This window comes from Culicoides brevitarsis, chromosome 1 (genome assembly GCF_036172545.1).
Source record: "Culicoides brevitarsis isolate CSIRO-B50_1 chromosome 1, AGI_CSIRO_Cbre_v1, whole genome shotgun sequence".
NCBI classification, from domain to species: domain Eukaryota; kingdom Metazoa; phylum Arthropoda; class Insecta; order Diptera; family Ceratopogonidae; genus Culicoides; species Culicoides brevitarsis.
The window spans coordinates 43,038,894-43,160,789 of record NC_087085.1 but is presented as its reverse complement, the minus strand read 5'-3'; the positions used below and the strand labels follow the sequence as shown (position 1 = coordinate 43,160,789).

The 121,896-nt window shown below is 23.0% G+C and overlaps 5 protein-coding genes across 6 annotated transcripts; 2 read left to right on the top strand and 3 right to left on the bottom strand.

Moving 5' to 3' along the window:
- Positions 1-410: 410 nt before the first annotated feature.
- Positions 411-13,738, bottom strand: LOC134835075 (zinc finger TRAF-type-containing protein 1 homolog). Its single transcript, XM_063849933.1, has 7 exons — positions 13,014-13,738; positions 2,677-2,735; positions 2,382-2,620; positions 2,162-2,314; positions 1,184-1,461; positions 1,031-1,116; positions 411-971 (listed from the first exon to the last, which is right to left on the bottom strand). Exons 1-7 carry the CDS (start codon positions 13,401-13,403, stop codon positions 944-946), a joined length of 1,233 nt encoding a protein of 410 aa, XP_063706003.1. The 5' UTR covers positions 13,404-13,738; the 3' UTR covers positions 411-943.
- A 1,883-nt stretch (positions 13,739-15,621) lies between these two features.
- On the top strand, positions 15,622-19,402 carry LOC134829567 (probable protein phosphatase 2C T23F11.1). 2 transcript variants are annotated; one of them, XM_063842719.1, is made up of 5 exons: positions 15,622-15,835; positions 15,944-16,205; positions 16,264-16,754; positions 16,989-17,179; positions 18,371-19,402. In XM_063842719.1, the coding sequence occupies exons 2-5, from the start codon at positions 16,081-16,083 to the stop codon at positions 18,527-18,529; spliced, it is 966 nt and encodes a 321-aa protein (XP_063698789.1). In that variant the 5' UTR covers positions 15,622-15,835; positions 15,944-16,080; the 3' UTR covers positions 18,530-19,402. The 2 variants fall into 2 exon arrangements, with proteins under 2 accessions (XP_063698789.1, XP_063698782.1); XM_063842712.1 differs by having other exon boundaries at positions 15,939-16,205.
- Positions 19,403-23,563: 4,161 nt separating this feature from the next.
- LOC134836909 (heterogeneous nuclear ribonucleoprotein 27C-like) lies at positions 23,564-25,323 on the bottom strand. Its single transcript, XM_063852189.1, has 2 exons — positions 25,182-25,323; positions 23,564-25,116 (listed from the first exon to the last, which is right to left on the bottom strand). The coding sequence occupies exon 2, from the start codon at positions 24,849-24,851 to the stop codon at positions 23,661-23,663; it is 1,191 nt and encodes a 396-aa protein (XP_063708259.1). The 5' UTR covers positions 24,852-25,116; positions 25,182-25,323; the 3' UTR covers positions 23,564-23,660.
- A 1,873-nt stretch (positions 25,324-27,196) lies between these two features.
- On the top strand, positions 27,197-29,425 carry LOC134827078 (aspartate aminotransferase, cytoplasmic). Its single transcript, XM_063839614.1, has 2 exons — positions 27,197-27,510; positions 27,915-29,425. The coding sequence occupies exons 1-2, from the start codon at positions 27,399-27,401 to the stop codon at positions 29,021-29,023; spliced, it is 1,221 nt and encodes a 406-aa protein (XP_063695684.1). The 5' UTR covers positions 27,197-27,398; the 3' UTR covers positions 29,024-29,425.
- A 2,818-nt stretch (positions 29,426-32,243) lies between these two features.
- Positions 32,244-70,159, bottom strand: LOC134837884 (ras association domain-containing protein 9-like). Its single transcript, XM_063853276.1, has 5 exons — positions 70,047-70,159; positions 42,909-43,266; positions 34,041-34,309; positions 33,293-33,546; positions 32,244-33,181 (listed from the first exon to the last, which is right to left on the bottom strand). Exons 1-5 carry the CDS (start codon positions 70,148-70,150, stop codon positions 32,244-32,246), a joined length of 1,923 nt encoding a protein of 640 aa, XP_063709346.1. The 5' UTR covers positions 70,151-70,159.
- Between the last annotated feature and the right edge of the window lie 51,737 nt (positions 70,160-121,896).

Genomic DNA, 121,896 nt, shown 5'->3' with positions numbered 1-121,896 from the left:
TTTGTGAGTTTATAATTTTATATATAATATTATATCAAAAAGCTTATTAGACAAAAAATTTAGAAGACATCCGAGTATTATTATTTTTTTAATTATATAGTTTTCTTTTCATTTTAAATAAATTTTGAAAAATTCTTACAAGAAAAATTGCAAAAGCAAATGAAAGACTCGCGTTATAATATTAAAAATTGCTATAAACTTCATTTGTTGATTATTGTCAACCAAAAACGGATATTTTTTTATTTAAAATTAATTCAATTTTTAAAATATATCTTTAAAAAAAACTTGTATGGGCACTTGAGATCTGTAAGTTTTCATGTAAAATTATTATTTATTATTAAATAACACAATATTATTAATTAATCTTAATTTTACATTTTTTTTCTCTGTGAATCTATGGATAACCGGGATGAAAAGTAAAATTTTTGGCATTATTATTTTCTTTTATTTTTATTTCAAATTAATTGTAAGTATTTCTCTGTTAAGAAGCCATTTTTGTATTTTTTTTATTTTTCATTACAAAATATTTTTTTACTGAATTATTATTTATTTTTTTAAATATTATTTGTACGTCGAAGATTTTTTATGTTTTTTTTTTCACTACATTTAAAGATTAAAAAACAAAAAAAAAATATTATTCTTAATATTCATTTTCCACATTTGTGGGGGTAGCACGATCTTTGAATTCAGCAAATTTTAAGCTAACGAAGCAGATCTTCTTTCTGTGTCTGAAATTTTTCATTTTTGCTCAGACCTCAATCTTATTTTAATTTTTAATATTAATCATTATTTCAAGTGATTCGAAAATTATTTTTTGTTCATTTTTTTTCAAGATTTATAAGTAAAGGGAGTTCATTTTTTGTGTTTGTAAAAGAATAAAAATTAAAAGTTTTCAAAGTACTTCAAAAATTTAGATCCATCACCAAATTTATTCGAAGAGCATTTATTTCGATGCCAAGAACATGATGAGTCTAAAAAAAATAATTTTTAATTAATTTTTGTAATTTTTAATTTTTTTCAAGAAATTTACCTGAAATTGATGGCTTTTGAAGCCAAATGTCGGTTACATTCCGCAGTATCGGGCAATGGTAACAGACTGCTTTTGCTCTCATTTTCCTATTTTTTTTTTAAATAAAAAATTATTCAAAATTTAATTTAATTAAAAAAAAAATAATTTTCTTACAGCGTCACTGAAATCATGCTTGTAAATTTTGGTATTAACTTTCATGTCGGAGAAGGGACCCTTCAAGACGAAGAAATGTATGGCGAGCGGGCATGTGGTTTTTGTCTTCAAGATTAATTGATAGGCGATTTGACGTTCGTTCGCTTCATGGACATCTCGTTGGCTGTTATTGATGGTAGCCTTAACAACCCACTGATGATTGAACGCAGAGAATTTTGATGTTTCGTAATATAATTTGTGAACGTATTCGTCGGTGCGGTATGGTTTCAATTGTAAATCTGTAAGAAAAATTTAAATTTAATTAGTTTAAATAATAATTTATTTTTTTAATTAATAATTTTTTGAATAATTTTTTAAAATAATTTTAAAAATAATTTAAAATTTTTTTAATTTTTTTATTAAAATTAAAATTAATTTTTTTTTAAATTTAAAATTAAAAACAAATATTTTACAAAAATAAATTAATTTTAATTAAATTTAATAATTTTTTTTAAATTAATTAAAAATAAAATAAATTAATAAAACAAATTAAAAATAAATTTAATTATTTTTTAATTTAAATTTATTTATTAATTTTAAAATTTATAATTTTTTGAAATTTTAAATAATTTTAAAAATAATTTTTATAATTTTAAAAAATAATAAAAATTTTAATTAAAAAAAATAATTTTTAAATTTTAATTATTTAAAATTATTTTTTTAATTAAAATTTATTTTTAAATAAAATGATAAAATAAATTAAAATTAATAAAGTAAAAAATAATTAATAAATAAATTAATTAAATTAATTTATTATTTAAATTAATTTTTTACAAATAAAAAAAATTATCAAATATTTATTTTTAATTCATTTAAATTATTTTTTTAATAAAATAAAATTAATTAAAATATTAAAAAAAATAATTTTGTTAATCAATTAATTACTAATTTTTTTAAAATTAAAATTAATTAATTATTTTTTAACTTTAAATTTCTTACCATTAAAGATAATTTTCTCGTAGCTCAACAAATCAACCAAATTCAAGAAAAGTTTCTTCTCTTCACGGTATTTAGCGTCACGATCCTGTAATGCGGTCATTACCTCAGCTCCTGTCTTTTTCGGGTGAGCGCATATTTGTTCGTGTTCTGTCACTATTTCCATAAAAAATTTAAAAAAAAAATATTTTCACGCCTCAATTCACAAAAAAATCACTCTAACCTTCATGAATGGGTCCTCGCCATTGACATCCAATACGTGAATATTTGCAATCTGTTGGGCGTTCGTCGCATTCCGCAAGCTCGTGATGCTCCAACGACTTGCACGGATACTCGTTCGAGCAATATTGACACTGTGCCGGCAACTCGGAGACAGCTTTTTCCACAGCGAGATTACGCGAGGCGTTTGTCTTGGAAATCTCAACACGACAATTCGGGCAAGTAGCGGTTTGATCACGCAATCTACGAGAAAAAAAATATTAAAAATTAAAAAAAAAATAAAAAATTGAAAAATTTACCTTCCATCAGCCAAGAGATGTGTAAAACAAGCTGCACACATTAAATGTCCCATTGGGCACTGTAAATAAACACAAATAGAATTCAATTAAAAAATTGACAAAAAAAACTTTCTAAATTTTAATGTCTTTTAAATGCATAAATGGACTGAAGATAAAAGAAAAATAAACAAGAAGCAGTCACGACTTTGAACTTACCACCTGTTGTAAATAAAAAAAAAGAAAATTTAATTTTGCATTAGTTCGTTTGTTTCTGTTTACATTGTAATAATTATTTTTCCATGAAATTCTGATAAAATTGCAACAAATTACCTATCTGATCATTTTTTAATGTATGTTTTATGTATGATTTTTTTTTATATATGATCATGATAAAAAATAAATTAAATTGATAAAAAAAATAATTTTAAATAAAAATGATGATGAATGAAAGGAGACAACTTAAATCTAAAGAAAAACAGACTCAATCTATTTTTGTATAGAATAAAAATTAAATTTCTTTATTTATTTCGATTTTTATATTTTTTACATTTTTTTATATATTTTTATTATTATTTATTTTTTATTATTTTATTTTTTTTTTAATTTTTTTTATTAAATAAATAAATTATTTATTTTTTTTTAAATATTCATAAAGACATAAAATTTTGATAATTTTTTTCCAAAAATGTGACATATTCTAACATACATATATTTATCATACATTTATCTTATCATAATTTTTTTTTCTATTAACATATTTATTATTATTTATTTTTTTTTAATATATTCATTTTTTTATCAGCTGTGATTTATTACAAATACCAATAACATGTAGTTTTTATTAAAAAAAAAAAAAAAAACTTGGCATACCTACTTCCTTTGCACATTATCAATGGTAATCATACATGACAACCCTCATATACACAAAAAATAATAAATAAAATAAAAACTAATACATCAACACATGAATTGATAGTTTACTTGCATTGCACAAATTGACTGACTTTGACGTCCTACGAAGATATATATTGAAGTTGTTCGATATTTATTTGAATGTATATTGAAACCACAAATGTTTGGTTTTGATTTTTTTTTGATTGATTCTTTTTGATATTTTTATATATGAAATATAAAATTGTATTAATGTTACAGAAAAAATATATGGGCACCCACACTACAGGCAATTAAGAATAATTTTGTAATTTAATGGAAATTGATATTAAAAAAAAATTAAATTTATCTTAAATATTTAATTTTTAATAGAAAAAAGTATTTTAAAAAATTTTAATATATTTTTTTTATAATTTTTAAAACTTTATTAATTATAATAATAAATTATTATTAACAATAATAATAATTAATTAATACAACAATAAAAACTTAAAAAAATAATTAAATTTAATATTTTTTTAAAAATAAAAAAAATTTTTTTTTTTTAAAAAAATTTTTAATTATAATAATTTAATTTTAAAATATAAATTGATTAAAATACTTAATATAAAAAATAAATTTATTAAAAAAATATAAAAATATTAAATTTTATAAACATAATAAATAAATAATTAATTTATATTCTTCATTAAATTTATTTTTTTTAAAATTAAAATTAATTAATAAAAAAAAAAATAAAATTTAATTAATTTTTATTATTTTCTTTCTGTAAATTTTAAAAATTAAATTCAATAAAAATATATTTAATGTTTATAAAAAAATATTTATTTTTTATTTAATTATTTTCAATTAAATATATTTTTGATATTAAAAAATAAATTTAAATATTTTCTATATTAAATTTAAATTTTTAAAAATGAAAAAAATTAAAATTATATTTTATAAAAAAATTATTTAAAAATATTATAATTAATAAATTTTAAAAATTTATTATTATTTTAAAATAATTATTTTAATAAATTTAAAATATTTCATAATATCAATACTCAAAAAATTTTTTGAATGCAAATATAAAAAAATTATTAATTTTCTTTCAAAATTTGGGGTAAAAAGTAACTGACCTCACAATAAAGTAATTAGACACAACAAACATACATAACACAAAATAATAAAATTTCGAATAATAAAAACACCTGATAATAAGTACTTAATAATCTTTCGCGATAATCTTTTTAATTACAATAATGCATCGTTTGTTTTGTTTTGTTTTTTTTATTATTATATAAAATATTTTCATTCGCATTAATTTTGTTTCGAAAAATTGCGCATTTTTTCATGTTTGTTTACAACTCTTTGCTTGCTTGCATCGTAACACAAAAAATATATATTAATACATGACACAGAAAAAAAATAGATAACGCGTGTTTGAACTACTCAACCAACAAACTACCGTCTCTCGGCTTTGTATTTATTATTATTTTTATTATATATGTGAATACATAATAGAATTCAAAAGTAGGCCGTTCATTATGTGCATGAAAAAAATATTTTTAAATAAAAAGTCTTTCACTCATTAATTTTTTTTTTAAAGTTAAAATGAATGATGATTAAAAGTTTGATCTTATCTTATCTCAAGAATTTCAGTCTGTCTAATTTTTCAAGTTAAAACCTGATTTTTATTGTTTATGAAAAGTCGAACTCACGTGCTAATATGCAACTTTGCGATTATTTTTGTTATTGTGAATTTTTTTTAAATAATCTTTGAAGTAATTTTTGCTATTTTGTTGCATACAAATAAATTTTAAAAATGTGAAAACTCAAATTTTTAATCAAGAAATTTTTATAAAATATTAGAAGTAACTTTAAGATTAAAAATTCAAGAAAATGGAAAAATTTTCATTTAGTTTAAAAATTATTATTTTTTTAATAATAATAATTAAAAATAAATTTTTATTAATGTTTATAATATTTAAAAAATTAATTAGTAAATTTAAATTAAATTAAAAAAATATTTTTTATTAATTAATTATTTTATTAAATTAATTTATTAAATTTAATTTAATTTTTTAAATTTTAATTAATTTTTTAAAAATATTTAATTTAAATATTTTTAAATTATTTTAAAATATAAAAAAAAATATTTTTTTTGTTATATAAATATTTTTTTAAAAAAATTATTATTTTACTAAATTAAAAAAAAATCAAAATGACCCCTTCTATGAAAAAATAATTTAAAGAAGAAGTTGAAGAACCTTTTAATAAAATTCAATTTTATTCAAAAATTTTGCTTCGATTTACGCCAAATTTTTATTGCATTCAAAATTTCTCCATATTTTTCGTATTTTAATCGTGCCTGCCGCTCAAACGACAAGAATCGCATTCCTCTTTTCTAAAAATTTCTAAATAAAAGATATTTTTACCCATCTCTCGATCGTTGTCGTCGAAAATAACTTGCCTCGACGCGATATAAATAAAAGTATTACAAAGTGCCTTATTGTCTGAATAGACACGTTTCCTCCAATCTATACTTGAAATCGACTCGCACACACGTCTCTGCTGCATATTTTAACTTTTATGCAAATTACACATGCGTTTCGTTGTATTTGTAATTTTTTTTTCGTACAAAGGTCGCTCTTGAGGTATATTAGAACATGTGCGCACTAATTTACATCTAAAGTGCAAAAAAAATGCAGTTTTGTAAATATTGATCGTTTGTTTCGCATAAATTTTTATTATTTTTAATATTTTTTTAACGAGAGTCGAGCGGCAAGTGTTGCACTCGAAAAGTCGACACAAAGGCAGTTTAGAAAGTAAAAATTGAAGTTAATGCAATTATTGTTGTCATCGTCATGCATTTTATTTTTTGTGCTAAATTTGCATGGATTTGTTACGGTTTTGTTGTTATTTGGGAGACAAAATGCTAAAAAAGGCACGTTTTGATGTCCAATAGTGAAGGTTTTTTTTTTGTGCAGTTTTAGAATGGAAATTCACGTTCCGCTAACTGAATTGAGATGAATTTTGTTTTTTTTTATGATTTTACGTTCATTTTTGTCCTCTAATTTTTTTTTTAAATTGAAAGTAAATTTATAAAAAATATTTTCAGATGAAATATTTTAACAATTTAATTTTTTTTTCGAATTTATTTTTAATTAATTTTAATTAATTAATTTAATTTTGTTTAAATTAACTTTATTTTTTATAAAAAAAATTAAAATAAATTTAATTTTTAAAAAAATAATTTTATTTTATATTTTTAAATAATTAAAAATATTTTTTTTATTAAAAAATTTTAAAATTAATTTTTAATTTTATTCTGTTTAAAATTATTTTTAAAAATATTTTTTAATTTTTTAAAATTATTTTTTTAATTAGTAAAAATTATTTAAAAATTAATTGTGTTCAAAATTATTTTTTAAAATATTTTTTGATTTTTTTAAAATATTTTTTTTAATTAAAAAATTTATTTATTAATATTTTTTTAATTAAAAAAAATATTTTTATTCATATATTTATTCATTTTAACAAAATTTTAATTATTTTTAATTTTTAAAATTTTTTTAAATTTATTTTTTTTAAGAATTTTAATTTTTTTTTTAATTGGAAGCAAAAATCTTCCAAATTTATTATGAAAAAAATTATTTATTCAATTTTTAATTTAAAAAACGATTAAAAAATCATGTCACAAGACTCTGCGTCGCCTTTTACAAAACCCGTTTTAACCCCTAATGACCTACTAACCACTCGAGGTAATTACGAAGCATGACTCGCCATAATTACCTCTGCAAACATCAAAATTCTGAGTAACAAATTACAAGTTTTCAGCCAAGAATTCCCTGAAATTGAATCGATTGCATGCGAGCAAGCCTCAATTTTACTTTTTTTCCTACAAATCGTGTTTTTTCTACATTTTTTAACTGTTTTCATGATTCTTATGGATACGAAAAAAATTGTTTGTTTACATTATGTTTTAACAACATGAGCATAGCAGCCACAAAAGAGGCACAAAAAACGAAGGGGAATCGACCGAAGTGAAAGAAACATGAAAGTATGTCGTTTCTCTCGCGTTTCGTATGCGATAAATGGCAGTTTTGTTATCACAGGGAACAAAAAGTAGAAATATCGCCATATGAGGTTATGACGCAGTTATGTTTTTGTTACGTCGTAGATAAATAAATGTTTTCTGTTCCCCTCAAATATTTTAGCAACATTGTTGATTGCATCGTGAAATACTTGAGAAAAATGCTGCTGCTTGCTCAAACACGTGTGAATATGTCTTTCGAATGCAGCTAAATTGACAGAATGACATAAAAAGCTGAATCTCGCAACACAAAAAATTAACTGTTCACAACTACAAACGACGTTGAGTTAATTTAGAGTCATTAAACAAATTAAATGAACGTCATCGTTGTTGTTGCGAGACTTGCGAGATGGATATGGGAAAAATATATCAATGTCATGCTTATGTGTTCTTTAAGGTATTCTGACAATTTTTATTAAATTAAAAAAAAAATAAATAAAATTTTTTTTTTTAAAAAAAAAAATAATTAAAAATTTTTTATTAAAAAAAATTATTAAAAATTAGTTTTTTAAAAATTTAATTCAAAAATTATTTATTTTTTATTTAAAGAAAAATATTTAATATTTAAAAATAATTTAATTTTTTATTTTAATAATAATTTTATTTTTAATTTAATTTATTTAAATTATTTTTAAATTTTTAATTTACTTTTAAAAAAAATGAAAAAATATTTTTTAGATTAAATTAAAAATAAATTATTATTCAAATAAAAATTAAATCATTTAAAAAAAAATAATTGCAAATTTTTTTTTTTATTTTGTTTTTTTTTATTTTTTTTTTTAATTATACAAAATTATTTTTTAAAATTTTTTTTTTTTATTTTTTTATTTTTTTTATTTAATTTTTTATTTTATTTATTTTTAAATTTAATTTAAAATTTTTGTATCATTTTAAATAAAAATTAAATAAAAAAAATTATTTGATTATTTTAAATTAATTATTTTTCTATTAATTATTATTTCATCTTTTTTTCAATTTTCATTTAATATATTTTTTTTTTTCAAATATTTCACAGAAAAATAGGAAGTTGACTGTCTCAAAAAACTTTTTTAAAAAATTGTCTGCAAATTTAACATAAAAAATCATTTTCTGCTTGAACAGTTGCATGAATAGTTCCTGTGATGTGTGACGACGATCGTTAATAAAAATACAACAAAAAAAGCGATGAATAATGTTTAATGAACGCTTTTCAACAAACAACAATGAATTGATGCATTGCAGTTATATTGCAAAAAAAAAAATGAATGATTAACAACGTCAGCAAATTCTTTTGCTTGAGTTTGTGTTTTTTTTTCATTATCATTATCAAGGTGAGCGAAACAAACGTGCGGGAATGTTTTCTATGTGCTATGCAATAATGTGGCTTTAATTACTTGGCAATTTGTTATTAATTGTAATTTGATGGAATTTTTGCAGTTTTGTTTTCAAGTTGTAAGGTTTTCTTGTCAAAAAGGATTTATTGATATAATTTTATTTTTTTAAAATTATTTTTAAATTTATATAAAGTATTTTAAAATTATTTAAATTAAATTTATTATTAATTTTAAAATTAATTTTTAAATTAAAAAATTATTTAAAATTTAAGATTAATTTAGAATTAAATTTAAAAAAATAAAAATTTAATTTTTCATGGAAAAAAAATAAAAATAATTTTTTTTGGTTAAATTTAATATTTTAAAAATTTTTATGAGAATTTTAAAAAATTAATTTTAACAAAAGTATATATAATATTTTTATATGAAAAGTTACTTTTTTTTAAATTTAAATATAAATTTTTTTTTTAATATTTTATTATTTAATATTTTATTAATTAATATTTTTCGTAAATTTTTAAATTAAATATAATTAATTTATTTTTTTTTTTTTTTTTTTATTTTAATAAATTTAATATAAAAATTTTTAAAATATTAAATAAAATAAAAAAAAAATTATATTTATTTTTTTTTACACGAAAAATTAATTTTATTATATTTTTTTTGATAAAATATTATTTTTACAAAAATATTTAATTATTTTATAAAATAAATTTTTATTAGAAAAATATAATTAAAAAAAAATAATTATAAAGTGACAAAATTCCCATTAAATTTTCTTATCTAAACAGAAACCAATCAAAAACTATTTAAACAACCATTAAAATTTCGTCTCGCCAGTTAATTACCCATGAGTATTTTTATTTTTATTTAACTTCTTCATTTCATCAATCCTCAACACGATAAATTCTTTTAAAAATAGACGCAATTACCATTCTTATAGGAAATCTCATATTTTTTTTCCTAAACAAAAATCATCTGTTGTCCAATTCCACACACAGAAAATCCAACACAACGACGGAAACTCTAATGGGAGGGTTATTGAACCAATACAGGCTCACCCAAAAAAAAAATAACAAAATAAAATTAAAAACTACTCACACACATTCACTCATCCACGAAAGCATAAAATAATGTAACTTTTGTACAATGGCACACATATAACAATCATAACAAAACATAAGTTAACGCGATGCGATGAGAGAGAGAAAAAAATAATTTTTGCTATTACGGTACGAGACGAACGACGAGGATGGCAATAATAACAAACAACAAAGAATTTCGTATTTTGTGTTACTGCGTCGACGTCAGAAAACAGCTGTATTGATAAACAAACGCATTTCTTCAACTTCTTCTTCTTTTTCGTCTTTTTTTCATATATATATATATTTTTTTTATATATATTGCGTGTTATTTTTTTTTCTTTAGGTATCTTTGTAAAAAATAAAAAAAAATCAAAAGAGAATGCAAAAGTAGGCTTTCGACAAATTACGTAGTAAACGAATAGTAAATGATAGCCTTGTCGAAAAGCCAGTTTTTTATTCGCATGAACACCTGAACAACAGCAGTTTATACCGTTACTGCATTTCTTTCGCTATTCAAGGGATCAGCAGCAAGAAGTCGTACAATTTTTCGCAACCTGCCTCGCTTAGATTGGGGTTTCGTCGTAAAAAAATCAATAACTTCATAGACTCGATTCAGGGCTTTATTTATAATATTGTTATTATTGATATATTACATACGTACCGTACGTACCGTACACACACATACAGCTTTAGTTTCATTTGTGAGTGTAAAAGTGTCTTATATACCACACGAGTAGGTAAATTATACATCAAAATAATTTGCTGCGCAATAAAAGGGATTTCATTGAAGATTTTTGTTAGATTTTTATTTATATAACTTACGTACGGTACGACATACGGTACGACGTAGCAATTCTTCCTTGTTTATTTTTCTGCTTCTTCTTGCGTGTCAAGAGAAGAATGTCAAGAAAAAAAATATAAAAAAAATTTCATGAGATCATCCTAATTTTGCTTAAAATCGGTTGAATATTGATAAAAATTACAACAAAGCGTACGGTACGGTACGTATGTCGTACAGAAGAAATCAACTATTTTCTGCGCATTTCCGTGTAAAATAGGGAACACCTATTTATTTGATGAAAAAAAAAGTTAAATAGTAAAAAAAATGCATCACAAAACAACTGGGTCATGATTTTTTTTTTGGTTTTGAATATTCGTCGCAGCAACATATTTTATGATGAGAATGTCTTAACTCACAATCATCTGTTATTATTTAATTTAATCATGAACTATTGTGTTGTGTTACACTCTCACACATATACATGCATAATACCATGTGTTCACTCAATTTTTTCCTGAATCTTCATTTTTTCAATTTTATTTATTTCCTCTAATTTTTTAAAATATTTTTTTTTGTTTATTTTTATAAAAAAAAAAAATTAATTAATTTTTCTAAAATTTTGTAAATATTTATATATTTTTTTAATTATTTATTTTTTTGGTACATGCTTTTATTTTTTATTAAATACCTATTTAATTGTTTTTTAAAAAGTAAATAAACAATCAGTTTTATTAATTTTTTGGTTTTTTTAAATTATTTTTTTTATCATATTTTTTTTTAAATTTTTTATATTGAAAAAAAATAAATGTAAAAATTTTTATAATTTATTTAAAATAAAAAAAAAATATTAAAAATAAAAAATAAATTTAAGTCAAAATAAATAAATTAACAAAAAATATTTTAAAAAAATATATATTAAAAATTAATTGTTTTTAATATTTTTTAAACAAAATCAATGAAAAATATATTTTTTTTATTAAACAATTAAAAAAAAATTATTTAAAAAATTATTTTAATTTTTTTTGTTAAAAATTATTTTTGTTAGAAATAATCAAATTAACAAAAATAAATATTTATTCATTAAAAAAATTAAAAATAAATTGTAAATAATATTTTGTAAAAAAAAATAATTTTTTAATTAATAATTTTTTGTTTCAAAATCAAGTAAAAATAAATAAATAAAGAAGAAATATTTTCTTTTTTAATGATAAAAATAATTTAATAAATAAAAAAATAATTAATTAAAAAAATAAAAATAAATAGATAATTTTAATATTTTTGAAAAAACAATTGAATTATAAATAAATTAAAATAAATAAAATTTTAAAAATTAAATAAAATATTTATTTATTCTAAATATTAATAATTCAGCTGATTTATCAAAAATATTAAAATTATTTATTATTATTTATTTTATTTTTATTTTTTTAATTAATTATTTTTTATTTATTTATTAATTAATTTAATTAAATATTTTTATTGTTCATTAAAAAATAGAAAATTAAAAAAAATATTATTATCTATTAATTTTTATTTTATTTTTTAATTAATTATTTTATAAATAAATAAAAAAATATTAAATAAATTTTAAAAATAAAATAAAAATTTAAAAATAAATAATTAAAAAGTAAAAAAAAATAATTTTATTAAAATAATTTAATGATGAAAATTTATTAAATTAATTTATTATTTATTTAAAAATAAATAAATAAAAAATAAAATAAATTAAAAAAATATAAAATAAAATATAAAAAAAAAAAATTAAAGGAAGACACGGTACATAAATGAAAATGATAAAAATAAAAACCAAAACAAAAGCTGTGAACGCTTCAGATGACGATTTTACCTTGGAATATCTAATTTTTACGTTCTTCTAACAAAAAATTTTCGTTGTTACCAGTGGCAACTTGATTTAATGTTCAAACACAAAAAATAATAAAATAAATATGCAGCTACAAATTTTTACACAATGAATACCACACAAACTAGTTGTTCAAGGTTGTACGAAAAAAAAAAATTTTCATGATGATGCAATAATTTGTTCTCTAACAATTTTTTAGTGTACGCCAAGTCACTCAATCGTACACTCGCATACAGGAAACGTGAGGGGACAACACACACACAAGGGCGTGGATCGTACGACGACGACGAAAAAATCAGACATATTGAGAAAAAAAATTTTTTTTTGATAAGGAAAGAGAGAATTTTACCTGATACATTGCCGTCCGCGGTAAATCAAGACAAACGGCGCAGCACAAGATGCCGCCGAGACGAGCCTCGAGCTTCTCGACAATTTTGCTCGATACTTTGCTGGATTTGCTGTGCGACGAGCTTGTGTCGAGTTTCTTGCGTTTCGGCTCGGGCTCGTCTGTGTCAGCTGTGTTCGCCTGCGTTTCCTGCATACTGTTATTGTTGTTGTTGTTGTTGTTATTTGGAGCAACAGACGATGTGGTCGATGTGCCAGAACTCGACGACGACGACGTGGTTGAGCTACTTTGTGGCTCGACACGAATTTCCGCCGTAATTGTCGTCGGAATGAGGGGATTATTCAGTAAATTACTTGTCGATGGAACTGGCGAGACAGATTCAACTTCTGCCATTTTGTTTTTTTGTTTTCAAGTCTCTTTCTTTATTTGACGACGAAAAATATTTTTATTTCACTCTGCGATTCACTTATCTCTTTTTTTTCTTTAAATTTGCACAAATTTGTACAAAAAAAAAATTTTTTTTTTTTAAAATGTCGCCCAAAAATTTTTTTTTCCTTTTTTTCGAAGGTAAGTTTTTTACACGAAAATAAAAAAAAATAATATTTTCCTTATTTTTATTTTTTTTTGTACTTTCTATATGTTGCTATAGACCAGCGTACACAAAATAAATATATTTATTTTAATCAAGTCTCGATCGAGGAGAGAATCAAAACAAAGACCTTTCTTATGTAACTCCAAACACAGAATGAGATGGACGATTTTTGTTTTTCTTTTTTCTCTGTATTTTTCAAAGCCAGCTGATGTGAGTGCTGCACTTTGCTATGCCATCTATGTTTTGTAAACAAATGAATGAGTCATTTTTTGCTGCGCGGAAACAACCAATCAATGTTTCTTGCGAATAGTTTGGGGCAATTGATGCGAAGGATTATTAAAAATAATTCAAATTTTAATAATTGAAGAATAATTTTTGGATTTTAGGGAATTTTGTGAGAAAATTATTTAATTTACGGATTTTTTTGAAAGCTGTTAAATGGGACAATACCGTACGGGTAGAAATGTGTTGATGTTGCGGTATGGGAAACAGCGAAGGTGAATGGTATGGTTTTGTGATGTGTTTTAAAATATTAAAAGGAATTTAAGAGTTAAGTTCATATTTAAATAAAAAAATATTTTTTTTCTCAAAAATTTAAAAAATAATAAAAAAATAATTTTAAAAAATTATAAAATAATAAAAAAAATTAATTTTAAAAAAAAAAAAAAATTTTTTCATTAATTTTTAAAAAATAATATTTTTTATTTAAATAAAATTAAGGGATTTTTTAAAAATTTAATTAATATTAAATTATTATTAATTTTAGTTAATTTGTTAAATTATTTTTAAATAAAAAAAAAATAATTTTAAAAGTCTAATTTTATTTTTTTTTATATATAACTAATTTTTAAATAATTAAACTAAATTCAATGAATAAAAAATTACATTTTAAAAATACAAATTTTTAATAAATTATTTTTTTTTTTTAATTTTTTAAATAATATTTTTAATTAATATTTTATTTAACTATTTCTTTTTATTATTCCATAGATACTTTTAATATTAATTTATAGGGACAAAATATATGTATATTTCAAAATATGTTCAATTATGTAAAAATGAAGTTAATTGTATTTTAAAAAAAAAAAATTAAAAAAATTAATAAAAGATACAAAAAGTGTTTTTGAAAATTAATAAAAATAATTTTTAATTAATTTTTAAGTAACAAATAATTTAAATATAAAAAAATTTTTGTACAAAATTCAATTATTTAAAAAAAATCTTTTAAACTTCTTTTATATAAAAATTAAAAAAAGGCAGAATTTAAAAAATAATTTTTTTTATATAAGCATATATTTTTTATATAGCAATGTTTAATATTTATTAAATTTTTTAAAAAAATTGACCAACAATTTAAAAAATATTTTAATTTTATTATTTTTAAAATATATTTTTTATATAAATTATTTATTATAATATTTTTAAAAATAATTGAATTTTGTACAAAATATTTTTTTATCTTATTAAAATCGAATTTTTATTTTTTTTTATTTAGATAAAAGATTTTTAACTTCAAGTCAAATAATGAAAAAAACATAATTATTAAAATTTTTTATATTTTAATTACTAACATTAATTTTTAAATTTAATATAATAATTAATAAAATAATTAATTTAATTAATAATTATTATTTAATTAATTAATTAAAAATAATCATGTAAATATAATATAATGAAAAGTATATATGTATTATATTATAATATATTATATTTTATTATATTATATTTGAGTTATTTAATAAAAATATTTTTTTTTTTATATATTATCATATATATATTTCATTTAAAATATGTAAAAAAATATTTTTATTAAATAATTCTAAATATTTTTAATTAAGAATTAATTTTTTTAAATATATTTTCTATGATATTTTTCTTTTTTTTAGAAAATATTAATAACAAGTCACATTTCAATAAAAATAACTGCCACGTACCGCAAAGCTGACACCCATCGCAGACCGAAACGCCATTCGCACGCAACTTTTGTTCATGTTTCAGTTGTCAAACGAGTAAAGAGTATCGAACAACCTGCGCTTTTTCTTATGTGTGCGTATTTTCCTTGTAATATTCACGATTTATCAGTTTATCAGTGCTCAATTTCATTGATAATTTAATAATAACAATATAAAATAATCTAATTGTGGGCACAAAAGTTAAAGACGAAGAATATGATCAAGTGACACACCGAGACAAGACTTGAACTCGAGAAATTATTAATTGAAATTACGTGGAGGTGAAGAAAACTTGAATTTTTTTTATTTCATTTTTACATTTTTTTATAATTTCCGCTCCGCAAAACTAAAAAACTTGACGTTTGGCAAAATTGACACGGGCAGAGCAGCAAATTCAGCAGCATCAACGAGTTTTGTTTGTTTTTGTATTTGGATTTTATTCGTTTTTTGGTTCCTTTGAGACATTCGACGGGGAAAAATCGCGTTTTTAGACATTTTTGGATCACGATAGACGCAAAACAGCAAGATGGGACAAACACTTGGCGAGCCAATTACCACAAAAGAGTCAGCTTATTGCCAGAATGATAGTTATCGTGTCGGATCGAGTTGTATGCAGGGATGGCGTGTTAATATGGAGGACTCACATACTCAGTAAATGTCGCAAAATCTCATAAAAAATCAAAAATTTTAATTTTTTTTCATTTTTTAGTATTTTATCGCTGCCCGACGATCCGGAAGCTGCCTTCTTCGGGTGTTTTGACGGGCATGGAGGGGCGAGTGTCGCACAGTATGCGGGTAAAAACCTGCACAAATTCATTCTGAAGCAGCCCGAGTACCCGGATAACATCGAGGAAGCCCTGAAAAAAGGTTATCTCGCCATCGACGAGGCAATGTTGCAAGAAGAGTCGCTGAAGGACGTCATGGCAGGCAGTACCGCCGTTTCCGTGCTCATAAAGGACAATCAATTGTATTGCGCGAATGCGGGAGACTCGCGTGCCATCGCCTCGATAAATGGCAAACTCGAGGTGCTGAGTCACGATCACAAGCCAAATAACGAGGAAGAGTCGCGACGAATTTGCGAAGGCGGCGGCTGGGTCGAGTTCAATCGCGTGAACGGGAATCTCGCATTGTCGCGGGCCTTGGGTGACTTTACGTTCAAACGGAATGCTGATAAGACGCCGCAAGAACAGATAGTGACAGGTGAGCCTCTAATTTATTATATTTTTCCATAAAATGTACGGAGATGGCATTTCACTCTACGTGTCTTCGTGTAATCTTATCAATTTTTGATGAGCTTACTTTATTTATAAATATACACAGCGACGTCGACGTCTGTTGTGCCATGAATAAAAAATTTCTTAATAATAATCACTTGCATGACACTTGCCATGAATGATGACCAATAATAACATTTTTTTTTTTGTGGCTTTGCAGCATATCCTGACGTCGAAAGGCGAGAAATCACGGAAGATTGGGAGTTTTTAGTGCTGGCATGCGACGGCATTTGGGATGTTATGTCGAATGAGGAAGTGCTGACTTTCGTGCAGAGCCAAATTCAGCTGGGGAACTATCCGGAGGAGATTTGCGAGAATCTCATGACAAAGTGTCTTGCGCCTGATTGTCAAGTAAGATTAAAATTTATTCATTTTTTTAAGAATTTATTTTTTTTTGTCACAAAAATTTTTTTTTTGCTCAAAATATTTATTTAATTAATTTTTTTTTATTTTATGAAAAATTTAAAAAAAAAATAAAATAAAATAAATTTACCAAAAATCTTCTCAAATAAAATTTAAAAAATACAAGAATTTGAAAGATTAAAATTTAAAAAAAAAAATAATAAAATAATTTTTTTACAAATTTAGAAAATTTTTGAAATATAATAATTTTTATTTATTTAAAATTTATTTAAATTAATTTAAATTTTTTATTTATTTTTTTCTCAAAATATTCATTTAATTAATATTTTTTTCTATTTCATAAAAAACTTTCAAAAATAAAAATTTTTAAATTCTTTAATATACAAAATTCGTCAAAAATCATATCAAATACAGGAATTTGAAAGAGTAAAAATTAAAAAAAAAAATATAAATATTTTTTGTACAAATTTTGAAATATTGACAATTTTTGAAATATTATTATTTTAAATTGTTTCATTAAATTTAAATTTTTGATAATTTTTAAAATATTAAAAAATAAAAAAAGTAAATTAAATTTCAATGAAAAATTAAATGTTTCAAAAAATATCTGAAAAAAATTCAATAATTTATTTTAAATATTTTAACTTTCAAAAATCATTAAAAAGTAAATAAAAAATTAATTTATTTTTTTATAATTTTTTTTTAAGTTTATTTTTCGAATTTTGTTTAATAAACAATATTTTTCATTATTTTTTTTTTAATAATAAGCATAATTTTTTTTTTGATTTTTATTAAAAAATATATTCATTAGCTTTCAAAAATAAAAAAAAAATTTTCGTTTTAAATTTAAATTAATTTTAAATAAATTAAAATTAAACTTTAAATAAATCAATTTAAATTTTTAATTTTTTTTTTAATTTTAATATTTTCATTTTATTTTAATTTATTTTTTTTATACAAAAAAATTATTAATAAATTAATTTATTTTTATTGTAAATTTATTTTAAAATTGCCAAAAACAAATCATGAAATGAAAATAATTAAAAAAATTTAATTAAAAAAACATTTTTAACAAAAATAATAATAATTTCTGAGACAAAAAAATAAATTCTTTAAAAAAATCCATTGATAAGAAAAAAAATTAAAAAATTCTATTAAAACTTTTTTTTATTATCACAGATGGGTGGCCTTGGAGGAGATAATATGACCGTGATTTTAGTTTGTTTCCTTCACAACAAACCATACGAGAACCTGATCAAAAAAATCGAAGCTCGAGAAGCCGAAGTGCCGCCAGCAGTTATTGAGAACAATGACGAACCAGAACCGGATTTGTGCTAAAATCTCCAAAAAATTTTTTTTTTTATTATTTTACATTTTGTCTCATAACCACCCAATCAAACAATCATTTAACTTGTAATACGAAAGAAAAAATCGCGTCGTCAAAAAAATATGCTCAGTCATCATTAAAAAATTTTGCATTTTGGACAAAAAAATTTAACAAATTCGTACGGTTCTGTGTCGTCGTCATCAACACACCAAAAAAAAATTGCTAATTTCTTTTATCAACAAACGTAAAAAAACTTACTAAAAAATGAAATCAATGTTAATAAAAAAATAAAAAATAGCGAGAAATGAAGTTACATAATAAATAATAAATAAAAAAAATATGACAAAGGTCTAAGATATTACGAGCAATAAAAAATAGTCTAAAATTTGAAAACTTTTGGACGTTCATATATTTTGATAAACACATATGTACATTAAATGTAATAAGAAAAAGATCATATTCGAGCAGGTCACAAAAATTTTTTCTACACCATGCATTAAATATTAATAGAAAATAATTTAACATGAAAGGTTAAGGAAAAAATGTTATTGTTGCATAATTAGAAGGGAATTCACACAAAAACACACAAACATGTAAGAAAAATAATTAATTATTATTAAAATAGTAACAAGATATATGATACAGAAAAATACATGTTAATTGTCTATTTGATTGCCTTTGAACGAAAAATCTTTCGTCCGTTAAAGTTTTGTAAAAAAAAAATTTTTTATTATTTTATTCGATCTAAAAATTTATGTAACAAACCTGTCTTTCAATTTATCCAAATTAATAATGTTTAACATAAATTTTCTTTTTTTTTCTAAATTGTACTTATTTTTAATAATTTTCTATCAATAATATTTAATTAATGTTCAAAAATTGCCTTACTGTTTTTTTTATTTTCCAAATAAATTTCTTTTATTTTTTAAAAAAATTTGTTTTTTTTTTATTTAAAATTTTTTTATTGAATAATAATAATAAAATATTAAATAATAAAGAAAAATTAAAAATTTATATTTTTTATTTATTTATTTATTATTATTTAAAAAAATAATAATAAAAAATAAAAAAAAAAAAAATTTTATATTTTTTATTATTTTTTTTTTAAATTTTATTATTTTTATTTATTATTATTTTTTAGAAAAAAAAAAAATGCCCAAGAAACATAAATAACAAACAACTCAATCACCAATATTTTCATAGTTTTCCAATTTTTCTATTAAAAAAATACAATTAAGCCATATTAATATACATATAGACTCAGAAAATAAATTTTAAGGACTTTTTAATGACATCCCATTTTATGTTTGAAAAAAATTATAAAAAAATGATGATGAATGAATATATCTTCAACATGTACTGTACAATAAATAATAAAAAAATGATAATCTAGGACTAAAATATATATTTAAAAAAAGATAGAAACACAATAAATGAATAAAAAAATAAATAAATAGCAAATGAATACGCTTCACTCTATTTATATACAATATAATAAAAAAATATTTAAAAAAAATATATATTGACGCGTATAAAAAATTTGATCTAAAAATATAATTATTATGTAGTATATATTATTAGGAAAATACATTTATTCCTCTGAAAACCTATAAAAATTCTCAATTTTCTTGTATTTGTTATTTAAACATGTTTGATAAAAAAAAAATTAATTAATAATAATTAAAAAAAATCATTCACACCAAAAAAGTAAGCACTGAATTTTATCTGTATGTTTTAAAAGAAAATCCCTTTTCTGAGAAAATGTGACGGATGAGAACCAATTTTTTAATTTTAAAATATTTTAATCCAACCAAGGTTTCGAAGGATTTTATACAGGTTTTTGTATTTATAGAAAAGAAAAAAAAAATAAAAATGTATATTTTATTTTTATTTTAAATTAATTAATTAATAATTAATTATTTTTAATTTTAATACAAAAAAAAATATTAAGGACCATAAAGTAACCATAATATCATCATCATCATATATATTTAACAAAAAAATTATTTTAATAATTATTATTTTATAAAAAAAATAATGTACAATAAATTTATTAATATTTTTTTTTTCTTTTCTTTAAAAATTGAATGAATATAATTATTAATTATTATTATTATTAATAAAAAAAAAAAATAAAATAAATAAAAAGTAATGTTTGTAGCGAAAATTAAAAAATATCTTTCATTTAAAAAAAATATATATATTTTTGATGTTTTTTAAAGCTAAAAGTTAATAAATATTCATTTTAAAGTTAATTTCCATTGATATCTGATCGATTTTTGATCAAATAAAAAAAGTACGATTTTATCATATGAGGAGCAAAAATCGTACTTTTTTTCTCAAGTCAATTTTCAACCAATTTTTGATGGGTTTCAAAGCTAAAAGTTAATAAATATTCATTCTAAAGTTAATTTCCATTGATATCTGATCGATTTTCGATCAAATAAAAAAAAGTACGATTTTATCATATGAGGAGCAAAAATCGTACTTTTTTTCTCAAGTCACTTTTCAACCAACTTTTGATGGATTTCAAAGCTAAAAGTTAATAAATATTCATTTTAAAGTTAATTTCCATTGATATCTGATCGATTTTCGATCAAATAAAAAAAAGTACGATTTTATCATATGAAGAGCAAAAATCGTACTTTTTTTCTCAAGTCACTTTTCAACCAATTTTTGATGGGTTTCAAAGCTAAAAGTTAATAAATATTCATTCTAAAGTTGATTTCCATTGATATCTGATCGATTTTCGATCAAATAAAAAAAAGTACGATTTTATCATATGAAGAGCAAAAATCGTACTTTTTTTCTCAAGTCACTTTTCAACCAATTTTTGATGGATTTCAAAGCTAAAAGTTAATAAATATTCAAAAATCGTACGTACTTTTTTTTTTTTTAATAAATATTCATTCTCAAGTCACTTTTCATTAAAATGAATGAAAAAAAAATTCCTAAACAACTTAGATGAATGAACTTTCTGCATTTATTTATTTTTTTTCTGCGTCGCGACGTCGTCATATACATACCTCAACATATACAGCAAAAAAAAAAACAAACGTGTTACTATTTCATTCATATAAAAATATCCATCAGAGAGAGAGCGTCACACGAAATATTTTTGCAAGAAGGGGTGACGAAGAAGAATGATGATGATGACGAGACAATACAAAAATGCCGAAAAGAGAAAGAACGTGTATGGAATTAAAAAAGATTCGCTGGACAATGTCCGATCGTTTGTGAACTTTGTTCTTACGCTTGAATAAAACATCCATTATTATATTAATTTTTTTTTATACATTTTTTATTATTAATTTTTTCCGTTTTTGAATGAATACAATTTGCCTCAATTTTTTTGTTTGCATTTTTTTATAATATTTTCTTTTAATATTTTTTTTTGTATTTTTTTTATATTTTTTTTCTCATATAAGTGGCTAAAATATATATGTATGTAAATGTTTTTTTATTATATATATTTATATGCATATATGTTGTTGTTTATTAAAAATTTCCTTGTAAATTATTATTTTTATATTTTTTTTTTTTTTTTAATGAAACGCAACTATTACTGTCCTTAATATATTTTTTTTTAAATAAATCCACTTATAAGCACTTTTCTTTATCTACTGTTTGATTGAATATATTTTTTTTGTCATCTACAGTAAATCTCTACTACCACAAAGTACAATGAAACATTTATTTATTGTATTTTTTTTAAATGTTAATTTTTTTACTTCTTACTTTGTCTCAATAAAAGATCAAAAAATAACATTTTTTATGGTGTAAATATAAGTGAATTTTTTTTCTTCAACTACTACACATTTAACGATCATCATAAACTCGCTAATATTATTTTTAAAAAACATCTTTAACGTGCTATTTAGTGCTTGCAAAAAAAATATGAGGGAGGAAGGTTTGTTCATTTTTTTTTTCGTAAATATGCATATAATATATATTTTTTGTTTTTTTTTTTGTTTAAATATTTATAATAATAATAATCATAATATTATTATATATAATAGTAATGTTTGTTATAAAATAATAATCATTCATGATTTAATAATATTATAATATAAAATAATAATAAAAAAAATGAAAAATAAAAATCAAAGTTATCTCTTTGCGTCACTGATCAACCTTATCCATTATGATAATAATAATTAATTAATTATTATATTTTTTATATATTTCGTCCTCTTTCTGTTTAATTTATTATTTTTTTTTGTGTTTGTTATTAAAGATATTGAAGTTAAAATGTATTTTTTTTAATAATAATTTTTTTTAATTAGAGTGATATTTTTTGTTTTTTTATTTTTTTTCTCTTGCTATATACTTTATAATTTTAAATTTAATTTTACTTAAGAACTGCTTTCCATTTAAACACGTTGTATTATTACTTTTAATATATAAGGCATCAAAACAAGAATGAAAAAATTATCATTATTATTTTCTTATGAATATACAAAATTTCTGCAGTTCTATTTTTTTTTATTTTAATTATTTTTTTTGTTATTTATGTTCTCAGATCAGGAGAGAGAACATTTACTGCAATAATGAGTCTATTGTTACGTATAATATAAAAATATTTTTTATTCATATATAGGAAGGATTTAAAAAAAAAAATTAAAAATTTTTTGTTTGTTCTAAAAAAAATTTTTTTTTTTTAGAATTTATTTTTATTTTTTTTAACGATGCGTTTTTATTTTATTAATATATTGTCTTATCAAGGTATAAAAATGTAAATAAATCTTCATTGTATTTTTTATTAATATTTTTTTTTGTAATCAAGTTTCTTACATGCATCTTAATATAATTTTTTATTTCAAATTCTATTTTTTTTATAAATGTATTTTTTTTAATTAATTAATAGTAATAATAATCATTATATAAATTTTTGAACAATCTTCTTACTATACGCATCGCATCATCATAAATTCTTATGAACTACAATTTCAAATTTAAAATTTTTATTTTTTATAATTATGGGTCTGCAGTGTTTTTCAGGGTCTAGCTGTTGATTTTTTTTTTAAATGTTCTCCCGGTTGATGTTTTGTTATTTTTTTTATGTATATTTATAAATCAATAAGTCATTCAATTTATTCTTACTTGCTTGTTTGAAAGAAGATTTTTTTTTATTTTTTTTTCTTAGAAAGCTGGATAAGCAGGTTGAGAAGTCGCGTCGTTGCCGCCATACGCGGATCTGGGACGACTTTGATTGTATGACGATTGATCGTAGGATTGGTAATTATTGTAACCGCCATATCCGCTGTAATCAGATCCGGGTTTGGAAGCGCTTCCCGTAACTGCCGTAGCGGAGGGCGGGCCTGCTGCGGGTCCCGATTGGGGGCGTCCCGAATACATATCGGGTTGCGCGGCGCCTGTCGATGCCGAATTATGAGGCCAATTTCCGGCGGCATTCCAGTTGCTATAACCGCCCGTCGATCCAGCAGTGCCGCTTGCATACATATCATAACCGGCGCCATATCCTTGATTTGTTGCCTGATGATTATATCCGCCCCATTGTTGCGGCGGCGGAGCATTCCATTGTTGATTGTAGCCGCCGGCATTGCCGTAACCGCCTGCATAGGGAGCCTGATTGTTCGAACCCCATCCCTGATAACCTTGCATCATGTTAGCGCCGCCCATTGGCATGCCGCCCATCGGAGGTCCTCCCATTTGTCCGTTACCCATTGGAGCGCCTTGTTGATTTCCCCATTGGTACGGGTCGCCCATTTGTCCGCCGCCTTGATGTCCATCACGAGGCTCCGCTTTCTTAATTTCGACTTGTTTCCCGTTCAAATTGACAAAATGCTCTTGCGTGGCACGATCGACAGCCGGGTCATTTTCGAAGGACAAAAATCCAAAACCGCGCGATTTTTTCTTCTCCTGATCGTACATAATGACAACTTCCATAACTTGCCCGTAGCGACTGAAGAAGTTACGTAAATCCGTTTCCGTGACATTTGGCGGAAGGCCGCCCAAAAAGACCTTCGGATAGCCGCCCGTGCGTTTCGGTTTATGCATCGAACGCGGATTGCAGGGTTTCGGGTCGATCGTGCGCCCATCTAACGTATGCGGCCCATTTTCGAGAGCGCGTTCCACATTATCCGGATCGGCGAACGTAACGAAGCCAAAGCCGCGCGAACGACCCGTTTCGTTGTTCTTCATCACGACGCAATCGATTACCTCGCCGTAACGACTGAAATACCGCTGCAGCGTGTCTTGCGTCGTTTCCCAACTCAAGCCGCCGACAAACAATTTGCCCCGCTCGTGGTCGTCCATTGATGGTGCTACGTTATTGCTGTTATTTTGGTGCATTTTGTTTGTAGAATGCATTAGTTCTTGACTTGTTTTTGCGTGTGTGTTAATTACCCTTCAGTAGACTAAACTTATCGCTAATTTAAAAAATAGGTACTTAACACTAATTAGAAAACTAAAAAATTTTAACTTCTTAGAAATCTAATATATACATTTGATGTTGTGTGTGTTAGCTTCGAAATGCGCTGCCTCGTTGCCTTGTCCCGATGCGAAATCCCCTTTTCCGTCAAATACGCCTTGGGCTAATTCCCTTAGTTCTGCCGTTGCGCCGCAAGAGGGTTCTCTGAAAAAATGCCGGCGCGTCATTTAAAAACAACACAAAATTCCCCGATTTTACGCGAAATTTACCTCAACTATGACACTTTTAGCAGAATCACTCGTACGAGACGTTACTCGAATAAATTAGCAACAATTTTATTGTATTTTCACTAAAAACTATGCCGTAAACCTAAGATTAAAATAAAAAGTTTTTTAGGAACAGCCGCACGCTTATTTTCCCAAAATAAATAAGAGTTCGCTCGAGAATGGCGAATTGCCCAGATGACATTCTTTTGGAGATTCGCGAAAATTTTCACCAATAAGAAATGATTTTTTATAAGAACCAATCAGAGTGAAGGATTTTTATATTCTTTGTGTTGATTGGTTACTGTCCCAATAGGTATTTGGTAAAGTTGTTTTTTTGTCGAACCGAATGGGAAATGACTCGCTCGTGATGAGCGTACGGTAAGAATTTCTTATTTGAATTTTAATAAGAATATTTTTCTGATTGATTTCTAAATTTTATATTTTTATTTATGTATTTAAAAATATTTTATTTTTTTTTAATTTAAAAAAAATATTTATTTATTAATTTAATTTAGTTCTTAATTTTTTTTATATTTAAAAATTAATTTCCTAATTTAAAAAAATATTAAATTAATTTAATTAAATAATTATATTATTAGTTATTTTCTTATTAATTATTAATTGAAATAAATTAATTATCAATTATAAAATTAATTTAGTAAAAAATTTCAACCTAAAAGATTTTTTAAAATTTATTATTCAATTATTATTAATTTAATTTTATTTCTATTTTAATTTAAAAATGTTAATATTAAATATTTTTCACGTAAAAATTACGTATTTTTTATTTTTCAACTTTCAAGCTTGAAAACCATCCAAAAGTAATCCACAGGAATTTTGTATGACTTTTGTTCAATTTGAAGCTTCAAAACCATCAAATGGGCCTTCAAAACAAAAATTACGTATTTTTTACGTAAAAATTACGTAAATTTTTACGTATTTTTTATTTTTCAATTTTCAAGCTTGAGAACCATCCAAAAGTCATCCAAAGACATTTTGTATGACTTTTGTTCAATTTGAAGCTTCAAAACTATTTTTATATTTATTTTTTACGTATTTTTTATTTTTCAATTTTCAAGCTTGAGAACCATCCAAAAGTAATCCAAAGGCATTTTGTATGACTTTTGTTCAATTTGAAGCTTCAAAATCATCAAATGGGCCTTCAAAATAAAAATTACGTATTTTTTACGTAAAAATTACGTAAATTTTTACGTATTTTTTATTTTTCAATTTTCAAGCTTGAGAACCATCCAAAAGTAATCCAAAGGCATTTTGTATGACTTTTGTTCAATTTGAAGCTTCAAAATCATCAAATGGGCCTTCAAAATAAAAATTACGTATTTTTTACGTAAATTTTTACGTATTTTTTATTTTTCAACTTTCAAGCTTGAGAACCATCAAAAAGACCAAAAAAGTTAATATTTAATTTTTTTACGTATTTTTTTCCGTAATTTTTGTTTTGTAAAATTTTCAAAATTCTGAAAATTCTATATTGAAAATTTTTCAAAAGCATTTTGAAACTTACATTCAAAAACGATCTTTTAATATGAAAATCAAAAAAATTAACTCGAATTATTAAATTTAATAAGCAAATTAAAAAAAAAAATTAAAAAAAATATTTAATTAAATTAAATTAATCTTTAAAATAATAATTTTTAATAATATTTAAAAATAAATTTAAATTAAAAAATAAATTTAATTTAATTCAAAGAAACCATAAAAATTTCATTAAAATAAAAAATCGTACGTTCGTTCTATCCTATAAATTTTGCCCCAATTTTTACATTTTTCTTCAAATCTTGCAAATTCAAGCCGTTTTGAGCAAACTTTTACCGCTAAATAATTTTTTAAAAAATTAAATTAAAATTATTTAAAAAAAAAACAATTTTTTTAGGTAATAAAAATTAAATAAAATTCATAAAATAATTTAATTTTTATTAAAAAAAAAAATTAAAAAAAAATATTTTAATTTTTTAAAACTACAAGTTCCATTTTCCAACCATTCCCTCTTTATCTCTCAATTATTTATTCAAATCAAATTTTGTTTTCATAATAATCACAATTATTTATTCTCATACCAGTTGCGGAGCAGAGCTCGTTGTACTTTCTTCGATTTTATTTCCGTGTCAAGTTTTGCGTGTCAAAAAATAACGGAACATCTTAAATAAAATCTCTTGAAGCAAGAAGAAGAAACGAAAGGCAAAAAAGAAGAAAAAAATCATGGCAAGTGTTTTTTCTGGAGTACAAAAGGGACCGGCAATTGAGGTCTTTGCCTTGAACAAAGCCTGCGTCGAGGATTCCTGTCCCGATAAAGTCAATTTGGGAGTTGGAGGTAAAAAAAAAATTTTTTTTGTTACCAACTTTAATTTTTTTATGGATTTATTGGGGTGAAGGTCATTTGAAGTGCATGTAAGAGTTTTTATGGAGAATTTAATATTTTTAGATAAGATTAAATAAATTTTTCGCGAGTACTTTCGATGATCACTTATTATCGTTCGATGATAATTTTTATTGTTATTTATTTACGTGATCGGCCTTGACGAGTAATAAAATTTTTTTTTTGGCGTGAAATGAGCAAATTTAATTTTTTCAACGTCATCATCGAGATAATGCGAAACAATTCTTCTCTAAAAAAAAAAATAAAATGTGATAATGACGAAATTTCTTATGTAACAGACTATTTTTACGCACTTGACATTCATTTTTAATTTTTTTTTTGTTTTTTTCTCGTTTTAGCATATCGCACTGCCGAAGGTAAACCATGGGTATTGCCGGTTGTGAAGAAAGCTGAGGCCAAAATTGTCGCCGACAACTCGTTGAATCATGAATATTTGCCGGTTTTGGGTTTGGAGTCGTTCACAACTGCCGCCTCGGGTCTCCTGTTGGGCGAAGATTCGCAAGCGATGAAGGAAAAACGCGTCATTGGCGTTCAAACGCTTTCTGGCACGGGCGCTTTACGTGTTGGCGCCGAATTTCTCGCCCAAATCCTCGGAAAACGAGTTTTTTACTATTCGGAGCCGACCTGGGAGAACCATCACAAGGTATTTGTCAATGCGGGATTCACGGAGCCCCATAAATACCGTTATTGGGACCCAATTTCGCGTGGCGTGGATTTTGACGGAATGGTAGCGGACATCAGTGCTGCCCCGGAAGGTGCTGTCATCATCATGCATGCTTGTGCTCACAATCCGACGGGATGTGATCCCACGGAAGAGCAATGGCGTCGCTTGGCAGACGTTTTTGAGCAAAAAAAACTTTTCCCCTTCTTCGATAGTGCTTATCAAGGTTTCGCGAGCGGTGATCCCAACAAAGACGCTTTTGCCGTACGTTATTTTGTATCGCGTGGCTTTGAACTTTTCTGTTCGCAATCCTTTGCGAAAAATTTCGGGCTTTATAACGAGCGTGTTGGCAATTTGACGATCGTGCAACGTGATTCGACGACAACTGCTGCCGTTTCGTCACAAGTTACGTTGCTTATTCGGGGAATGTACTCGAATCCGCCCGCTTTTGGAGCACGAATTGTCAGCACAGTCCTCAATGACCCCGCCTTGCGTCAAGAATGGATGGAATGCATCAAAACCATGTCCGGTAGAATCATTAAAATGCGTCAAGCACTCTTCGATGAACTCACGAAATTGGGAACTCCCGGGACTTGGACCCATATTACGCAGCAAATTGGCATGTTTTCGTACACGGGCCTCAATCCGCAACAAGTCGAAAAATTAATCAAGGAATTTCACATTTATCTCCTCAGCTCGGGTCGCATCAACATGTGCGGCTTGAACGAAAATAACGTCGCTTACGTTGCAAAAGCCATTCACGCTGCGGTCTGTCATGAAGACTAAAAAGAGGTTTCAAGCATTTTATTTTTTCGTATTTTATGTTTTACTCGTTGTTGTTGTTAGAAGCATTTAAGCAGCTTAAGAGTTCCTTAGACAAAAGCAAATAGAAGACACACCTCTCTAAAAGGCTCATCTTACCTCACAAAAAATTAATTCAGGAATCCATAAAAAAAACCACCTTCTCTCCGTTAAGCCATGAACAAAAATTGTACAAATCTATAAAAAAAATCTCTAAGAGCCTCACTTTTACTTGCAGTTATTTAAAATGTAGCAATAGAAAAAAAATATTTTATAAAATAATCAATAATAATGGAAATACAACTACTTGAATTGAATATTAGAGGAAATCTAAATAAATATCTGAAATATAAATAAAAAGAGTTCTGATAATAAAAAAAATAAATTAATGACAAAAATATCAGTTTTTTATCTTGTGCGGAAGTAATTTTTTTGATAAGGTTTTTTGTCTGTTTTGTCTTTTTGATGTTCAGTAGCGTTTTATTTTAAAAGGGTTAATTTAAAAAAATTTTAAAATTATAAAAAAAATTAAATTAAAAAATTAATTAATTAAAATAAAAATTAAATTAATTAATTTTTTTATTTAATTTTTTTTTTTAATTTTTTGAGATTTTATTTTTTTTAAATGAAAAATTAATTTTTTTTTGAAAATTTTTTTACATATTTATTGAAAAAAATTTCAATTTAATTTTTTAAAATATAAGAAAAAAAAATTTATTTTTAAAATTTTTATTTTTTTCAATTTTGTATGAGAAAAAAATTTATTCGTTAAAAATTTATAAATTTAATTTAAATATTTTTTTAAAAAATTAATAGTTTTTTAAAAATTTAATTGTAATTCATTAAAATCATATTTTTTTAATTTTAAAATATTTACAACGAAAATTTAAAAAAAAAATTAGTTAATGGAAAATTTAATTAAAAAATTAATAGTAATTGATCAAAAATTAAATTAAAAATTAAATTTATTTTTCTTTTTTTCTTCTTACGAATTTTTATTTAAATTATTAAATTTATAATTTTTTTATTTATTATATTTAAAAAAATTTTTTGAACATATTTATTTATTTTCGATTCAAGGGAAATAAAATAAAATAATTTTTTATTATCAAAATAAAATTTTAATTTATTTTTTTTAATTTTTATTCATTTTTTTTTTTATTTATTTCTGTTATCTCTTATTGAGGAAAAGTTTATTTTGAAATTTAAACAAAACAAAAAAAAAATATTTTCAATTCGAATTTTCAGTAGGTACCTATTTTAAAATTATATATTAAAAAAATAAAATATTAAAAAAAATAATAAATTTCATATATTTTTAATTTTTTTGTTTTCTATGTTTTTGATAATAAAATATTTTTTTTTATAATATTCATTTTTTTATAATACTTTTTTTAGAAATAAAAAAAAAAATAAATTATGAAAATTAAAAAAAAAAAAATAAAATAAAATTCAAAAATTTTTATTTATTTTTTTTTAATTTTTATTTTTTTTTTTTTTAAATAGAAATATTTTCCTTGAGAGCCTCATACTTTATTTAATATTCATATCACTGAAATTTCTCAGAATTGATAAAATTCAGTTTTGTGTCGCAAAAGATTATCCTTGAAAGTGAAAAAATTTCTTAAAAATATTTTTCTGTAAATAATTCGTGGAAATTCTCGTTCACGTAATACTTCTCAAGATTCTTATTTGCTCTTTTTTGACATAAACCATCTCATTAAATATGAGAACACTCTTCTCTTTTGAAGCCTAAAAGTCACGAAAAATTACTCACGTTCCTTCCAAGAAAAAATTATTCACAAATTCTTGAAACAAATAACTTACCTACAACTTTTTTTTTGTCAAAGTCTTCAATTACGCAACAAAACGCATGAATTTATTCTTTTTCAATTTCTTTATTTTTATTTGCTACAAAAAAAAAATAATATATTAGAATTACACACGTTTTACCTTAAATAATAAAAATAAAATAATAAATTTATAAATAATAATGGAAAGTACTGCATGAGTGCAAAAAAATGACAACCTTTTGTGACATTAAATAAGGATAAGTGAGCAAGGGCAACCGAAAAAAAAATACCGAAGAAGGAACACGTGCAGAAAAATATTTTCTATTAGATAGATTTTTTGATCCGTATTAGGATATCGCATAAAAAAATAACTAAATTGATGCTCATCATTTTTGTGTGGGTGTCTTTTTGTGTTTTTTGTTTGTTTTTAATATTAAGTACGAATTTTAATAATTTTTTTTATTTTAGGGCGCTTCAAATTTATTTCAAATTTTTTGAAATTAAAAATTTCTTTTAAAAAAATAAAAATAAAATAAAATAAATAAATTTAAAAAAAAATAAAAAAATAATTTTTTCTTTAATTTTCAAGAATTTAAATAATTTTTATTTATTTATATTAAAAATGACACAAAAATTTAAATTTAATTTTTTGTATAAAAATTTAAATTATTAATGTAAAAAAAAAAAATTAAATTTTATTTTTAAATTTTTTTTAAAATTTTTTTTCCTATTTTTTTAATTTTTAAAAATTTAATTTTTTATTTTAATGAAAATTAAATTTAAGAATTAAACAAAATTTTAAATGAATTAATCAAAAAAAAAAACAAATTAAAATATTTTAAAAAATTAAATTTTATTTTAATTTTTTTTTTATTAATTAATTTTTTATTATTTTAAACAATTTATTAAATTTTTTTTTGAATTATTTTAATATTTATTTTTAAAATTATTTTTTTAAAAAATTTATTTAAATTAATATTTTTTAATTTAAAAAAATTAAAAAAAATAAAAAAAAAAAAATCGAAAAAAAATTAGAACACAAAATTAAAAATAAATTTGAGACGCCCATAAATATTGAGAATTGATTGATTTTTTTACATTTTTAAATATTTTTAAAAATAATTTTTGACTTCATAAATTATTATTTTTTTTGGTTTTAACGGTATTTTACTTTCCAAATGTCATTCAACTATATTTTTTTATCTCATGAGATTTTTTTCAAGGTCAAAATTATTTTTCTTTGTCAAAAAGTATCAATTTCTTTTCCATTTTTGCACAGAAAACACACCAAAAATGCCAATAAAGTTATACGAGTAATAACATAAAAACCTATTTATGGTTAACAATAATCCACTTTCCTGTCTCGCGTGCGTTATTTTTATTAATTTACTTAACAAAACGGATTTTTTCTTTCACACCAACGTCCCTAATTGCGTGAAATCCTGTTCGCCGAGCGAACTCAAGCCCGTATCCGAGGAATTTGATGTCGCGCTACTTGCATTGCCGCCTGCGAAAGTTAACTCGTGCATCGCGCCATTGCCGCTAATTAATTTCTTTGGACCTAATTTGAGACTGGAGACGTTATTTAAGTTTCTTTGGTGATATTTGCTCAACGTCGTCGTCGTCGTTGGCAGATAATTCATTTGTTGTTGTTGTTGTTTGGTGAGTAGCTCACTGGGATTTTTATTTCGTGTCGTTTGAAGAAGGGCATCTGTGACGGGCGTTTCGGGAATTTGCGTCAATTCGAGCAACGAGGGAGTATTGAGCAACGTTGATTTGTCGTTTAACGAGTGAATTTGAGCTTCAGCGAGTGTCGGAGTAATTGGAGTGCCAAATTCCAGCGGAGGCTCGATCGGATGAACGAACATGTCGAGAGACGTGTCTTCGCGATGCGGCGACGAAAAATTCGCAGCATTAAATTCCGAGCCGCTGAACATTTTTTGACTCACGTTGAACATATTTTCCGCCAAATAATCGCGGGAAAGGTCTAAATCGCTCTCCGCTACGGTCGATAAGCCATTTAAACGATTATTTTGCACTTCAACTTCTTCCAGTTCGTCGTAAAGGCGTTTCAGCTCCATTTGCTTCATTTGCAGAATTTTGTCAGATTCTTTGATGTCGACATCCATTTTTTGTAATTCGTCGTCGCGGGTCGTTAATTGCTCATTTACTCTTTCGAGCGCTTCGAGGACTTGTTGTTCCGTTAATCCCGAGGCATCGGCTTCGTATCGCTTGATTTTCGCCCCTAAACGTACAAGTAACTCCTCTTCCTTTTGCAATTGTTTGTTAATATTCACAATTTTCTCGAGAGCTTCGATTTGTAGCGCAGTTTCGCTCGGAAGAGCCATCGCTCCTTGAATTTCTTCCTCTTCTGCCGGCGATTCTTTCATCGAGAGTTGTTGCAAATTTTTGACAATTGTCTCGTGTTCTATTCGTAATTCTGTTTCGCGACGAGATCGACGTTTCTCCTTTGGTTCTTGTAAATTATTTGAGGGATTTTGGTGTTCGAGCGGAGGCGAGGGAGCAATTTCCGGCGAAGTTGTTGCTTCTTCCGTGTGAACGCCGCTATCACTGTTGCCAACTCCCGATTCTTTTTCTTCCGCCGAGTCTTGGAGACCTTTGAAATATGTTTCGAGTAAATAATTTTTGCCATGTTCTTTTTCCCGTAATTTGTGACGTTCGTCTTCGATGTTTGTTATTTCCGTTTCGCGATCCCTAAAAATAAAAATAAAAATTTAATTGAAAATTTTCTTTAAAAATTAAAAAAAAAAAAAAATTAAATTAAAAATTAAATTAAATTAAAAAAATAAAAATTTAATAAAATAATTTTAAATTAAAAAAAAAATAAAATTAAAATTTTTTTTTTAAAAAAAATAAAAAAAAAAATTAAAATTTTTTTTAATTTTTTAAAATTTTTAAAAAAATAAAAAAAAAAAAATTAAAATTTAAATTTTTTTAAAAAGTAAGTGTGGAGTAAAAAATCCAAAGCAAAAATTAAAAAATTAAAAATAAAATTAAAAATTTTTTTTAATAAAATTAAAATTTTTTAAAAAAATAAAAAATTTTTTTTTTTAAAAAAATTTAAAAATAAAATTTAAAAAATTTTTAAAAATTAAATTAAATTTTTAATTAATTAAAAAATAAATGTATACAATTTAATTTAATTTTTTAAAAATTTCAATTTAATTTTATTAAAATTAAAAAATTACCTCAATTTCGATAATTGCTGTTGAATAATTTCCCCTTGTTCGAGAATGAGTTTCATTAAACGCTCAATGTTGGTTTTTTGTGACTTTGGATGGATCGTTTGACCATGAGTCATCCACGCAAATGAACTTTTTGATGCTTTGTGTCGTTTGCGACGCACAATTGCACTGTTGATGCTTCCCGTGGGACTTCCTCTTCCGCTGTCACGATCCCCGCTGTTTAGCCACATTTCACGGAATTGTCCTTCGAAGGGGCGTAATGTGAATTTTACCTAAAAATATAAAAAAAGTTAATTAATGAATTTAAAATTTTTAAAGAAATTTAATTATTTTTCGAATATGAAACAAAATTTTTAAAATTTCGAACTAAAACTCACAAATTTTCGAATTTCGAAAAACAATTTGAAAAAAAAATTTTTAAATAAATTTTCGAAAATTGAACAAGAAATTTTATAAACTTTTGAAAGGAGAACTATAACTAAAAAATTTTCGAAAAAAATATAAATTTTAATACAGTTTAAATTTTTTGAATTTCGAATTAAAAATTGAATAAAAAATTTCACTCATTTTCGAAAATTTCACAAAAATTACAAATTTTAATTTTTTTTTCGAAAATTTTTGATTAGAAATTTTTCGAAAATAGAAATAAAATTCGAAAATTAATCACAATTTTTTAACTTTTTTCGAATATAGAACCAATGATGCTTAAAATTTTGAAAATTGAACAAAAATTTTATTTTATTCGAATTTCGAACATAAATTTACAAATTTTCGAAAATTAAAAAAAAATATTTAAAAAAATTAAAGGATTTTTGAAAAAAAACCTACAAGTTTATTTGCGAAAACTTCAAACTTAAAATTTCATAAATTCAAGTTAAAAAGTTTTGAAAAAAAAAAAATCAAAAATTAAACAAAAATTTTTAAAATATAATTTTTTGTATGAATCATTTCTCTTTAAATCGTTATCTTTTTCACCGAAAAACATCATTTAAGGATAAAACAAAGATTATCAGAGCGTTGATAATGAACCTTAATGAACCATCCCTTAGTTAAGTAATTGCAGAAACGTGCTCAGAGTGTCTCGCGAACACTTCTGCGTTCCCACACAAATCCATTTAAATTCGATCGCAAAACTCAAAGTCACAGTTGCGGCCCGCCATTCATTTTAAAGACTTTTGCCAACGACAAATTGTCAGACAAATCGCACACGCAGCAGCACGAAAGACGCGAAAACCTGTGAGGAATAATTAACTTGGTCACACCTTGGTTGGGTTGCAAACACCTCTTTTTAGTCAAAACACTTTGCCATTAGATAAATCATACTTTTCTCTCTCGAACTAAAAAAAAATGAGTCGACTTTGTTGCTCGTGTAATGTGCCATGTAATCCATTTAATAATCGATAAATGTTTGTTGCTGCAGGCATGTTCGAAAGTTTTTGCATTACTAATAAAGTACCCACAACAACATTATTGTAATAAAATAATATTATATTTAAAAGCGTTATCTCTTAATACAACGTTTTCGAGCGAAATGTAATTCGAGCGTTGTTCAAAAAGTGATTAGATGTGTTGTTGTTGCAAACTGGAAGGCAAACCACCCAAAATTAAATTGTTTGTGTGTGCGCTCGGAAAGTTACGTAATGCCTTTCTCGTTACTCCGCAGAAGTTTTGTCGACGAGAAAGTGAGATTATTTTGGCAGATTTTGCATATTGCATGACGTGTTGATGTGTTTGTCTAATTAATTTATCGGTAGGTTACGGAAAACTTTTTGCTCGATTATTTTAGAGTTTCAAAGGGGCAAAGTTCATTATTGAGCTAAAAAAAATTAAAAAAAAATAAGAAAAAAATAATTAAATTAATTAAATAAAAAAAATTAAATAAAATAAAAAAAAATTAATTAAATAAAAAATAAAATAAAATTTAAAAAATAAAAATTTAAAAAAAAATTTAAAATTAAAAGAAATTAAAAATTTCAAAAAAAAAAAATTAAAAAAATTTAAAATAATTTCAATTAATTTAAATTAAAAAATTAAATAAAAAAAATTAAATTTTTTTTCGAAAAATAATAAAAAAAAATTTAAAAAAATAATAAAAATTAATTTTAAAAATATAAAAAAAAATTTGAAACATTTTTTATTTTTTTTTAAATATTTTCTTTTATGGAAATTATTTTTTTTTAATTAAAAAATTAAAATTGAATTTAAAAAAATAATTTGTAATAATTTCAATAATTTTTTTTATTTAATTTTTTAAGGTAAATTTTTCACTTTTTATTATTTTTTTTAATTTTTCAAAAATTTAATTTTTTTTTGTATTCAAATTTTAATTTTTTTTAATATTTCAATTTTCATAAGTTTAAAAAAATTAAACAGCAAAAAAAAAAAATTTTAAAAATTATGAGATTTATTTTAAAAAAATTTTAAACAATTTTTAAAAAAAATTAAAATTTAAATAAAATCAGTTTAAGTAAAAAAAAAATTAAATTTAAAAAAAAAAATTAAATAAATAAAAGAAAATAAAAAAAAATAAATAAATTAATTTTTTTAAACCTTGTAAATTTTCAGTCCCTTCAAAACACTTCAAATCTTCGAATTTATTTAAAAACCTTTCAAAAACAACTCCTGCCAAGATGTTACTTCACAAACGGAAATCTCCTCGTAATATTTCACGAACGACCATTGAGGCGCATTCGGAAGATAGTTACGGTACATTAGTCAGTTGGATTATGGCCAAGTGCATATTTTTGCATTTTCCACAATTTTTCTCCCTACCACAAAATGCAATGTAATGCATAATAATGTCAAACAATTTATCTACTCGTGTACTCTGTTTTCTTCATTTTTTCCTTTGTTTCGCCATGAAATCATAACTCACAAGGTAAGGAATGAAATTTACATCGTCGAGAAAATGGCGCGCCGGTAAAAAGAAAATATTTTGTGGAAAAATGCAATTTCATCTTGACTTCTTTCTGCCCACACGTAAGGAAGGTAAGTAAGAAATAACGACTAAAAATGTAACAGCATGTAAGAATATTCCGGCTGCGAGGCATGCACCAATAATGACATTGTACATTTTTCCGGATATTTTTTTTGTTTTTTTTTTTGCCTTTTTTGTTTATGCAGTGCCATGTCAGTTGGATTTCTTGACCCAATTTGATATTTCTTGCGTCGCCCGTGGCTGTTCGGTGCAGAAAAATTGTATTTCAATCAAAGAAATTGAATTGATTTTGTAGTTTAAAGTTCAATGAAGTGAGAAAAAATGTTGACATTGAGTTTATAAAATTATTTTTTGACAGGTGTTATTTTTTTAAACTTAAAAAAATCAATTTTAATTAATTTATAATTAAATTAAAAATTAAATAAAAAAAATTTAAAAAAAAATAAATTTAAAAAAATTTTTAATAAATAATTTAATAATTAATTTTTAGTAAAATAAAATTATATTTTTAATTAAATTAAATTTAATTAAAAAAAATAAATTTTTAAAAAAATTATATAAAAAAAATTAAAGCAAATTTTTGCAAATAAATTTAAAAATTATTAAAAAAAAAATTGCTAAATTAAAATTTTTAAATAAAGTTAAAAATTTAATAAAAAATTTTGAAATAAATAAAATATTTTTTTTTTAAATTTTTTAAAAAATTTTTTTTGAATTTTTTTTATAATTTTTTTTTAAATTTTTTTTAATTTTTTTTTATAAATAAAAAAAAATAAATAATTATTTTTTATTTTATTTATTTATTTTTTTTTTAGAAAATCATCATTTTGCAAAAAAAAAAAAAAAATTAAACGATCATTTGATATAAATAAATGCGATTCCAAACAAAATCAAACAGATGCGAAAGAAGCAAAATACAAAAAAGTAAAAGGATTCATTAATCATCGAAACACTGACAGAAAAGGTCATTGGAGTGTGTCAGATGGCATTGGGTCAAGCGGAGAAAGAGTGATAGATGATGGAACATTTCTCCACAAAAAATATTTTTAATTTCCTCCAAATGGCGGAAAATTTTCTGGAATTGACCAATTTCCTTCAATTACATCCAAAAATGGGTTACAAAACGTTCATTGATGCAGGTAATGACTTTTAACCTATTACTCAATAATTTTTGCTGACACAATATGACACTAATCATCGTCAAGCAATCGTGTTCCTTTCACTTTATTTTTTTTTTCGTTTCTTATGTAAGTTCAATTTAATAATTCGGGATGATAATGGATCCATTTATAAATTTTCTTCCCTTTCCCATTTTTTTTTCCTTCAGACAAACCTCTCATTATAATAATTTAAAGTAAAAAAAAATATTTTTTTCATATTTTTTAAAGAAATTTATAAAATAATCTTTTTCATTGTTCAACAAAAAAAAAGTGTTCGAGATTCATGGCGGCACCAAACATCCTTCACGTCGCCCGGGACAAAGAAAAAAGTCTTCAAATGCCACATTACCGCACTTGCATTGTTAGACTTGCAAGAAAAAAAGTTCATTATTGCATAATAGTTGTAAAGTAACGTGCAAAGAGACGAGCGGCGCGGCGTTAGTAGCATGAAAAAAAAACACGAAGAGATCGCGAATGTAAACATTGCAAAAAAAAAGTTTGAGGCAAAAAAAGAACAACATGTTGTGCCATCATAATAATGATAATAATAATAAAAATAAAAAAATAAAATAAAATGAATGAAAAAAAATGCTTTATGGTAAAGTAACGCACAGCAGTAACGTTATAACAAACAATGAAAGTTGATATTTTTATTATTAGGAGCGACTTGAGATGAGTTTTGCATTAAATGCGGAGTCGAGGGTGTCATTTTTATTTTTATGAATCAAATGGAATTGATATTTTATTAAAAAAATATTTTTATTTGAATTTTTAAAGCGTATTTTAAAGAAATTTAAATTTTAAAATTAATATTCTTTTTATGAAAAATATATTATTTTTTCTTTTGAAAAATCAATTTTATTTTTAAAAATTTTTAAATAAATTTTTAATTTTTTTTTCAATTTAAATAAAAAAATAATTTGAAAGGAATAAAATTAAAAAAATTTTAATTAATTATAACAATTTTTTTTAAATAAAAAAAAATATTAAATAAAAAAAAAATCAGATAAAAATTTTTTATTAAAAAAAAAAAATTAAATAACAATTTTTTTTAATAAAAAATAAATATTTTAAACAATAAAAAAAAAAAAATTATTAAAAATTATTAAAAATTTTGTATAAAAAAAATTAAATTTTAAATTAAAACTAAATTTAAAAAATTAATCATCATGAAAATATTAATCAATACTTATAGAATTAAACAAAGAAAAATATTTAATTTCTATTTTTAATGATTTTTTTCAGATAATTAAAAATTTAAAAAAAAATTAAATCAAATCAAAATAAAAACTTTAATTTAACTTTAAAAATAATTAAAAATAAAGTTAATAAATAAATTAATGTTAACTGTAAATTCTTAAATTTTAAAATTATTTTTTTTATTATATAACATTTCATTTTTAATTATTTAAAAAAATTTTTGATTTCAAAGTTAAAAAATTTATTTTTTTTTAAATTTTCTGAAAAAAATTTATTAAAAATAGTAATTAAATAATTTTCTTTGTTTAGTTTTATAAGTCAAAAAATTAAAAGTTTTAAACCCATTTTAAGCTTATTTATTAATATTTTCATGATGATTAATTTTTTTAAATTTAATTTTAATTTAAATTATAAATTTTTTTTAAATTTTAATTTTTTTTTTTTAATTTTTTTTAATTAAATCATATAAATTAAAATTAAAAAAAAAATATTTTTAATTTTTATTGTAATTTGAATGAGTTGAATTTGTAAAAAAAATAAAAAACATTTTTTTTTATCTAAAAAAAAAATTAATAAATAAAAAAAAAACATTTATAAAAAATAATAATTTCCCTTAATAATATTCAAAAAAACTGTTTAAGATTCACATACAAATTCAACTACTGTCATCATCAACATAATAAATGTTCCCTTTTTACGATACATTTGCATTGATATGAAAATTAGAAGACGAAAAACGAGCCTGGCACAATCGATGCGACGCACACACGAACAAAGTTGAAGCTAATATCGCAAGTTTTATCGATTGTCTTTTATATTTGAACAAAAAACGAGCCTTTTGTGTTCATCGGAATTTCTATTCATATTTTTGTCTCTATTCTAATGGATCCCAGCTAATTCTGAATTTAATTCAAAACCAAAGTTCATACATTAAATATAAATATGTGTGAGTAGTTGGGGGAGCCATGAATGGGCAAAGTTCAATAGCATCGTTAAAATATTATAATAGTCTCGCCAAAAGAAAAAAATTATAGTTTCAACTTTTACTTGTGTCACTCTATTTGTCGTCGAGGCGCGCGATTTGCGTTGGTGTCTCCTCGCATTTTATTTACAAACTAAATTTAGTGTAAAGTTTGATGAGGTTGTAGTTTTCGTTTTTTGCGTTTCATTAAAATATTACGATGATAAATTAGCATTTTCCTCCATATTTTATGTGTTTCCCTCGAAAATGACTTGCACTAAAGCGAAATTATTGCACGTGCAACGTTAATGTGACATCACCTGAAAGACAATGGAAAAGGTAGAACCACAAAATAATCAGTACACCGTTAACATAATCATAATAAGGCTCACGTGGCTTACCACAAATCTCATTTCCATATCATTTCGTATCGCTTTATTAGCTGCTTATCCCAAGTACACAGGTTTTGCTCAGGCACGAAGAGTCACACACACACGTTTATGTTGTAATATTATTATTATTATTGTAAACAGTACATGAAACCGAGGATGATGTCGAGCAACGGAGACGACATGATAATAATAATAAATAAATAAGATGTGATCCTTGAAGATGTCTCCTTTTTTTTGCAAGGCGATGGAAAGTTGGTAAGTACTTTTTTTTAGATTTATTTTTTTATTATTTTTGTAAGGATTATTTTTCTTAAAAATAAATTTTTAAATTTTTTTAATTTTTTTTCAATTAAAAAAAATAAATTTAATCAAAAATAATTTAATTTTTATTTTAATTTAATTTTTAATTAAATAAATAAAATATTTTAATTTATTTTTTTATTAATTTTTTTCACTTAATTTTATTTAATTTAATTAAAAAGAATCTAATTTTTATTTTTTTTATAAAAATAATTTTAATTCTCAATTTTTACTTTACTTTGATTTTAATTACTTTGAGTAAATTCTTTTTTTTTGTTAATTTATTTTTTTTAATTATTTATTAATTTATTATTTATTTATTTTATGAATATTTTTTAAATTAAATTTTGATGTTAAAATTGAAAATATAGTAGACTCAAAAATTTTTTTCAAATTTTTTAAAATTTTAAAGTTTTTATATAATTTTAATTTTTTAATTATCGTTTTTTAATCAAAAAGTACAAAAAAATGTCAAAAATTTTATTTATCTTTAAAAAATTATTTATAAAGTGAAATTTAAAATATAAAAAATAATTTTTCTATTTTTTGATAATAAAATTTTTAATTATTTTATTTTATATATTTTATTTTTTTTTTATTTTAATTTTTTTTATTAAATATGTATTAATTTATTATTTATTTTAATTAGTTTGATTTATTTTTTTTATTAATTTAATTTTTTTTATTTTATTTTTTTATTTTTTTATAAAATTATTAATATTAAAAATATTAAAGAAAAAATTTTGTTGATATCAAAATTTAATTAAAAAAATTAATAATAAAAAATAAAATAATAAAAAAATAATTTAACAAAAAAATATCAAATTAAACTTAAAAAATTATTATTATTTAAAAAAAACTTTTAATACTTCAAATATTATCCAACTAATCCAAACCAAGCAAAAAATTTAACGATTTTAAATAAAGATCATTTTTGGCGCGAAAATCCGCCATTTTGAATCTCATTTTATCCTTGATCTTTTTCAAATTTCATAATTTCTTCTTTCAAGTGCGACACACATTTTATTTACATTTTTTACTACAGTCACTTAAATAGTTCAAGTTCTTTTAACGAGAGTAAATGTATAGATAATCAAATCATTTACGCATTAGAAGTTATACATATTTTCCTTCTTTTCACTTTGTGGCATGTTACGTTGCCATGACTTGTGATCATTACTGCGAGATAAGGTTTCATTTCCTTGTCTTTCATTTTATCAACTAATGAACTTATTTAATTAACGACTGTAAAGTAAGTAGAACGATGGAAAAATAAAATATGTTAATTGTGAAGTAATTGACATAAAAGACTGATTTGCTGTTTAAGAAAGAAAAAAATGTTCTTTGAATAGAGAAACTATGGATTCGCGTTGAAATGAAGATTTAATTTGAAAAATTGAAATAAAATGAAGACAAATAACGGAATTTGTTTCTCTCATAATTTTCTTATTATTATTTTTATTATTTATATTAAAACATTTTGTTCATAGAGAAAAGTATTTTTATGTAATTTAATGGGCGCTTGGAGCGCAAAAATGTAAGAAATTGCAAAAAAGTTGCATTTCAAAAGGCAAGTGTATGTTTGCCGCACTGTACTCTGTGCTACACTTTTTTTTCGTAAAACATCAGATAAATTAATAATTTTATTGTTAAAATGCATTAAAGACATTACGAGTGCGCACAGCAATAACAATAATGTAGAAATTATATTTCTAACGATTTAATTTGAATAAAGCTGTTTTTTTTTGTGTCTCTCGTAAAGTCGTTACGAAAGGAATTCAAGCAAAATTGCATTTTAACCTCATTTAAGATTACTCTCGAAAAAGTTTTTAAAAGTTTTCTTGCTCAACTTGTTTCAATTCAAATTCCAAATGCAAATTAGAGATAAGATATTCAGCGAAAAATTTTAAAAAATCTTACCTCTTGTTGTGCTTTACCCCAAGCATTCCATATCTTAAGTATATTCGTTCGTCCATCGAGTACTTGTTCAACTTTCTTCCATCGTTCCGTGATGACGTAATCTTTGGGTGACTTTGAAGCAAATTCAGGTTTCCCCTTGACACATTCGTCTTCAAGCAAAGCTTCAACTAAATCCTGACAAGTTGTGTCACTCGTAATTCCCGAAATATATCGCTGTTCATTGTTAACCCAAACAGGAATCTCATCGCTGTCTGACGAAAGATCTGCTGATGCTGAAGTCGAACAAGATGAAGTCTCGTCGTCATCATCATCTTCGAGATTTTTGCTATTGGAAATGTTGCGACAAGCAATTTGGTGTCTGTAAGAGAGAGAATATTGATTAATATGTGACATACATTCGAGAGTGGTAGGCGAATAAAAAAATGAAACTGATGTAACAATTTGCTGAAAATAAAAACGATCTTGTCATGTTCAACAATCGTGCAGAAGGAAGAAAGAAAAAAAAACTTGTCTACACACCTTAATAAAAGTGATTCTTCGCATGTAGTTTCATTACAGCAACAACAACAACAAGCAGATTATCAAACTAACATTTTTTTTTGCTTTAAATCATATTTGATACATTACATGTTTGAAGGCGGGAACAATATTGTTATTACGTTATAAGACTGGTTCTGAGAAAGTGGGTTTTTTTCACTTCTTCTTCTTTTTTTGCAGTTTGGTTAAATAGTTAGCGCTAAAGACTGATTATAGTCTACCGATGGCGCATGATTCATTATTTCTTTACGGAATTTCATAATGTTGTGTTTTGTTTTCAGTTTCAAGAAGATTTCAAAGTTGATGTGAATTATCTAATTCGTCTTGATTTCTGTTTCATTGGATTTTTATATTGGAATAAAAATTGCTCCGTAAAGGTAAAGTATGTGTGTCTGTCTGTTACTCATTGAAAGAATAAATAATTTAACTTTTTTTTTCTTTTACAGGTTAGGTTTACTCCATAAGTCAATCAGATGTATTTAGGTAAGTTTTATAAAATTTAAAGTATAAAGAACAGAAACTATATTTTTGTATATTGCATTTAATGCGAAAAATTGCAAAAATCAAGTCAATTAATGATCATATTGAAATTGAAAGAACACTTAACTGCCAACTGAGGATTGTTATGGGCAAAAAACAAGCCGAATTTGCAATCAGATAAATTTGCTCCCAACATGACAACTTTGATAAAAATATTAAATTGTGCAGCTACCTGAAGATTGTATCTAAGCCATTTTCGAAGGAACTCGAGTAAGAGTTATCTTACAAACTGCTGGATTTGACACAAATAAGAAGTATTAAGCTTGTTGTTGCTCTCTTTGGTTTAAAATCTTGAACAAAACGAACGTGTTAACTTTTCGCTCTGCATAAGAATATTTTACAAAGATTATCACAAATTATCACTTAATAAAAGGAAAAAAATAAAAATCAGCTTCTGAGAGACATTAACTCTGAACAAAGAAGTTTTTCTTGTTTAAAGCCATGTTCAACATTTTTTAATTAAATATAAATTAAACTCAATCTTAAACTGCGAAATTTTTATATTATGAAAAATACGCTCACGTTCTCATCCTTTAATTTTTTACAAAAGGCTTTAAATTTCCTAAATTTTTCTGTTAACCTTTGTTAACGTCACTTTTTAATTAAACGTATCGTCTCTTTAACTGATCCAAAGTCAAACAGAAACGACCTTCAATTTAATCACTTATTCAACCACAGGACTTTGCTAATTAATCTTTTAAACATTCCAAATGCCAAATCTTAATTAATAGATAACTTTTCAAGGTCATTTCCTTTTTGCCGGAAACGAACAACATTCATCGCCATAAGTTCAGCACAAAGTTTAGTCAGCTAATGATCCTTTTCATGTCTATTTTGTCGAGTTGTACCAACAAACTTGTACAAAAAAAAACTTTTTTTTTACACTTTCTCTGTGTTTCTCTGTGCGAACAAGAGTTGAAATGTTTAACGATTCACTTCATTGCACAGATTAATTAGTGAAATTCTTGTTACTTTACATTTTCTTTTCTTTGAAACGCGTCTCTTGGACTTTTTAATCCATCTTGACAGTTCTTTGCCGAAAGAGCAAAATTCATTTCACGTTTTTTTTAGCTCGCGAATTTTTTGGCATGTTCTGATTGTGCATGTATAGCACGCTTATAATTATTACATGAATAAAAATTATTGCAAAAAACGTGTCAAAAGTTTTTGTCTCAAACTGTATGTGGGAGGACATGAGCGTATTTTTCATAAATATATCTTACTCGTTTCGCTCCAGATATTTCTCCAAATGATGACCCGCGTTCTTCAGCACGTTCCAACTGAGTGATGATAAATTTCTTCTACATAACGGGATGCCATTCAAATTTACATACTTTTTGTGTGTGTCGAGTTGAGTTTGTTGTTATTATTATTGCCATAATCCGCTACAAACATTAAAAAAAGACCACGTTCAACAAATTAAAAATGCTTAAAGGGTTTGTGGATGCTTTTTTTGTTGTTGTTTTTGGTACATTCTTCTTAATTATTAGCAGCTAGTCAGTATCCTGTTGACTTGATGCGACACGATGCTTTGGGTGAAATGATCCAATTCATTTTAATTTTTCATGTCACGTCATTCGTGAGACAGCGCGCACAAACCAGACAAGGAAGAGCGACAAGAGGACAAGGAAGATTAACGAATAAATTGTAATTTTTTATTATTTTTTGTTGTTTGTCAGGATGGAAGATGAAGATGGAATGGAAAGTTGAACGAAGAAATGAACATTTAAATGCAAATGTTTGACTCCTTCTAATTGATGGGCGGTTATGACTTGAACGGAATAATCAAGTAGACGCCTTTCTACCACAAAAATTAATTATTTTTTCGTGTTTTTAAATATTTTTATTATTTTTTGAAAAATGATGAAACTTTCTTTTTTCTTACTTTTATGACCTTCAGGAATCTTGAGATGCAAGTTTGAATTTTTTCGCCTACTTTCTTCGTAATTTACTTTGTAAAAATGTTACAAAAAGGGACGTCAAACTTTTTCGGTATGAAAAGAAATGTTCCTGAACATTTTTTGCTCATTTTTTCTTCTTTCTTTTTTACAAGAAAATCATCAGTACAGAACATTGTAAGAAAAAAGTCTAAACAATACACTTTTAGAGGTCAATGCCATTCTTCATGAATAGTGTATAAAGCCGCTCGCAGCATTATTATATCATTAAAGCCATTAACTGTGTGTTTTAGTGCTGTTTTCCATATAAACCATCAACATTTCATCAATAATGGCATATGGTTCATGACTTCTCGTACAATCTTTGTAGACATTTAGTATACATAATTATGCATTATTTTCTTAGGTAGCTCACGAAAAAGAAGAAGTTATTGTTATTACTCGAGACTTTTCAAGTACTTTAAAAATTCTATAAAAAAAATTTAAGAATTAAAAAAAGTTCCGCACACGTGAGCAGAACATATCAGAAGAGGAACGCGTGATGACTGAATATAATTACTATTATTTACAACCTTAAGCAGTACTACTTGTCTTTAATAATTCAATCGCGCTGAAGCATAACCGAAGAACAATATGAGTCTTAATTTATTCAAAAGAATGACCGAGAACGAACTTTCAAATGGATGACTTTAAAAAGTCATTACGCCATGAAGTAGAAGAAGAAAAACATTTTCTTTGATCGCCCAATCAATCAATTTCTTCTAGCTGCAAATCTATTGACAATAACCTAGTTTCGTTTGTTTGTTCTTAATTGTATTAATTTATTCGAGTCATTGGTTAAGTAGCACACAGCAAAGTAGCCGATGGCGATTATAATTTAACAAAGAAGCAAATCATCGAAAGCAAAAAAAGACACCAAATGCGATTAAAGCTCTTCAAACTCATCAAATGATACTTAATAATCATCGTAATAACAGACGGTTTAACGAGTCAAAAGGCGGTTGTACCGTTTGATTGTTAATTGCCGCAATATGTTTGTATTCTATTGTTTGTTTTTTGTCTTGTCTTTCAGGAAATGTTTGAACAGTTTTTTTGTTGGAGTTTGAAGTTGTGGTTGCAGGCAAAGATGAGCTAAACGAGTGATGAAAAAGTTTGGAGCTTCAGGATGGTTCAGATAAGTTTTTATTTTTTTGAAAATTTCAGCTGTCGAGAATATCGACGAGTTTCAATGACACAAATTTGAACATTGACGAAATTTTAACAATCGATAATATTGAGTTAAAGATCAAACGTTTGCTTATTGAAAGAAGTAACGAGTGTTATCCCATATCGTTATTAGTTAATTTGGATTAAAATTGAAATTGGTATAAATGGACAAAAAAAAACCTTAGCAGAGTTAAAATTTCACCTTATGGGCGAAAAACGGGTCAGATTGATCTTTTAAGAAATCACATTGACCCCTCAGTAGTCAAATTGATCCCTTAAAGGAATTTTCTGATCCCTTAAGGGTTCATTTTGATCTTTTAAGGGTTCAATGTGATCCCCTTTCGAGTTGGTTATCCGCAGACCAAAAAAGTTGAACCTTCAAGAGATCAATTTCATCCCTTCAAGAGGTCAATTTGATCACTTAAGGAATGAAAATGACCTTTCAAAAGATTCAATTTTTTGAGTCTACGGATAACTGACTTGAAAGGGGATCAGGTTGATCTCTTAAGATCAGGTTGATCTCTTAAGATCAGGTTGATTTTTTAAGATCAGGTTGATCTCTTAAGATCAGGTTGATCTCTTAAGATCAGGTTGATCTCTTAAGATCAGGTTGATTTCTTAAGATCAGGTTGATCTCTTAAGGGATGAAATTGACTCATGAGGGTTCAACCTGTTCCCTTAAGGGATCATTCTGACCCGTTTTTCGCCCATATGAAGTTCATTTGGATTAAAAATAAAATTGTGAAGACAAAAGAAAACCATAGCAGAGTTTCATATACAAATTGAAAGTTGAAAGATTGTCAACATCTTATTTTATTCCAAAAAACCTATTTACAAAAACATCAAAATAATTGCTGAATCGAATATCTCGGCAGCAACATGAGTATGACTATCATTTCGTGTCATCGAACCAATTGACACCCCATTAAAACATTCAAAGTGTCTAACTTGCAAATACTTTAACGTTAACGACTTCCTCAATGCTGATGACGATTCACCCAATATACAAATGTATATCTCTCTTTGCTGTCTCTCTATCTCGACAACTACATTGTAAGCATTTTGAACCATACAACTGCCATTTTCCATCACATTGAAATTGTATTCCAATTTCCTGATGTGTGTTATTTCATGTTAAAATCTTTACATTCGATTGCACATTATTGAAAAAATAAGAACTTGAGATTGCAAAATATTTTGTGTGTCTTCTTAAAATGAGAGAACTTTTTTTTGTGTTCAATTGAAGTACGAAAGAAAGAGTTTATAAAAATGTTTTTCTATGGCAGAAGAAAATAAATCTAAATATTGACTTTTTACAATTGATTTACATGAATTGTTATTTTAAGCCTTGGCAATACAAATAAAATATTTATCTTCTTATAAAACCACAAAATATGCGATTGCTGATGCTGCAGGGAAAAACAAATACTTCGAGAGAGAAAGAAAGAAAGATTGAAGTCAGAATGCAATCAATCTTGTTGTTTTTCTTCCTTTTATAAATATTTCCTTATTATTTTTTTGTTCGTTGTTGAAACTTACAAAAGATTACTTTTTTTTTCTACATCATGAATTTTTTAATTTTTCCCGTCCTTGAACTGGAAACTAAACACAAAACGATCAAAGAAGCTTTTTTGTTGTAATAACAATGATTACGACATCGCACCCGTTAAAGAGTGTCATTGTGCTACTAAACACGGGAAACATTTAAAAGGTGTTACACATCTAAAGCTGTCATTTAACACAACAATTTCTTTCAAGTTGTAATTTTTTTTTTTGCTTCTCTCAATTCACATGTTATTAAAAAAATATAATGACACAAAATGTTGTAATAATAATAATGATAGTTGTTCAAGATAGATTCAAGTAACAGATCATGCCTAACCTAACCACAAATGTTGTGTCACTTCTTGTCGCGATCGTTTTTAAATAAGGCAAAGGTTTGGTTTATTACTTCACTTCCGAACCCATATCTATGAATCGAGTCACACGTGAAACTAAGAAGCAGCGAAAGACGATGATTAAACTAGATAATAATAGTGCGGTTTTGTGGTTTGTGTTTGCTTATTAATCAAACAGTGGCTTTGGTTGAGATTAAAACGGGAGAAAGGTAGACAATCTAGAATGTCGCGTGGGAAGAAAGACGAAAATTGACATAGAAACCGTGAATAACAAAGATTTGTTTTGTCTATAAATTTTTTAAAAATAAATTACAGGTTTGTTTTTGAAAAGTTGGGGAAACATTGGTATATTTTTAATTACAGCAAAAACAGTAAATATGATGCAAATTATGTCACTTTCAATTAAAATTAGCTAATTCGAGGAATAAGTAAATGTATCAAAAACAGGTAGACAGTTTTCTGAGTAAAGCTTTGACCTGAAGTAATTGTTTTAAATTTTGTTTTTCAGTTTGAGTTTTTAATTTTTTTTTTGTAAAGTTGTGAAATTTAATTTAATACAAAATAATTTTTGTTTCAGGAAAACAATTTTAAATATAAAAGGAAAAGTAAGTAATTTTGACCTGATAACATTTTTTTTAAATTAATCCAAATCAAATTAAATTAAATAAAATTTTTTAAAAATTATTGACAATTCCTTGTTGAGCTTTATTATTTAATTTAATTTTAATTCAGGTCAGATAAATGAAAATTTTTAATTCTTTCAACGTTTCGTTAATTTATTTAGAAACTTTTGGTATAAATTTTTACTATCTTTAAAATGTGAATTTAAGTTGAAATAAAAATTTTTTTTTATGAAAAATTTTTGATAAGTGAATTTTTTGCACAAAATTTTCTCTTAAAAAAAATTAATTTAATTTATTTTTTTTTAATTTAAAAAAAAATTCACAAAAAATATTTTAATTAAAATTTTTATTTAATTTTTCTTATTACAAAAAATATTTTTTTAATTAATTAATTAATTATTTTAATTAAGTTTTTTTTAATTTAAAAAAAATCACAAAAAATATTTTAATTTAATTTAATTTATATTTTTAATTAATTTTAAAATTTAATTAATTAAAATTTTTAATTAATTTTTTTTATTACAAAAAATATTTTTTTAATTAATTAATTAATTAATTTAATTAAGTTTTTTTTAATTTAAAAAAAATCACAAAAAATATTTTAATTTAATTTAATTAAATTTAATTAAAAAAATTTTTTTTTTTTTTATATTTATTTTTTATTTTTTTTAATTAATTAATTTAATAATTTTTTTTTTTAAAAAAAAAATTTTTTTAAAAAAATATTTTAATTTAATTTAATTAAATTTTTAATTAATTTTAAATTTTTTTTTACAAAAAATATTTTTTTTTTTAAAATTATTTCAACTTGAATTCACATTTAAAAAAAAAATTAATAAATTTTTCAAAAATACTAAAAAAATATTCCTGAAGATGGTAAATAAAAAACCGAAACGTTAAAAGTAAGATTTTTTTTTCATTAATCTGACTTGAATTAAAAATAAAACATTTAAATTTAAATCTAAAAATTGAATTTTTAATTCTTATTAAAATAAAAATTGAATTTTTATTTTTATTAAAATAAATTTAAATAATTTTTTTTCATAAGAAATATTTTTAACTTAAACTCTTCTTTAAAGAATTTTTTTTTATAAAATCATTAACTTTTTAATGCCTCATAGATCACTTCAGTAGACCCAACATTCCGTTGAAAATCAAGCACTGATTCATCATCATCATCAACAACATTCATTGTTGTTCATTCCCGAAGCGATTTACTTTCTTTTGAAGTTAATGCGCGCAAAATTTACTTAAAAAAAAATATTTATTTGAATCTCTTGAAACCAAATACAAAAAAAAATGCAAAAAAAAACACTTAAAGATATTTTTTGTTCGCCGTCGTCGTTTCGTTTTCATCATCAATAAATTGATACCCCGAAGCTGATGTGCGCCAACTTTTTTTTTTACATATTACATTTCACGCATGTATCGGGCCTCCCATCAACGTCATCATCAGCGGCGGGCGTTCGTGTTAAAATGTGAATAAATGACCTCGTTAACTTTGAACTTTTTTTTCCTTTCCATTTATTTCATGCGTTTTCTTTTTGTTTTGCGAAAGATTTTTTTTTTTCAAGAAGTTCCGACAAGATAAACGACGACGTATGGATGTGTGGTTTCGTTATAAAGTAATTTAGAGCACGATATTCGACTTTAGCCGTTTTTTAATGTGAAAAATTTTCGCAAGCTATTATTTAATATTTTTACTATGTTGTTGTTCTCCGGTTGTTTGCATAAGTAATTTTTTGTTGTCTAGTTGTTGTAATAATGATGACGGACGATATTATTGCATAAGTTTCCGCGGAAAAGAAGCAGAAGAGGCAATAACAATAATAACACCCGCGCGCGAAATAATGAAGTTCAAGGAATTTATTTCTGTTTATTTTAAATAAATCAAGAAGCTCTTCATTATAATTTTTTTTTAAAAATACGGAAATAGAAGAAAAAACAGGAAAAACTCAATTTGTGCGATTTTGACTTAATTTAGCACAAAAAAAACCCATAAAAAGTCCAACAATGCACAAAATAATAAAAATAAGAAATTCATGAGCAAAGAATTTAAATAAGAAAAAAAACGAGAAATGAAGAAAAAATGTATACAGACCACCATCACAACTGATGATGATGGTAAAAACGCGGATAAGCACTTTATAAATATCATAATTATAAGGCGGGCATCACAATGGAAGAATATGCATGAAATGCTGCGTTGTTAAATGCATTTTTTTCTTTGCGCGATCGAAAAAGTGAAGTTTTTATTTTTTTTTCTGATGAAAACGAAAGAAGATGAACGAAAGTCATTTTTTTTGTGTAAGTTGATGAATGTCAAAAAAAAAATTTTTTTTTTAGGTCAAAGTTTAACTTTTTAAAAAAATATAAGAAAAATTCCTTAGAATTTTCTTTCAAAGCTCCAATAAAATTTTTAATGACAGAGTCACTTGAATCAGTTTGAATGAAAAAAAAATGGCGCCATTTATGTTAACGAACTTGTTAACGATTCCTTCTAATTTCGTCAAGTATGCCGCCTAATTGACAAGATTCCCCATTATGAGCCCTTTTCTTGTTGTGAATAATTTTTTTTTAACAACATTCATTTACATTTAATAATAGAGGCGCAATTTTTTCCGTTTTTTTTTTTCGTTCTTCACCAAAACCGAACAATGAGACAGAAGCTTTGTTGTGCTCGCAGTAATTGGGTGAAAGATTTGGTATAAATTTCCATTACAACAAAAAAAAAATTGTTCAGATGAATTTATTATAATTTAACTTCTAGACACTTTTCAGACGGCGTTTTTATTGAAAATCGAACCCATTTCCATTTTAGGCGCCTGTGATCCTTTTTTTTCTTTATCGTGATAGAAATTTGTACAGAAAAAAAATGAATTCATTTAAACGAGATACAGTAGCAATATAAGCAGAAACGTGAATCAATGAGCAAAGGAGAATCGCGTTAACAACAAATTTATCCGTAAAACATAATTTTTGCCTCATTGATAAATAAAGATATTTGCGTACCGCGCCGATATTTTTTTCTGTGTAATTTTGTTAAATTGGTTTGATTTTTTTTTAATGTCAATCTGAAGATGAGATCGCATTTTAAGTAAAAAAAAAAATTCTAAAAATTTATTTTAATTTTTTTTGAAAATATTAAAAATTTTTTTTAAATTTTTATTTTTTTATTTTTTAAAATTTTTTAAAAATTAAAATTAAAAAAAAATAATTAAAAATTTTTTTAATTTTTTTAAAAAAATTAAATTAAATTCAAAAAAATTTAAAAAAAAATTAATAATAAAAATAAAATATTAAAAAAATATTTTAAAAAATTTTAAATAAAAAAAATTAATTAAAAAAATAAATGAAAATTAAAAAAAAATAATAATTTAAACCAAAAAATAATATTAAAAAATTATAAAAATATAATTAAAATAAAAATTTTTTATAAAAAAAAAATCATGAAAAATTAAAAATAAAGAAAAATAATTATTTCCAGGATTCAAAAATAATTTTCAAAAGTAAAAAAAAATCTCAAAAATTAAAAACAAAAAATTTAAAAATATCAAAATAATTAAAAATATGACAGATTTCAAAATTTTCATTAAATTTTAATTGTAGTAGATTCTGTAATTTTTACTCATTAATTTTTTTTTAATTATTTTTTTTATTTTAAATTTTTTAATTAAGTAAAAAATTACAAAATCTACTAAAATTAAATTTAATGAAAATTTTGACAGCTGTCAAATTTTTTTTTATTTTTTTTTTTTGAAATTTCAACAGAAAGACAATTTTTTCTATTTTAAAATTTAATTTTTTTTAAAAAGAATGCCTTTCATAAAAAAATTCAAGTACATTGGCTACTTATCGATTTAAACTTTTCTCCCCTCTTAATGATCTTTCTTTTCGTTGCTACCTCGCTACTTTTTTTTTGCTGAATTTCGCCTCATTTCTTTCATAAAAAGACGAAAAAAAAGTTCGATAAGAAGAATCGCGCGCAAAAAGGGAGAAGACAATCAAAAAACCATCGATTCTTATCACGATTGAATACAAATTGACCATGCTTAATAATAATCTTGTTGTAACACGGCTGCTGTTTGTCTCCTGTTCTCTCATGCTTGTCTTTCATTCTGTTTTTCTGTTCTTTGCTTCTGCTCTGTTTGTTCTTCTTCTTCTTCTTCTTGGGTTTCAGAAGAAATCGCGAAACATAAAAGGAGATGCAATAACATAAATTTTGCTCCTACGCGCGCTTGTTTTAACACTTACTACCTGTGTCTCTCGCACTATTTTTTTTTTATGAACGACAACAAAGTAACATGAAATAAATTAATATTCGTTAGTTAAAATTTAAATAACAATTTGCTTATCGAAAAATCGGACTAATATGTCTTTAGTGAGTTGCAGTGTGAATAATTACACTGAGGATCAATTTTTTTGTTTTTATTATTTTTTTACTTCAGGTTTTTTCGACAATTTTTATTAATATAATTTATTTTTTAATATATTTTTTTTATTTAAAAAATTAAATAAAAATTTTAAATAAAAAAAATTAATTTAATTTTTAATTTTTTATTAGAAGTAATTTAAATAATTTATAATCAAATTTTTTCAATTAAATAAAATTATTTTTTTTTTACAACTTTAATTAATTAAAAAAAAAATTAAATTATAGATATAAAATAGTTGGAATATTTTTTAAATAAGAAAATAAAAAAAAACATTAAATTTAATTAAAAAATTTGAATTAGAAGCAATTAAAATAATTTTTAAATCATATTTTTTTTTAATTTTTCAAAAATTTTTTTAAAGAAAAAAAATATTTTTACGAGAACTATAAAATTATTTTTATTTGATTTTAAAAATATTTCTAAAAATAATTTTTTTTAAAATTTAGAATTTTTAGAAATTTTTCTCTTTTTTTGGAACATGTAAAAATAATAATTTCAATTTTAATATTTTTAATTTTTTTAATTAATTAAAAAAAAATAATAATTAATAATTAAAAAAAATATTTTTTTTAGATTTTTTTTTACAATTTTAATATTTAAATAATTTAAAAATTTAATTAACAAAAAAAAAATACAATTTTAATAATTTTTTTTTGTTCCTCAGTGTAAATAATTCAAGATATGATAATTTCGTGTGATAAAAATAAAATTTACATTTTTTTCGATCCCTCTCTCTCGGTTTGAAGGCGCAAATTATTTGATTGATTTACTTGCACCGCCGCATCGTTATTCAACGCCCCAAAAAGGTGCCTAGACGATAATTTTTGTTAAATTTTATTGGCACATTCATTGGTCATTTGTGCCGTCAGCAGCTAATTTGACATTATCATAAACGGTTTGTGGGTTTGTTTGTTTGGTCATTTGGTATAACACTTAATTTTCGTTTTTTCTCCTTTTTTTATTTATTGCGGTCTGGCGAATTTTTGTCAATTTAAGCGAGATTTATGGGAACGACTTATATAATTTCGAATGCAGTCGTTATTTAACATTTGAGCCGCTTATATTGATCGAATTTCGCCAAAAAAATAAAAAGTTGAGCCATAAGCCCATTAAACTCATTAAACTTAATGGATGCACCAATTTTGCTCGATGAACTTTATCGTTATTGATCAGCAAGACAACGAACGATGGAGAGAGACGAAGAAGAAACATTGGCATCTCATCATCATAAATCTTTATTACAACAAGCATAAAACGCGTTTTCACTTTCGTTGACTTTTTTTTTGATGTCATGATTTTTTTTTTGAAAGAAATTTTTACGACATTTCAAAAAATAAATCAGAAGAAGATAATTATGGCGCGCGACAATGAAAATGCCTGACGAACAATGCAACGTCGCTAATTTATGAGAATAATCAAGAAAAAAGTTACACAGAAAATTACTTATAAAAATTTGTCTGATGATGCGGTCAAGGCATTGAAATGCCCCTCAAGGAAAACAAAAAAAAATAATTCTCATGATGATGAACTAAACTTCAAGTTCAACACAAAGCAAAATATAATTATTCTGCGTTTGTTCATGCTTTTAAAAAATTTTACAAAAAAAAAAAAAAAAAAAAAAAAAATTGTGGACAATAATCGACACTTACAAAAAAAAAAAATGAAAGCGATATTGGGGAGAGATATGCAAATTTTTTGACAATTCTATCCAACTTTTGCTTCTTTTTGTAAAAAAATTACAACAAAAGAAAAAAAAAATAATTATATCATAAATTTATTCGAGTTACAACAACAACAAAAGATCAAGAAAGTTTTGGGTTTCTTTCTATTTTGAGCTACTCGAAAAAAAAAATATAAAAAAATAAAAAGAAAACCGGAAATAAATTGAGTAGAAGAATTTGATGCTGAATAAATTTTTGGGTGCTGTTGTCATTTTTATTTTTTGTCTGTGCGTGAAAAAATTTATTGCTTATTTATTTCAGTTCATAAACCACATAAATTGACAATCATGCAAACAGAGGCTTATCTAAATGTTTTTTTTCACATATTTCATTTTTTTTATTTATTTTTGCACAAAAAATAATTGGAAAAATTTTCATCAATCAAAATTAAAACGATTTTTTTTTTGTTTATTTATCCTGAAAAAAATTTTTTTTTTTCAGATTTGATCAATAACTTTATTTTATAATAAAACTTTTATTAATATTTACTGAGAGATCAATGCCAAAAAAAATTTTTTTTTTTAATTATGGAAAAAGGTTTCATATTTTTTTTTTGGTTGCAAAAATTTATGAAACTGACAACTTGAATTATTTCAAGTGTAAATTTTTTAACTAACCAATGGATTTCATGGAAAGTAAACAAGTTCAGGACAAAAACAGGACTAATGAGAAAATGTTTGTAAAATATGTAATTATTTATGCAAGGAACGTTTGAATCCGGTTTTTTGAAATGAACAATGAGAGAAAGCAATATAAATGTTAATTTGTTTGAGTTTGGTTTTTCCGACTCACAACTGATAAAGAGCATTTTCCTTTAAAATTGTTGTTGAGCACAATTAAAATTACTAAAGGAGAAAACTTGTCGGTTTCACAGCAGAAAACCTACAAAGAAATCGGTTTGACTCGAATAGTAAAAATTTTCTATTTTTTTGCCATTTTTCATTCTGTGAGAGATTCCATTCCAAATCAATTCTACCTTTTTATTCAAAAAAAAAAAAAAATGTACGGCTGCACACCTTTTTACAACTATATCTGTGCCTTCATTGATTTAATTTATTCACAATATGCAAGCAACATTGTAACCGGCAATTTCCATATGGCGAAGAATCACTTTCAAGTCTCTTCTTTGTTGCAAAACATTGTCATTTTATGGCGTCTATCGCGCTCAAAGACACCTGCTTGCTAAGGTAATTTCTCGAGCAACGGGTCTTGTGCATGGGATTTTGCATCGTTACGAATCTTATGGGAGATTTTTATCGAAGTTTAGGTGATTGTTGTCATAAAAGAGTGACAGAAAACACGACGCGCCTTTTTAAAGAAGTGATGGAAGAAAAGAAAAAAAAACAAGAAATCGCCAAACCTGCTTTTAATTTACTGACTTATTTAACTTACATTTCATGGAATTACTTATGTTAATAATAATAATGATGATCATCATGATAGTTGTAGTTAACGTATTTGTTGTGTGGATAAAATGTAAGGGAAAATATCAAAATAACTTGTCTTTTTTATACAAATCAATAACTATTCAATTTATTCATGTTTCATTCATATGAAAAAGATGAAAGGCGTGTCGTGATGAGAATTGGGGGGTTAACGTAAGCGCATTTTGGTCTCTTGAAATTTTTATTTTTAAATGATAAAATTTTTCATTATTCCAAAAACAATTTACGTTCATATTAGGTGTTTTTTCAAATCTAACTTATTTTTTCTTATAATTATGACTTGTTTAATATCTACTATCTCTAAACAACTAAACTTAAATTTCTTTTTTAAAGATATCTTATTTATTGGTTGTCGCATTAGTAAGTATCGAGTAGAAAAGCTCGAGGTAATCAAGAATTTTGTGTCGATGGCTTTTCATCTTCTCGAATTGAATTCTGACTTTTGCATAAAAAGACTTTTGATACTTGACTTAATGGGAATCTCTTCTTTTAGCTGAACTTTTTCCAATTGTTGTTTTTAATATAATTTTATTAAGTAGTATCCTTAATGTGAATAACTTTTGCCCATATATCGAATGAATCTGTTAAATTTCGTAAGCTTAGGATGAATCTTTCTTGGAGTTGGATGTCTACTTTAAGAAGCAAACTTAAAATGGCCTGTTCCTCCCCTTTACATTGGCCAATTATTGCAATACAATTCGAAGACATGTTGAAAAGTAGTAAAGTTATGAGTTGCTTCCAATTTTCTTTGCTTCTTATTAGAGACTCTAAAGTCGATTGAATTAATGTTCTTTCAAGTAACCTAAAAATTTCATAAAATAAAAGTTAAAAATTAAAAAGTTATAATAAAATTAAAAGAAAACTAATAAAAATAAATCTAAATTTTTAAAAAAAAAAAATTAAAATTTAAATTTAAAAAAAATTCAATTTGATTTATCAAATTTAAATTTTCACTTCAAGAATTATTTTTTTCTTTAAATTTTTTTAAATTAAATTTTAATTTTTTAATTAATTGTTTTATTTTAGTTATCTAAATATATTTAGCAGGGTCAAAAAAAACTTTCAGTCAAAAAAAATTAAAATTTTTTGCTTAAGTAAAAGTCACAATTAAGTTGACTTTTGACTTTAAAGCTAAAAATAAAAGCCAATGAAGTCAAAAAAGTCAAAATTAAAAGCTTAATTTTTCAAAAAATCGAAATTTTTTTATCAAAAATTGTTTGAAATTCAAAAAATTTTAAAATTTTTTGAAAAATTAAGCTTTTAATTTTGACTTCGAAGTCAAAAGTCAACTTAATTGTGACTTTTACTTAAGCAAAAGCTTTAATTTTTTTTTTGACTGAAAGTATTTTCGACCCTGATATTTAAAGTATAACAGACAGACCCTTTCTATCCCTTTTGGAGCACATTTTCCAATCGGAAACGCCACAAAAATAGTTACTTATCCCGATATTATGATCATGACAAGTAAAAAATATTTTTATTTTCTTGTTTCCGAAACTTGTTATCTCGAGACAAGTGAACAAATCGGACTAAAGTAGCAGAAAAAACAACAACAACACGCAACAAGTTGGTACTTGGAGGAAGTTGAAATAGCTTCTTTATTGCTTTATCACCCCCTTACTTTCTTACAAAGCCACAAAACCGAAAAAAACGACGATAAATATTATTTTTGTCGAAAAACAAGTGGCTTTGTAAAACAAATAAAGTGAAAATTGATAAGAAAACTTTTTTTTTTGTTTTTATTGATCGATTATTAGGTGAAATATGTTCTGTCAGCATTTTTTATTGCCTCTTGATGATTATTGAATTATTTTGACGTAAATTTTCACCCCTTTTTTCTCGTGTCATTAACTTCAAATTTTTTTTCGTGTAAGGGTAGAAGAGAAAATTCTTTTGACACACATTTTTCTTGCATGCCACGCGTTCTGTGGTCCTGCATTCGTTCCTCGCAACAACGCATTAGTACCGTCATCATCATCATCATCTGCTTCTGCACAAATGGTTTGGCAACAAATTGAGTTCATCCTGTGCATTAGCATTAATTCTGCATGAGCTGCGTTTTGCATCCATGTGTTTGACATGAACATGCAGCAGCAAAAAGAACAAAAAATTGCACTTTTTTTTTCAGAGAGACACGCAAACTTTAAAAAATTTTTTGTCAGTCGCATATTTACATGTGTGGAAAGTGCAAATCCGATACGAGCTGAAAAAGGATGGGCGTGATTAGCAACAAAAAGTAGGCTTTTATTGTTTTTTATGCACTGCTCTCGTTATTTAACGTAGAAATAGAATATGCATGTCACTATTTTTTTTACTCTGAGTTAAAATAAAAAAAAAAAAATATTTAAGAGGATAGAAAAGTGAATTAAGTCAAAAGAAGGCAGAACCGAGTAAAACATGAAAAAGGATTTGTTTGTAGAAAATAAATTTTCGTTGTTCGGAGCAATGTTTGGAATTTCCGTAAGACGCTCCTTAAGTACGACTTGACAAATAAACAATAAAGAAGATTAAGTATCGACGACGATGATGATGTTGATGAACAATACAATAAAAAAAACCTCATAAAATTCCATAACAATAATATTTCTTTGTTGTGTTGTTCGAACGTACGGACAAAGTATTCGAAGAGGTAATAATCATAAAAACAAAATTTACTCACAAAAAGTCGCTCACCACTCAATAATGCTTTTTTTGACATCCATTATATCGGTATTTATTATTGATGGTGATCTGTTCTCGTCTTTTTTTTCGTTTTTTGTGTTGTTAACCACGAGAGCAATGACAAAGTATGTAAAGTGTGAGAAATTTGAGTTTCGAGAATTTTTTTTGATCTTCAGATTTATTTCATAATTATTTTAAAATTAATTTTTAAAATTAATTTAATCAATTAAATTTTAAAAATTAATTAAAATAATTTAAAAAAATATATGAATTATTAAAACTTAAATTAAAAAAAAAAATAAAAAAAAAATAAATTATTAAAATTAAATTATTTTTTTAAAATAAAAAAAATATTTTTTAAATTAAAAAAAATTATTCTTAAAAAAATTTAAACAAAATATCAATGAAACTAAATTAAAAATTTATTTTAAATAAATTAATAATTAATTTTTTAAAATTTAAAAAATAAAAATTTAGTTTTAAAAAAAAAATATTTTTAAATTTAAATATTATAAAAAATTTTTATTTTTAATTAAAATTAATTTAAATTAATTAAAATTAATTTTTAAAAATTTTATTTAAAAATTAAAAATTTAAAATTAAAAAAAAAAAAAAAAAATTTACATTAAATTAAAATAAATTTATTTTAAATAATTAATTTTTAAATTTTTAAATTAATTAATAATTTTTTTAATAATTTATTATAAATTAATTTTTAAATTAAAATTTTCTTAAAAAAAATTAATTTTTAATATAAAAAATTTTTTAAAATGATTTTCAATAATTTGAAAAAAAATTTTAAAACATTATTTTTTTTAAAAAAATTTTTTAAAAAAAATTTTTTAATTTTTTTTTAATAATTTTTTAAAAAATTTTTTTAATAATTAAAATAATTTTTATCATTTAAAATTTCTTAACGTTGAGAAACACAAATTTTTCACACTTCTTCAATGTAAGAAATTTTTTTATACATAAATGTTTGTCTCTTCCTACTCACAGAAAGACATCCAGCAAGTGAATCAATCAGTCGCATAAATAATAATTTTTTTCCTCTTCACGTCAATAAAAAAAAAACGCAAAAAACGACATTAAGAGGCGTGTTAACAATTTGTCATCTCTTTCGCGTATAAATGTAATTCTGGAAGAAACTGAAAATTTATCGCTCTATTATTATCATAACTGTATCGACTGCTTTGGTATTTCCGTAAACGAACGCGAGAATTCCGCTATTCTGACACGATTACATCAATCCCTAATAAACTCTTAATTTTTATTACAAAAAGCTAAAAAGATGCCCACAGCTTGTTTTGTTTAAAAAAGGTAATTTTTTCATTTTTTTAACTAGTTAGAACGAAGTAAATTACAAAAACAGACAATGTTGCATTTTCACGTTGAAACAATTTAAATTTTGAGTCTTTTTGTAGCTTGTTTCCTTTTACTACTCGTTACATGCCCAAACATACGTTTCCTATTAACATTTTCTAATGAATGAACTTATTTTGTTTCGTACAAACAATACGAACCGAGGAATATCCATCGCATTGCATAAAACTGAATTTGCATACTGATTTAGACTCTTCTCGTTTTCTCTGCCATCCAGCGGCTTTATTTTGCATACACAACTTTATGCAACAACTACAATAATAATCATGTTAGCATGTTGTATAATTTCAAGCTTTATCTTTTATAATATTATTTTGCATATAAATAAATTTCTTCTTATCGTTTTTTTTCTTCATCTCTAATTTTCTAAGCAAATTTTTATTTAAAAAGAACGAAAAAAAATCAAGAAACAACAGTTGTATAAAATTAATCGTTTAAAATGTTGTAAAAAATTGAGTAGAAAACGAAACGCCAGAACGGAATTGAAACAACTAAACGGTGCATCAAGTAGGTAAGTAATGTTTATTGTTGTTTTTGTACTTTTTTTCTACATTATATAAGTAGTAGTAATTTTATGATGGTAAAAAATGTTAATTTTTTTGCATAAAATGTATAAATACGGAAACTTCAAACATTCATTAGGGTGAGTAACAGTTATTTCGAGAATGACCAAGAAGTTTATTATTATTATAGGCCGTGTTTTATGTCATTATGACTTGATGATTGGTCCGTTACAAACAATGTTTCAGTAAATCCTTTTAATTTATTTATTATAATTAAGTGAAGAAAATATATTTGTAAACATAAAAGTAATTAGAATTTATTAGAATTCTAATAAAAAAAAATGTTGTATATTTTTTTTATTTTTTATTTTTATTTTTGTATTAGAATAAATTAAAAAATATATATAAATTATATTATTATTGAAATATTGGTAATAAAAATATGATTTAGAAAAATTTTTGAAAACAATTAATTTTCATTATTTAATTTAAATTATTATTTTTATCTCGATTTTTATTATTAATATGTATTTTAAAAAATATTAATTTAAATTAATTAATTAATATTTATAAATAATTTTTATAATTTTAATTAAAATTTTATATTTTTTGAATTATTTATAATTGATAATAAATAAATTGATAATAATAAATTGAGTTAGATCACCGTTCTCCGTCTCAAATTGAAGGTTTTGTCTTTAGAAACAACTTTTGTTTTGGACTTTTTCCAAATTTTGCGTTTCCGATGTACAGGAGCCTTTTAAAGATGTTAGCAAAAAAAATTGATGAAAAAAAATTTAAGCCAAAATCCTCTTATTATGAGGGCTCATGTACCCATTTTTGAAAATTGAGTTAGATCACCGATTTTATAATTAATAATAATTAATTATTTAAATTTAATTGTTTATTTAAAAAATATCTAATATTTATTAATTATAATACTAAAATAATATAACATAATAATATTATAATAAAATATAAATAAAATAAAAATAAATTAAATTTAATAAAAAAGGTAAAAAAAAAATTTAATTTTTTGAGTTTAAAAATTGAATTTAAAATTTAAATAATTTTTTAAATATTAAATTTTATTTATTTTTATATTATATTATTTTAATATTAAAATTTAATAAATTTAATTTACATACACATTATTAATTTAAATTGTTTTAAATTAATTTTATTTAAGAATAATTAAATTAAATAATTTTATAATTTTAAGAATTAATTATTAAAATTTAAATAATTTTAATTATTTAAATATAAATGTTTATAAAAAATAATTAAAATTATTAATATTTTTAATATAATATTAAATTATAAATAATATAAAAATATAAAATTTAATATTTAAAAATTTATTTTAAAGTTTAAAAAATTTTATAAATATTAAATTTTATTTATTTTTATATTATTTATATTTTAATATTATAAATATAAAATAAATTGTTTATTTAATTTATATTAAAAAAATATTCAATAAAAATAATTTTACATTATTATTTTCAAATATTTTTTTATATTTAAAAATAATGAAAACGTTGTAATTTTATTCAACAAAAACAAAAAATAAAGTTTAATATTAAATTTTAGTAACATTTATATTATAATGTTTTAAACTAAAACAGAAATGTTATCAAACAATATACCTAAAAAAAAATAAAACTATGAATTTTACAGAAATGTTCTATTTTATTTATTTTGTGTAACATAATTAATTAATAAAGTTGTTGCAAAAACATTGTAACAGCAAATAATTAATTATTTACAAACTTTTTTCAAATACAAACATGTCCAACTTGTCATGTAAATAATAATGAATAATTTTCATATATATTGACAAGGTTAAACATACATTTATAACTTTTGTCCTATTTGTTGTTTGTTATTTTAATTTTATTTATTTAAATTTATCATTATTTTTCCTGCAGCATCAACACTCCTTTTGGCACAAATAACAAACTTCTTCATCTTCCTCTGTACTTCCGTAAAATTATTATATGATGAGCTCAAAAGTTTATTATTTGTTCATTCATATCTATATTTTATTATAATAATAACAATCATATACCCTCACATGATAATAATTTGTATAATTTTATATACTATATGTTCAAGTTTAAGTTTTCACTGTTTAGGGCCATACATTTATGAATTTTGTATCAACTTTTGATGACGTACGTTTATGCGATAAAAACACACACAGTAATATGCAAATCAGGTCGCAAGTCTCATCAACATCATTTCATTTTGTGAATTGTTGTCATATTATTGTTTATTGTTATTATGATAAAAAGATGAAAAGAGAAAATTAAAATGAGCAACGTTTGGGTTTTGCTTCGTACAAAATGTGAAAGAGAAACAAACTCGGAATTGCATAATTTAAATTTTAATTTTTGTTTACCTTTTTCTGACTAGTTTTAAATTAAAATCAAATTTATTCTCTAAAATGTAATGTTTATTCGTTGTGCGTTAAGGTGAGAGTGTGACAGGGGAACGATGACATGTGTCAAAATATTTAACTTTAATGTCAAGTTTATTTAAAACTCGTTTGAATTTTTTTGATATGTTTATCATTTTTTTTATTTTGTTATGAATATTTAAAAAATTGGATTAAAAAAAATTTAATAAAAAATTACTAAAAAACCATTTAAAATTTTGTATTTTTTTAACAAATTAATTTTGAATTAATTCATTAAAAATTATTAAATTAATTAATTTTTAAAATAAATTTTTATAAAATTAAATTAAATTATTATTTATTTTTTAATCAAAAAATAAAATTTAATATAAATAAATAGTTATTTTGTAAAAAATATTTTAATGCATTATTTTTTAATAAATATAAAAAAAAATGGAATAAAATATTTTTTTACATTTTTTGATTAATTTTTTAATAAATATTTATCAAGTTTTTTTTACTGAAAATTTAAAATTTATATTTTTTTTAATTAAATTAAGTTCATTAATTATTTTTAAATAATTTTTCATTATTATTAAAATTTAAACAAAAAATAAAAAAAAATAGTAAAATAAAATAAATTTAATTAAATAAATTTAAAAAATAATTTAAAAATTATTAAATAATTTTTTTTATATTTTTTATTAAAATATGTTTTTTAAATTAAAAAATAAAATTTAATGTAACTAAATAGTTATATATAATTTTTTAATTTAAAAAAAAATTACGAAGGATTTGTCAATAAAATACTTTTTTATTTTTTTATAATTTTTTATTTTAAATAAGAATAAAAAAATGTAAATTAATATTTTTTTAAAAGAATATTCAAAATTAATATTTTCATCAAATTAATTTAATTAAATAATTATTTTTGATTTTTTTTTTATTATTTATTTATTATTAAAATTATAAAAAAAGAATAAATAAATTAAAAAAAAATAATTAATTAATTTAATTTATTAATATTTTTAAAATAAATTTTTATAGAAAAAATAAAAAATTGATCCCCTCTAATAAGCATGCGACACCGCATTCTAGATGCGTATTATTACTATTTCTCGACATTATTATCATTTGCTGTTTCAAATGTTTGTATAAATAAAATGTGCAATATTATTGTTTTGATGAGCGCGCACACACTCGGCGTTGTCATGTCACTCAATTAAGAAATGCAAATGAAATCACACACATTTATTGTGCATTTAACGACAACTGTGCTTGTAGCCATAAAATGTAAATAATCCTTGATTAGAAATGAGTCGTTGTGAAAAAGCGATAAATTACATTCTGCTAATAATAATTATTCTGTGGCGACGACGAAAAGCGTGACTCACCAATAATCGCTGCCAATCTCGGGGAAAGGGAGAAAAATTTATCAGAGCACATCAAAATTTCGCTAAAAGCAATTAATCTTGTTCTTTGGAAAAAAAACGAAAATTTCTTGTAAATAATGAAGAAACAACGTTCGGTGTCTTGTTAAACGCTTAATTAGATTATTCATTTTATTATTTTAAAAAGTTTACTTTGACAGAAACCTTAACCAAATTAGCTGACGTTGCTTCGCCGATACGATCTAGGATAACTTTATTTTTTATTTTTTTTTTGCAGAATGAATGAATGAAGAAGAAGAGCGTTAACCTTCGTACGAGCGACACACGACCAGTTCATACTTTAAATAGTAAATGAAAGTAAATGTTGATATTGCTTATCCATAACGGCAGCAGCAGCAAGAGGAAAAAAAACAGACAAGAACATGGCAAAGAGTTGTAGACCACACAGCGAATGCCGCCATATAAAGACAATCGAGTGCAGGTACGACGACGACGAGAGCACCATAAACGATGATACTAATCTTTATTTCACCCATGATGTTGCTTCAAAGTAACTCTTAAAGTGTCTCAACTTGGTCTGTGTGTCAGAAAGAAGAGCGAAGAGAAAACAATGTTGTGTGCGATTTTTTTTTTATTTTTCGCTACGCTCGTTTTGCTTTATTTTATTCCTCTGACATAAAACACTTTCATCGCCTTCAATCAATTTTAATCTGCAATAGTAAATCTCGGTGAATGTTTCGAACGCGCTACTGATTCAGAAATAAGCAAGAGAATGGTTTAAAATATTATCTGGGATCTCGTGAATCCAATAAAAATTGGAATTTGAGATATTTTTATTTTTATTTTATAAATTTGATTTTAACTTTTTTTTCATTTAAATTTTAAAAAATATTTTTTTTTAATTTTTTTTTTTCAAAATGTATTTTGAGTTTTTATTAATTTTAATTTTTTTTTTCAAATTTAAATCTTTTTTAATTTTTCTTTATACCTACATTTAATTTTTTAACTAATAAATTGATTATTTCAATTTTATTTAACTTTATTACAAATTTATTTTTTATCTAACTTCAAAAAAAGTAAAAATTAATTTTTCTTAAATTTGTTAAATTAACTTTTCTTTTGATATTTATTTTTTTTTTATTTTCAAAAAATATTTTTTTGAACTTTTCTTTAAAAATATATTTAAAATTTCAATTGATTTTATTATAAATGTTATATTTATTTTTCCTTAATTTTTTATTTAATAACATTTAATTTATTTATTTTAATAAATTTATTTTTATTCTTTTTATTTTTTTTAATTAAAAAATTTTTAATTTTCTTTCAAAAATTTTTTTTTAACTTGTTATTAAATTTTTGTTTTTTTCTTAATTTAATTTAAATTAATTTTTTTTTAAATTTTAAATTTAATATTGCTTATTTAAAATTAATTTAAAAAATTCAAATTTCATGTAATTTGTTTTTTTTTTTAATTAAATTAAATTTTTTAATTTAAATTTAAATGTTTTTTTGATAAAATTTTGAAAATTTCCTTTATTAAAATAAAATCAAAAAAAAAATAAATAAATAAATTAAATATTTATAAAGAAAATTTTTGTTATTAAAAAAATATATATAAAAAAGTTAATTTTAAAATAATAATTTTTTTTAATTTTTATAATATTTGATTTAAAAATAACTCAAGCTTTAAAAAAAATCTTAAATCCTTAAAATAACACTTTAAGATACTAAAAAAGGTAAAAATTTTAATATTTTTTGAATAAATAAACCTTTCTTCGTATTTTTTAATAAAATATAGGTAAACGCTCGATTGATATTAAAATATGCAGGTCGCTTGTCTTTTATATTTCGTACGTGTCTGAGTTTTATTTTTTCCAATAACTGATTTTCACACCAAACATATTGCCGATCAATCATCAGCTGATTATCGCAACATTTTGGGAGGGAAAAATGAAAGTTGCTAAAAAAATTAATTTGCGTGAAAGCCACACGTAAAAAATTACAAATTATCCAGAAAAAAGGTTACAAAACACCTGAAAGTTATTTTTTTACGGGCACCGAAGTAATAAATGTCCAAAAATTATGTAGCTCTTAATGAACCTTGAAGCCTTGAATATGTAAATTATGGCTAAAACAATGCCAAAAAACCGTCTTATTACATGAAAAAATTTTTTAAACAAATAATAGAAATGCGTTTTTTATTAAAGTCTCATATAAAAAAATATCTTGATGAAAAAAGTAACACAATAAAAATTTTTTTGTGACTTAACTTTGCTGAAACAAAAGAATGATACATATTGCTCAAACGGTGCGTGTTAAATAAAGAAGGCTACGTTTACACAACACCTTCTAACAATGCACACGAGTTAAGCGCTTTCATTTAAATCATTCGGAGTCGTCGAAAGGTATTTTATTAGTTAAACAATCGTGCTGCAAATGTCTCCATGAAACCTTTTTTATTTATTTATTTAAAAAAAAAATATTTTTTTTTCAATTTAATTTTTTTTTTTGTTAGTAATTTAACAAAAAGAAGAAAAAAATGTTTTTTTGTAAAAAAACAAACTATATGGATGCAACAACAAAGTATATCACTTTTGACATAGAATAAAGCATTTTCCCACAATATAATATGCCGAGTGTGGTAGAGATAAAATGTGTGTGCACATAGAGAATAATTGAAATAACATGAACTTTTAACACGTTTAAGCGAGAGTACAAGTACGAAAATGCACTTTAAAAGTAAAATAATACGATATAGCTTGCGTGTGTATATGAGAAGAACATAAATAATGTTGTTACATAATAATATTTATAAAATAAAAGATTTTACCAGAAGAAGAAGAGAATGAAGTGCATTCCGGAGAGTTGCAGCATAAGAGAGCAGAGTAGATTATTGTAAATTGTTTTAAACAATTTTTGAGAGATAAAATTAATGATGATTTTATCTATGGTTTATGCATTTAGATGAAGTGTTAAATTATCTCAGTAATTTGAGTCTTTGTGTTATTTTCTTGTAGAAATGAGATGTACTTTTTTTATTCGTTTTCGAGTTAAAAAGTAAATGCAAGAAGGTAGAAAGTGAATTTTAATTCTTTGCAGTTAAAAGAAGATTTTTTTTCGGTTTAAAATTATTTTTTTTAAGAAGTTAAATTTTTTCTTGATTATTTTTTATTTTATTATTATTATTTTTTTTTATTTTTGTAATTTCAGAATTTTTTCATTGAGAGGCGTTATACTTTTATTCTTTGGAAGACTTCAAAGTTCATAAAAAAATACATTGTATAACTTCTAAGAAAAAAACATATTTTGAGTTTAAATTGTTAAAAAAAATATTTGTATGAAAATAATTTTCAAAAAAAAATATATCAATACGTACAAAATCAAATTTTTTTTAATTTTCATTAATAAAAAATATTTTAAATAATTTTTGTCGAAAATAAAAAATTTGAATTAAATTAAAGATGATAGAAATTTAATTAATTATAAACAAAAAATTAACAAAAATTTTTGAATAAAAAAATTTGAAAAAGATTAATTATTATTTAAATTTTTTTAATAAAAACAAAACTTCATTAAAAATTATTAATTTTAATTAACGAAAAATTTATTATTTTTTTTACTTTAACATTTCGAATTTAAAAAAAAATCAAATATTAAATTAGGTATTATAAATTAAATTTATATGATTAAAAAATTATTAAAAATTTAAAATTTATTTAAAAAAAATTAATTAATTTTTTTATTAAAAATAATTATTAAAAAATTAAATTATTAATTTTTATTAAATTATTTTATTAAAAAAAAAAAATAATATTTTATTCAAAAAAATTATTAAAATTATTAAAAAATTTTATTTTTTTCAAAATTTTCTATTTTTATAATTTATTTTATTAACAAAAAATCTTCATTTTTAAATTTTAATTTTTTTTAAATCAAAATTTTTCAAAAAAAATAATTTTAAAAACAAAAAAATTTATTTCATTGACTAATACAAAACAATAAATTCCTTAATTACTTCTTCAACGCCTGAAAGAGATCTCAACATGTACACAATGAAATATTAATCATCATGATAACAAGGCGGTAAAAAGGGTACAATAAATACGAAATCTATTACTAAGGTAAATAACCAAAAACATGTTACACAACGCACACATGAATTATCTATTTTCATTTTATTTCTGTAAACACAAACACACGCATACACCCACGTGTTCCTACATGGGTCGTTGGAGTTAAAGAAGGATTTACCTTTTAATCTTTTTCCATCATATGGACCATGTGAGCAAAAGTGTTGAAAAATTAAACACATTTCGAGAATACAAAAACGTTCTAATTAATTAAGGAACGAAGAAGGAGCAAAAAAAAAGGTCTGATACCCGGATTTTTCTACGGAAACAACATTTTTCCATGGAATTGTTTTTGTTACATCAAATCCAGAAATTTCATTTTTTTATAAAAAAAAAAATTTAAAAAAATAATCCTTTAGACTTACCTTAAATTTTTGGAGCATTTTGTGGCATACAGCTCGTCTGGCGTAACTGGCGAAGATTTTGCTTGCTGATGCAATTTACTTGATTTATTGAGAAGCGACTCCATTGTGACATGAAAAAATACATTTAGTTTCGTCGTTGGCAATTATCTCGGCAGCAAAAATGTCATAAGACGTCACAAAGCCTGTAAATAAAAATAATAATAAAAAAAACGTTTATTATTATTTTAAACAAAAAATAAAATAAAATAAATAAGAAAAATTAGTTTTTATTATTTTTTTTTAAGTTTAAAATTGTTCCGAAGAGTGCAGTAATGTTGGTGCAAAAATCTCGTGAGGACGAAAAGTAAAATAAATGGCACTCGGTTTCTTATTATTTATCATCATATTTTTTTGTGTCATACACAAACTGACTTCAGGCAAAAAAAAAAATTAAAAAAAAAAAAATTAAAAAAAAATATTTAAAAAAAAAAAAAAAAACATTTAAAAAAAAATTTAAAAAAAGCATTTTAAAAAAATTTTCAAAAAAAATTTTAAAAAAATATTTAAAAAAAATATTTAAAAAAATATTAAAAAAAAATTTAAAAAAAAAAAAAAAAAAATATTAAAAAAATAAAAAAAAACATTTTTGAAGTTTTCAACTTCTGAAATAATTTTTAATTTTCAATTATTTTTTTTGCGAAAAACATCGAGCACGTCATAACTAACATTTTTCTCCATGAAACATATGCTCTGAGACGTATAGTTTTCGAGATTACCTCTCACGAGCAAATTTTGTAGAGCAAATTCAATAAAAAAATTATAAAAACATATAAAAATTTTATAAACTCTTATAAACATAACTTTAAACTAGAACACTTGCACTTTTTATACTGCTTCGTGCACAAATCATGCTTATTTACGACTGCACGAACGCGTTGTGATGAGAACTTGTTTACGTTTTAGAAGCGGACAGCAACGACGACGACGACGACGACGGAGGGAAAAGTTAAATTGCAAGCATGTTTTTAATTTGTAAAAATTGTGTTATGCAACATTTTAATGAAATTATCTCGAGCTATTTTAATTTAAAACGGCTACAATGTTTGTGGGCTGTATTTTCGCGTGTTTTTTGCTGCGCCGCTTAAAAAAATATATTGCAGGAACAAAATTTTTATCTATGATAAAAAAAATTGTATATTTATGAAAAAAAATATTGGAATCGTGGGAGTCGTATATTAAAGGATGTTTTTTTTTAATAAATTTTTTTTTGCAGGTTAAATAAAAAAAATAATATTTATCGAAATGTGTAAATATTTTTCATAAATAATTTTTTTTATGAAAATTCCTATTAATTGGAAGTGATATCGGTTAAAAAAATATTTTATGCTGTTCAGACATCAAACTGCGTGTGTAAATTGTTTATCCAATAATTTTTCATTGTTCCAATAAATTAGCAAAAAAAAAATCTATTTATTACGCAACATTTCCCACTTTGTAAAAAATAATGAAATTAAAATGAAACAAATAATTTTGTACAAAACGACTGCATTTTACACAATGCTTTGTTGTTTAATGCACACACAAATATTTGTTCGCCTATAATGATGATGAAAACGATTGGGAATTGACTTATGGTTTGCATGCTTCCACGAACAAAAATAAAACATCAACAAACATAATGCTAATAATGAGCTTTCAATTATTTCATTTATTTCTCGCTAAATGTTGCATTCACTGCGAAAAATATTATAAGGTGTGTAAGCGAAATAGCAACAATAAATAAATAAAAGAGCAAGTGTAGGTCTGTGAGATGCGATATTTTACAGGCCGAATAATTGGCTGGAGTAGAAATATTACGTCAAAAGAGGAGTTTGCACGAAATATTAAATTTTTATGTTCGTTTTTTTTTTTTGAGAAAAATAATAATAAATTAAAGTTGTCGTAAAATTATTGATTAAAGCACATTTTTAGTTTTTTAATATTATTTTAATTTAAATAATAATTTAAATAAATATTAAAATTTGAATTAAATTTTTAATAAGTTTAAAGTATTTTTTAAAAAAATTAAATTAAATTAAGAATTTTTAAATATTTTTAAAAATATTTTTCAAAAATTAAATTAATTAAAATAATTATTATTTAACTTTTTTTAGATTTTAAGCCTAAAATTCATTAAAGTTTTAATATTTTGGATTTGAAAAAATATATTTTTAAATTGATTTTAATTTAATTTTATTTAATTATTATTTAATTTAAAATATTCAATATTCATTTAGATGAAAAAATTTTTAACTTTAAAAAATATGTTTAAAAATATTTTAAATTAAATATATTTATATTAAAAGTAAAATTTAAATATTTTATAATTGTTAATTTTTTTTTATTTAAATTAATTTTTTTTCAATATTTTAAAAAATATAATTATTCATTCAATTTTAATTTTCAATTTTTTTCTTTAATTTTTCTGATTTCATAAAAATTATTTTTATATTTATTCAATAATTTTTTTTATTAAATAAATTTAATTATTTTATATTTTTTTTTAATTTTTATTTAAAAAAAAAAAAATTTATAAAAATTTAAAAAAAAAATATTTAAATAAAATGTTTATAAAAATATATTTATTATAATTTTACTTTTTTTTGTCAATAATTATTTTATACTTAATTTTTTATTTAAAAATATTAATTCAAAAAATTTTTTTTATTTTTTAATAATTTATTAATTATTATTTAATTTTTTTTAATCAAAAAATTTTTAGACAGACAAAAAAATCTACAAAACGTATTATTTTATTTAAAATATTTTTAAAAACTCAAAAGTAACAAATTAGCACGATCATTGCATTTTTTTTATTATAATAAAACTTCTTTGAAGAATTTAACGAAGTGCACTTTAAAAATTTTATACTTAAGAATATTGAACGATAAAAACAGGACAAAATGAAAAAAAATCTGAAGTAGCAATAAACTTTTTTTTTGTAAAAAAATCAGGTAATTTAATGAAAACTTAAAATTTCATTAAATAAAAAAAATTGTTAAAAAATTCAATAAAATTACTTAATAATAATAAATAGTACCGCGCAATACAAGGCTGCAGCGAAAAAATTAAAACCGCGACAGTATTTAGCATATTTTACGTTAAATCACGTGCCTTTTACAAGCAAACTCGTATTACGCATTAATTTTTAGCCTTTGGCGTTTTCTGTCTCACTTTCGGACAAGCAAAAGTTAAAAGCATAGACGACCGTCAGACAGTGTGTTAACAGATTTTAGTGCAGTAGAGCAACTTACATTACAATTAGCTGTAATTGATAATAATTTGCGTTCATTTCATATGAACTGAAAATTTCTTGAGTTCACTTGAATGAACAAAAAGACCTTTTTCTCGATTTTCTCGCATGAAAACGACGTCATTTATCATTATTGTGTCAGATGTTGGTGAAAAAACAACTTCGTCAATCATTTCGAGCGAAGACGGAAGGAAAGATAAGGAAATCTTTCAACATCCTCTCAACCGAATTTTTGACATACGAAAAATTTACGCAACAAAAAAAAATTAAACGAAATTTAAATTCTTCTAAAACGGTTCTTTACATTTTTTTTCCATCCTACTCCATTTATCTCCGTGAGAATTTTTTCATCGCCGCGGTTCTTCTAATAAACTCGTGATTTCACAATCATCGCAGTATTCTTCAGTATTTATGTTGATTTAAAAGCTTTTCAATCAAAGTGTTTAGCGTTGGTGTTTCTCTCTCTCGTTGTGTGAGGCTGCATGTCGTGCTCTGTGGTTGCAAAGTAGTAAAAGTGAGTGGTTTTTACACACAAACTTTAGCCATAAATCATTTTTGATGCCAGAATTTCAGCAAAAAAAAATCTGTTTTAATTTTTTTCTCGCTTTGAGTAAACAAGGCATGCAAAATTTGTGGTTCGCATGCCGAATATGGCACCAAAAATTTTTTTATTTATTTTTTTTTATGAAAAGAGATTTTTTTTTTATTTTTGGTGAAATCAAATCAAATCTAAGCCAAAAAAAAATCGGACGTTAAATATTTGACAAATTCGTATAAAATGTAATATTAATGTAAAATATTCGAGATTACACAGAAACACACCTAATCACTGAACATGATAATTCCCGCGTTTTGAACAGATTATTCGCGTGTATTGACTTTCCATTGAGATTTACGTTTAATTTATTTATGTATTTTATTATTATCTGTCGATATTTGACAAGCTGTTTTAAAATATTTGTTATTTATTTTGTATTAACTCATTTTTACCGTTTTTCGAATGAAAATTTTTTTTTTAAAGTCAGGTGTTTAAATTTGAATTTACGAATTTCGAACCACGTGACTTAATCCAATGCGAAATTCATAATTTTTGTATCAAATAAATCAAATATTTATTTTTTATCTTTTCTGAATGCACATTTTAAATTTTTGCCATATTTTTTTTATTTCAACCACGTGACTCATTGATTTTTTTAAAATTAAATATATTACAAGGTCACGTGGTCTAAAATTTTTAAATTATGTGCATTGGGATATAAAATAAAACTAAAATTTTACGACTTTTAGACAGAAACTAATATTTTGCATTTAAATTTTTTTAAATTTTAACCACGTGACTTAATGAGAAATTTTTATATTATTTATATTATTATGTCACGTGGTTGAAATTTTTTGAATTATGTGAAAAATTGAGAAAATTTGCATTGGAATAAAAAATAAAACTAAAATTTTATTAATTTTAGACAGAAACTATGATATTTGCATTATGATAAGTCACGTGGTTAGAAAGTAAAGAAATTAAAATCAGGTGTTGAATTAACAAATTTCGAACCACGTGACTTAACCCAATGCAAAATTCATAATTTTTATCTAAATTGAAATAAATTTTTTTTTTCCAATGCACATTTAAAATTTTTCACCTATAGCATTTTTTATAAAATTTTAACCACGTGACTTAATGAGATATTTTTATATTATTTATAATAATAAGTCACGTGGTTGAAATTTTTTGAATTATGTGAAAAATTGAGAAAATGTGCATTGAGATAAAAAATAAAACTAAAATTTTACTAAATTAAGACAGAAACTAATATTTTGCATTATAAGTCACGTGGTTCAATTTTGCTAAAATTTTCATTGGGACAAATTTCAAAATGTGCTATAGGGTAAAAATTTAATATTTATATTAAAATTCAAAAATTAAATTAAAATAAGAATTTGTAGTTTTTCGATCAAAAACTGTAATAAATACATTTAGTTTGGTCACGTGGTTCAAAAATCAATTTTATCATTTTCAACCAATTTTTTATCAGGACCTAATTTTTTTAATTTTTTTTCTCACAGCGATTACTCAAATGAGCGATAAAATACCAACAAAGTCGTCTTTATGCAAATTTTATAATTCCTCCGTTTTTATTGTTATTCTTACGTTATATTCAAAGCAGTCCGATCTAACTTACCCATAACATAATATTATTTATTTTATTTTAATTATGCCACAAAATGAAGAACGAAGAATATCTTGATAAATTGCTATTGCCTCATTATTACCTATTAAATTTCCGTACACTCCTGGAATTAATTTATTTTTTTTTTCAAAAAGGCGGTAATTTATACCATTCGTATGCAACAAGTGAAATTATTCGGATTTTATCGTTCGAAAAATTGATGGAAAATGAACAAATTAAACGATTTTTAATTGATTTAAATTTTAATAATAATTATATAAATTTTGATTGTGTGCGGCACAGAAATTTTTGAATATTCATTTTTTTTCTATCATTTTTCTCATTTAAATAAATTAAATTTAATCGAGTTGGCGCCGGCAAGTTATTATTATAACATTATCATTTTGTATTTTTTTTTTTAAAAAAGTGTCAATATTAGTTCGAGTGAAGCAAACAACAAGATGATGCTGAAAAGACAAAAAATAAATAAATAAATTAAATTTAAACGAAAAGTTAAAGATCAAAACGATTTATGCAATAAAATTGCACGAATTTTATTTATTTATTTATTTTTTCGTATTTAACGAAGTGAAGAAACCTTCGATGAATTTATCTGTTAATTACTGAAGCCACAAAAAAACCTTTGGCTTGGTTAATTAAATTAACGTCGATTGTTTTCTCATTTATTTGGCGCAAGATTAAACATGCAATCCGATTTTTTTTTCGACATCTGGGGCATTATGTCACTGCGATGAGTGCTAAATTGACAAATAAAAGCACGAATAAATTTATATTAAATTATAAAATAATTATTTCAAACACAAAAATAATTATTATTAAAATCGCGAACGGATTAACAAGTCTATCGCATTGACTGACACAATAAATTTTAAATTAGCATCATAATTATGTTGAGAAAAAATAAACATATTATTATGTTAATCTTTGAAAAATTATACTAAATTAGGCCAAAATTAGCCTAAGCGAGTTTTAATTTGTTTATTGTCAAAAAAAAAAAAATAAAAAAAATTAAAAAAAATCGAGACATCCTATATAACATGTGTTTATAAAATGTAGCAAAATTTAATATTATTAGTACATTAATATTAACTTTTATGCGCATATACTGACCAGTCTAATAAAATATGTACAAGTTAATGTTCCATATAAACGATTATTAATAATTTTATTATACATAAATTGAATGAAGTTTGATAATAATCGTTAATCATGTTATATTATTACTTATAAATAAATATAACTATTATTTTGTGTCTGTCATTGACTCTCGAACAGTGAATGTGGTTTATTTTCATAATAATAATAAAATTCATTTAAATTCAGGGTTGAGAAATTAAAAGGATGATATATAAAGTTAAGTTCAGACGAGTAATAAAAATAATAAAAATTATTGACATTTTTGAACTTTAACATTATTTTTTTATATTAATAAAATAAATATATTTTTTTTAATAAAAATATTTTTTTCTTGTAAAAAGTTGTCGAAAAGTAAATTTATGTTATTTGGCTTGCTATCAACACCCAGAGTGACATTTATACATGATATTTTAAAAAATGTATACAATGTAGGTAGTGAAACGTATAATTTATTGTTTAATGTAAATAATGACAAAATGTATGTTAATTTTTTTGTTTATTATGTTATTGTTTAAAACAACAATAATTAACATATAAATTTTTCGTTTGTTTCGCGGTGTTTCAAACGAAGTTAAACTGTGAGTTTTTTTTTATTTTTCTCTATTTTTCTACATTTTTATTATTTTTTAAAATATATTTTTTAATTTTTAAAATTTTTAAATTATTTTTTTTATTTAATAATTTTTCAAGAAAATAAAAATTTAATTTTTTTAAATTAAAATTAAAATTTTATTTATTTTTTATTATTTTAAAATAATATTTTTATTTTAATTAAATTTTATAAAATAATTATTTAATATTTAAAACTAATTGGTTAATTTTTTTTTAATTTATAAAAATTTTATTAATTTAATTTTATAAAAATTAAAAAATACTTAAAATTTAAAATTAATTTTATATTAAAATTTTATTTATTAAAAAAAATATTAATATAATAAATTTTTTTTAATAAAAATTATAAAAAATATATTTTATTTTTAAAATTTTCAATTTATAAATTTATTAAATTAAAAATTAAATTTTATTTAAAAATATTTTTTTAAATAAATAAATTATTAAAAAAAAAAATATTAAAAAATACTTAAATATTTAATAAAAAATTTTTTAAAATTTTATAATATTATTATTTAAAAAAAATTTGATTAAAAAATTAATATTAATTTTATGATATAAAAATTTAATGAAATCAATAATTAAATTTAATTTATATTAATTCAATTAAATATTTTTTGTTTTTAAAAATTAAAATAAAATATTTAACACACTGTACTTTTTATTATAATTATATCACACAAGACATTAAAATTAAATTTAGCCAAAATTGATTACAATTTAACGTTAATTATGTTACATTCAAATATTTATTTGTGTGTCTGTCAAATTCATGATAAAGTTATACAAAACATTACAATTTTCAACTCTTAAAATTATTATTTCAATGTTAATGCGAAACTTCGTCTTTTCTACAATTTCCATCAGAAAATCACAAAATTTAATGAGATTCTTATCTTTGCTACAGCGCGCTTTTGCTACAAACACGACGTAATTTTATTTATGCTCTTTTGTATGTTTGTCTATTTGCATTTACAATATTACACTTGAGAAACAAGTGTCATGACTCTCGTTTCATTATTTTCTGTTTTTCAAGAACTGCACCTCTTTTTAAGGAGACTGAGACTGAGAGTGAACGAACGGAAAGGAGATTGTTTAATTTAAGTATGTTTCATTTGCATTCATTTATTATTTATTTGTGCACAAACTTAAGTATAATAATGCATTTGTATACTTTTATTTTTAATTATTTATTACTTTGTAAATTCATATTGAATATAAATAATATATTTATGCAAATGTATAATGAGAGGAAACTTTTGCGCAAAAAGTTACAATTGATGCGAAAGGAATCAATTTATTATGGGAACGAAATTTTAAATTAAAAGTTATCTTACTTTTTGGAGGAGAATTCGTGTCTTGCTGCTGTGTACAGGAAATTTATTTTAATTTTAAAGAATATTGTGTAATTATTATTAAAATATACTTGAGAGTTCTTGTTTTAAATTAACTTGAAAATATTTTTAAAGTTCCATTTCTTTAAATTTTTATATTAATATTATTTAATTTAAATTTAGTTTTTTTTATTTTTGTTAATTTCAATATTTATAAAATAATTAAAAAATTTATCAATTTTCTTAATTTTAGTTTACTTCAAAATAATCATTAATTTTTATTTATTTAAAAAATATGATTTTTCTATTATAATATATTTTTTTAAGTTAATTATTTTATTCTTTATTTTATTGTTGAATAAAAAAATGAATTAATTTAAAAAATTCAATATAATAGAAAAATAATATTTTTTAATTAATAATTTTAAATTAATTTAACTTTAAATTAATTTATAAATTTAAAATTTTATTTAATTTTAAATATATTTTTTCTTTAAATATTATTTTGTTTTCTATTTGAAAATAATAAATAATATTTTTTTTTAAATAATTATTTTTCAAATACTTTTTTAAATTTTTTGAAGCAGTTAATTAATTTAATAATTTTTTAAAATATTTAAATTTAATTAATTGAAAAAAAATAATTATTTTAATATTAATTAATCTTTAAATTATTTTTCAATATTTAAAATTTAATTTAATTTTTTTCTTTAAATATTATTTTAAATTCTATTAAATTAAATATAATAAATAATATATCAAAACATTTTTTAAAATAATTTTTAATTTAATTAAATGAAATCCAATTTTCAGAAATTAATTAAAATTTTTTGAAAATTATAAAATATTTTTTTTAAATTTTTTAAAATATTTTTCTCACTAAAATTTTATTAAAAAAAAATTACTTAAAAAACATTTTTAGCGTTAAATATTTTTTTTTCATGAAAGCCCGAAGTCCTTCAAAGCTCAAATATTTATTTCTTTTATTTTTTGACAAATTACTCAATTGATCGTCACACATCCCCATTCCCTCCTTTCTTCAATTTTTCTTCATTCGCATAAAAAACGGTAGATTTTGACAAATTTACTTCCACACACGAGATGTCAAGTACTGCCATTTTTTATTCGATTATTACATTTATTGTTTACATTGTTCCATCATCCTCGTCGTATGTTTTTCCCAAAAAAAAAAAAGTAAAATAAAAATGTCAAACTCAAAGGCATGCCACACATTTTTATTTACTTTTTTTTTGGCATCAATTTCTGCTCACAGAAACACTTTTTTAATGTTTTTTTCTCTCTGAATCTGAAACACAATACGAATTGATTGAAAGCCTTTTTTGTGGACACCAAACAAAAACATTCAAGGAACGACAGAACGATCCTGATGGCGAAATCGAAAAAAAAAATGTATAAAGTACACTTGAAGTTGTTGGATTTTTGGAACGACACCAACATTCGCATTGACAGGTATTGTTTGTTATTTTGTGCGGCAAGTCAATTTGATGTCGTGAAAGAGAGAAAACGAAGAGAAAAAACGTAATTGAAAAAGAATTTCTGAAAAAAAAAAATTTTTTTTTGATACAAATTCTTGATTTTTTTTTCGACGGAACTCGAATGTTGTTGATTTTTAATTGGATTTTAAATTCATTCGGAAATGCAGTTTGATTTTATTTCCTCTCCGAACATTTGCGGAGCATTGAGACGAGGTAGAAATTCGTAACAACTGTCTCGATTACGATCAAACATGCAATTTATTTAAAGTGCAATTTCTCTGTGGTAAACAAAGTAATAATAATATTCGGTTTCGCTCGACAAGCAACATCATCATCATCAACAACATTCGGACAAAAACAAATTAAATCTTTATTTGGGTTAATCTTCCTCCGAATGTGTGGCAAGGTAACTAAAGTATTGTACGATATTAATACTTTTTTCGTTGTTATTCTTGTATCTTTTTAATAAAAAGTTATTATGCTCACAAAGAAAGAAAAAACGAATTTTGGGCAACATTGTTGCAAAAATTATAACATGGCATGAAAGTATTTAGCGAAAATGAATAATAATAACAGGACTTAATAAATCAGTCATAATTTTTCTTTAATAATATTATAAATGGTACTTTGATGTCACTATTTAACAACCAAACAAATTATATGTCTCGCATTTCGCTGCCTTTTGGGCGTGTAATTAATAAATTTTTTGTAGTTTTTGGCGATTTTGAGTAATTTTTCAATTTTTTGTGTGTTGATGAACAATTAAAAAATATTTTAATTTTTTTGTATGGAGAAAATTATTTTTTTTTTGTTAAATTAATTTTTTTTAATTAATAAAAATTTAATTAATTTTTAAAAATATTTTTTATTATTTTTTTTTAATTAAAAAAATTATTTAATTTTATTTTTCTTTAAAATTTAATTAAATTTTTATTTATAATAAAAAATTTATTTAAAATAATAAATTTAGTTTTTTATGTTTAAAGAAAAAATTAAATAAATAAAATTTTTGCAAAAAATAACATTTTTGCAATAAGATTTGATTTTTTTTTGAAAAGGAAAATTAAAAAATCTAAATAAATTGAACTAAAAAAAATAATAAATTATAATTTTTTTTAAAATTATTTTTTTATTAAATTTTTTTTTTATTTAAAGTTGAGCTCAAGCTTTATTTTAATTAATTTTAATTTTAAAATTTTTTTTATTAATACTTGTAATTTTATGTTTCAAAAAAAATATTTTTTATAAAGAAAAAATAGATAAAAATAAATAATAATATATTTTTATAAATTTTTAAAAATTTTTTTTTATTTTAAAAAAATCTAAGAAAAAGAAAAAATAAAATTGAAAAATAATAATTTTAATATATTTAATAATTAAAATTTAAAAAAAATATTAAAAAATTAATTTTTTTTTTATTTAAAAAATTAATTATTAAAAAATTAAAAATATATTTAATATAATTATTATTTAATTTTATTAATTTTTTTAAAATTTAAATAAATTAAAAAATAATTATTTTAATAAATTTAATTATTTTAATTTAATTTATTAATTATTTATTTGAAATAAAAATAAATTAAACAAAAATAAAAAAAAAAACTTCAAATAAATTAATGTTTAAACTAAACATTTAAAAAATTTTTAACAACCTTATTTATTAATTTTTTATTGAATTATTCTCAAAAACGTAATAAAAGCCAATAAAACGCTGCGCCAAATATAATTAATTACACAAACTTTGCTGACTTTTATTCATAAAGTTAATTAAAATTGAGGTATAAAAACCGCGGCGGTATTAAAGTGCATCAAAGCTGGTTTTTTTTTCGCAAATGTTCATCAAGTTTGTGTTCCCTCAAGGATCATCACACAAACACACACAAAAAAGCATCGCAGACAAGACAGGCAAAGTAATAAAATTAAAGAAGAAACTTTTTATGTTCCTTTTTATGTCCAGAACATATATTTATTAATTTTTTTTATGTATATTTAAACATCCACGTGTTTTGCTCAAGGTTCTGTTGCGGCAAACTTAGATTGAAATTCAGAGAAGAAAAATTAAAAAAAAAGTTTAGAATCGACCGAAAAATCATCAGAAAACTTTTAATTTGTCTTTATTACATTTTTGATCAAATTTATGTTCAACAATTAAAGGACACGAGGAGCAAAATTGCAAACCACAAATGTCTAAAACATTGTTTACAAGTTATTTCGAATCAGTCTCCCGTTTCACTCTCGGATAAAATTCACAAAATAGAGAAGAAAATAACAAATTGGCCAATTACTAATTAAGAGTACAACATATTGTTTGTGGTTACTTCACTGAAATTGTTACTTCTCTCTCTCTCTGTGTCATTTATCTTCGGAGCTGTATTGTCTTATTTATTTTACAAATGTATGCTTTTATGCTCATCAAGCAGAACTTGCCTCTCGGAAGACACACAAAAACCTTAATTTGAAATAATATGAAAGGGAACGTTAGAAATACAATTAAAATTTTGTAAAAAAAAATGGACGAAAGAGGAAAATTGGATTTGCACACGCCACGAAATGTTTAAAATCTAAATAAAAAACGAATGACAAGAGTTAAATATTAGAATACATTAATAACCAACGTGAAATAATTAGTCATTTGCGGTTGCCAATCAACTCGATTTCTAACATTGTTTTGCTTTGTTTATTTTTTTTAATTATTTTTTAAAGAAATATGTTATAAATGCTTTTAATTATTTTTTTAGTTTCAAAAATTTTTTTTTTTTTTATTTAAACAATTTAATTTAATAATTAATTAATAATATGTAATTTAATTTAAAATGATTTTAATAATTTAATTTAAATTTAATTATAAAAGCTTTAATAAATTTTATTTAATTTTTTTTTTATAAAGCTTTATATTTCCCAACATTTTTCTTTAAAATTTAATTTATTTTATTTTTAATTAAAAAGCATTTTATATTTTTTTTTAATATTTAGAGAGAAATTTTTTGTTTATATTTTATATTTTTACAAAAAAAAAAATTAATATAATAATAAAAAATATTTTATTTTATTATAATAAAAAAAAAATTATTAAAAATATAAAAAAAATATATATTAAAAAAAATAAATTATGTTAAACTTAAAAAAAAAAAATAAAAAAATTTTTGATATAAAATATTTTTTTTAAAATATTTCAAAAACAAAAATAAAAATAAATTTATAAAATATATATTTAAATTAATTTAAAAGTCATTATTTTATGTTTAACTTAAGCCTTGAAAATTATTTTTATATAAAATACTTATTTTAGGAAAAAAAATATAAATTATTATTTGAAAAAAAAAAAAATTTTTTTTTGCTGTATTTTTTTTAAAAGATTTTAATAAAAAATAAATTTATTTATTTAAATTTTAATATTTTTTATTCAATTAAAATTTTTATCTAATAAATTTTAACTTTAACTAAAAAAAATTCGACCCTGCATGAAACTTTTGATATTTTAATACTCCGTGTAAATAACTAAATACAACCTGCCTCCGTAAAATATGACGATGCAATATTATTTGAACACACTTTATAAGTTTAAGTAGATGAGTATTAAACTTTAATGAGATTTAACACCTGTGTGCTCATAATACGATTTTTTAAACATATTTTTTTATTTATTTTTTTTTGTAAATTTTATTAAAGAACAAACAAAGTAAAAGTGTTTAAAAGAAAGAAATTGGAATTTTATTTAATAAAACAAAAAAAAAATGTTATAAAAAGTAATATTTAAATAATAACATTTGATTGTTACATTCACATATTTATTTATTTATATGATTGTTTCACAGTTTTTTTTTGTATTAAAAAAAAATTATTATTTTTTATTAAGATTAAGAAAGTTATTAACTTTCACTATGGCAAATGCAAAATATGAACAAAATATATCTCGAACATTTCTTATATAAGTTATGAAGCGATTATATTTTTTTGTGTGTGGTTGATGCTAAGCCGCCTTTTGCACCCGAGGAGGCTGATTATTGTCAATATTGGCACACCTGCTAAATTACTTTTCATTTTATTTTTTTTTTCGCTTCAAATATATTTATTCGTAAAATATTATTATTGTTATTATTATTATTTAAACGTGAAAAAAAAATATTCATTTAACAATTTTTTTTTTGTTTTCAGACAAACGAAGAAAAATTGATTGAAATTGCCAATGGCGCCAATTATGCGAGAATTCTTTAAACAATGCTTTTTTTGCGGGAGCGGAAACAAAGGCGCCTAAATACAGTGCGTGTCATCGTTGTCATCTCATCGCATCATCATCATCGTGAAAGACGAAAAAAAATGTTTGACTCCAACTTATTCATTGTTTTAATCTAAACTTTTAATTTAAAATTGTGTCAATATATTTTGGCATGCGGCACGACGAGATGAACGATGATAAACAGAAAAAAAAGTTGAAACGACAAAAACATCACACATCATAATAAAACAGGAGCCGCTTGTTCGTGTGCCTGCCTGAAGTGAAAAAAAAAGAATTTTATGATGATTAACATTTTAACAATTTCTGACATTTTTAGCTCCTGTTGATTACTTTTTTTCCTCTCTCTCGTTGTTATTTTTGTCACTGAATCGAAGCAAACCACAAAATCATGTCGAGTTATCAACAACAACGCAGCGAAAACATTTTCTAATCACAACAACGCTTAAAAGTGTGGAAACGAGCACGTTCAGTGTTAAAATCGCATAAAATTAAAAAAAAAATTGAAGGAATGTCGGGAATGTAGTTCGGATTAAATAAACCGGAAATATGTGGTTAAAGCTCATAGACTCGTAGTTTCAATTATGATTCATAATTTTTTTTTCGCTTGTTCTTTCGCGATGCGAGGTGCGGTTTTGCTCTCGTTTTGTAGTTGTTCAAAAGAATAAAAGTAGTTATTATTTATTGTTATTTTTTTCATGCGTAGAAAAAAAAAGTTTTTTTTTATTTACAAAAGAATTTGTATTAAATAAAAAAGTTGAAAAAAAATTACAAGACACGACAAAAAAGTACAAGAAACAGAAGAAGTTTGAGATCTGCCTACGCGAAATGTCACATAATCGGTGAGTAAAAAAAATATTTTTATTTCTAAAATAAAGTTTTTGGAAAGAATTTTTAATTTAAGCGCATTTGTTATTTTTTATTTTTATTAAAAAAAATTAAAAAATATTTTTTTTATTTATTAATTAGTTTTTATTTTGTAAATTCTTGAAGTAAATTAATGAAATTATTAAATAATTTTTTTTTTATGAATAAATGCACTTTAATTTTTTATTTATAAAAATTTTCATATTTTTTTTAATAAATAATTTTTTGAATTTTTTTTTAAATAAAGTTTTGAAATTCTACATGAATTTTTATTTAACCATTAATATTAATTTATTTTATTATTTTTTTAAAATTAAATTATTTATATTTTACCTACTTATTTAAATTTTATTAATATTTAATTAATTATTTATTAAATTAATTAATATTTATTTTTATTTTTCTTAAATCTTAAAATTTTAAGTTTAACAAAAAAAAAAAATAAATAAATAAAAATAAAAATTAATTAATAAAATTTTTAAATAAATTAATAAAATTTTTAAATAGTTCGATTTTTCCAAAAATCGAAATTTTTAAATAATTTTTTAATATTTTAAAAAAAAAAAGAATTTTTCGAATAAATAATAAATTTTTTATTTTTTTTTTTAAATAAAAGTTTTAAATTCTACATGATTTTTTTAAACATTAATTTATATTCATTAATTTATTTATTTTATTATTTTTTATTTCTTTAATTAAAATTATTTACTTTATTAAATTAAAAAATATTTTTTCAATTTTATCTTAATTTTACCTCTAAATTAATTAAATTAATTTTTAAAATCTTAAAAAAAAAATTAAAAAAATAAAATAAAATAAATAAAATAATTTTTAAAAATGCTTAATAATTTTTATTAATTGATAATTTTTAAATAATTCTTCAAAATGCGTAAAAACATAATTTTGTACATTGTTAACAATGTTATTGAATTTTTCACACCTTTTGATGTGGCTTTTGGTAACATTGTATAACTTTGAGCATTTTATTAATGATGTCGATGATAAATAACTTTTTTTTTTTATTCAAAGTCAAAAGAGTAGAAATTTCTTCCTTGCTTGGTAACAAACTTGTCAAAGCTTTCTCCTATCCGTATCACAAATCGTTATCGTTCCATATTCGGGTTTTCATATAAATTTAATCCTCTTAACATTGCCAATTTCGTTATTATTACCAACCTACTATTAAAATTTCGTACTTTCAAACGGTTGCCAACTAGCTAATTTAATAACTTCCTCTTTCATGTGGAGAGTTTTCATTCCCGTCTGGGTGTTTACAAAACATTTCTCGAGAAGCGAGAGAGAGAGAGAAATTCAAAGCACGTTCCTCGTATATTCCTCGCATCAAAAAATTCTTTTAACAACATTGCTATTTCTATCAAAAACATTATAAAATATATATCTAAATAGAATGGGCTGGATAATGATAAATACACGTTTCAGTTTTTGGGGAAACTATCTTCCTTTCGTGTTTGTATTTTTGGAGCGTCATTTTAAATTCCTCTATTTACTGCAATAAATTCCTTAACTATTTGCACAGAATTATAGTTTACTTTTATACACAAACACAAAGCTGGAAGTGATACGAGGAATTTTGCATTTACATTAAATATAACGGACCTACGTGCCAACGTTTAAACCCCTAAAACCAAAATGATGCATCATCATGACATGCTGAATAAAATAACTTTATCATTTTCGGTTGCGTCCTTTCAAAAATACAGGAAGATGTTTCAAATTGTGGGACAAGGCAGAGGAAGTATTTAATTTTTTGAATACTTTTTGTGTGAGATATGTCAATTTACTGTTTTTTTCATAAAGAATTACCGCATTTTAAAAGTTTTTAGTAACGACGCCATCTTGTTTAATTTTGCATGAACCCTAATGGACAAAGCCCTACAAGACATTGATCTCAATAAAAACTAAAAATCATAACCACATGAAAAGATCAAATTCACTCATTTAAAGTTATAATTTTTAAGAAAATATTTGGCGGGAAAATATTGATGATCAAAAATATTTGAATTTCCCGCCAAATTTGACCATATATCTAACGGTGTAGTTTTTTTTAATGATATTGACATTGAAAATGAATTTAATTCGAAATCGAATAGAAAAAAAGTGTGCAGTATTTATTTTTGAATTATCGATAAGTTCGTGTAAAATAATGAGGAAATTATGATAAATAAATGAGGGTTATTGATTGCACGTGCAAAAAATAATTAACAAAAATTGAAAAAAAAAATTTTTTTTAAATTCACATTTAATTCAAATATTCACAAAAATAATAATTATTTTAGAGCAAAAGATTTTTATCTTACAAAAATAGTTTTTTTTACTATTATTTTTACTTTAAAATTTTAAATCAGCATTAAATAAATATTATTTTTTTATTATATTAATTAATTAATCTATTAATAAGATTTTTTTTTACTTTATTTTTTTTAATTTATATTTTTAAAGTTTGAAATATTTTTTTTTGATTTAAAAAATTAATTAAATTTAATTTTTTAAAAATATATTTTTTTTAGATTTTTTTTAACATAAATATTAATGAAAAAAAAAATAAAATATATTAATTTAAAAAAATAAATATTGAGCAAAAGAAATCAAAAATTTTTTAAAGTCAATTAAAAAGTGCTTAAATTTGCTTTTAATTTTTTTAAAGATATAATAAACTTGATGATGATAAAATACAATTTTCTTCAAAAATTATTTTAAAATCGATTAATTTTGTACAAATTTTGCTATTTAACAACTTTTCTATAAAAGAACTTTTAATAATGATTTTTAACTCAGATAAAATTTGGTATTTCCTTTGGAAAATTTAAAAAGAAAAACTTTCGATCGATTTAATATTATTATCATCATCACATTTTATTATAATTTACAAAGAAGCAAACTCAAAGTAGTAAACATCCGCAACACCGCTGTACAATGACAATTTTACGAAAACTTTATACATTAACGACTGTGATAATAATACACAAAGTGTGCGAGGAGCAGAAGGAAGGCTTGAAAAAGTTTGATACTTTTCATTGTCATACAACTTTTGTTAGCACAGCAATGAAATGCATTAAAATTCTATTCGCGATTTAGCGATTTATCATCTTGGTCGTATTTCTTTTTCCACGGAAGACGAAGAAGATCTTCGAGGGATGAAAATTCGATTATATATTTTTTTTTGTATTAAACGAAATGAATTCGTGAAAAAAAGCATTAAAAATTTTTCTGGCGGCGAAACAAAAAACATCTAAACAAAAGTAATTACGATGAAATGAATATCAAATTTATGATTTATTTTTCAACTCACATACTTAAACGAATATACTCTTTGAATTATGGTAATTTTACAAAATTAAAGTGAAAAGTGAGTAAAGAAAGGTGAAAAAAAAGTATAAACGCGTGTGCGATATTTTTATATGGAAAATAAACAAAAATTATGATAATTTATCACGTTATGCCATTATTATCATTACAACGTATAAATACGTTCGGGGAACGAGAAAAAAGCATCCTGAATGGAGTTAATGGGAGAAAATGTGCGGCGAGGTCGCAGAAAATATAGCAATCATCATCATTAACATGATTACGTGCTTCACACTGCATACATTTGTGTTTAGGTAAGTTGAGAAAAATATTACTTTAATTTTGTTAAATTGGTTTCACACGACGACGACGAGTAACAACGACGAAGCTATATTTTCTATAAATTACATTATTCTATTATTATTTTTCCATTTGTTTGTTTGTTTCCATTTGTATTTATAGACAGCAAAAAGGATGGATGATCGTTGTTTTAAAATAAATAAATTACTCTATCAAATTGCATTAGACTCGCTTGGGTGGTTAATTGTATCAAATCCTATTTAAATTGTGCTGATTTCCTTTTATGCTTCGACAAACTGTTTTAAATATTAATTAGATCATCATTGTTCGGGATTTGTTTATTTTCAGGAAGAAAAACTCAAAAATAGACATTTATCAAACAAATCAATTCCGTTCTAAACATCAACTGCTAAAATAATGGTTAGTTACCCAAGTCAAACACAAATATTATTCCAATGGTTATAGAAAGTAAAACAAAAAAGAATAATAATTCTAATAACCGGAAATTAATAAATATTGAAAAGGAAGATATAGATTACGATTGATGAATACACAAACAAATAACGAAACGTTGCTACTGTTACTTGCAAATCGCCAATTTCAGACATCAAAATTGATGGGATTTTAGCATTATTATAGATCCGAATGAAATATGCAATCATCCAATCATGGTTCAATTGTTCCGTTTGATTTGTCAGTAATTTAGCGTATAGGATTTTAAAACCGATAAAATTTGTGGTTAAATGTCCGGTATGATGGATTTTATTGCCAATGACAAATGTGAAAGATTTTTAGAAATGATTGTTTTAATTAGCGGTTGATTGATATTATGGTATTTATGGCGGTTCGACAAATTTATGGAAATGTATCAATAATAATGCATAAATAAATGCATTCGATACAGGATAACTCCCTTGAAGAAACAAAAACGTAAAAACCATAAAGCGCATCGCACGAAACGATTAAAAAGGTATTTTTCTTTGGAACAGCAAAAAACACAAGAAGAACATAATCGTTTTTAATCGTATTAAACGAGGAAAGTATATCAAGATATTTGATACTCATGAGGAAGGATGGATGTGAAAATTGCACCGAGTATACTTTTTGGGAAATGGTAAGTATATTTTTGTTTTAATAATTTGAATTTTATGTAATATTTAAAAAATTATTTTTTTTAATAATGTTAAAGTTTTGATTTTTTTCATTTTAGATTTGAGCAGCAAATAAATACAATATGGTTTATTTCATGTAATTTATAAAGAAGAATCTCTGTAAAACGTCAACTTTTCAGCAAAGTGTTTCGTATTTCATAAAAAAAGATATAGCTTAAATCTCATTGTATTTTCGACATGGATGATCTACGTATCTTAAGTAAAAATATTTCCGAATAAAAATTCTTCAAAATACAAAAAGGATACCTGCTGCATGTAATATCTTTCGGCATGCAACAGGGCACATTTGCGGTAACCTTATGCGCCCGAATCTCTCGCCAACCATCATCTGTCACGTTCCAAATATTCTCAAGTGCATTGCTCGATGCACGAGGAAATTGTCATCCGCTTCAAAGTCGACAAGAACATTACATAAGCGACAAGCGATGTCAGCAGTATGGTCAAGAGTGACTTTTGCTGATTATATCAGAGCATGGTATATTCCAAAGGATAAATATTTCAATACAATCTATTGCAATAATAAGAAGTATTAAAATTTTTGTCTCACTTGCAATTGAAAAATTTAACAAGAGATTTTAAAATGACCAAAAAATATTTTTTTATAACTGTAATGTACTTCTGTAAAAGTTGTTATTTTCAAATTTTACATTCTTTTAGAAAAAAAGAAAATAAACCAATGAACTTAAGATGAGGAATGCAAAATAATATCTTTATGAAATAACTTTAAGGAGACTGATTTTCAATCCTGTAATTGTAAAATTGCATAACTTTCATAACGCAACAGGAATCGTCTCAAACTTCACCCCCTTTTTCACAAAAAGTTAAATGTAAGATAATCATCGCAATGTTAAGATACGCATAAACGCACTAAACAAAAACAACAAGAGAATGAAAATGATTATAAAGCGGAAGCTTAACTTAAATGCAAATGTATCCATTAAGCATATTGTTCATTGCTCATCAAGCAACTCAGATGCGTAATAAAACACGAAAGAAGAATGAACGAACGAGAAAAAAAACTCGAGTTAAATTGCAGTAGCAACCACAAACTTTTTTTTTATGGCTTTAAATGTTCGTACAAGACAAAACAGCTGCTTTTGAATAGGGTGTCTTCAATCTTGCCTCATGATTTATTTCAATTTTTCATTTAATACAAATTTTGACATCATCCTCAATTTTTTTTTTGTGTAATATAAAAATTGGATTACAGTACGAACTTGATCATGAAATATACATATTTTTTAACTACTCAGTGTCAGATAAATGAACAGCGAAAAATTTATGATATTTCGTCAAACACATAAAACGAAAAAAAAACGAGCATAAAATATGAGCGACAACCATGAATTGGAACGTCGATGCGTTCAACAACAAGCAAACAACACACTTTACAACAATTTACGTTTTTTTTCTCTGTATAAGGACCTCAGTCAACATTCGCCTCGTGTACTCATCAGCAATAAAATTCGTAAATTAAGGATCGACAATATAAAAAGCTTTGTTTTCGCAATGACTTTTTGTGTGTACGAGGAGCGAAGAGAGCAGAAAAAAATACATCAAATGAAATAAAAATTCACATCAATGTTTTATTATGATGACAGATACATTCCTGCCATAGTAGTAGGTTTGAGCATGTGACATGTAGATTCGAAATTTTATTATTTTAATTCGGAACAATTGAATGAGTTGTTGGCGTGGTTTTATTATTTCACATTTTTTTTGGAGAAGAAAAAAAAACAAGCAGTGAGTGACTGATAGGAACATGACAATAAATTTACGTATGTCAAAATATTTTTGAACAAAATATTTCAATCGGGATTATTTTTGCATGTACAAAGAAAGTTCAACAAAGTATGATTGTGAAATGTGAGTTGAGTATTTATTCAATAATAAAAACTTTTATCCGAATATCAAAAGTCAGTTAAAAAAATTTTAAGAAATTTAATTAAAAAATGTTTGAAAGGAATATCATTCGAGTTAAATCTACAAAAGTGACTGTGTCGGTGTTTGGTTTTCTATTGTGTCTTTTATTAAAAAGTTGTTAATAAAACAAATAAAGAAATAAGGCTGATACAATTGTCAAATATTTTACAATTTTTAAAACATCTGATTTTTATTTTTAAAATAATAATAGAAAAATCGCAAATTGAAAGTTTCAAAAATATGAAAATGAAAAAATTTAGACAAATAGCTAAAGATGAATTATTTGATTCATTTAATTATTTTTTTATTCATTATTTTTTTAGTATTTAAATTCAAATAAATTAAGAAAATTAATTATAATTTTTTTTTTTTAGAAAATTAATTTAATAAATTAATTAAAATTTAAAAATTAAGAAAAATATTTTTTTTTAATTCTTATTAATTTAAAAATTAAAATTGAAAAAAAAAAATAATTTTTCTTTTAATTTATTTTTATTTTATAAATTTAAAAATAATTAAAATTAAAAAAAATATTTAATTTTTTTTTAATTTTTTAATATCGTTTTTTAATTAAATTTTCATTGAATTCAAATTAATTTTAAACTATTTTTTAAAAATATTTCTGAAATATTCTTCATACCAAATATTTTTTAAATCTATAAAATTGAAAACATTTTTAATTATTGTATCAACCAAATGTGAAATATTTCTGCCTGTTGCTTCAAAACCTCAGTGAAAGAGTGATATAATATTATTTATTCAGGAACAAAACGAAGAAAAAAAACAATATAAAGTATTGAGTTACACACACACACAAAAATACTTTGAAGCAATTGACCTTCTTCCACGTCGTGCACAAGACAATAGTCACACTACTTTTACCAAGCAGCGGCAACAAAGAGCTCACTTGAAAAAAAGGCACAAAACTGAAAAGTAAAGTCATTGGAAGCACAATAAGTATCAAATTTCGTCAATAAAGACAAATCCATACATTTTTTTGTGACTTCAGTGAGTTCGATAAACCTTGCCTCTAAAAACACAAACAAATAAATAATATCTTTAACGCCGCGCGATTAAACGTGATTCTGTTTGGTTTTTGAATCATGAGAAAAAAAAAATTAACGCAAATCGATCGAATCCAAAAATATATATTGAATCAATATCGAGCTATGAATACGTGACAAATATTTACAAACTATCTTGCTGCTCGGTAAATAAATAAGTAGGAAACTCGTTGAATAAAGTACGGACACAAATGAATGTTAAAATGTTTATTTATTGACAGGTAAATGTCTGGTTGCAAATAAATATAGAAAATTTATTCACCGAAAAAAAAATAACGCAGAAACTCCAGAGAGCATTATTCAGTTCACGGACATTTTAATTTTTTCGAGTACGTGTTTTCTAACATATTTAATGTAAAATGTAAGTAAATGAATGCATTTAATTGTAAATACATATCAAAAGGTTTTCTGTGAATGAAAATGATTATTTATTCAAAGAGTTAGCAATGACCGTTGATCTTGTTGTTTTCAACAAAATAAATTTGTTTTTGCAGCATTTTCGATTTGCCATTTTTCGAATGTTTATTATAAAATACATAACATAACAATATAAATTATTATATATAAAATTGTCAGACATCGACGATGATCATGATATTTTATTAATATGAACGTAATAAAATAAAATACTTTGTTTTAAACAAAAATATCGTTCTCTATGGGCGAAAAACGGGTTAGATTGATCCATTAAGGGATCAGGTTGACCCCTCAGGAGTCAAATTGATCCCTTAAGGAATTTTTTGATACCTTAAGGGATCAATTTGTTCCGTTAAGAAATCAATCTGATCCATTAAGAGATCAACCTGATCATCTTTCGAGTTGGTGATCCGCAGATCAAAAAAATTGAATCTCCAAAGAGGTCATTTCAAGGTCATGAACCCTTAAAAGGTTAATTTGATCCTTTCAAGAAGAGATTAATTTTATCTCTTAATGGATCATATTGACCTCTAAAGGGATCAAAATGACCTCTTGAAAGATTTAATATTTTTGATCTGTGGATCACCAACTCGAAAGATGATCAGGTTGATCTCTTAATGGATCAGATTGATTTCTTAACGGAACAAATTGATTCTTAATGGATCAAATTTTCTTAAGGAACTTGAGGGTCAACCTGATCCCTTAAGGGATCAATCTGACCCGTTTTTCGCCCATAGGGTCAAAGAGACACTTTTTCGTCTCGAATCTGTGCACGTTTCAGACAAATTTCCTTTCTTTTTTTTTCGATTCTAACACTTGAGCATTTTATGGAGTAGACGTCAGTTTTATTACCCTTTTAAATCGCCTTGCATCAAAAAGAAAGGTAATATCAGAATAATATTGTTCGTAACGGCAAAAAATCTCATAAATTTTGCTCGTTTTTTTATGAAGGTTTCCCAAAAAAAAAAAAAAATTATTTCGTATATGCCTGTCCAGTTCATGATTTTTATGGATGGATTTTTCTCGGTAATATAATCAAAGCCATTCATATTTACTAACTCTCTCACACCTTGCTGCGATGTAACAAAAGTATCGTAAAATTTTTTTTTGGTCAAAGATGAACCGTGAAGAATGAACTTCAATTTTTTTAAGGTTATTCCATAATAAAAGTTGTTGACCAAAAAAAAATTTAAATAATGTCCGTTACACAAATAGCGGCGCTTACATTTATTGCCTTCTTCTTTTATGCTCGCAATATTCCAGAATTTTATTGCTTCTTACTTAATTTGTTCGGTTATGTTCACATATGTATGAAATGGGATCCGTTACATGAAATTTGATGAAAAAATGAATAGAAAATTGCTTCCGCACATCAAATCGAATCAATTACTCTTTTATACGTTCTCGGAAAATGTCCGAAAATATTCCAATTTATTCTCATAAATTTACAAGTTTCGACGTGTTTTGGGTCAATTTTGTCATCGTTATTGAGAAAATTCGATTGATTCATTCGAATCGTGATTTATCGTTTCTCGATAACTTTTTTTTTGTCAAATTCAATCCATTAGTTTTACTTCCATTTAAGAGTCTAATGAAATTTAAATTAAATTCTAATTCATTTATCAATTAACATCGTTTTCAAGTAGAAACGAGCGAATCTCCGAGACAATTTATTCTCATCACGCGGGACTTACAAAGTGTCAATTGAATTATGTCGAGCAGCAGTAAACGAGTAAAATGTATTTCATTCCGTTTTTTCATTTTGAATTTATTTTTTTTTGTAAGTAACTAAAAGCAATTAGAGTGTAAATGATGAATTCATTTATACGTTTTACTCCACTTTACTAATTATTTATTTGTTTTCTTTGTTGCTTTGTGCATTTTCAAGTGGGTTACGAAACACAAAAAAATGAAGAGAAAAATTTAAAAGAAATAAATTATATAAAAGAAGAAAATCAATTAGAGTGGCATTACGCTTCATTTCAGAAAAGTAATTTTACTGATTAGCAAAACACAAATGTTGATTTTTATTTATTTTTTCAAGAGAGAAATGCAGTTTGTTTCTTGTTTCAGTAAAATGAAAATCGGCTCAAAAAAGGATTAAATTTGCGCTATTTAGTTTTAGAGAGATTTTTGTTTAATTAGCTTCTCTTTTGTTGTATCATGACATTCTGCATCGACAAGGATTACAAATGAAACAGGGTTTGTAAAAAAACGAGTGATCTGAGTTTTAGGTTATTTTACAATAGATCTATTGGGATCTGACTTGATCTTAAGATCGCATGAGATCAACGATCTGAAGATCATACTAAAGATCATTTTAGATACAAATTTTTTCTCCTGTTAAGTTTTGTAAAAAAAACGATCTTAAGATCGGATTAACAGATCAAGTTAAGATCTTAAGATCACGTGAGATCGAAGAAATTTTTAAAAACTCAGTTCAAGAAAAAGAAGATCGAATTACGAAAGTTGATGTAATTTGATCTAAAAAGATCTTAATATCTCAGCGTGATCTATTGATCCGATATTAAGATCGTTGTTTATCAAAATTTAACAAATCTGAGCACAAAAGTCTTTTAAACAATTTTGATTTTAAATGATCTTTTGTTTGATCTTCAGATCAGTTTAGTTACAAATTTTTCTTCTCTTAACTTTATTTTTAATTTTTGATAAAAAAACGATCTTTAGAGCTGATCAACAGATCAGGCTTTTATCTTAAGATCACTTGAGATAAAAAAAAAATCAACAATTCTCTTGATCTGATCTTGAAAATAGAATCAAGAAAGTTGTTGAAATTGATCTCGAAGGATCTTAAGATCTTAGCGTGATCAGTTGATCCGATCTTAAGATCATTTTTTATCAAAATAAAAAAATAGACAAATAAAAGAAAAATTTGTATATAAAATGATCTTTTGTATGAACTTTAGATCAATTCGTCTTATGTATCAACTTTTTAACCCTGATCTAAAATAAATAAACCAACAATTCTAAGTAATGGAATTTCAATTAACCTAACTTACACACATCGAGAGCGTATAAATATTTGATTCGAACACGGAATTGAAGATGGAATGTCCCTTTGACTTGTCACCATGAATGTCATCATAAAATATTTGATTAATTAAGTACATATACTACAAGCTGTGTGTCACGTACATCCTCATCAAACTCGATCAAAAGTAATTATTTGCGAAATTTATCGGACATTGAAAGATCATGCGTGTCATGCGTTAAATATTTCGCTGAGGGGCAACTTATCAATCTGACCCGAAAATAACTCTTGACATTGATCCATGAAGCATCGTTAAAAAAGAAGACGACGAAGAAAGCAAGCAATCAATTCAATGGCAAATGTTATAATTTTACTCTACTTTCGTTGCATTTCATTCCCTCGTAATTAGACAATTAGAAGATGATATGATGTGTTTTAAATTACTCGAATTGTTGCAATGTAATTCCAAGTATTTGATTGACCATCTTTCGCGTATACGTTTGTGGGTCAGGGAATGCATTCGTGAAACGAATGTGTGGCGGTGCAGTGAAGCAATGCAAGAAGAGCAATGTAATCTGCAGCGAAATGAAAGTACGGTGTCTGGATCAACGATAAATAACATTTAAAGATGCACTTCTCTTCTCGTATCGTCTTCGCCTCATGCGAGTTTAGTTGAGATGCAATTGAAAGCAGATACAATCGGAGGTATTTTCGTTGCAGTCGAGAGATTTTCTTGCTACAGTTGGTTCGTTCTTTAAGAGAGGTAACGGTAAAGTGTCTGTGATGGTTTTTGAAAATTAGGAACAAGTGTCGGATCAAATTTTGAGATTCAAACATTTTAATTGCTCTTGAGTCTCTTTTAGTTGGAATTTTTCGAATCTCTTAATTCCTTTTTTAATTGTTTAATAGAGTTTCCTGATATTTTTTTTCAAAATGTGCAGTTTCAAGAGAAATAGAACAGAGACGTTAATTAAATGAATTTAAATTAATTAATTATTTAAAAAAATTTAAAATAAATTTTTTGGTTGAAAAAAAAATAATAAAAATTTGTAAAAATCATATAAAATTTTTTTCTAAAAAATGTATAAATGTATAAAAAATGTATATAAATTTATAAAAAATGTTAAAAAATATTTTAATTTAAATAATTTTTTAAAAATCATTTTTTTAATATTTAAATCAAAAAAAAAATTAATTTAATTTAAAATTTAAAAAATGTTAAAAATTAAATTTTTTAATTTAAAAAAATGTTAAAAATTAAATTTTTTAATTTAAAATTTAATTTTTTAAATAAAAAAAAAAAAATTTAATTTTTTAATTTACAAAAAAAAATAAATTTATAATTTGCAAGATTTTTAAATAATTTAAAAAAAATATTTTAATAAAATTTTTTTTATTTTAATTAAATTGTTTAAATAAAAAAAAATTTTTTTAAAATTTTTTTTTATTTAAAAAAAAATTAAATAATTTTCTTTATTCCACAAAATTTAAACATTTTTTTTATCTACAAAATTCAAAATTTTATATCAAATGAAAAAAATACAATAGTTAAAATTATAAAAATATTTAAAATTTTTACAAAAATATTTTTTTTAATTTTTTTTTAAGTTTTTAATAAATATTAAATTTATTTTATTTTTTTTTAAATTAAATTTTAAATTAAAAAATTAAATTTTAGAAAAAAATTGAATTTTTAATATTTTTGTTTACTTGAATTTCATTAAAAATTTATTTATTTTTTAATAATAAAATAAAATAAAATTAAAAAAAAAATAAAAATATTTTTTCACAAATTTCTACATCTCTGACTCGTTAGATAGAGAATGATAAAAAGAGGACTTGGTTACATCAAACATCATGCAATGTAGAATTTGCACAGAACTTTAATTATGTTACAATAATTACATTTTCTACCGTTACACCATATCAGTCTCATTTAATAAAGTACTCTTCGTCAGATAGCCAGCTGCTACTTTACTTTACTTTACTTTATTTTCAGCTATCAAGAGTAACAAAGTCATTGCAACAATCGTACCAAAGAGTTATAACAACATTAGAATGAAATATTTAGACAAAAAGTTTACTTTACAAAAAAAAAAATCTTCATCAATCTGAAATTGTTCCGCATGGCAACTTCCTCTTCTCTTCTCTTGTCATGTCATCATCTGGCATCAGAATTTTTTCTTTTATTTAAAAAATGTGAAAAAATGGCAAAAAGTTAACGGTCGATATTTCTGACCCAATAAAGTAAAATGTCAAGGTTTACAAAAAAAAATCTTTTGTTCCTCTAAAATTTACTGCTTGACGTTTCAATTCGAAAAAACGAGAGAAAAAAAGAGAAACAATAACCAATAAATAGAGGAAGTTGATGTCAATTATTTCAAGGTAAGATTTTTTGGTAAGAAAACAAAAACTAATGAGTACTTAATAAAATAAAAATTTTTGGAACACTTACAAACTCTGTGATTAATCGTAAAATCGTGATGACGAGATATTTGGGGCAGCTCACCTGAAAAGAGAAACAAAAGCCAAACAGAAAAAAAATTAGTGTGTGTTAAATCACTATTATTATGCTTTATAATAAATGATTGAAAGTACAAAAATAAGGGAAAGACAATCTACTCGAATATTTGACATGATAATTGAAGTGCTTTGATGAATACGTTCTGATGACGGGACTTTTGGTGAATTAATTTACAGTAATTTTTTTTTGTTCACGAGTGAAAGACAGGAACGCCTTCACTTAGTCAAAAAAAAAATTGACTTGCCTCAAAAAAAAAAAAAAAGATATAAATATAATAAAAACATAAATTATGATGATTACACGCTACGAATAAGAAAAATGAAGCAAAATGTCACCTCTTTCATGCGAAATTTGCTCTACAGTTTGAATTTATTTCCATTACATGATTCGACGAGCAACTTGATGCGATGACAATGGCAGTGAACAAGTTCTTGTTAAAAATTATAGTTATTTTGCATGCAAATGACAAAAGTGAGCATTTTGACAGTTATTATTGTTATTGTCGCTGCTTGTCTCTGTCATTTTTGCAAAGTTCTCTGGTTGCAGTCTATTTGTGAAAGCAGTTTGCATGTAAAATGTTGAATTATTACGTAAGATGTCGAAGAACTTTATCGCTTCAAATTTATTTTGTTAAAAAAAAATATTTTAAAATTTTTGTTTTATTTAAAAAAAAAATTAAATATTTTTTTTTTGATATTTAATAATTTATATTTTAATTCGCAATTTTATTTAAAAAACTTATTTCATTTAAAAATTTTTGTTTTCTTTTATAAAAAATTATTTTTTTTTTATTTTATAAAAAAATTAAAATATTTATATAATAATTAAAATAATTTTAAAATTATTTATTTTTAAATTAGAAAAAATAATTAAAATTAATAATTAATTAAAAATTTTTTAATTAGCTCACTTAAGAGTTTATCCTCGAATTTATCTAAATTTTTTTAAAGATTTAATAAAAACTTAAAAATATTTTTTTTATCAAAAACAAAATACATATTTAAAAAAATATTAAATTTTTATTTTATTTTTTAAAAAAATGTTTAATTTTTTTTTTATTTATACATATTTTAAAAGTAAATTAATTATATTTTAATTATGAATTTTAAAAACTAAAATTAAAAAAAATAAATAAATATTTATTTAAAAATTATTCTATTAAAAAAATAAATCAGATACAAAAAATATTGTTTATTGATAAATGTTATTTTAAAATAGTCATAAAAAATTAAAAAATATATTTTTTTACCAAAAATTAAGAAATTCTTGAAAGTTTTAATTTAATTATTTAATTCAATTAATTAATTAAAATTTATTTTTTTTAAATATGTTTTATTATTATTTAATATTTTTTTTTATTAATTATTATTAATTTTTTTTTAATTTTTAAATTTTTTACATTTTTGTACTCCTCAATTTAATGTTATAGTAAATGAGACAAACGAACAGACAAAATCAAAATTTTTTACAAAGTAGAAAAAAATCAAGCGAGTAAAATGACAAAAGTTATGCAAATTAAGCACTCAAAGCAAAATTATTTTCTAATCCAACTTTAGAACAATTGCGACTCACTGTTACATACTGTCGGCTATCATCATAGAAAATAATTTCACAAAAAAAAAATTACAATTTTCTCAGCAAAAAAAAAGAAAAAAAAAAAGTTACAAAAAAATTTCAAGTCACGTCGAAATTGTATGTTAAACTTTTTTTTTGCTTCTGCAAAATTATGGTCAAGAACGTTGCAAGTTTCTCATGCGTCGTCGTTGTACAAAAAGAAGCGTTCGTTGACATTAAGAATTTTATGACGTTATAAAATGTGAATTAAACGATTTATTTAATCCCATATAATTATCATTATTATTCGGCTAATCACTCACAACCGCAACAACATTAGGTATACAGTTGGTCGTTTTAAATTTAATCTGGAGCAATGTCCGTGTCCGAAATTACGACGCATAATGTTTAATTAAAAGCATAAATTTTCGGTAAATATTGTTGTGTGCATGTAATTTAATTATTATTATTTTAATTATATTATCTGGTCTTTCGTTTGCCTGTTGAACGAAGACGACGACAGAGAGAGAAAGACAAATTTCTTCGCTTTTAATTAATTGACGATAATATTTATGGAAAATGTTTCCGTCTTCATTTATCTTTCCTTCTTTTGGAAAGTTACTGGAGGATGTTCACTTTTTTATACAGAGTGTAAAAAATTAAATAAAAAAATTTTAGTGAAGCTAAAAATTAAATAAAAAAAAATTAAAAAAATTATAAAATTTAATTATTTAATTTAAATAAAATTAAACTTTGTTAAAATTATTTTTTTAATTAAAATTAAATAGGTATATAAAATAATTTAATAATAAATAACAAAAATATAATTTAAATTAATATTATAAATATAAATAAAAATTATTTTTTTTTTAAATTAATTTTTTTAAAATTATATTTTTTAAAAAATATTTTGAATTTAAAAATTAATTTATTTTTTATTATTTTTTATTAATTATTTTTTATTAAATAATTATTTATTTTTTGATTTAAAAAAAAATTAACTAAAAAAAATAACAATTTTTGTTGAAAAAAAAATACTTTTAATAATTAATTAAATAAATTTAAATTTTAATTAATTAATTTATTTATTCAATTTTAATTAATTAATTTAATTTTTATTTTTTTTTTAAATTTTTAATTAAAAATTAAATGTAAGAAATTAAGAATGATCAAAAATGACCAAAATGAGCGAAATTAAATAAATACTCTGTACTTTTATAAAAAAAAAAATAAAAAATTGCGGCATAATTTTTTGATAAAAAAAAAACATTTCATTGTCTTTTCACTTTTTTTTTGTCGCTCGCATGTGATGCCAATCAAATATTTGGATTGGAGAAATTTTCAAAAAAAAGATGAAAAAAAATATTGACATGACATGGCATTCCGATGGGCTATTAATTAGCAGATGTAAGTTGATAAATTTGGGCCACAACTGGGCTTAACCTCATCCATCGCCATCATTCGTTCGTTAATTTAATTATAAGCTTTTTTGTTTAAAAAACTTTGATGGATGGCGGCAGCGCACGTGTACTTCGTCTTAACTCCAACTCTCCATCATCGATTCTATTGAAAGAAGAGACGAAGTTTCATCACAAAAAGTACCGAATAATAAAAATAATAAAATAAAATTTGTTCGAGATGTTGCCGAGTTGATCACAAGGTTATAACTTCTTAATTAGGAGTGCTTGAAAAGTTGTTAATTTTTTTTTTATATTTTTTTGATGAGTACGAAAGACAGAAATATTTCTGTGCACCTTTTTGTGATTCATTATGTATTCATTCGGTGTTGAGCGTAAATAAACAAAAAGAAAAAAAAGTTTTGTCCATCGCTTTGTTTTTGACGAAGTAGTCAGCAAGTAGTCAAAGTTGTCGTAAAACTATTAGTTAAAATGTATTATTAATGAAAATAATAATAATAACGATATTTGAGCAAACATATCTTTGGAGTTTGTTTACTTTACAACCGGCGAGTAAACAAACTGTAACTATGGGCTTGAAATGTTTCTTGAAAATGAGGCGTTTCAGTTAATATTTTTTTATCACGAAGCGTTTTAGAAATTAATTTTTAATCTTAAAAAAAATATTAAAAATAAAAAAATAAATAATTAATTTTTAATTTTATTATTTTTTTTATTAAACATTAAATAAAAAAAATATTATTATATTATGTTTAATATTGTTTATTAAAAAAAAACAATTTAATTTCAAAATAAAAACTTAAAAAAAATAATTAAAAGTTTGAATTATATTTTTACTTTATTGCTTTATTTAAAAGGCAATTAAAAAAATATTATAATGTTAAATATTGTTTATTTTTTTTTTAATTTTAAAATAGATATTTAAAAAATTTATTAAAATTTATTAAAAATTTTTTATTAAATTATTTTAATTTATTTTATTATTATTTTTATTGAGTTTAAAAATAAAATTTAAAATTTAAAAAGAAATCTAGTTTGAAAAATTTTTTATTTTTTTTAAACATGATATTTAAAAAAAAAATAATAATTATTTTTTTATTGTTTTTTGAAAATATAAAATATTTTAAAAATTTCAAGATCTTTAAAAAAATTAATAAAAAAAATATTTAATTAAATTTTTAATTTAATTTAAATTTATTAAAATAAAAATTTAAAATTTAATTAATTTTTATTTATTTAAAAAATATTTAGTTTTTAAATTTATCATTTTTTATTTATTTATTATTATTTAAATATTATTTATTTTATTTAAAAAAAATATTTATTTAATTAATTTTAATTATTTTATTTTTTTTAAAAATATTTATGAAAATTTTATTTAAAAAAATCATGTGTCACATTTTTATATTTTTTTTTTGTCAAGTAAATTTTTTTCATGAACCTTGTTAACAATTCCGAACGCAAACTTTCTTCGGCCTGAAATGTCTCACATTCTCAAGTGTGTGTTTGTGTGTGACACCGCAAGAATGTTCCGATATGCCATGCATTCCAGCAGAGAAATATCGTACAATTATGGCATGTCATCTGCTCCTTCTTCGTCGTCATTGACGAACTACTTGACATATTTTACGTATGAATAATGTAAATATTGACAGGTACCAACGAGGACAATTTAAACATTTTGTGACGAAAAAATAACTTTTTTTACGTTTTTTTTTCGGTAATTATGTTGTACCAATTTTATTTTATGACACTACTAACACACATCGTCATGCGGTGCATCACAGCTTGAGAACTTTTTTATTGGAAATTAAAAAAAAAAAAAATCATGAAATTCGATATTATTCACACAGGATGTCCGATATGATGATGATGATATTCAATTATGAAGTTAATTAACTGGAAGCGTCGTCATTGTCGTTATTCACGTCTATTTATAGCTCGTTGTGATTTATTGAGTTGGAGAACAAAAAAAAAAAATAATAAAAATTCATTCACGTTTTTGGAAGTTTTTTTCGTATTCGTTTCACACACGTCTGATGACACCTCGATGCGAAGACAATGGATTGAAATCAGGAAAAAAAACTTTTGTAAGCACCTACTTAATAAAGTTTCGAGAGTGGATCACAAAACAAAAAAGACAATCGAAATAACATTCCTCTTAATTATATTGATAAAATGAACTAATTGGCGCTATTACTCATCACGGAAGAAACTTATTATTATCATCATCTATTTTATTTTATTGGCAATGTTTACGGCGGCGCGAGATTAAAATAAAAGGCAATTTCGTTTCCATTTCCAATTTGATGCTTGAACAGTGAGTGCCCGTTTTGTGGCGTGATACGAGAGTTAATCACGATAATGTATTACAAAGTAGGCAATCTCTATTAATTAATCGACGCACGTGGAAGTAATAATGCGGGAGAAATGTCCCGCAAAACATGAAATTTATTGTTATTTGTGGTTTATTTAAGAATTAAAAATAAATTAAAATTTTTTTTATTTTTTATTTATTATGTTTTTTTAAATAATTATTTTTTTAAAGATAGAATTTTTAATAAATCAAAATAATTAAAATTTTTATTAAAAAAAATTAATTTATTAATTAAAAAAATAAAAATATTTATAAATGAAAAATTAAAAATATTTAAAATATTTATTATATTTTGAAATTTTTTTTTTCATTTAAAATTTAAAATTTTTTGTTATAAATAAAAATTATTTTGATTTCATTTTTATAAATTTATTTTTAAATGAAAAATTTCAAAAAATTGAGATTTTTAATTATAATAAAAAATAAAAGAAATTAATTAAAGAATTGAAACTTTTTATATTATTTTGAAAAAATTTATTAAAAAAAATATTTCATGAAAAATTCAATTAATTAATGATTTTTTATGAAGTTTATATTTTTTTAAATTATTTAATTTAATTTTTAATTAATTTGCACATTTAAAAATTTTATTAATTTTTTTTAATTTGTAAAATTGACAAAAAAAGTTTATTTTCTGAAAATTTGAAAAAAATCGATTTAAAAAAAAAGAAAAATCGGTTAAAAATTGAAAACTTTTTAGGTAATGTCGAACATACAAAAAAACAAATAATAATTAATTGTAAAAAAAATAAATATTATTTATTAAAAATTATTTATCTATTATTTAATTTTTATAAAATAATTTATTTATTTTTATTTAATTATTTTTTAATAATTTTTTAATTTTTTTTATTTTTAAAATTGGTAATTTTTCTCTTTTATTTTTTTATAATTTTTAAAATTTTAATTTTTGAAAAAATATTTTTTTTATTAAATTTTGCTAATTTTCATTTTCACTTCAAATTTAATATAAAAATTCACAAAATAAACAGAATTAAATATCAATCGTTTAATTTAAATGAACATCAAAAATAATCCTTTTTCAATATTTGCAACTCTTTTGCATAAAATTTCAATAAAACTGAATCAGCATAATGTTTTTCCTGAAAATCAATAAAACTAAATGCTTTGATAGGAATTTTTAATAAAGAAAACATAAAACTAAGTACATTAAAAAGTATTTAAAATCGATTACAAGAATTTTCTTGCTCAAAGAAAAAATATCAAGAATTAATTAAAAAATTACTTTCTCTGATATTTTCATAAAACTCTCGTCTGTCTGAATTAATATTGAACGATATTGGCATTTTATGTCATCTTCTGTCGCTCATATTAAAGTTTGCTGCAATTCATGCAGGAATTCGGATGAAAACTCAATTAAATCTTTTGTTCTTTCTCCTTCTTGGTCTTTTGTCGATCTTCTAATCTTCTGTGAAAAACGAGAGAGAAACAAAGACAAACATCATTATAATTGCATTAGGAGCACAAATGCATTACTCGTCGTTTTGTGCTCCAGATACAGGAGAAGTTTTTGACACACCTTCCCTCGAAACGAGAGACATGCTTGATGATACCTGCAACTGTCTCTGGATCAAATGAAGCATTCAAAACCTTATCAACAAACATTTATCTCAATGCAATTTATCACACAGAGCGGCGTGCATGTCACATAAAGATGATGAATAGATGTTTTGTTTTGGAATTTCATACAAAATGACATATGTTGGCTTTACGGTGCCCATTTTACAAAAACAGCAAAATGTTTATTAACTTACGAGTTTAATGCTATTTTAAATGAATAATGCCCGATCGGACAGCGAGATAACACAGCATTTTATCTATGGGAGGAGATCGTAAATTTTTTGCCACCTACGTCGTTAATTTGCCTCCAAAGCCGAGTAGACGAGATGCCTGACATATTATTGCCAAACACAAATGCGGTTTGATTTGAGGCGAGCGCATGCCATGAATGGTTTCAATCATCGTCATTATTTTTATCAGTGCACGTTGTTGCGGAGACACATTCGAATCTATCATCATCGAGCAGAATCATCCAACTCATCAATGTCGTGTCATTTTGTTTGGTAATCAAATAGAAACTGATTAATTTCGAAACGTTCGAAAAGCTTTCGAAGATTAAAGAAATTTTTTTATATTGTTGTTCGAATTTTCGAAAATTTGTTTTTCGAAATTTTATTACAAATTTTCGAAGTTAGATACAAGAAATATTTTCGAAAATTATTTTTTTGTATTTTAAATTTTTAAAAATTTTTTTTACAAATTTTCGAATTTTTTTTTTACAAGAATGAACCTTCGAAAAATATTATACTAATTTCGAAAATTAATTCTCTTCATTTAATTTATAAAAAATTTATAATTTTTTAAAAAAAAATTATTTCATTTTAAAAACTTGTCCAATTTTCGAAATTATCAATAATTTTTCGCATTACAACTATTTTTAAATTTTTTAATCGATTAGTTCATAAAAATTTTTTTTTGAAAATTTAAGAAAAATTCGAAAATTCATATTTTCGAAAAATTATTTTATATTAGTGAATCTTCGAAAAGTTTCAAACTAATTTCGAAAATTATTCTCAGAAACTTTTTAATCTCAAAAAACTAAAAAAAAAAAATTCGGCTACTGCTTGAAAATTATTTAGCAAATTTCTTTCAAGCCTTCGCAACAATTTATTAAATTCGAAAAAAAATTAAACATGAGCTTTTTTAAATTTTAAAAAATTAACAAATTAAAGGAATAATCCTTAAATATCAATTTTCGAATTTATTATGAAAAAAAATTTTTTTAAAAATTAATTTTCGAAGATTTTCAGATTCACTTTTTTTTCGAAAATTTGAAAAATTTTTTAAAATTTTTTTTTTTCGAAATAATTGATAACTGATTTAAATTTTTTTTTAAATAAAATTTCGAAAATTCGAAAAGTTTCTCAATAATTTTTCGAAAAAAAGAAATTATTTTGAAGGTTGATTTTTACAAAAAAAAAGAATAAATATCAACTTAAAAAAAATTAAAAAAAATTAAAGAAATTTTTTATTCAGAAAACAAATGTCTCTCACGATAAAACTCCTGCCATTTGCTTCTTTGACACAAATTTTTCTTCCAATCCTCCTCAAGAAACGCGAATTTACCATCTGGCATCGTTTCTCACAAAAATCTGGGTCATTCTAACAAACTTCCTTCGCTGCCTTTTCATTCTTTATATTTATTGCCTCCTTTAATGGCAACGAGTAAAATCTTGTAGTTACAAAATTCGAGCAACTTTAGTACAATTGCACATCTTTACATGCATCATAAAGTGAATTGACTTGTAAAAAAACTCTGATTTTCATCTCTCGTCTCGAGTAGAAGGAAGTTTTTAAGAACTATAACATTAAATGAAATCGCTACCAGAGGACCCCTTTTATTTCATTTATACACGAAATCAACTGTTTTTCACGTTGAACATGCAGACACGACATTTCGAGTCGATTTGTCATGTAGCTACTTTTGTGCAATTGTGCAACGAAATTGAAACCCAGAGAGAAACAAGGATTCGTCGTAACAAGAACATGCAAGTTGTAAGTTAGTGTGTCACTTGTGTGGAATGAAAATGAAGCAAAAATCAATTTTTCGTGTATTTTGTGCTTTTGAAAGGTTCTCAAATGGACTTGAAATGTCAATATTTTACATTTATCACAGAAAATTTTAATTTAAATTCAGTTTTTAGCACAAAATCGTAACATTTCGAACATCATCAAGTCTGACATTGTCTTTTACGAAAACTTTGAATAAACTTTTAATAATGATAATCAACGACAATGGCTCTAACGATGATGAAATGACGTAAAATTAGTTTATGACTCAAGTTTCGGTGTAATTCTTTGTTTACTTTTGGGCTTGAAGTACTTGAGAACATAATTTTTTAATACTTTTGTTTCAAAATTGTAACTTTTAATTGGCCAAATATTGATTTTTTTAACTCGAATTTCGTTAGTAGAGCAGAAAAATTGAAACAAATTAATTAAATTATTTTTTTTTGTAGCTCATCGAAGCAAAAAAATACCGTTAAACTTTTGAGACGTAACAACCAACTAATTAAAGTTGTAAAAACATGTCCTTCCTGTGATTGAGAAAGAAGAAACCAGTTTTTGTCAGTCACTTGTCTCGCATTTTACTCTTTTTTTTCTCACAAATGTCGTTTACCGTACAATAAATAATAATAAAACAAGCTTAAACGATTTATTGACATTAATTATTAGCAGATTAAAAACCGCTGGTCAGATACTGAACTGGTTAAGTCACGATCAAATCCTGACTTGTGTGATTTTTATTCAAAGGCGTACTTGTGGAATTATTATTATTCACGAAACTTGTTAACAATTCGAATTTGAAAAAAAAAATGTAAAATAAATATAAAGTCACAGAATATATTTTGCTTTACAAAATAATAATAAAATATACATAATAATGTCATGGCATGTTATTTGTTCGATTTTGAAATTTTCTTTTGGGGTTGTAACAATTGTATTGAGTGTAAAATTGTGAGGAATTTATGTTTCGTGACAATTTTTTTTTTAAAAGATGTAAAGTATTTTTTTTTTATTTTTTAAAATTTATGAAATTATTTTTAAACTTATTTACCATTTTTATTTATTTAAAAAAAATATATATTTATTATTTAATTTAAAAAAATTTTTTAAAAATTTACTTTGAAAATAAATTAATAAATTTTTATCATTTAAATTTATTTTATTTAAATTTATTAATTAAAAAAATATATAAAAAATTAAATGAAAAAATTTTAAAAAAATATTATTTTCATTACTTTTTTAATTAAACTTATTTAAAATATTAATTTGGAAATTAATTAACTTTTTTTTATAAAAATTTAATTATTTTTTCATTTTAATTTATTTTTAATATTTTTATTTATTAATAAAATAAATAATAGTTTTTTTTTTTAAATTTTCTTAATTTTTATTTATTTATTTTTTTAAAATTAAAATAATTATTGATTAATTTAAAAATTAGAAAATTATTGAAAAAAAATAATTAAATAATTAATAAATAAAATAAAATAAATAATTATGAAATCTTAAAGTTTTATTTCAAAATAAAATTTTGAATTAATAAATTTTAACAAAATAATTTAAAATTAATTACTATTTAAATTTTTTTTAAATTTTTATTATTAATTTAACTTTGATTAATTAAATTATTATTTTTATTTTTTAAATTTAAATTAATTTAAAAATTTAAACAAATAAGAATTATTTAAAAAAAATTTAGATATTTTTTTTAAAACACAAAAAAAAAATATATTGAAAAAAAAAAATTTTATTATAAAATAAAATAAAATAAATAAAAAAATTTAATCAATAAATTAGAAAAAATAGAATTAATTATTTTTTTTTATTCCAAATTTTTAATAAATTATTTTAACTTTGACAATTATTATTCTTTAAAATATTTTTTTAAAATTTATTTTAGAAAATTTAGTTTTATTTTAAATTTCACAAATATTTAAAAAAATATTTGGTCGAAAGAAAATAGGAATTTTTCACAATACAGAAGAAAACATGCAAGCAAACAGTCAAAATTTATTCAGACGTCTTGACACACATGTCCTTCCTTCACAAATACGAGTCGATTTGAGGAGCAAGAAATCCAATGTTTAATATTGGTAAATGGAATAAACATGCTCTTGAACACTTTAACGTTTTTCTTCTATTTTTCGTTTTTTTTTTTGTATAAATTCAAAATAAATACAATAAATAAGTTTTTGAAAGAAAATATGTTGTTTGGATGAATGCATTTCCCACAAAATATTCTTATAGCTATTGAAGTTGCATACATTTATTATGATTATGAATGTTGTGGAAGAAATTGTCATGGATGAACTTTTGTCTGGATTTGAATTTAGAAAACTAATATTCGAGAAAATATGACAAATTGTTGGCATGTCGGGTTTTTATAGAGTGCCCAAAAAATATTTTTCAAAAAAATTTCAACTTCAAAAGAAAAAATAAAATTTCAGCCTAACTCAAGACTAAATGTTACAAAAAAGCGAGTACAAAATATAAGATTTATACATTTAATATAACTTTATGTATAATGTGAAAGCAGGCACGATCCTTTCTTTAATAGCTAAAAGATTTGCTTCTACGAACATTTGCATAACATCCAAATAAATCTTTCAAAATCTTATTTTTCATAATTTTCCTCGTGCTCGGGAACAGGAATAGCATAAAAAGAAATGATAAAGTGCATGTTCCGTGTTCATATCATCACATGAATAAAATAAAATAAGACAAACAACATTAAGATACATGTTGGATGAGATGAAAATAATAATTTTTTCGTGTTGAATTTTCATCATTTTATCATCATGATCTATTTTTGAAGATATAATGATGAAAAAGATTATTTTTATTGCAAATTATGGTGAGTCATGATAAAATTGAAGCAATTTAGCATCAAATCAAAGGACCCGTTAACTTCGTTCTACCCGTTAATTTTTTTTACAAAGCAGAAATTTACTCCTGAAAGTATGCAATTAATTTTTTTCATATAAAAAAAAATAAATAATAAAAATTTCAAAATAAAAAAAAATAAATTAATAAAAAAATAATTAATTTTAAATTTTATTAATTTAATTTTATTTAATTATTTATTTTATTTTTTAATTTAATTAATTTATTTTTAAAATAGTTTTTAAATAAAAAAATGTTTAATTAATAAATTTTAAATTATTTAATATTTTTAATTAATAATAAAAATTAATTTTAAATTTAATAATAAAAATAATTTTAAAAAATTAAATTAATAAAAAAATAATTAATTATTTTAATTGCATAATTTTAGGAGTAAATTTTTGAAAAAAATCATTCTAAACGTAGAACGAAGCTTACAGGTTACAAATTTTTCATTTAAAATTTTAATAAAAACCTAAACTTATTTCATTACCAAACTTTCTTCTACTGAAAAACAAAAATCGGCATGCAAGAGTGTGTCTCAAGTAGCTGTAATTTGATAAACAGCGTCATGCAGAGTTAAAAACTAATAACAAGACACGAAAGTATTTAATAATAATAATAAAAAGTACTTATTATTATATTATTTTTTGCATGTGTGTTCACCGTTTCTCTCTACTAATATCGTAACAAAAACACGACATAGACAAGAAACTTTATGGTTTAAAAAATTTTTTTTTTTTTGGTTAATTATTTTCCGCTCTCGCTCAGAAGGTACCTCTCTATGCATTATTATAAAATATTTTACGGTAGGTGTTGGTTGTTTGTTAAAATTTCATTTAAAACTTTTTTTTTACATTCTGATTATTTTTGTAGATTCTTCGCTGCACTGCATGGAATATTAGAGAGAGAGAAAGAGGAATTTAACGAACTGCGGCGCAAAGTGTGTACTTATTAGTAAAAATATTAATAATTAGCATGTTAGATGTGAAAGGTGTTAAATATTTTATTAAGCGTGCCATGTCGAGGAATGTTTAATATTTATATTTTTTTTGTTATTTCTCGGGGTGCAGTCAAAGATGCAGAGAAAAATGAAGGTTATTTGAAACAATTAGACGTTAAATGAGGTGCAATATTAATTTTTATATTTTAATTATTTTTTAAATATTCGAGATTTAGTCATTATAAATTTCTAAAAGTTTTATCAAAAAAATGAATCAAATTAAAAATTAATATTTAATTAATTAGGTAATAAATTAACAAATTAATAAAAAAAATATAATTTAATCAAAAAATTTTTTTTTTATTTTTTTTTTTTGATTTTTTAAATAATTTTAAAAAACAAAAATATATAAAAAAAATTATAATATATGTAATTTAAAAAAAATCATTATGTACATTTTTATATTTATTTTAAATATTGTTAAAATACGAGATTTTTCTAACAGTAAAGACCTTTAATTTTTTTTTATATCAATAAATTTAAATATTTTTTTTTGTAACTCGCCCAAGAGTTACTTTATTACTACTTGACACTTTCTGCAACATTCATTTTATTAAAATAAAATAAAAAAATAAATAAAGTACAAAAAATATTAATTTTCAAGTGACAAAAAAATAATAAATAATAAAAAACCGCACCAAAAAATATCTTGACTCCCTTTCGCGCTGCGTATTTTATTAGAAAACTTTATTCATATTTCAAACCTTTTTTTTGTCGTCCTTGCTCGTTTTTTTCGAAAGCAGTTAATTTTCGGTAGTTTATTAAATAAAATGTTGTTTCACAGGAAGTAGTCCCGAAGATAAAAAAAACTACATGAGAAAATTTGCATTTCGCTCCCTAAAATTCCTTAATTTAATAAATTATATAACAAAAAAAAAATAAAATAAAAATAAGCCACAAAATGCAAAAAAAAAATAAAGAAACACAAAGTATTCAATTCTTAATAATTTTTATTCACTTATTTTATTATTACAATAAGCATTCGTGCAGAAAATAATATTATTTTCTGTTTCTCTTGAACTTAACTCGAAACTTAAATAAAGGTATAAACAAACAAAATTCGTATTTGCCACACAAGCAAAGGCGTTGAGCTCATGATTCTCGTTGCGCTGTACGAGAAAATGGCAAATTGTTTAATTCTGAAATTATTAGTGTGCGACAAAATAATTGCAAAGGAGAATAAAAAGAGTCTTTTTCTCATTCAAGTCATTCATTGTCAATATCAGATCGTTTCTGATCTATTTAACGTGACAAGGTAATTTTTCTCGTAAAACTATTATTTTTACTTCTTGGCGAGCGCGATGGGTTCTGCAGATAAAAAGAACCCAGAGACAGAGTTATTACATCATTATTATTATTTTATCAGGTTTTATTCCCAAGAGTCTTCCTGTAGACGCGCATCAATGAATGAATGAAAAAAAGCAGAATAAATATGCAATTTGCTTGAATTGAAGTCTCTATCGTTCTGCTTGAAATGTGTGTGAAACTGATATTGAAATTAAAAAAGTGTCTGTCACACCATGCTGCATGCGGTATGGCGGCGTGGCGATGAAGAGTAAAATGTGCAATATAATTTTGTTATAATTATTTTTTTTTTGTGTTGAGCGATTTCGTAAATAGTCGTCCATGAAATTACTTTTGAGTGAGATCTCAATGTGTTGAATTGAATTTAATCGAGAAAAAACGTGATTTGGTTAGAAATTTAAAAAAATATTAAAATTTTTAATTTTCTTTTAATAATTATTTTTTTACAATTTGCTTTTATTTTAAATATTTTTTTTAAATATTTTATAAATTTTATAATGAAAAATAAAAAAAATATTTTTTAAAAATTATAAAAAAATAATTAAATTAAAATAAAAAAAAAAGTTTAAACTAAAATAAAATTAATAAAAAAAAATAAATAAGTTTAAATTTAATTAATTTTTAATTTTAATTAAATTTAAAAATAAAATTCAAAAATAAATTATTAAAAAATTAAAATTATTTAATAATTAAAAATTTTTTAATTAAAATTAAAAATAAAATTCAGAAATATTTGAATTTTATTTAAATAAAAATATTTAACTTGTTTATTAATTTTTTTAAATTTTTTTCTAAATAAAATAAAATTTTAAAAATAAAAAAAATTAATGTTAAAAAAAATAATTATAAAAAAAAATTTAATTGATTTATTATTAAATAATAATTTAAAAAATTCTAAAATAAAAAAAATTAAATTAATTAAAAATTATTTTCAAGAATTTTTTAAAACAAATTTAAAGACAATAAATATCCAAAAATCCCTGAAATAATTAAAAAACCAAAAAATTCTCATAACTCCATTCCATTGACAGTCCCATCAAACAATGCCTCCAATTATTTTTTGTCGTTATTCACTGCTGATCATCATCCAAGGGCAGTCTTTAAGCAATTTTCTGTGGTTTTTTCGTCTACTCTACTCGTTATATTCAAAAAGTAATTGAAATTCGAGGCAAACCTGCAACAATCCATAAACAAAAAATAATTTTCTGCTTGGCTTGTCAAGAATTTTCGTGTTGTTAGAATCAAACTTGGAAACTTGTAGAAAAATTGCTTGAGGCGATTAATCAAACATTGTCACGTGATCAAATATCCGCTCGGATATTTTAATTAAACTAAGTTCAGTTCATCGATCTAATATTTCATAAATCACGATAGAATTTCACGCTGCACAAAAATGCATGCGGAGGAGGAAAAATCATTAATTCACGTTGATTAATTGCATAAACTGCGTTGATGGATGCTTTGGCCTACAAGTGCTTTCCTTGAAAATTACTCAATTTAATCCCGCGTTGCACAAATGTTTGTCACTTATGCAGATTAAAGTACTACTTATTAAGGAAAAGCACTTGGATAAGCACAAAACACAAAAAAAACGTCGCTTGTGCCATTTTATATCTTTTTTTAATCGGATTGAACAGTAGCAGGCAAAGTGTTGCTCGTGGCGATTTATGTATAAAAATGGATTAATTTTTTCTTCGTTTTTTTCTGCACCAGTTTCTTCGAGTGCATCGGAGCACCGAGCTGCATTAAGATAAAAACATGGTAATTATATTGTTGCACTTTTGCATTTTAAGTTAATTGGAAACAACGAGCAAAAGAAGACATGACAACAAGGAGATAATACTCTTGTTCAGCAAAATATGTTTTGAGATTACAAGTGTCAAAGGTAAAGCTGGTTAGTTGTGCAGATTAAGACGAACAGAGAGAATAATTCTCGAGAAATCATCAAATTAATACAATTTTCAAGTAATTCGTAGATTTAAAGATTTATGGAAAATATTACTATATGAAAAAAATAATTTTTAAGCTGCTTTCAATATTAAATGAAAAATTTTCGGAATTTTTTAATGTAAAGCTTTAATTTATTTTTTTTAAATTAATTAAATTATTTTTTAAAATTAATTTTAAATAATTTATAAATTTATTTTAATAAATTTTATTTTTTTTATTAAATTAAATAATTAATTTTTTAATTTAATTATTATTTTTTTAAGATTTATTTTATTTTTATCATAAATTTTAAATTTTTATTTTCGTAAAAAAATAAAAATAACTGTTTTAGAATCTAAAATTTAGATCTCATAAAAATAAAAATTAATATTTATAATTTTTTTAAATTATTTAAAAAAAAAAAATATATTTTGATTCAAACGTTTTCATTTATATTTGTTTTAATTTTTATTTAATTTAACTTTAAATTTTTTTTTTAAATTTATTTTTAATAAAAAAAAATAATTTTTTAAATTTAAATTTTAAATATTTATGTTTTGTATATTTAATATTTTTTAGGTACGTAATACAAATTATGCATAAATTAAAAAAAAAATACCAATTTAATTTTTTTTTATTTAAATAATTTTTCTTTTCATTTTTTTTATTTTATTTATTTGTAAAAAAAAAATATTTTTAGATGACAAAAAATTCTAAAAATAAATTTTAATAATAATTTTTTCCGAGAAATGAGGCAAAAAAATAAATCAATGGAATTTTTTCGTACAAAAAACAATATGTAACATTGACAACTAACAACCTCTTCACCTTAGTGACAAAGGATAACAATTTCCTTGTTTTCATATCATTAAAACGATTGTTTTCGAAATCAATCACACATCCTACTCAGTCACTCGAGCAAAAAAAGAGCAAATCATTAACATCCCCTTCACATAACGACAATTTTTTTTTTTAACTTAGTATTCATTGCGATTATTGCTTTTATTTTATATTTTATTCATATTCTCGGTACTTTTTCGAGTCAGACACAATAAAAGTGTACTCATGAATAAATTGTCGTCGTCGTCGTTGACAATTCTTCTCTCTCGTGCTCTTTAGAAAAGTATAAAATATGACTACCTTGCCTCGTTTTGTTGTTCACTTTTTCACAAGAATCAGCGGAATGTTAAGTGTTTTCTACAGAAAATTTATATTTATTTATGATTCTTTGCCATGTCTCGATGTGATATATGTGAATGAAGTGAAGTGAACGGGGGTTGCTGCATTTCCATTGTTTTAAAAGTCATACTTTTTTATTGAGGAAAAAATTGCATCCTCATATATTTTATTTTTTTCGCTATTAACCCAGATTCCGGAGAGCATTTCGCTTCAGTGACATTTAAAAAACACCGAGAAGAATTATTTTTCCAATCATGATAATTTAATTAAAAAATCCGATCCATAATCTTATCAGTTATCATCAAGGGATAAAGAAAATCAGATAAAAAATACTCAAAGTTCTAATTATGCACAGAAGAAAAATGAGAAACTTATTGCTTTTTATCGATTTTTTATCATCATCTCTGACAAACTATTGGATGAATTTATTAATGATCCTTTTTTTCTGCCGTTTTGCTTTTTTTCTACGAGCGACTCGGAGGATGATAAGCAAAAATAAAGCAAAAAATTGGAGTAAAGAAAGCATGAAGAGATGAAGGGATATTTTAATAATAGAAGCAGATAGTAATAACTAATCGTCGTCGGCGAGAATATAAATGTGCGTATGGGAATTTATGAGGCGCCTTTTCTACATATTATACATGCTATCGGTCTATTATCATTATAAATATTCATCAGACTGAAATGTTTTCATAGTTTAGGCGGGTAAATGGCGTTACATGGCAAGAAGAAAAATTCTTTGAGCTTTTGGAGTTCTGTTAAAATGGAAAATTCAAAAAAAAAATAAAAAAAAAAAAAAAAAAAAAAAAAAAAATTTTTTAAAATAAAATTTTTTTTTTAAAAAAAAGATGAATTTTAAAAAATTTAAATATTAATAATATTTAATTTTGTTTAAAAAAATTTATAAATGTTTTTTAATAAAAAATTCTCTAAAAAGAAAATTTATTTTAAAAAAAAATTTTAAAAAAAAAATTTATCAATTTTTTAAATATTTATTAATTTTTTAAATTTATTTTTTTTTATTTATTTTAAAAAATTTTAAGAAAATCTCAAAAAACGAAAAATTTTTTAAAAAAAAAATTTTTTTTATTTTTTTTTTAAATTTTTTTTTTTTTTTTTTTTTTTTTTTTTTTTTTTTTTTTTTTTTTTTTTTTTTTTGAAACAATAAATTTTATGAATTTTTAATTTAATTCTGTATAATTTTTAATAAATAGGTTTACGTTAAAAATCATTTTACTGAGAAAAATTTTTAAAATATTTTTATTAAAAAAATTTTAAAAATTTAATTTTTAAAAAAATAAATTTTTAATATAAAATTTAATTTAAATAATTTAATTAAATAAAAAATTAAAATTTTAATAAATTTCAATAAATTTTATGGATTTAAATATTGGAGAAATTTAAAGGTTCATCTTTTGTTAAAAAAATTAAAAATAAAAAAAATAATAATTAAAAATTAAATAATAAAATTTAAAAAAAATACTTCATTATTTGAAATTTACCTTGGTAAAAAAAAAAAAATTCAAAATTTCAAATAGATCAAAAAAAAAAATAAAAATTTTTTAAAATAAATAAATAAAAAATTAAATAAATAAAAATAAAATAACAACTTTTGTCCTACAACTTTTTTGTTTTAACTTATAAAGGACACTAAAGCTCATAATTTTCGCATTTTAGTTTTTAGAGCAAAAAAAATTTTTTTTTAAATAAATAAATTATTTTAAATTTAATTTTTTAAAAATTAATTAAATAAATAAATAAATAATTTAATTAATTTGAGAGCCAAAAATAATTAATTATTTAAAATTTTTTATAAATTAAAATAAATTATTTAATTATTTATTTAAACAAATGAAAATTATTTTTTAATTTAAAATAAATTAAAAAATAAAAATAAAATAAAAATATTTTTTTTTGCTGAAAATTATTTTTTTAAAAAAAAAATCCGACAAAATTTCCGTAAAATTTCCTTCTCATCACGCACTCATCATCGCAGCGAGTTAAAGTTATCCTCAATAAATTCTTTATGTACGAATTGAACCGTAGAAAGGTCTAAATTGGTCACTGAAGACATTCGCCTACAACTTCTTTTGCCTTCTTCGTTTCGTCTCGTATCCTATCCAAACAACAATTCACACAGAAGCGCCTCTCTTAATTTATCATCGAACCTTGTTATTATAATTAATGGTTTGTACAAAATAAAACATTCCGCCACTGTATTCATCTCTCTCTCCTCCACACACATTCACTTTTGGTTCACATTAAAAGTAAACACATCCAACTTTTTAAGCCGCAACGACGACGCTTTTTTATTATTTTATATGAATGGGAGTCTTAAGAGACTTTAACAAAAATATTTAATGGCGAAGAAAAGTGACACACATAGTTTCTGTGAATGGAATGAAAGAATTTTAAACGCAGCTTATTATCGCGTCGTCGTAGTCTTCGTCGTCGATGGAAAGAATAGAGAGAAGCGGAGTAAATTTAGATTACATTATCCATCCGCACCATTGAAGATTACGTTCCCATTTATAAGACTTATTACAATATTAATAAGAATAACAATAAACGATGAGTCATTTACAAGAAAAATACAGCGTCATAACTCGCAGCTTATATTGCCCCCTTTTTACGTCGCGTCGCTTGAACAACTGTATTAACTCGAGGGAACTCGAAGCAGAAGTTCATCGAAGGCATTAAAGGAGAAGCAAAGAAAAAAATTGTATGACAAACATACTTAAAATGACTCATATATCACTCGCTTTAATGCCATAACAAACATTTTTTCATACTTTTTTGACAAATGTAATTCTTCATTCTTCGCGCGCCTTTTCTCTTCGTCTTCGTCTCGCTCACTCAAGAGTGATTATTTAAATAGGTCTAATCATTTATTTTTGTTTTCCCACTCATCTCATCTCATCTCATTCTATTCTCTTTTCTTTGCACTATAGACACGAAAAAAATTGATTCATTTACATGACATTTGAAATGGGATGGGAAACATTTTACACGTTTATTTCCGTAAAACTCGCAGATGGGTTCAGTCACCTTTTTTTGTTTAACGAAGAAAGAAGAGAAGAATATTTTTTTTGCAAGTACTTGTCGTTTTTTATTGGATTATTGATACTTAATTGGATTGTTTTTTAACAATGAAAATATTTTTTTATAAAATTTTTTTTCAAAATTTTTTTTTCTATTTTTTGAAGGCTTTTAAAAAGGACTAAAAATAATAAAAATTTAATTAAAAAAATTACTTAATTTTTTATTAAAAAAATTTTAATTTTAAATAAAATTTAATTTAAAAAAAAATAAAAAAAATCGAAAAAATTTTTTTAATTAAATTTAAGTTTATTTAAATTATTTTTTTTAATCAAAAATTTATTGAATTAAAGAAATCTTAAAATGACTTAAAAGTTTATTTAAATCTTCAAAATTGACTTTGTTGAATAAATAAATATTTTTTTTCAAATATAAATAAAATGATCAACAATCCCAATGAGCAAAGTAATGTCAATTAATTAAACTGATTATTTTGTTATTTTTGGCGCCAAAATTGATCTTTGTGGTCTTAAGATCTTGAAATATAAATTTTAAAAATTTCTTGAAGAAAAAAATCATATGAAGTTTTTTGATTTTAATCTTCTTTTTATTTTTTGTTTTTTCAAGAAATTCTTCTTTTTAACGTTCATATTTAATTTTCTTCTTATAGATCACAAAGATCTATTTTGGCGCGAAAAATGACAACATACCCAGTTGACATTTTGAATCAAATTTCTTTGCTCATTGGGATTGTTGATCATTTTGTTTACATTTATTCAAAAGTCTTTATTCAATCGAGTCAATTTTGAGGTTATAAAGAAATTTTTAAGTCATTTTAAGATTTTTTTTAATTCATTAAATTTGTAATTAATAAAAAAATTAATAAAAAATTAATTAAAAAAAATTAATTAAACGTATATTTAATTAAAAAATTTTATTTGAATTTATTAAAAAAAAATTAAAATTAATTTTTTCTAAAAACTATTTTTTTAAATTAAAAAAATTAATTAACTAAAAAATTTTAATTAAAATAAAAAAAAATAAATTAAAATTAATTTTATTTATTTGAATTTTAAAAAAAAAAATTAAAAAAAATTTTTAAATTAATTTTTTTTTAATTAATTTTTTTTAAAATAATTTTTTTTAAATTATTTTTTTAATTAATTTTTTAATTAAATATTTTTTTTAAATTATTTTTTTTAAATTAATTTTTTAAATCCTATTTTTTTAAAAATTAATTAAAACCCTTAAAAGCTGACAAATTTTCTCTTCTCGAATTTCAGAAAAAAAATTTCCTCATTTCCTTAATTTCACTTTTACAAACACTTCACTTGATATTTTCATTAAAAGCTCTCATTTGTGGTCAGCTAATAAACATTCAGATGACATTTTATTGAAATATTTTCATTTCCTCTCGCAAAACGTAACGTCAAAAGACGAGAACTCAAAAGCCATTTGTAATGATAAAATCCCCACAGTTCTGTGTAAATTTGCCAATAACAATAATTAAAACACATGTGCAAGTCGAAAAACCGCCGCAGTGACTGACACAGGCATAAAACAAACAGCAACGAGAGCCTTTCTCTCTGGCTCTTATTTTAAACTTAATTAAAAAATATTTTTGCTGTAATGGTCAGTAAAGAGCACACACACACACACATTTTAAAATTACAACATTTTCTGACAAAACAAAGCTCAAAATTAAATTTGAACAAATGCGAGTGGTTTTTTGTGTTCTTGAGGTTTTGTCTTGTTTAATTAAAATGTTTCGTTCGCACCGAGGCACGTGTGTGGATTGACTTGGATGTCGATCATGTTCGTCACATTAAAAATCCATCGGTCCAGAAAAAAAAGCTACAATCAATCATTGGCGATCGTGTGTAATGATTTGCAAATCCATCACTCGCCGAATGACATGATAATTCAATTTCTGTTTAAATTTACGCAAAAAAACGTCAAACGCGACACCAGATGGACCAAAAGTTTTCCGAAAAAAAAAAACTTTTTATTCAATTAGCCAAAAGTTTTTTTCTTCCGCGTTGTTTTTTTTTCGGTGTGTGAACTTTTCTTCCAAGAATAAATTTAAATTTCTTCAATCACGATGCGTATTGTTTCTGACGTAAATAAATGGCATAACTAAAACTCCAATTTATTCCGCGCGGCAGTTACTTTAATTTTATGCTGGGAACGAAATGATGATTCTCTGTAAAAAAAAAAGAAACTTTCACTATTAGTCTCTTTTGTTTTATTCCATCATTAATGATCATTTTTGTGTAACTTTTAACAGTACTTGAGAGTTGTTACTAATTTTTAGTTTAGTTTTTTTTTTCGACGTAAATTACGAGCAGTTCAACTCAATGATGTCTGACTGATGTTTTCTGTAATTATTTTTTTGAATATATTTTATTATGAGTTTGAAATATTTTCTAGAAGTGTTGCACTTGTCGAAGTCTCTCAATTGCTAGTTATGTAAAAGTTTCTCAAGTAGCTTTTGTGTGGTTTTGATTTAATTACAAATGAACTTTTTCCTTTGCTCTGAGAATAACGAGACAAGATTGAAGGGATTTTTAAGAGGAAATATTGCTAATTAGATATCAAAAGTTGATCTTTTAGGAAGGTTTTGATTGAAATTGTATTAAAAATTTATGCTTTTAAAATTTTATTTTAATAAGAAAATTTTTTTTTTTTGAAGAGAAAATTTTTTTTTTTTAAATTTAAAAAAAATAAATAAAATTTT

What these genes read in the sequence shown, in the direction of transcription:
- LOC134836909 (XM_063852189.1), bottom strand. Translation starts at nt 24,851, where the DNA reads ATGCATTCTACAAACAAAATGCACCAAAATAACAGCAATAACGTAGCA.
- LOC134827078 (XM_063839614.1), top strand. Translation starts at nt 27,399, where the DNA reads ATGGCAAGTGTTTTTTCTGGAGTACAAAAGGGACCGGCAATTGAGGTC. An exon ending in AGTCAATTTGGGAGTTGGAG is followed by an intron (nt 27,511 to 27,914) that starts GTAAAAAAAAAA and finishes TTCTCGTTTTAG; the next exon opens with CATATCGCACTGCCGAAGGT.
- LOC134835075 (XM_063849933.1), bottom strand. Translation starts at nt 13,403, where the DNA reads ATGGCAGAAGTTGAATCTGTCTCGCCAGTTCCATCGACAAGTAATTTA. An exon ending in CGCGGACGGCAATGTATCAG is followed by an intron (nt 2,736 to 13,013) that starts GTAAAATTCTCT and finishes GTTTATTTACAG; the next exon opens with TGCCCAATGGGACATTTAAT. An exon ending in AGCATGATTTCAGTGACGCT is followed by an intron (nt 1,117 to 1,183) that starts GTAAGAAAATTA and finishes AAAAAAAAATAG; the next exon opens with GAAAATGAGAGCAAAAGCAG.
- LOC134829567 (XM_063842719.1), top strand. Translation starts at nt 16,081, where the DNA reads ATGGGACAAACACTTGGCGAGCCAATTACCACAAAAGAGTCAGCTTAT. An exon ending in ATGGAGGACTCACATACTCA is followed by an intron (nt 16,206 to 16,263) that starts GTAAATGTCGCA and finishes TTCATTTTTTAG; the next exon opens with TATTTTATCGCTGCCCGACG. An exon ending in GTCTTGCGCCTGATTGTCAA is followed by an intron (nt 17,180 to 18,370) that starts GTAAGATTAAAA and finishes TTATTATCACAG; the next exon opens with ATGGGTGGCCTTGGAGGAGA.
- LOC134837884 (XM_063853276.1), bottom strand. Translation starts at nt 70,150, where the DNA reads ATGGAGTCGCTTCTCAATAAATCAAGTAAATTGCATCAGCAAGCAAAA. An exon ending in CAGCAATTATCGAAATTGAG is followed by an intron (nt 33,547 to 34,040) that starts GTAATTTTTTAA and finishes TTTTATTTTTAG; the next exon opens with GGATCGCGAAACGGAAATAA. An exon ending in ACAAGAACCAAAGGAGAAAC is followed by an intron (nt 33,182 to 33,292) that starts GTCGATCTCGTC and finishes AAATTCAAGGAG; the next exon opens with CGATGGCTCTTCCGAGCGAA.